Raw genomic sequence first — 144,179 nt, 5'->3', positions numbered from 1 at the left:
AATCTCTTTATCAGCTTGCCTGTGATACACATCTGGCTTAATGCTTATTCAATTAAAATTTGTTTATTTGAGAAGAGAGGTTTTCTGAGTTGGAAGAAGATTTTACTTTTAATCATATTTTCCCAACACTGACTACGCCCTTCTTGTTTGTCAGTAAAGTCCTGCTGGTAGATACTTCTTGGAAGTGAAGACTGGATACTAAAGAAGAAAAAAGGAGAAAGGGAGCAAAAAGAGAAAGAAAGAAATTAGAAAATGTACCTGTCATTTTCACTAAATAAGTAAATGCATGAATATACGAATAAATAAGCAGACACATACATATATACAGACATGCATTCATACATACATACAAAAGAAAACCGGTACAGACAGAAAAGACAAAATAGCCCTCACACTTAATAGAGCACAGTCAACAAAACAGGATTGGTGTGTGACCCTGACATTCTTGTTTTTAACTCCCTACAGGAGGTAAGGAATGGGGAGATAGGGTGGGAGAATGATTCACAGTAAAAGCCACTTGATGCTTCCTAAAGTGGTAGCCAAAATATACTGAAAAATAAGCACACATTAATTTCAAGGCTCTCCATTTGGGAAAGCAGATGTTTTATTGTCCTATCTCAGGAACCATCCAGTGTCTCATTAGTGCCCTTTATTCTGTCATTGGAGAGTGTGGACTTTGACTATTGTATACTGAAATACAAATTGGATTACATTCCATGTGTGAATTCCAAAAAAGCTAGTAAAATTTATATGGATATTTTCTTGACAATGTCCTTTTAGGAACCCCTTGAAGAAGCCCATTTCTGGAGGGAAAACACATGATGAAACATTCCAAACCACAAAAGAATGCAGCTTACAGAGAAATGTGGACAAATTAGATTATAGTTCAATGAAAATAATACTTTTTTAATTTCGAGGACAGAAATATTAGATTACTTCTCCAAAAAGTTAACTGATTAAGACGAATATTATTATCAGTAATATCTCAGAATTTTACCAACTTCACATTAAAAGAGCAAAGATGTATTACAAAGCTGCAATTTTACAGTAGTACAATAAAGTTAATGCACAAATGAACAGTTTATTAAAGAAAGAATATTAAATTATAGAAACATTTCAAACATAAAAAGAGTAAGTAGGAGACTGACCTATGTCTACACTGATCAGCTGTCTCCCCACATGAGACAATTACATCCTGATCACTACTCTACACAGTTGTCTATGGTAAAGACCTGGCTAGTTTAGCTTCCACAATTCCTTCCACAACCTGGTCCCAATCTTTCCATTTGGCCTTATCTCCAAAACTTGTACTCAGGACCAGGGGTTCTCAGACCATGCATCAGAATCACTTGGATGACTTGTTAAAACACAGATTCTTGAGACCTAACAACAGAATTTCTGATTCAGTAGTTCCAGGTGGGGTCCAATAATTTTCATTTCAGACAAGTTCTTATGTAATGTTGATGGTTCTGATTTGTGGACCACAGTTTTAGGACTATTGCTATAACTGTTGAAACAAGTAGATGGCTAGAGATGAGCAGGGAAAGAGGGGCATGGGCCAAATGGCAGGAAACCATGTATCTTGTAAACAATGGGGGTCCTTGGGCACACAAAGAACAGTAAGAATCTCCAGACTGACAGAAAACTACATTTTTGAGTGATAAGGATTCTAGAGGCAGACACAGTTGGGAAAAGGTAGGAATCTCTGGTGTCTGAATGTAACGTTTGGCTCATTGTGCCTGCATTATGATAAAATTAGCCTCGTAGCCTTGCAGAAAAGAAGCATCCACCTTGCACCAATGCCATGACACTTCACATGAAGACTAAATAAGGACAAAATTCTTACCCCACCCAGGAAGGGGGAACCAGGATGAAAATTAGAAAATATGGTCCCTAACCCCTCCCTCCCCAGTGAATATTCTGCCCATTCATTTTTACACCCCATATAACCAGTTTGCCAAAAAAACTCAGGGCAGCTACTCACCTGAGTCTTCCCAGTCTCCCTTGGAGAGTGTACTATTGCTTAATAAATCCTCACTTTGCTTTCTTGGCCTCCATGTCTCATCTCTAAATTCTTTCTGTGACAAGACAAGAGCCTTCTCTCCAGTAACGTAACCTCACAGTATATTTTTTCTAATAATCACAGATACGGCTTTTTGACTCTGTGCTTTTGCACCTGTGCACTTCCTTCCCTGGCCCTGTAATATCCTTTATATCCATCCTAGAGAAAACACATACTTTACTGCCAATTCAGTTTTCTCTTAACTGTATGTAACTGTTTGGCAGGTATTAAGACTGAATATGAATGTTGTGTATTTACCTGTTAAGAGTGGCTTCAATCCCAATAAGAAGCATATTCTAAACACCCTGCCCCCCTTAAGCACTTAAGATGTTCTCGAGTAAAATCAGCAATGATTGCTTTTTCTTCCCTGGATTGTCAGTGTGACTATCTGTACTCTTTTATTTGAGATTTCATTTTTCTCTCAGTTGATATGAAAGATCTGTTCAAGTTTGATTTTTTTTCTTCTTTATTGATTATCTTCTTGGAGGAGGACAGCAGTAATATCCTTGTTATCAAGATACTGACTAAAGCTTGAGTCCTTAAGTTTTAACAGGTAAAAGGTTGCATCTCACAAAAAGGGTAATTTTCTGCTATTGTGAAGCTTATAGTTTATAAATTTTGATCAAAATACATCCTTTTGGTCTAGATAGAAATCCTTCTCAATCTGGTTTCTCATGGTTCTGAAGACATCATGATGTCAATAATTCCTTAACATTACCCTCCAACTGGTCACAGTTTCTGAAAAGTGGGCCCTGATACCGGGAAAAATTTGACATAGTTTGATAGATTTATAAATACACCAGACCTATACAGCTGCCATTTTTTCTATCTACCCTTATTCCTTTGGCGATGCTTCATCCCTCTTAAATTTCAGCAAGATGCAGAGTAATTGATCAAGACAGCAGGGGTGGGGAAGGGTATAGCTCAAGTGGTAGAGTGCATGCTTAGCATGCACAAGGTCCTGGGTTCAATCCCCAGAACCTCCTCAATAAGTAAACTTCATTATCTCCCCCCAAAAATAAAAAATAAAATATAAAAAAAAAAGACAGCAGGGGGATGATCATAACAATGTCCTCGTCCTGGAGTTTTCTCCTTTGATTCAATGGCAATCAGTTGGACAAATTGAGGCATGTATCCACCAACTCTTCATATAATTACATTGACTTCATCTAGTTGGTAATATTAAGAAGTCTTTAGTGCTTCAGATCTCCTGGACTCATAGACTCAATAAAGTCATTTCAACTTATAATGCAGGACCTTATTAACATGATCTCATCTCATCACATATTCATTGTTTAGTCACCTCCCCCAGCTCACCAAAGAAGAAATAACTAGATCAGTGCTTCTCAAACTTTGATGCATATGAGTCTTATGGAGATTAGTTAAAATACGTATTCTGACTCCATAATTCCTGTGTTGCAGCCAAAGATTCTGAATTTCTAACTTGAGGGTCATGTCAGTACTGCTGGTTTGCAGACATTTTGAGTAGCAAGTTCTATAACGTGTGTTTTTTCTTCCTAGTTTCAGTAAGGATTTGAAGTTTGTAGAAGTATACCTGTGGAGTGTTTGAATGCTTTCAAAGGAAAGAATCTCCAGTCTTGCTTGGTAGAAGTAACCTAGAGCTTCAGGTAGCTGATGAAAGCAGCAGAGCACTCTAATATGTTAAAAATATGAATTCTCCTCAGCCACTCATTGAAGGTGAACTCTTGCTGGTTTGGTAAAACTATTTCTAGAAAGTTCAAGGCCCCAGTGAGACTCCCCATGTCATGAAGAAGCAATTTGAGTTCTATTTGACTGAATCTCCCTTCTCCCCTGAGCCTTGGTGATGGCTCTTTAGTCTAGGAAGGACAGTTGAAGCTTCTGTTAATGATGGAGTCTCAGCTCATGGTTACTGAAGGTAAAAGTAAGTGAAGTTAATTATGCAGTTGTATCCCAGGTGCGCGTGGTGGAGGAGGGTCCTGCTCCAGATCAGGTGGTCTGTTCTGTGGTAGGTGAATCACTTGAAGTTATGTAAAGATAGGAAATGCATTCATTGCCTGTGCTGTAACTTTGAATTTCATACAAAGGTCAAGTGTGCAAATGAACTTGTTGAGTCTTGGCACAAGTTAGCTATTTATTTTTTTTCCAACTTTACTGAGGAATGATTGACAAAGATAATTGTATATATTTTAAAAGCATATGACATGATTTGATATACATGTACATTGTGGAATGATTACCACAACAAGATAATTAAAACCTCTATCACTCACACAGTTAAGTTTTTTGTGTATGTGTGTGAGGTGAGGAAGCTTAAGATCTATTCCCAGCAACTCTCAAGTATGCAATACTGTATTATTAACCATAGTCATTGTGCTGTACATTAGCTTCTCAGAACATATTCTTGTAATTGAAAGTTTGTACCCTTTCCCCTACATTTCCCCATTTTTCCCTCCTCTCCTCTCAGCTCCTGGCAACCACCATTCTATTCTTTTATTCTCTGTTCTAGAAATTCACTTTTCTTTTTTTAGATTCCACATATAAGTGATACCATGCAGTATTTGTCTTTCTCTGTTCAGCATAAGTCATTTAGCTTAAAGCCTTCCAGGTTCATTACATGTTGTTGCAAATGAAAGGTTTTCCCTCTTTTTTATGGCTAAATAATATTTCGTTTTCTTTATTTGTTCATCTGTCAATGGACATTAAAGTTGTTTCCATATTTTGGCTACTATGAGCATGGGAGCACAGGATATCTCTTCAAGATTCTGATATCTTTTGGATATATACCCAGTAGTGGGATTGCTGTAACATATGATAGTTCTATTTTTAATTTTTTTGAATCTCTCTACTATTTTCCATAATGGCCACGTCAGTTTACATTCCCACTAATGTTATGTAAGTATTCCCTTTTCTCCACACTTACATTTGTCATTAGCAATTTAATGTTGCATGAGAAAAAACACAGTATCTTAGAAACAGAACATAATAGGCACTTCTTTCTTAATTGTAGTTTCTGTGGATCAGCTGAGTTTCAGTTGATCTAGGCTAGGCTCATTGTAGCTTGGATCCTGGTTCTGAGTTAAGTCCTGTTCCTCTCCACGTATCTCCATCATCATTAAAGGGGAAAATACTGAAGGCATGTTCTTCTCACGGAGGAAAGGCAAGAATAAAAGAAAGGGGCAGAAGAAATATGCGATGTCTCTTAAGACCCCGGCTAAGAACTTTAAAATGTCACCCAAATCAGTCATATGGCCAAGTCGAACATTTTTGAGATGGGGAATCACATTCCTCCTATGATGGTTGAAGGGAAGAGTGAATTATGTGCTCATTAATAATCTAATCTTTCACAATCTCTAAATTTCTATTTTCAGTATTGCTCTATCAGTCTCCCACCTTTCAAATTTTGATGACAGAATTCCTTTGCTTTGCTGCTCTTGTCAAATAAAAGGATAAACATATTCAATATAGTTTTAACTTATTGGTAATACAAGTAATCACTTTTTTCTTTCCATTCACTAAGTGTGTATGTGACCAACGGGTCACAGCTGTCAGTAACCCAGGAAAGCCAAAGTGAGTCATGTAGACAGTAAACAAAACTAGCATTTGGGAGTCACAGAATATTAAATATCTTCAAATATCTTTAAATATCTTAAAGAAACTGTATTCAATGAACACAGTAGGAAATGGAGGAATAGAGTTTTAAGTCATTTATTCAATTTCCCCCGCTAATTAATAGCATATCCATGACCCAGTTTATTATCTTTTCCACTTTTCATTTAGCTTTGTACATGCTCACACACACACACATGGTATTAGGAAGGAAGTTAATATATTGCTACTTCTGCAATATTTACTGGGATCCTATACCTTCTGTGACTAAACTCTGGATTTTGCATTAGTTTGGATTAGATGAGAACCCAGAAAAGTCTGGAAAAGAAAAATCAAAACACTACCTGCATGATAGATAATGCTGATTGGGGATGTGGCTTATGTCTGAGGACAAACAAGCTTTCTCCTCCCTGTCTTAGATCATTAGTCTCACCCACAGTCCAGTCTAGATTTGAGACAGCCCACATGGGGAAGGATGTGAGTTCTGCAGAGCACATTTTGAATCACCCTCCTTCAATGGTCTAGGAAAGAAAGAGAAGTAGAGAGACTTAATCTTCAGTGCTCCCTACCTTCTAAGAAATTAGCCCTTCTTAATTGAGAAAAGTAGTCACTCACAATGGGTAGTATACGTGGAGAAATAAGGTAGAAGTGGAGTGTTGGGCCATGTGTGTTTCTCTTGGGAAGTTGCTGCACATGGAAACATTAGTTTGGAGAGGAAGAACCCTCTCCCAACAGTAGTAGGTAATTATCCATTCCACCAACTCCTAGCTTTGAAGCATTTCTGTAGAACATATGTGGCTGTCATTGCTGAGAGTATAATAAAAGCCACATGCTATCACTTCTGTGATTGTAGCACTATGATTCTCGTATCATTTTGATTAGTGAGCACATCGATCTCTGGGACTAGGCTGAGCCTGGATCTGTCGACATATGCACAGGAGCACATGACTGCACTCATTGAGCAACTAATAGCCCTTGGAAACTCCCTTTATGTTTATTCTCTTCATTTGGGTTCCACTTGACTTTTCCTTTCTTTGCCTGTCTTTTCCTCATTATAGGCAACAGAACCCCAAGGGAGTGTTCTAAAGAGCTTCATAAGGAAAGTTTTCTCAGAGTACAGACGTTGGAGCTATACATCAGAAGTTGTGAGTTGTCTGGATTGACCTGCCAGTAAATGGAGGTAGTCCATTTGTCCTCGATGTATGTTTAAATGCAGATACGGCATTCAGGGCGAAACAGAATTGCTTGGCAGAGCTCATGTATTTGTTTACTGACATTATATCTTATTATTTTTTTTTTCCTCCTACCCCTTCTGGGGAAATCTGCTTCCACACTCTCTTCTTCCAAGAACTAGAGTCAGCTCCAGTGTACAAACTTGCGAGTGGCAAAATCTTTTTATTTTAATTTATTTTAATTTAAATAAGTATATAAAGTGAGTAATGGTGGTGTTTACCATTCTAAGACAACTATTTCACCCTACTGGACAGGGCCAATTATTTTTTTCTCTCTCTCAGTATCAAAGATGGCATGGGCCAGTGCGGTAGTTTAGTATTCAAACGTCTACTCCTACCTTAGTGAAGTTTCTCTCTTCTTCCCAAGAGTAAAATCTAGAGGTTTTGTGGTTTATTCCTGAATTTTTAGAAGACTGAGGGCTGTAGTGAAAAAGATTTTACTGGATACATGAGGAAGACATCTAATTTTAGCCACACCTTGGCAAGCTTGGAAACTAAGGTGTTATTTGTAACATCTGGCATCTCATGAAAAATTCCAAATTTCTTGGCATGGAATTGAATGTCCTTTATGAGTAGGCTTATTCTTTCTTTTCATCGTCACTCATTTCCCCCCATCTATTCTTAGTGGATACACATGCCATTCCACAGACACACCAGGTTATTTGACTTCCCCATATATTTATGAATATACTGTCCCATCTCAGAAAAATCAGAATTTCTTCTGCCTCATGTCCATTTGGTGAATTTTAACATAATCTCTAATACACAGTTCAGTGTTAACTGCTGTTTTCTTCTTGTGTAAAATTTCCCATTCTCCCTCATCTTTGGGCAAACTTGATTTTTACTTCATTTAGCTTTCCCGGAATTTATCATTTGTCTCTATTATACCTTTGTACTATAGGAATTTGCACAATTCTGATTCGTTAGATTGTGAACTCTGCAAGGGCAGGTGCCGTGTCTTCTTAATCTCTTATCCCTAGAGCAAAGCACAGTTCCTGATGCACAGTTCATATTCAGTAGAAGTTTACTGAATTAAATCTAACACAAAACAATGTCATATAGAAGGGTGCATGGACAGATGAGTAATCACTGCTGAGATGCACAGATTTTTAAGTCACAAGAGGGTCAGTCACTTCACAGAGGCTACTCGGCAAAGTACTGTTATCAATCAGGGACCTATTTTCAATTGGATGGTGACAGGTTTACTTTACGGCTATAAGGACATGAAATATGTTATATGTATAATTTATTGTATTTCATAAAAACTGAAGCGCAAATTCCCTGACAACAGAAGATACACTTGCAGAGCATCAAATAGGCTAATATGAAGGATGCTTACAAGGAAATATTTTAATGCACATAATGTTACTATGAAACTTTTGTCAGTTGAAAAATTCCAAAAGTAACATAAATGTATTTTTAGATTTGTTCCAACTTTTAAAGGAGAGAAAATGTGTTGCAGTTTAGGCTGGATAGAGAGCTGCAACCATACACAAAGGAGTAAAACTCAAGTATCCTTATGGGGACACACAGTATCAAAATTCCCACATTACCGGGGGGGGGGGTGAAATTAGTAATTTCTTTAATCTCAAAGGACATAATGAAGGAACTTCATATATATAACTTTAGATATATATCTTCCATGAATTTCCGTCTTCCCAGTGAAACTTTTATCTCTTGCTCCTGCTCCACAGTATCGATCTTTTCTCCTCCCAGAGAAAAATTTACTTATGTGCATATCTTTGCCTCAGGATCTGCTGTGGAGGAATGCAGGCTAAGACACCAATGCAACAGTTGATATTTTTAAAAATGAAATATTTCTTCTTTTAAACTTTTGCTTGTTTGTTTTTACATCTTTTCAGGTCCTTCACTTGAATCTGTTCTAAATCTGCTCAGGGAGGTGTTTTAATTTTTATTTATTTATTTAAATCAGAATTCCCACAGTGGTCTTACACAGGGATGCACGTATTCGTGGTTGTGTTCATCACTGAGATAACACTGACAGCTGTCTCCTTTCTTCCCCGAGATTGGACCCTACTCAGGTCGCCATACAGTGCTGGTCACTCTTGCACTGAGATTAGAAACTCACCTGCCCCAGGATCAGTTACAGAAACTTCAGTTTAGATTGGAAATTGTTACCTTCTTCAAGGTCTTCCTAGCATCAAGGTCTTACTGCAGCATCAAAAGTGTTTTCTACTGAATGATCATTAAAATACTTTGTTAGAATCTGAAGCTTAGGGATCTTGAAAGAAATATATAAGACACCTAGTGTATTTCCTTTATTCTTGGTGGGGCTGTACTAAAGAACGAAAGCAGAGGGAATGTACCGATTCTGTTCACTTCTGCATTCCCTGTGACTGGCACAGTAGCTGCTTGATAAATGATCATTGAACAGATACAAAAGAAGAAATTTGGTCTAAAACATTATCAACACTAATATTAATCAAGTCATTAAAGGCTTACAGAGCTTCCTGTATGAATCTGTTTGTTGGTGAGACAGAGGTGGCGGCACCAAACATGTCTTCCTGTAGTCAGATATCTTTATTGCCTCAAGAGTCTTCAGCAGGCCTGAGTCACAGATAAATCTCTTGGAAGGCCCGAGTATCTACATATTTCACAGTTAGAAATAAGGAAATAAGAAATGTTTGGAGAAAGAGAATTTAACAAATAAAATATTAAACAAGGAGAAGATAAAGGAAACAAGTTCTAGTTATGGTGATTTTTGTGGGGGAGGGGGTGGAATAAACATGGTTAGCGTGGATTCATAACCCCCTGAAGAGCTGCTTGCATTGCATCCTGGGAATCACTGTGAGGCTTTTAAGTCCTGCCATCTGGATCTTCTGTTGTGTATTAAAATATGATTTTAAAAGCTATGACTATTGTGTGCCAATCGTAAGTCCCATTTCATCTTCAGTCCTTGGAAAACAGTATAGCAGTTCCTTAAAAAATCAAAACTAGACTTACCAATAGTATAACAGTGTAGAGATTTCTAAAAAGAAAAAAAACTAGACTATATGAAAGCAATCCCACTCCTGGGCACATAGCTGGAGCAAACTCTTAATTCCAGAAGATACATGCACCCCAGTGTTGTTCATAGTAGCATTCTTTACAATAGCCAAGACATGGAAATAACCTAAATATCTACTGACAGATGACTGGAGATATCTATCTATCTATCTATCTATCTATCTATCTATCTATCTATCTATCACATCTTCTTTACACACACACACACACACACACACACACACACACACACAATGGAATACTACTCAGCCATCAAAAGGATAAAATAATGCCATTTGCAGCAACATAGATGCACCTGGAGATTTTCATACTAAGTAAGGCAGAAAGAGAAAGAAAAATACCCTATGATATCACTCATATGTGGAATCTAAAAAAAAAAAAATGACACAAATGAGCTTATTTATAAAATAGAAACAGACTCACAGACACAGAAATCAAATTTATGGTTATCAGTGGGTAAAGAAGTGAGGGAGGGATACATTAGGAGTCTGAAATTTGTAGATACTAACTACTATATATAAAATAGATAAACAACAACATTCTACTGTATAGCACAGGGAACTATATTCAGTATGTTGTAAAAATCCTATAATGAAAGTGAATATGAAAAAAATACAGATTTTATATATATATATATATGAACAGAAACACTATGCTATACTCCAGAAATCAATGCAACATTGTAAACAGACTATATTTCAATTAAAAAAAAATCCCATCCTCAGTTGTTTTTGCTAGGAGTCTGTGAGGATGAAATTTTGACCATCATACCATCCTCTCTATAAATGTAGTCAAATCCAATGCATTAAGATTTCTGTTGGTTTAGGAAGAAAGGCCAGAAATCTCCTTAATACCTTAGGCTGTATTTAGTCCTCTTTCTTTGTGAACTGTAGGCCATTTTGTAATATTAAAAAACTGTGATTATTGTTTCAAGTGTGATGCTAAGCACTCAATCTAGTCAGCTAGTTAGTGAGTTAGTTGCAGCTTATGGGTTGACAGTCTTTGAAGTTCCTCCCATCTTCTGAGCACCAGCATCTTCCATTCTAGTCATAACTTTCTTCAATGATATTTGATAATCGATCCAAAGGAAATGAGGCTCACTGGTAAACTTTTGTGTCATAGCATTGCACACCAGTTTACACACTCACAGTTCCAACGGGCTCCTTTTTCATCTCTAGGGAAGTCATTGTCTTATAAACTGCTGGGTTTCAACAGTTGCATTTTCCTCTACATTTGAGTCAATTTTCATAAAGCTTTTGAAACTGTGTAAGAAAATCTGATCAAGTTCTCAGATTTTCACGCCAGTCTGTGTTCATAGGTACACTGACGTTTCCGTGAATACTCAATTTATTCCTGACAGGAGATTTATTCAGTGTCATCAACTAAAATTGAACATATTTTGCCAGCCTTACCCAATTATATCAGTAATACTCCACTCCATGCACTGAACAAATCTATTTTTTGATTTTGTAGAAAGGCATATGTCACTTAGAGACAAAAATTCATAAAGCACTCCACTCTCTAAATCCAATTCAGCGTCTCACTAAATTGCATTTTGGGCAGTCTCATGGGGAATGCATAAGTATAAAAACAGACTTTGGAAATAGGCAGGGGTTTTTATGAATCCTTTCTATCATTATGTTCTCTCTGTAATTATTTTCTTGGATTTTTTTTCCCATTTCTATTCAGCACATAAAGTCCCCCAACTGGAATTCCATGTGAATTTGTGTATCTATTTGGTGACTCTCAAAAGCGCAGTCTGCAAAAGTAAACCAAGTCCTGTATTGTTAGGGTTAGAGGAAGCCCTAGAGAGTAGCTGCCCAGCCCTTGCCATTTCTGAGATGAGATACAAAGGTCTGGAGAATTAGGGAGACTCATGTAACCAGTGAAGTGAAGATAAAAGCTGATACAAAAGAGTAGCAAGCACCCTAATAAAAATAATGATATTAAAGATCACAATATTTGCCAGGGACTGTGCTAGCCATGTTAAATGTGTAATTATGAAGTACCGTAATGTAATTTTATTATTACTATTGTTATCTCACTTTAAATCTCACCATAATCATATGAAAAAGATACTATACATGTGCCAAGGGTACAGAAGGAAAATAAAACCTGCAGCTTAAAAGGGTTATGGGATGTGCCCAAACCAAACAGACACAGTGGTGAAGCAGGCAGAAAAGCTCAGGCTGCTTTTCCCCCAAGTCTAAGCTGTTAATCACTGCATGTGTTTCCTTCTTCTCTGTTCTATTTTTTTTTTTCCTTGTGTTTCCTCACCCAAGCCCTCCAGAAACCATCCCTAAGCAGCACCAAGGCAAGGCTGATTGTCCTCCCTGTCTTGAGTCCCTTTACCACTTTGCTCTCTGCTTGGGTTAAATGAACCTTCAAAATGCAGTACATTTTCTGAATGAACCACGTAGTTAGTCAGCACAATACTGTGGGGTGAAGGGATGTCCTGCCTTCCTCTAGTGGCTCACAAGGTGCCTTATTTCCTTATGAGTTGATACAGGTTTGGTTGAAGAACCCCAAGAAATCCCTTAAAGCTCAGAACATAAAGTCACAAAAACTATTTAGGGATGAACCAGGACAAGGAGCTTGGAGGCATCATGGCAAAGCTTCCTTCATGCCTGGGAAATAATCAATATTGTGGAAGGAGTTACTATGAGAATACATTTTCTTGACTGGAATTGAGCTCAACTTTTGATTTCATGTTCACTTCCCTGTTCTGGATTCCTAATCCCTGAGGACACTGAGATACTGAGATGAATGTAACCTTGTTCTGTTGTTCCAGAAATTTGTCAGAGTCGGACTTCTCCTGATTTACATTTTGAGGTAGTTGGCAGTATGGAAGGCAGTTAAACAGAAGCTAGTAGTCATTGAATTTACATATTTTGTGAATAAAACCTTAATTGGTTAAATTTCTGATATATTAATTTAAAGAATGCATGTGAAAATCAAAAAGCATATCTATTTTTGTAAAAGATAAATGTCTTTAAAAATTTATGCATCAAATGGGATGGTAACTTTATTTTCCAAGATTCTTCTCCTATTAAGTAAGAAACATCTTTTTTTTCCCCCTTTCAAATTACAGGGGATCTTCTCTCTGCCAGTGTGAATCATGAGAAAGCTCTGTGCTGTTCTCATAGAATTAATTAATCTTTGACATTCACTTTTCAAAATTCGCAATATTTTAGATTTATGGTTCCTCATGGGTCTCTACAGTAGGTTACAGGAAAAAAAGGCTATTTTTAAGTTTGACACAAAAAATTCATCTGCCTAACAAATATTAACTTCTGTATTATTGCTACATTGCTAAATGTGCTAAGTCCTGCTCCTGTGAGAGTTTCAATCCCATAATGCTGAACCAAATCGTTCACATTAGCATCGGATAAAATATTCAAACTTGTGCCAACCTCCCCAAATTCCCAAGTTCTGCCCATTGCTGCTTGTAAAGCACCCATCACTTCTGATGAGTTCATTTAAATGCTAAATGCATTTATCTTGCATCCTTCACCCAATGAAGTCAGAGGGGAGTTTTACTTCAAATATGCATGAAGGCACTACGTTTTCAATGAACGTTGTATGAACTATGAAGGAAATAAAATATGCAGGACTCACAGACACGGTGTATTAATATTCCCTGTTTTTTTTTTATTCATGTTAAGTGTTTCCTTGGGGGATTTTAGTTTTCTCTGCCTAATGTAGGAAATCAATCAGCTTCATCGTAAGTCATTTAAAACTACTGTGAAAAACTTTATTTTTATGTCTCTTTAAATGGGGCTCGATCCAAATGTTAATACTAAAGTAACTTTGATACTGACAAATCTCTTATCAGCTAAAAGCCACTGATTTTTCTCAGCTTCCACATAGCTGGTCTAAACTGTAAAAGAAGTGTGATTCTGTCACTATTATTCTAACCAGGACTGAATCAACCCTTAGGTCCTTATAAGGGTTTATTTTTTATTTTTTAAGTACTTTTACAATTAAACAAAAAGCCCTCTGAAACATAAATTATGATTACTGAAAAACTATTAGTAAAATATCTCTCCTTTGTCTTTACCTACTGAAAGAGAACTTAAAATTTTTTAAATCATAATTTAAATACAAATCTGTAAGGGAGAAAATGGAGCTAAACTATCTGCATGTATTGTTTATGTTTTCTTATAAAAGCCATTCAGACGCAATGAACCCTTGCTCTCCTGGTTTTCTAGAGATGCTCAGTGTCTCTACTATACTTTCCTCAGTCCCTTGTACACACCTGTTTCAGCCACCATCATGCACATTGTAATAGCTCATGGACTTGTCTGTCATCCCAATAGGCCCCTTGAGAGACCACAGTTTATTCAACTCTGGGTCTCCAGACCTCAGTACAGTATTCGGCAGAGTATAAACCTGGTAAATATTAGAAGGAAGAAAAAGGGAAGGAAAAAATAGAAGAAATGAGGGGGAAAGGAGGAAGGGGATAAAAAGGGGGGCTAGAGGGAGAGAGAAAATCAGTTAGCAATTTATGTAGAAAATGGGAATTCCAATTTTTAAGAAAATAAATACTATCAAAACACACTGCTATAGCAAGCCGGTTCTCAAAGGATTATTTAATATGTAAACACACATTTTTATAATTACAAAATGAAACCTTCAGGCGGATTCTAAAACCTGCTAGTAAGCAGTGAATACTACCAGATTTTCTGACTTTAGATCCAATTATTAACTTTTAATAGTGAATAAGATCACCAGGTGCACATAAATGAGCAATAAAAAACAAGTTTTTAATCTGACTTTGGTGAGTCTTAAATCAAGACAGAAATATTACAAATGTGAACTGACATCAGCATCATGTTTTTGTCTAACTTGTCTTTATTTCAGCTTATTCTATCTTTAGTTTTAAAACGATACAATTATTACATGGTCAACATCAGCAAACATAACACACGTGATGCGGAAACAGGGAAAAAACACCCGCAAGCTTACCACCGTAACACAGCCCCTCGTTATTTTCCTGAAAATCCCTCCAGATCTTTCTTTTTATGCATATATAAATGTTTCATTCCAAAATTTAAAATGGCGTTATATATGGGACACACTTTTGAAACATGATTTCCTTAATGACACACTGTTGTCAAGAAATATGTCTCTGATTTCTGGTAATAGTGGAATAGCTTCATGAGACTAACCCTCCCGTAGGTAACAATTATATAACCCAGCGAAACATGCACAGCACACTGTTTGAAGGCTGGAAGTGTCGTGGAGACTCCATGTCTGAGTCTGCTCAGGCTGCCATAACAAAATGCGATAGAGCAGGCTTACCTGCCTGAAATCGGAGGTGGGACAGGCATAGGACAAACAGCCCCATTCCAAACAGAAATGAGAAAGAAGCGTGACAGACCTCAAGTAAGTTCAAAACTTGGCAAGGCAAGTTCCACTGGCTCCTAAGGCTCAAGAATAGTCCTCTTTGGTTCAGTGCTCTGCCCCGCCGGTCTGCTGGCGTGGCAGTGTCACCCCTATGGCGTGGCAGGGCAGATCTGCCCCGTCACCTCCGTGGGGCACCACCTCTAGGGCTCGCTGCTTAGGGCTTTCTGTAGGGCTCTACCCATGTGACTCTGTCTCGTTTAGTACAAGCTGGCAGTGTTTCTGCTGATAAAATCCCATCTCTAGTCCTTGCTTCTGCTAAGATGGCTGTTGGAAGTTCATGAACTGTACCCACGACCTCTTTATTGAGCGACAGTCCAGCCACACCTTTGATGTTCTCTTCCAAACATGCTTTTTTTTTTTTTTTTTTGCAATATGGATAGGTTGAGAATTTTGCAAATCTTTAAATTCTGGTTCCTTTTAGCTTAACAATTTTTTCAGTTCCTCTCTGTACTTATATTCTACTATGAGAGGTCAGGAGGAACCAAGCCTCTCCTTCAACCACTTTGCTCAAAAATCTCCTCAGCTAAATACCCATTTTCATGACTCACAAGTTTCACGTTCCATAAAACACTGGAATGCAGCTGAGCCAAGTTCTTTGCCATTTTATCACGATGTCCTTTTCTCCAGTTTCCAGTAACACGTTCCTCGTTTCCCCTCTGACATCTCATCAGAATTGCCCTTAATGTCCATATTTCTAGCTTTCACCTCAAAACTCTTCTAGACGCTACCCATGACTGAGTTCCAAAGTTGCTTCCACATTTCTAGATATCTGTTACAAAAGCATCTTACTTCTTGGCACCAACACCTGCTTGGGGCACTGTACTCACACACCATAGCCTGGGCGGCTAAAACAATAAGCATTTCTCACTGTCCTGGAGGCTGGCAAGGCAGGTTTGATGCTGAGGTCTCTTCTCTTGGCTTCTAAGCAGCTGCCGCTTTGCTGTGTGCTACTTGACTTCTTTTGTGTGTGTGCTCTGAAGGTTCAAGCTCTAGTCTCTCTTCTTCTTTTTATAAGGACACTAATCTCATTATGAGGTTCTCCACCCTCGTGACCTCATCTAAACCTTTTTAACCCCCAAGGACCCCACCTCTACGTATCATCACATTGAGGGTTAGGCTTCAACATATGAATCTGGGGGGAACATAAACATGCAGCCCAGAGCACTGCCCCTGGAAGACAGGAATTATACCTGGTGAAAGTTGCTTATTGGTGCTTTTTTGTTGTTGAAGGAAACTCTCAAATTGCTTGGTGCTTGGGGCAGCAGAAAACTATATCCTTCCTGGCCTGAGATGTCAGAGGACAGTTTATTGCTGGTGTAACAGACTAAAATTTAGTTGGGGAGATTTCCGAAAGAAGGAAGACACAGAAGGAATACACATGAAATCTTCCCGAATTTTACTACTGAACAACTCAGATGTCAGCATGACCCCAGGAAGCTGAAAAAACTGAATGGAGATTTCCACTGCAGCTCAAGCCCAGGAGACAGAGTATCCAGAGTAAATCTAGTCATAATAATCACCTGCTAGAACAAAAAAATCACACCTCAGGGAAACATAACATTATCTGGAGTTTCTGTAACCGAGGTGACTTTGTACATGCCAGTTCAGCCACATTGGGATTGCTTTCCCAGAATTCCTTTCTCTGTGTGGTTCTGAGTTAAGTGTTGGCCAGGAAAGAAATGTGCATGAGATCTGGATGGCAGACATGAAGGAGCAGCCATGGTTTATTTTCTGAAGGTAACTGCAGTAGCCCAGGTGCTGTCGCGACTCACACTTGCTGTCACTGATCTGCTGGCTCATCTCGTAGAGTGAGGCAGTACGTGGGCCCACAATTCCTCCAGCTTTTGCCAGACTTCTTTCTTACCTTTTCTGACTCCTAGGACAGCTTTATGTGCAGCTCTGTGGTGAAAGGTGCAGTTTTATCGTAGAGCTCACCAACCATCAGTGAGGCTGTGGGCGGTGAGAAACAGACACAGTCCCCCTAGATCCAGATTCGTCCCCTGGCATTTCCCCCTCCATGCCCATCTCCCCTTCTTGACGGCTGTCCTTGCTGACTTCAGCCCCAGAGAAGACAGATTTCTATAGACTGATTTTAGTTAACACCCACAATTGAGTTGATCTCAACTTTTAAATTCTGTTTCTTCATTGGTAAAATAGGGATAGTAATCTCTCTGCTGATTCACAAGGTGAATTTAAAATTAAATTAAATACATTTTTAATCACCTTGCCTACTTTTTCAAGTACATTCCAAATTATTTCGCTAAACGCCTTCCAATTGCAATGGATTCTCGTGTCCACATTCCCTACACACTGATTGGACTCTCCTTCCTCTATGACTTTGACATGCAAAATATGAGATAATGGCATTCCATTGAGGTTGGGAGACCTAAACAGTAACTTATGCATTGTTTAAGGTCAAGCTCGAATACCAAAACTTTTAGAGACATTCCCTTACATGCTTCTTAGCCATACTCAACCTTCCTTCTCCTATAACTGCCTAACACTCTGACACAACTTCAAATTATTTCCTTAATACTAATCTCCATCAGGAGCCTGAGTTGTATCTAATTTAGCTACTAGACTGTGTACTTAATTAAGAAAAGAGCTTGCTCCAATCCCTGCTGCTCAGTACAACGCCTAGCACTCTATCTTTACAGTCACTGGCACTCCAGAACTGTTTCTTGATTTAAACTGGACTTATTAGGTCCACATAGTTATTTTGAACATATGAAACAACACTTGAGAGCAAGGATTCTGTTTTTTTTTTAAATCAACATAGATATATTTTGAGAACCGGGATTAGTATGGTAGGGTTTAGGGGAGGCAGTGTCAAGAATGATACCGAGTGAGACTGAAGCATGTCAGTATTTGGAAAATGCTACAAAATACTGGTTTAGCACGTGGCAGAAGTCTGTGGTAGTTTTCCAAAAAGTTGGGAATTCTCCAGATATCTTTTTACTGATTGCTAAATTAATCCCATTGTGATCAGAGAACAAACTGTCAGCGACTTGAATCCTGTCTCAGTAGAGACTTGTTTTATGGCTCAAAATATTACCTATCATGGTCAGTGTTCTTCGTGCACCTGAAAACAATACATAATTTGCACTATCCATACTTCATTTCTTGCAACACAAAGTGTGAGTTGCAACTTATATTCATTTAAATAGGAATTTACATGCACTGAAAGAGACAAGCATTTAAAAAGTAATTTAGTACAAAGAAAGTTTGTGCTGAAGGTGAGCTCTGTGAGAGCAAGAGTTTTTATCATATTTATTTAGTATTCTGTTCCCAGAGACTAAAACAGTGCCTGGCACATAGTAGGTGCTCAATAACAACTATTTAAATGAAAGAAAAACTGAAAGTCAATTGGTTCTCATGACAACCCTGTGATTACAATAGCATACACTTGCTGTGTGCTTACCCTTCATCTGAAATCATTCTATGTCTTTACATGTGTTAATTTATCTAAATCCTTATGAAATAGGAAATTGTATATAATAACCACAATTATGTCTGTATGGCAGTTCCATACTTTTTTGATTACTGTGACTTTGTTATGTATTTTGAAGTCAGGAAGTTTGATGCTTCTGGCTTTGTTCTTTCCCAAGATTGAATTGATTATTTGTGGGTTTTTATGGTTCCATATGAATTTTAGAATTTTTTTTCTATTTCTGTAGAAAAAAAATGCCATTGGAATTTATGGGGATTGTACTGAATATGCAGATCACTTTAGGAAGTATGGACATTTTAACAATGTATGACTTCCTATCCACAGACATGGGATGCCATTGTGTATCTGTACCTTCTTTAATTTCTTTCACCATTTTTTGGTAGTTCTCAATACATAAGTCAACTCCTTAATCAAATTTATTCCTAAGTATTTTATTACTTTTGGTGCTATTGTAACTGGGATTATTTTCCTAATTTCCTTTTCAGCTAGTTCATAGTTAGTGTAGCTGTTTTTTTTTAGTGTTGATTTTGTACTCTGCAACTTTACTATATTTGTTTGTTAGTTCCAATAATTTTATATGGATTGTTTATGATTCTACTTTATTTCACCAATTTGTAGTAGTGACAGGTATGCAGGAGTCATTAATGTAACAATTAAAAAAATAACTTTAACTACTATTTCAAATAGAGTTTAGAGCACCCAAATGCCATTGTTTTACTCCAAGATTGAAAAACCTGGATAGTCCTATTACAATGAGGAAATTGTAAGGAAATGTTTAGAAAAAGAACTACCTTTTATGTAGACTTTTACACAAACTTGAGTTTCTTTAATACTCTGTTAGACAATTCATTGTGGAAATGTAAACTGTTAAAACTGAATTCTTGACAAATTTTTATTTATTAAGAAATGGACAGGTACTCTCACCTTGCCTGGGTTTTATTATTACTACTGTCTGTGACTCCCAGAAACAGTCATTCTCTATTCCATCTCATTCATCTCAGGAGAATCAGGACTTAATTTGTGTATGTGTGTGTGTAATATTAAGCACATATGACATCAGTCAGTTTCTCTCTTAGGATTGCAACAGGCTTGTCCTATATTCCTTAGGTATAAAAATAGTACAGTAAAGCTGCTATTATTGTCTCCTCCTTCTCACGCGGAGCTACATCTCGCACTGTAATTCAGAAAACAATGGTAGTGGTAAAAGCTGAAGTAAAGATGTGGCCCCCTCACTGTGTTTTGCTCAAGCTAGAGATGTCCTTACAAAAACTTGAGGATGCATAAACTTGGAGTCCACAGCCTCCCCTGAAAGCCTGAACAAGCTCACTCATGCTCTTTCTCTTTCTCTCCTTAACATGCCACCCTAGATCTAGTGAAATAACTCATTTATTACAGGTTTTAATGCACAAGCATGAAATACCAGAAAGACAATTTAATCCTGAATTTCTAGAAGCCAATCCTCTTCCATTTCCTTAGGTTTGGGAGACTGTAACTAACTACAAGTTTAAGGTAAGAGTTAGCCTTTTTTCCATTCCTTGCCTAGGCTGAGTTTACTCCACCAGCAAGTTTAAATACTCTGTTTGTGCTTAGAGTAGATTCGCCATGATAGCACCGTAACTGGAAATAATTACTTTGATTTCAGCAAATCTTACAAAAGAGTAGTTAATCCTACCATGCACGTACCCTTTGACACAGCCTTAATCGCACCATTAGGAGAGGCACGATAATAACCCTCGCAGAGAGGATGCTTTTAGTGAGAGGGTGCATAATGGGGAGAGAAACAGAGAGGCCTGAAAGGAAACAAAGCTTTGAATCACACAGAGCTGAGTGAACAGTCTGGGGCCATGTATACTAAAAGCGATTTAAAATAAGAGCTGTAACTGAATTTTACAGAAGCAAATTGAGTAAAGTCATTAGAAAAATGGATATAGTGTTCAGGAAAAAAAATGTATATTGGTACAGATGAATCAGGCTTGCCATGTGTGGTTTCAATTTTTGATCTCTTGCTAAAAGAGATGAGCCGAACTTTTTCTTTTATCCCCTTGCTCATCGCAGGGGAAGCAGGTCAGTGTCTTGACTTTATTTGCCTAAATAGAGTGGTCATTAAAGGAAGGAGGTATCTTTTAAATCCACCTGCATTATAATCTTAGAAGGGGTGTGAATCTTGGAGAAGGATCCTTAGCATATTCTGTGACCTCACAATTTTACTCCAAGTAGGGACTCTAGCCCTCAGCTCCAGCCCAGCCATCAGTGCTCTTTCACGTCAGCAGTATCAGAACTGTCACTGCTTGAACTTTAATGGTGAGTGAAACCAACAAGAGATTGACTGTGACTAGACAGATGATCTTTGACACGATTGGAATGTGGAACTGGTGGTTTTATCCACAAGGGGCCAAGAAAGTTCATCCATAAAGGATGTATTCATTTTATGTATGTTTTATTCCTTTTAATTTTTTTCCCCTAGTTTTTGAAATATACTTGCTTTGGAGTTAGGTATAACCAGGTCTTATAAAGCCATTTATCGCACATGTGTGATTTCATTTTATGAGAGGGAAGGAGGGAGGGCTGGAAGGGGAGGAGAGAGAAGGAGAGAGGGAGAGGGTTTGTTTACCAGTTTGAGAGATACTTTCTTCTGTCTCACCCAGTGCGTGTATGAGTTGGAACAATGGTTATTTAGGTGCTAAGTGTGGTGTGCTGACCAGTGGCATCAACCTTCACGGTGAACCAGGATGTGTTAGAAATCCAATTCTCAAAGACCTACCCTACACCCACTGAATCACAAACCCAAGGGGTGGGGCCCAACAGTCTGAGTTTTAATTAGCCCTCCTCACCAATGCTTCTGATGGACAAAATTTTGAGAGCCACTGACTTGGAGTAGGCATGTGATTGAAGATGTCAGTTTACTGTTGCCTCAGTCTTGGCTGCCCTGTTCTCTCATTATGTGAGCTGAATAATCATGATTCTGCATTTAAAATCAAGTTTATATTTTCCATGCAACATAGCTGCTACATATAAGTCAATATTTTGAGTAATATTAAACAAAGTAACACCAATGTGTTAAAATTTGGCTGAGAAAATAACTATATATATACACACATATTTCCTGAGAAAGGTGTCATTTGGTACTCAGCAAAATTAAAAAGATTTCCGAGGGAATTCTGACTATATGCAATTTTTACATTAGAAACAACTTTAGTATTTCTGCCATCATGCACATCAAAGGTAATTTCATGTAGCTACTCCCTGTTTTTCTGGATAAAATTCTTGACAGGTTAGGAAGAGGGAGGAGATGGAAACCAATGAAAATATTTTTGACATTTTCATTCATGTGATACTGTAATATAGTCAAGATTTCATTTAATAGAACTGATTTAACACTCCCAGCAAGCATGCAAAATTGTTACAGAAAAGAAAACTGAGCACTCAGAGAACTTAAAGACAGGTTTTAGAGGTTTTTTTTTTTTTTGGTATTCTTTAATGATGCTAAAAATAACATCATAAAATTTACCATCTTAACCATTTTAAATGTACAGTTCAACAGTGTTATGTATATTCCCATTGCTGTGAAACAGACCTTTTCATCTTACAAACCTGAAATTCTATACCCATTAAATGACAACTCCTTTATCCCCCCTCCCCCTTCAGCTCCTGGTAACAACCATTAGGTTTCTCAGAATTTGACTATTTCAGAGATGATGTTTATTTAATCAGTATATAAATCTAAATATTTCTGGTCCCAAAGTCTGTATTCTTTTTCCTTCATAACATATTACTTGTTAAACTGAGTGAAAACAATATTCCTGGTATCTAAATTATATTCCTTTCTTAATAATCTGAGTATGTGCTGTATTCAGCTGTATCGAGGCTGCTCTCTTGACAATTTTTCATGAGCCCAGGCTATTTTTTCCCATGTATCTCTTGCTGATCCTTAAAGTGGCCTCGCCGTTCCTTTCTATCTATGGAAACTCTAACCTCCATTTAAGTTCCAGTCCTCCCATTCTCTCTACAGTGGTGTCTCCACTTATCTGTCTTGAATTTCCCATAGAAACTACTGCTTCACTACACATCTCATCAATAACAGACTCGCTGTGCTTGGAAGGACCTTAAATTCCAACTAAATCAACAATTCATCCAGTACTTGAATTTCCTCAACGATAAAGCATAGGCTTGTTCACCCCCAGAAATGTCTGGAGTTTATTCTATTTTTGTGCATCTCTATTAGAAATCTCTTCCTCATTTGGAGTAAAAATTTGCGCCATTTCAACTTACACCCATTCTTTTTTGGTGCTCTCCCTTGGTGCCATATGGGGCGAGCTTAATGTCCTTTCCAAATAATAGCTCATAAAATATTAATATTCTCATGAATCTTTTCTTGTCCAATATAAATATTTTCTACCTTTAATCAATAGTTTTCAAAGGTCTTCTTTGCTCTGGCTATAAGCTTAAAATAAGACCAATTGCTTTTTCTCTTAAAAATGATATCCTAAACTAAACTAGTTTTGTGTGTTCTACCGAGCAGGGTTAGAAAAAAAATTTCCTCATACTTGTGTTTAATAAACGCTAAGGTGATATTATTATTATTACTATTATTTTTGGCAGCCAGTCTTCTCTGATGTCTTTCAGCTCACTGTTTATATAAACTCATCACTGATAGAAACTATTAACTACATGCCAAATATGCCACTAAGACAGATGAAGGCAATCCTGATTCCATTCTCTTTTTACTGGTTTCTCTCCAGTTCACATGTGTATGTCTTTCATGTGTGTGTGTTCCCAGTGACAGAAATATGATCTTGCCTGGTGCAGAAGTTATAAACCCAACTTTTGTAACTTACTCTGGAGAACAAGTTTGAGCATACTTAGTAAACATATGTGGAGAAAACTATACACACATTTTATTACTTTATTCTTTTTAAGTTGCCCTAAGTCCATCACAGAGTTCTTAAGTCTCACAAAATTGACAAAAAGCTCCCAAACATTTCATGAAAACATGCCCAACTTCGCAAATTTCTATCTCTGAAACCAGGTGGGTTTTTAAAACTACCCTAATTAACAGTTTCAGGAAGCATGTCATTGAACATATTTATAAGCAGAAAGCTTTCTCTGGAAGTGAACCAGGATGAGCTGAGATGAAGCTTTGGTGTCTATTTCTGGCTGTCACTGACTCACCTTCCACTGTGGTGAAACGCCAATTAACCTCCCCCAGTTTCCTCATTGGTGATATTTTTAAAAAATCACTTGGAGGTTGAGAAAATGGAGATTGTGGAAACTTTCTGTATGTGTAGGTAACAGGTGCTGTGTAAATGAAACACCTAATTTTTTAAATGATAGAAGCAGACTAAATTTGAGCAGGAATTAATGATAACCATGTAAGTCATTTTTAGCAGGCAGCACTTAATATTTGTTTGTACTTCTTTTAAACATTTATACAGAAGATATCAAACATCTTATCAAAGAGACAAGGCTGAAGTAGGATTTCCAGAATTGAAAACTTTTCTAGACCATTTGGATCTATATACCTAAAGTATTCTTATTCGGGTTTCTCAGGACAAAGGATTAAATAGTATGTATTTCTCATTAGCTGTTGTCTTAGATTAAATGTGTAGTTTACATCCAGGCATTACCAGCCTTTCCATTTGGAGCTGTGTGCGTGTGTGTGTGTGTGTGTGTGTGTGAGAGAGAGAGAGATGCTGATTCAAGGTCAATTTATTTAATCATATGCTATTGGTTGCATCTTATTTAAAAAAAGAAATTGGTTCTCTTTTTTAAAATGTATTTTAATGAAGTATAGTCAGTTCACAATGTGTCAATTTCTGGTGTACAGCACAGTGCTTATCATATAGGAACATACATATATTAATTTTCATATTCTTTTTCTCAGAATTTGCTTTCAGTAAGAGAGCTCTCATAACTTTCCAGTAGTTTCCGTTTACCTAATTTAATAGTCAAGTTACTAAAACTTTTATGTGATGTCATACAAATACCCTAGAACTGAAATGACAATTTTTGTTAAAACACCATATTGACATCTTGGATGAATCTTCTAGTTTTATCACTGTTCATTTTACCTATTCATAGAATTTAATTTCATAATTTTTTTTCAACCTAGAGCATTTTAACTGGCTATTTGGTGTATTAAAGTTGTATTTTAAAGAGACATATTCATATAAGTAAGAGAATAGAAAGTAATAAAATTAATTGAAGCTAGGATTGAGACACTGGAATGACATGTAAGAAAAAGTTTAAGAGAAGGATGATCTAGATTTTTTTTTAAAAAGTGAAGGATAAGGAGTTGAAGGCTAGAAGAGAGTTAACAGATCCTAATTTTTGCCGAGCCTGGTCCAAACTTAAAATCCTTTTCCAAAGCATGTTCCAGGCATTCACTACTGATTGATACAAGTGTGCATTTGAGATGAAAAACTATTTGGTTTCTATTTTGGGATTCAGGCACTTGAATGACTAAGTCTCTTGCTTTTGATGGCAATATCTTGAATGAGTCGTTTCTCAGCAGTGGGTGTCAAATAATGGCATTTAAGAACTTGAATGATGATATCTGCATCAACTCCCTCATATAAGAGAAAACAATACCACTATGAGATCAGAAGAAATCAAGACTCTGGCATTTACAGAGCAGCAGGAAGGAACTGCCTTGTGACAACATTTCATTTCACTGACAAGAACATGCTTGGCTGCGAGTCTTAGGCACTGATACATCAGCCTCTCTAGCTTCTTGAAGGAAAAAACCCTTTGGGATGATGATCGAAGGTGACAACTACATTATTGTATCCTACCTCTGTTGTGTCAGTGAACATGACATGATTTGCTAGAATACAGCATGGGTTACCATCAACTCCACTCGCTAGAAGGAATATGCCAAGGTTAATTAGGAACAGGTGCCCTTGTTTGCAGAGCCTCTTAGTTGCATGGACTGGCAGGCATACTCATTTGGGGGTACCCCTCATAGTGTACCTCCAAAATCAGTCTTTAGAGTGATAGGATAGGTACTGGGGCAATACTGAGATATCTTCATTCAACAAATACTTCTCATTTACTAAGTGGAAAGCAGAGTTGATAGTTACAGGAGATAAAAATACAAAGCATGTAAAGACCTTGTCTGCAGAAATTCAAAGTTTATCAGAGAAAATACTTGTATTCATTCATTCTTCATATCTTAACACAAATGTGATTTCTTTGAGATCAGTTTTCTCATTAGTTCTTACATGTGCTCATTTCTCACAGAAATCTTGACAATTGTAATGTCTTTCTCCCACTGGCTTATGAACTTTATGTGGCCCTACTCTGAGTCTGCTTCTCCATTTGTAAACCTAGTGTTGTTTGATCTATAGGAGATGCTCAACAGATAGTGTTTAAAAAAAATAGATCAATTCATTATAGAAAGGCTGAGCAATAGCACGTGTGTTGTGTTAGCACAAATTCAATGTGCCATTGAAGTCTGGGGCAGAAAGGAGTTGCCTCTGACTGGATAGAACATGAAAATTTTCATGAAGCATCTCAACTGAGCTTTAAAAAGTAGAGGTTGTTTGGATTTACAGAGATAAGATGCAGTAATAGAAAGAGGTGAAAACTAGGTACAAACTCAAAAGGAAGGCAAAAGAAATAGTTTTGTCTATTTATCTATCATGTTTATTCAAATATAAGTTGAATAAGACTAATGGAAGTAGTTTTCTTTCTTTTTCTGGCTTACTTCACTTTGACATTCTCCAGTAGCATCCATGTTGCTGCAAATGGCGTTATGTTGTTGGTTTTTATGGCTGAGTAGTATTCCATTGTATAAATATACCACATCTTCTCTATCCAGTCACTTGTTGATGGACATTTAGGCTGTTTCCATGTCTTGGCTATTGTAAATAGTGCTGCTATGAACATTGGGGTGCAGGTGTCATCCTGAAGTAGGGTTCCTTCTGGATATAAGCCCAGGAGTGGGATTTCTGGGTCATAGGGTAAGTCTATTCCTAGTCTTTTGAGGAATCTCCATACTGTTTTCCACAGTGGCTGCATCAAACTGCATTCCCACCAGCAGTGTAGGAGGGTTCCCCTTTCTCCACAGCCTCTCCAGCATTTGTCATTTGTGGATTTTTGAATGACGGCCATTCTGACTGGTGTGAGGTGATACCTCATTGTAGTTTTGATTTGCATTTCTCTGATAATTAGTGATATTGAGCATTTTTTTCCAGAAAGAGAAAGAAAAACACCGTATGAGATCGCTCATATGTGGAATCTAAAAAACAAAAACAGAAACAGAAACAAAAAACAAAGCGTAAGTACAAAACAGAAATAGACTCACAGACATAGAATACAAACTTGTGGTTGCCAAGGGGGCGGAGGGTGGGAAGGGATAGACGGGATTTCAAAATTGTAGAATAGATAAACAAGATTATACTGTATAACACAGGGAAATACACACAAAATCTTATGGTAGCTCACAGAGAAAAAATTGTGACAATGAATATATATATGTTCATGTATAACTGAAAAATTGTGCTGAACACGAATTTGACACAACATTGTAAATTGATTATAAGTCAAAAAAATGTTAAAAAAAAGTAAAGTAAAAAGAACTAGAAAAAAAAAAGACTAATGAAAGTAGAAACATAGAAATGGGTATTAGGTTCAGGATATAGAGGGATGGTGATCAAAGGAAAACTTGAGCCTAGTGAAAGACATAGCCAGTGTTATGTTTCAGTTATATTAAGTCATCAGTGGCATTTAAAAGGCCAAAAGACTAACGACTGTGAAATCAGGTAGAAAGCTATTGCAATATAGACAATGAGGATCCGGGGGTGGATATAGGGAGAAATGAAGCCCCAGTTCAAAAGATGTTGTGAAGGTATTTGAAGCACCTGAAAATTAACTGAATGTGGAAATTGGGGGTACAAGGAACAGAAAGGAGTAAAAACTGCATTGGTTTATTCAACTTGTTTTTAATGAGCACTTATATTATGCCATACAATAGAGATTTTTAAGCTAGAGGGGTAATAAATATGGTGGGGACTTACTTTTTTCATTTTACCAAGATGTAACTGGCATATAGATTGTATGTTTGTTATATAAAATACTGTATAAGTTTAAGTTGTACAGCATAATGATTTGACTTACATATACTTTAAAATGGTTACACAATAAATGTAGTTAACATTCATCATGTCATAGATAACAAAAAAAAAAAGAAAAAGCTTTTTTTTTACTTTTTTTACATTTTGATCACCTTTTCCCTCTCCCCACTCTCTATCAATGGTAACCACAAATTTAATCTTTTTTTTCTATGAGTATTTTTTATTCTTCATATAAGTAAAATCATGCAGTGGTTGTCTTTCTCTGTCAGACTTGTTTTGCTTAGCATAATGCCATCAAGGTCCATCTATGTTGTCACCAGTGGCAAGATTTCCTCCTTTCTTATGGTTGAATAACATTTACTTGCATGTATGTATGTATGTGCACACACATACATGCCACATCTTTCTCCACTCACCCATCAGTGGACAAGTGGACACCTAGATGGTTTCCATGTTTTGGTTATTGTAAATAATGCTGCTATGAATGAGGGTGCAGGTATCTTTTCAACATGGTGTTTTCATTTTCTTTGGATCTGTTCCCATGAGTGGAATTGCCAGATTATATGGCTGTTCTTTTTTTAATTTTTTGAAGAACTTTCATACTGTTTTCCTTTGTGGATGCACCAGATTACAATCTCATTAACACTGTACGAGGATTTTTCTCTACACCCTCCCCAGCATTTCTCTCTCACAGTTTGATGCTAGCCATTCTAACAGGTGTGAGGTGGTATCTCCGTGTGGTTTGATTTGCATTTCCCTAATGATAGTGATGTTGAGCATCTTTTCATGGATCTTTTGGCCATTTGTATATATTGGGGGGAAAAAGTCCGTTTGGGTCTGTGGCCCATGTTTTATTGCATTATTTTATGTTTTCTTCTAGTGAGTTGTAAGGTTTATACATTTTGGATATAACCCATTATCAGATACAGGGTTTGCAAATAGTTTTTCTCATTTTCTAGTTGTCATTTCATTTTGTTGAAATTTCTTTTGCTGTGTGGAAGCTTTTTAGTTTTGACGTATCCCCACTTATTTTTGATTTTTGCTGCTTGCGTTTTAGGTGCCTTATCCAGAAAAGTCCTTGCCAAGACCCGTAACAAGGAGAATTTTTTTAACAAGGAGAATGTATTCACCTAGGAGTTTATGGCTTTCCGTCTTACATGTAAGTCTTTAATCCATTTTAAGTTAACTTTTCTGAGTAGTGTGAGATGGAGATCTAGTTTTATTCTTTTACATGTGAATACCCAAATCTCCCCCCACCATTTATTGAGGAGGTGTCATTTCTCCATTGAGCATTCCTGAATCTCTTATCAAATACTAGCTGACTGTACATACACTTGGTTTTACTTCTGGGCTCTTGACTGTGTTCCATTGGTCTACTTGTCTGTTTTTAAGCCAGAACTGTACTGTTTGATTAATACAGCTTTATAATATCGCTTGAAAACAGGAAGCCTGATGCCGCCCCCCTTTGTTGTTCTTTCTCAGGATTGCTTTAGCTATTCAAGGTCTTTCATGGTTCCATATAAATTTTAGGAGGGATTGCATTGAATCTATAGATGGCTTTTGGTAGAATGGATGTTTCAACAATCCGGATTCTTCCAGTCCTCAAACACAGAATTACGTCCCCCTCCCTCTTCCCCTTCTCTTGTCAGTGTCTTATAGATTTAGTAAAGAGGTCTTTCACCTTACTTACATTTACTGCAAAGTACTTTATTGTTTTAGATACTATTGTAAATATAATCAGTGCCTTTAGTTTTTCAGATAATTCACTGTCAGTATATAGAAACACCACTGATTTTTTGCATGGTAATTTTGTATCCAGCAGCTTTACTGAATTCATTGATCAAACATAACAAAGTTTTGGTAGGAATCTTTGGGATTTTCTATATATAAAAATAATATAATCTATAAATACAGACATTTTCTTTTTTTTCAATTTTGATGCATTTTCTTTCTTTTGATTGCTCTAAGACTTCAAAGAACTATGTTGAATAGGAATAATGAGTGTGTGCAACTTTGTCTTGGTCCTGGTCTTAGAGGAAAAGCATTGTATCTTACACCACTGAAAATGATATAAGCTGTGGACTTGTCATATATGGTCTTTATTGTGTTGAAGTATGTTCCCTCTATACTGGATTTGTTAGGAGTTTTATCATGAATGGATGTTGAATTTTGTCAAATGTGTCTTCTTGTGTTGAGCTAATTTGCTTGCATGCTGTTAATGTGATTTATCATATTGACTGATTTGCGTATGTTGAACCATCCTGAATTCCTGGGGCTTAATCACAATTGGTCATGGTCATGGTGAATAATATTTTTTATGTGATGCTGAATTTAGTTTGCTAGTATTTTACTGAGAATGTTTGCAACTATTTTCATAATATTTATCAGGGATACTGGGGCCTGTAATTTTGGGATTTATTTTTGTTTTTTCTGGTAGTGTCCTTTTCTGCCTTTGATACCAGGGTAATACTGACCTCGCAAAATGAGTATGGAAGCATTCCCTCAAGTTTTTTTTAAACATTGAAAATGATTGGCATTAATTCTCTAAATGTTTGCCAAAATACACCTGTGAAGCCACCTGGTCCTGCGCTTTTCTTTGTTAGGAGATTTTTGATACTAGTAACTAGTCTGTTTGGATTTTTTTAAGTTTCTTCCTAATTCAGTCTTACTAGGTTGTTTCCAATAATTTTTCCATTTCTTCTAGGTCATTCAGTTTGTTGGTATATAGTTATTCATAGTAGACTCTTAAGTTCCTTTGTACTTCTATGGTGTCAGTTGTAACATCTCCTTTCCATGTATAATTTTGTTGATTTGGGTCCTCTCTTTTTTCTTTGGTTTATCTACTTAAGATTTTTCAATTTTGATTATCTTTTCAAAGAACCAACTCTTAGTTTTGTTAATCTTTTATAGTGTTTTCCTGTTCTCTTATTTATTTATGCTCTGTTCTTTATTATGTCCTTGCTAATTTGGGGCTTGGTTTCTTCTTCTTTCTCTAGTTCTTTAAGGTGTACAGTTAGATTGTTTGAGATCTTTCTTGTTAATTTAAGAATTTATTGCTATGAACTCTCCTCTTATAATTGTTTTTCCTGCATCCCATAAGTTTTGGTATGTTGTGTTTCCATTTTAGTTTGTCTTGAGATAACATTTTGTTTCACGATTTAATTTCTTTGATTAGTTGGTTGTTGAGGAAAGTATTGTTTAATTTCCCTGTATTAATATATTTTTCCAATTCCCCCCTGTTGTTTATTTCTAGTTTCATACCATTGTGGTCAGAGTGTATACTTGGTAAGATTTCAGTCTTCTTGAATTTGCTAAGACTTGCTTTGTGGCCTAGCATATGGTGTATCCGAGAAAATGTTCCATGTGCACTAGAGAAGAATGTGTATTCTGCTGTATACATCTGATAGGTTCATTTTGTCCAGAGTGTTTTACAAATATGCTCTTTCCTTATTGATTCCCTCTCTGGATGACCTATCCATTACTAAGAGGGGAATATTAAAATCCTCAACTATTGTGGGGCATAAATTGGGGCATAAATATTACAATTGGTTTATCTTCTTAATGAAATAACCCCTTTTCTCAATATATAATAAGCTTTTTTGTCTTACTTTTCTTACCATTTTTTTTTTTAGCTTAAAGTCTAACTTGTCTGATACAAGTATAGCTACTCATGCTTTTTTTTGGATACCAATTTGCTTGAAATATCTTTTCCCATCCCTTCGTTCTTTATGTGTGTCTTTGAGGTTAAAGCGATTCTCTTGGAGGCCACATATTGTTGGATCTTATTTCTTTGTTTTAATCCATTCAGAGATGCTATAGCTTTTGACTGGAGAATTTAATCTATTTCCATTAAAGCAGTTATTGAAAGCTGTGAATTTACTATTACTGTTTTATTTTCTTGCTAACTTTTAGATGCATTCTTCATATTCTACTGTCTTTTTTGTATTTTGATGTCTTTTGGTATCAGTATGCTTTGACTTCTTTATTATGTTACTTTGTGTACTAAGGGTTTTTCCCTTATGGTTACCATGAGGATTATATAAAATACTTTAAAATTATAACATCTCATTTTAAACTGATAATGACTTAATTTCAATAGCATTCCTAAACTTTACACTTTTACTTCTCTTTGCACTCACATTTTAAGTTATTGATGTCACAGTTTACATATTATTTATATTCTGTTACTAATAACAGATTACTGCAGTTATCATAAATTTTACTGCATTAGTTTTAAAATTAGGAAAAAAGAGTTGTAAATGAATTACACACCACCATTACCATATTATAGAATCAAATTTGACTATATAGTTACTATTACCACCTCACTTTATGCCACCTCCTTGTGTTTTTATTATGTTAATTCGTATCCTTTTATTTCTAGCTAAAGAACTCTTCAACATTTCTTGTGGAGGAGGGTACAGCTCAGGGGTAGGGTGTATTCTTAGTGTGCACCAGGTCCTGGGTTCTATCCCCAGTATCTCCATTAAAAATAAATAAACAAAAATAAATAATTTTAAGTATTTGTGAGGCAGGTGTAGTAGTGGTGATCCATTCCCTCAGCTGTTGTTTGTTTGGGAAAGTATTTATCTCATCTTCATTTCTGAAGGACAGTTTTGCTTGGTATGAAATTCTTGGTTGACAATTTTTATTTTCCACTATTTTAAGTATAGCATTCCATTCTTTCCAGCCTGGAATGATTCTGTTGAAAATCTATTGGTCATCTCATGCGGGCTAACATGTATGCAATTTCTCTTTGACTGTGTCCCAAATGTCCCATAAATTTTCTTCACTCTTTTAAATTTTTATTTATGTTCCTCTGATTTGATAATTTCTAATGTCCTCTCTTCTAGTTTACTAATTCTTCATAGTCAAGTCTGTTTTTGAAGCTCTCTATTGAATTCTTCAATTGAATGATGATACTTTTCAGCTCTAGGATTTTGGTTTTTTTGATGGTATTAATTTCTTTGTAGAACTTCTTCTCTACAAACTGTTCAAGTGTCACTGTAAGCAGGGCTATTGGATGGGCTGTGAAGCCTCCTGTGTTATGTTCTCTGGCTGGGGAGTCTGAAAGATGTATTCAGCAACAGAAAGGTTTACAATTAGTTTCCCTGCCCAGAGACAGTGACAGAACTATCTCCAATGCCAGTAAGTTTCTTTGTTTGTGGTCTTAAGCTAATCCATGCCCTAAGTTACTTGGTCAAACAGAGCCACTGGCTTTGCTCCACAGGCTATCATCTCTGCTGCCAGACTCCCGTTCAAGTGTCTCGAGGCTACACAACTTTCCATGTATTCTTTCTAGGCTTTCTGGCTGGGAAGGGCTAGAAACATCACTCAGGAGAAGGCTAGGGTATAATTTAGCTCAACTGCCTGGGTAGGGGCAGACAAGGCTCCAGGACCAGCTCATCTCTTTGTTTGAGGACCCCCAAGTGGGGGGGGGGGACCCTGCTGAGTTCTCTGGTCAGACTATGCCACCGCCTTGGTTCTGTAGAGGAGCAAAGCTGTTGATGGGGATTTCTACTTGGTTAGTGCAGGTAGGAAGTCAGTCTGCTGAGATCCAACTGCTGATTGTTATAAGCCCCTCTCCTTATCTCAGTCCCAGTGAGGTTCCTAGTGGTGAAATGACACCCCAGGGAGTCCCAAGAAGTGACACACAATGCTGGGGGTTTGGGGGGCAGGGCTGGATGTCTACCCTGGTATCTTTTACCCTGGAGGGATCACAGGCTCAGGGGCTATCTCTCAGCGTGGTGCTGTGCCAGCCTCAGGGAAGGGCAGTGTGGTCAGCATGTAGTGACTCCTCTTACCCTTCTGATGCAGTCCTTCTTCGTCTCTGTGGTGTGTGTGGTGGGGGATGCTTCACCTCCATATTCAGTAATTCTCTTGGAGGTGTCTTGTTCATGAGTAGTTGCTAGTTGTTGTTCTTGTAAGGTAGAGCAAAGTCTGGAATGACCTGAGTCACCATCTTGGTGATATCACTGATCAATTCTTATTGGTGGAGCATTTATAGAAATGGAATATAATAAGAATGGGAATGAGTTTTGTAACAGTTTTATAACAGAAACTATGTATATGTAAAAATCTCAAACTTAAATATATTTGTTTGAGAAGACTTCAAATAAAGATACCTCCTGAAAAGATGGAACAAGAAGCAATGAGAGGTCAGGACTAGTAATACTATAGATTTACTATAGATTTGAGCAGAGAATAGATTGTAAGGGGACAAAAACAAAGTATAAGTAGTGTTCAAGGGTAAAAAAGGATTTGGATGAAAAAAAATACGAGTATTATAATGGGCATGTTGATTTTCAGGTTCAAGAGGACTATCAGAATGGAGGCACTGGAGGACTAATTTTGAGCTCAAGAGAGAGGTGAGAACCAATAATATAAATTCATTGTTATAGATGTATGTATGGAATCATCCAGAGAGGGAAGGATAGGCTCCAGGAAAGCAATGACATTTGAGAACACAACAAAGAGGAATGTGGAGAGATAAGTGATAGGATGAAGATAAAATACTCATTTTCAGGTGAAAAGAGGACATTTTAAGGAAGAAATAAATTGTCATCAACACTGTCAAACATCCTGTTCCTGTCTTGGTAAGTAAGGACTCTTGATGTTTCTATTGAATTAGGCAGCTGAAAGGTCACTGGTATGCTTAGGAGATCATCCTTAATAGACTGATGCAGGCCCATGATCTGAGGTTTAAGGGGAATATTTACTTAAAAAAATTAAATGACTAGTGCTTCCTTATTGAATGTGGTCATGAAGGAAAAACTGGTGGCCAGAATGGAAAAGAATATTGTGTTCCTTTGGCATTAGAGTGATTTTGATGTATTATATTTATTTAGGGTAACTAGCGCAAGTGTTCACATTTTAAAGCAAAGGTAAATTAGTAACAACAGAGGGAGGAGAACAAGAGAGACAGAGATAAAAAGATTTCCAGAAAGTCAAAATCACTGACCTCAAGGATGGATAGTGGTGACAGAATTATTTGCCAGGGCTTTTATTTGCATCTGTAATTACCTTTATTTATTTCCTTCCTTCATATATACATATATATATATACAGATATCCTTGAGTTAGGCTATGAAAATATTTATGTGTGTGTGTGTGTATATATATATATATATATATATATGTATATAATGTCTATATTTAATCTTAATTTATATTTCAGTCATAAGAGTTTTTCTTTCCTCGGAATCTACTCACACTTAAAACAGTAAGTGAGAATTCACATGCAAATGGTGTATAATACAGTTGTATTGTTTCCTGGGTAATTAAAATAGGGTAAGGCTTTACATTTGATGAGAGAGATATATTTTCATTTCTCTTCTAATTAATATTGAATTATAAAAATTATAATTACTAAATTATACTTAGTCTTATTAAGCATACTGTAGATGGAAAAGAGCTAAGAAAGCAGTTTGCCCAGTCATTTTTAAAACATTTTAATATGATACTTTATCAAATAAAACATTCACGAAATCTCAACAAATAAATCAAGGCAATTACACTTCCCTATTTTACAAGCAGGGGTTATATTTTTTTCAGTTTTTCCTTTAAACATATTTCCATGGGGAACACTAGATATGTTTGCAGAAATCCAGATATGAAGAAGACATAGGTCTTCCTTGACTCATGACAGAGTTCAACATTCAGTGGTTTATCAGGCTGTTAAATTTTCTAAGTCAAAAATGCGTCTGAAAAACTAACCTACTGAACATCATAGGTTAGCCTATCTTAGCTAGGCTCGGAATATTTACATTAGCTGACAGTTGGGCAAAATCATTTAACACGAAGATTAAAGTGCTGAATAGCTCATGTAATTTATCAAGTGTCGTACTGCAAGTGGACGAAGGGTGGTGTGGGTCCAGTAAGGGCTGTCACTGTGTCAGTTGTTTTCCTTCACAGTCACCTGGCTGACTGGGAGCTACAGCTTGCTGCCCAGCCTCTCAGGACAGCAAAATGTCACATAGCCTGGGAAAAAATATTAATTCAGAAGTTGAAGTAGCATTTCTCCTGAATATGTATTGCTTTTGCACACTCATAAGTCAGGGACCATTTATGTTTTGAAATCCAATATTTTTTAATCTTTTCAATTTTATAGATGGCTTAATAGGCACAATGAAGACTGATTTTAATACGCTGCTTATTGAACTAGTTGGGACCAAAATCCAGTGTTTAATCATATCACACTGATTCATTACCTGGGTCATCCTCAGTAACTTGTTTTTGCTTAAGAAGAGGGAGACATGGATGAATATTGGGTCGATGATGAGTGTCTGCAATGGAAAACTCAGAACCCAAAGATAAGTCACTCTTGTCATACTTTATCATAGTAAGCCTTATATTTTTGCCAGTATTTTAAGACTTTTTTCATTTAATGCATGCTCTAATAACCCAATTGTCCAATTACAGCCAAGCAAACATCTGATGCAGAGATAGCTGAGAAAACGTTTGTACTGATTAGACAAAGTTGGCACTGCTCTTTCCTCCCATACTCCTACCTTAAACATATGTATGGCAGCTAGCACTAGAGTAGCTCTCTTATGACTATGATGCAAGACAGCATCTCTTCCAGCATTCTGGAATGGAAGAAGAGATGTCTTATAAGTAAGTAATCTTCCTATTTATTTAAACTATGATAATGCAAGTTTTTATTGTTGCTGTTATTATTTGGAGCCTCATATTTCTCACAGACAAGTAACAAATTCTACTGAGTTTTTATTTTTCCAAAGGGAAACTATCCTCTGATAAGATATTCTTGAGTTATCAATGCCTTTTATACTGGCAAGTGATGTGTAAGAAAAGAAAAAGTCATGTATGTTTTTATACCTCCCTTTGTTTTGAACCAAAACTTAGAATGAATATATTAATGCTTTGAATGTTAAATGAGTTTATGAATATGATATACTAATAGTTTTAAATACTTTCTGTCACCCAGAATCCATCATACATGCTGGGGATTTATTATTGCAGTCAAGGGGGTAAGGTAGAGTCTAGTGAGGAATAGTGTGAGATATAATAATTAGTCCATCAGTGCTTTAACTGGTGAATTAGAACCGCAAAATCTTCCTCACTGCATTGTCTTTGCCCCTTACGTGGGTATTCCTAATCACATATATATTGACTATATAATTAAGCTTTTCATATTCACTCTTTCATTACATATTACTGGTCAGACTTTTTTTTAATCTATTGCAGGTAACTGCAGTGGGAGTCAGGAAAAGTTTGTAACTTCTCTTGGCCAAGTCTGCCATACTATAAACCCTTAAAATTCTAACATTTATGCATTTCTATATCTTCTCTTAAAAAGAGTTCCTCAAGCACATTTCAAATAAGAACATCTCCAGCACTTACTAAGCTAACTGTATTTCCACCCCACATTAATCTTTGATTAATCTGTAACAGGTAAATCATTTTATTTCTTCAGGCACCGATTCTGATGTGGACAGTTCCCCATAATCTACACACCTTTGCTAGTACAGACTCCAAACAAAAATAATACAGCAGTAATGAAGATTAACTGTAAGTAATTGCCGTGAAACTGACTGACTGAGGCTAAAGGAAGACAGATGATTCATATTTAACTTATTTATCTGGTACCGACTTCCTGTTCTAACTAATCATGCAGAGGCATATGGTTATGAATATTCAGAAGTTTTTTTAATGGCTTAATAATCTTTCTTCCTTTGTTTCTAGGAACAGACATCGCAACACACACTGAAATAGAGGCTCGCACGTGTCGGAAGCAGATAAAGTAATATATCACGTGCTGATCTTCCATCGCACCACAAAGGTGGGCCAGCCATCAAAGGAAAAGCACCACTCCCATCTGCATTTTAATGCAGAAAGAACACAGAGCTGGCTTAGCCTGGACTCTTTGGATTAAAGTAAAATTTCGACTTCACTGCGAGCCACCACACGCGAGAGCATGTCACAGAACTATTCAGAAATAGATAGTCAGTTAGCTCCGAGTGTCCCAGCACGGCGCGTCTGCTCGCTGCTTTCCCCTGAGGAGAAGGAAGTTCACCTGCAGTGAAGAGCAAGATGCTGGTTTTGCTTCACGTCTGACAAGGTGATGCTTGTGTTGTTTACGCTCCCTCTTCCTCTCAGACTCCCCTTTTGCCCTTCGTCTGCTTTGTGCCCTGGGACCCTGACCTCCCTGGACTATGTCACTTGAGCTTCCTTGACCTCTGATTTCCAGCTGAGTTTGGCCCATGGGAGGCACTATGGGGAACTGGGAGACAGGAGGAGATGGAGATATTTACTTCCCACACTCCTTTACTGATTGTCTCTAGTTCTTGGTGGAGCCACTCAATATTTACAGGTCCTCCGGGGTGATCTCTCTTTCATGGCTCAACACTTTTCCCTCCGCTGAACCTAAGGGTAATAATTGCTAGCCTCTGTTGCTCGTCCCTGGGTGCATCACCTTTTTTTGTGGTTTAATCTTACTTGAAAACTCTATAAAAGTTACCTTAATTTTAGAACCAGTATATCAGTGAGCAAACTCAAAGGTTTATCCAAATAGCCCACAGAAAACAAACATCAAGATGCTGATAAGATACAGCGTACAGATTCTCAGGTAAGGAAGATTAGAGGTATCGTAAATTACTGCTCTTCTGAAGGCAAAAGTATGATCTGCAGGCAAGTCGGTTTGGACCTTTTTTTTTTTTTTCCATTTTATGATACACCACATTCACATAGTCAATTCAGAGCTATGCACAATATAAGGCTAATGACTGCATGAAGTAAGAATCTATTCTTTCCTATCCTGCTTATTAAGAAAGCATATTATAAAGCAAGCGTGTGAGAATAAGGTCGTTATAAGTAAATCTTGAAACTGTGCAACTGTAAAGAAAATTATTTGCAAATTATGGGTTACTCCTAAAAAATTTGCAACATACCACAGATTCACCTATGCCGCAGTCAAGAACAGCTTTCATGAAACCAGAGTGGAAAGATACTTCTTTCGGAATCCTCTATCAGGGGGTAAGTGACAAATTTTCCTACTTCTTCTTCTATTGGTTATAGTAGTCCAGCACTTTATGAGTGAGTAATATGAACTGAGTGACTAGAAGCATGTGTGATAGTTCAAAGAGTTTTGAAAAATCTATGTTGAGATTTAGTTTACCTGCAATGAAACTATGCATATTGTTAGCTATTAATGTTTAACGAAAGGAATCTAGAGGTGACTAGCCAAAAAAACATACTTCCTGTTGTTAAAAACTTCTTAAGTATCTATTATAACATTCTTTCACTGCCTAATTGTCATCAAGCATGACTAAGGCCTACTTCAGAGTGAAATACGTATTGTACTGAGATGATCAACAAAAATTAATACCCACACAGAAAGAGACTGACAACAGAGAATCCAAAGCATAGTCTGAACACTCTACGGATGGATTCTGGTTCTCAGTTAAGGAAAAAAAAAATCATAGAATCCCATTAGTATTATCTTTGTATAAGCATTTATGAATATGTCAGGGTACTGTGATTTCCAGAAAAGTAAGAAATATATGGTTGAATATGAAACATAAATATTTTGTAGGAGTTTATTCATTAACATTTATTTATATCCTTAAAAGGTTCATAGATAGCTCCAGGTAACTATACAGATTTATACACATTTTTCTCCTACAAACTTAAATTTCACCATCTGTTGATTTATTAGCAAAACCACTGCATAATACAGCTTCAACATCTTCAACAACAGGAGACACTCTAGAGACATTTTATATGACTGGCTCTCTAAGTCATTCTTATAAAAGGGAATACTTTTATATAAACAGCTTTGTAGAGTACTCATAGTTTTAGAATTTCTTGTTCCTTGCTTCCACTTGAGAAAAAAACAAATATTTTAAGGGAAAATAAGTTGGACTGAACATTTGTTTTTTCCCTGTTTTCCTCACTATAACAGGTAAAAGGTACTATATGGACAGTTTTAGGATCTGGCTTGTGCACTGTCTGAGCTGCTACGTTAGAGTCAGGATTTGTAAGACCAAATTCAATTCCCATCTTCCTTCTCATGCACCAGACTTCTGGTCAACATCATACAAGCAAAGGAATGGCAGAATTGAGAGCACTGGCAAATCCTAAAAAAGATTTAATAGCCAGCATCATCTATGTTCAGAATAAAAGGAGCTAAAGTATGAATGTTTATTAGCTCCAGATAACTGCTTTGCCAATGTCAACCAGTAAAATTCTCCCACCATACCCGGGATTCAATGACTCTAGAATACTGTCCAGAAGTCTGGATTTTTGGCAATCACCTTGGATGATACAATACAGGGTTCAAAGGCAATACTTTGAAAAACACGGCCACGGGGAATAAAAAGGTATAATTTTGAATTTCCCATTAGTCATTTGCTTGTCATTCATACCTCTTTTTAAATCTAATTCTTAAATTATTTAATTTAAAAAGGCATCCTGTTTAGGAGAAATGGGATGTTACTAAGAGATTTAAGGATGTGATAACCTGGTTCTTAGAACTGTTGCTAACTGATGATACTTAATTCCAAGATAACTACCAGTGAACACAGTGTAATAAGGTAGCACCAGTGTGCACCAGAATCAGGGAAAGAAAATTTTGTATCCCACAAGTTAGATAGATATATTCTTAAAACGAGATACAGGAACCCCAAAGAAGTATCCTTGCATGCTCCAGGTAAACACTGCAGTCAGCACTGTTCCTAACCTAAGCGGTCCCTCAGAAGAGAGCGCAGCAATGACACTTCAAACACCCCTCCCCACACACTGTCCCTGTGCTGCCTTCTTAAGGGCAGAGTTCCTCCAGGCAGTCACTAACTGGCCACGTATGTAAGTGGGAGACGCTGACTCCATGGGTGCCACTTTTCAGTCCTAAAGGGATCACGAACACAGTATTTTCAGGTAGTTTATTATTCTCTTGGTTTTAAGTACAGTTTATCAGGATGTGAGGGAGGAAGAATGGAACTCAATCATTTTATAAAAAAGAAAACTCCAAAATAGAGATAAATGTCTGTATCTATATGTATGTATCGTGATGCTGAGAGGCAGCAGGTGGTGTGTTCAACTGCTTTCAGTATTACCATAGAAAACCGAGGTCATCTGACAAGCATCAGTGGGTAGTTTGGGCTGAACAATATTTATGAGCTCTGTGGGGCGTGAGTAGTAAGATCAATACAGCAAAAAGTAGGAGTTGACAGATTTCCAAGCTTCATTCTGCTACCATTTCTGGAAGTCAGGGACCTTTGTGTTTGGACTCAATTGAACATTCGTTCAAATGCTGCTGGAAGAAGATATTTAAAATCCCATTTTCTCTTCTACTTAAAAGTTCCTGGCCTTTACTATTAATGATCAGACCATCTACACACTTTTAATGTATGCAGGTTTTATATCATTTTTTGCATGAGGATTCTTTTTGAAATACATTTGTTCCTTGCTAATTTCCCCCTGTTATTAAAGAGACCTTGAGATGTGGGTACTTTCTATTCACACTTCAACAAAAGCTGAGCAGCTCCATGTTGTCTGATTGTTTCATAAAAACCACAAAGCATAGGTGGTTCATTTCCCTTAAGAAGCTGAACTATAGTGAAGGATTTCACCTAAACTTGGCTTAAGAAAGTTAAAACACTCTTATTCCATCAGCAACTACTTTCTGGCAACATTGTTCAGACCAAGTAAAGGAAGTTAAAAATAAAAGCTGTACCTTACTGATCAGTCCTTTCATGATGCACATTTAGCTATAGTTAACACTGGGACTTACTGCTCAAAAATAAAACCCTACATAGAGGGCTGGGCCATATGTAAGGTGAAGGTGCTAAGCCTCATTTTGTAGTTATGTAAAGAAAGTAAAATGGCTTTACCTCTACCCTGCCATAATATCCCACCAGTTCTTACACTTGAGCCATCTTCCCTAAAGTTAAAGAACACAGATGGTAGACGTGAAAGGTAACTTATGCCAGGATCACCCAATTCTCCCTACTGTGAGTCATCAATTAGACTGGGAACCAGCGAAGGTGAATTCTGATGGACAGACTAGCTGGAGGAAGAATGATGGAGCCACTAACGGTCAGAAGCTGGTGGAGGGCAGGCATAAATGGTACACCAGCACAATATTATTTGTTGCATGACAGACAATACAAGGGCACTGATGGTGAGGCTAGGATTGAATGGAGAAAGGCTCCAAGAAAGAACAAAGTAAGAGATGGACTCAAAATTGAATATTTTCAAGTATGATGGAGAATTTTGTAGGCAGAATGTAGGCTTGTAATAAAAAATATATTAGGTACAAAAAGCTGATACAAATGAAAATACACAATATGATCTCGTATTTGTGTAAAAGAATCATAAATCAAACTGTCAGGAGACCTTTGACCTACTGGAATGATAAAAACTAACTGGATAAAGACGTCTGTCTCCCTTGCATTTAAAATAGAAATACATAGAGAAATTTAAGCATTCAGTTTTTTTCTGAATATCTTTTTGATTTTGATCCCACTATTTAGAGATCTACTGCTGCTGCAAAGACAATGAGAGTACTGGCTCTCCAGAGCACTGCCTGATTCTGAATCATAATCCAGATCCCAAGAGATTTTTCAGGCTCTTGAAAGCTTTTTATCTCTGTTTTTTCCTGACACTGAAGAATCTTCTGTGTTACTGTAGGGCCAGATCATTTGTGCTCAGGGTTCTTAACTTTAAACCCTCGAGACCCTCTTCGCCTCTCCTCCCAATTTTTCATATTTCCTAAATGAATCTCTATTCCATACATCAAAAATTTTACATAGGTGTTGAGTCAGTTACTCAGTCTCTCTCTATAGAAACAGATGATGTAGGTATAGACATCTATACAAATACATCTATACAAATAGATATGATAAATATATTTGTGATAGATGTAAGATAAATAATATCAAGTGTTATAAAGATACAAGGCAGTGAGAACTAGTATAGGGAGAAATGCAAATTGGTATAAGACTTTGGAAAATAACTTGTCATTACTTTGTAAGGTAGAAAATGCAAATATCTTACCAATTATTCTTTCTTCTTTTAGGCATTTACACTTTGGAGAAACTCTAGCATCAGTGTACCAAAACACATGATAAACAAATCTTTGTAACAGAAAAGTTGGAAACAAACCAAATGTGCAATGCAAGGAGAATGTATAATAAATTAACATACAGTTCATTCATTCCCAAAGCTGCATCGAAATATGATTATTTGTATCAATAATGTTCCTTGATAAAATGAAGTCAACAGACTAAAACTAAAAACCAAAGATTATTTTATATGGGGATACTTGTCTATATTTTATAACTATGTTTTCTGTTTTTAAGAAAGAGAGTGATAAACGTATGATCAGGGAAGGACACAGTTTTTCCACAGGGTTCTGTTTTTTAAGCTGTGTAGTGAGTATATGTAGCCATTTGATTATTTTGAAATAGTCAAAAATAGATAGAAATATTTATGTAAAGGATAAACAGATTTAGGATGTTATAGTCAAAAAGTATTTTCAGTTGTATCAGGAATTTCTGTGCCTTAAACTGGGAAAAAAATACTACATAATGTGAATAATAACGCATTTGAATGGAAGATTGGTACTAATAACAGAGAAAATACCAAATATTGCTTATATCTTCTGAGATTACATAGTAAATGTTTACCATGTACCAGAATTATAATAACTTTATATATGTTAACTATTATCCTCTTTCCATCACCACAAAATAAGTATTTGGCTTTGGAGTAATTAGTCATGAGGCAATAGACAACAGACTAAATATCACACTCTTAATCACTGAGTTTTAACCTTAGTTCTGGTCACTAGCTATGGGACTTGTCATACTTCTACTTTGTACCTGAGTTTATTATTTTCTAAATTGATAATACTGATCGGTGCTACTGTGAGGAGTAAATAAGGTAAAAATCTCAAAAAGAATTAATATTTAATAATTTCCATGCATCAGGTGCTATACTGAGCCCTTTATATAAATTAATAGAAATAACAACATAATGGCCATATCAGTTTCCTGGATGATTCTACTCATGCTTTAGTCCATTTGTTGTTAATGACCTTAAGAACTAACTATAGAAAAACTCAAAGTTGATAATCACCTGGTTTGAATGTCTCCTATTTCTAACCTATAATTTTGCTTTTTAGTTGAGAAAAAAACCATTGAATTGCTATTCTAATGGTCAAAAAAGGAAAAGCAAGGAAGATCTTGAAGAAAGAACTATCAGAAAGATCACATCCGTATTCCTGAAATAATTACACAATCTGATTAAATGCCAAGCTGAATTGGACTTGCAATATTTTAGAAAAAAGAAGATTGTTGTGGAGGCCAGCTTAAGGTCTAAATATTCACTGCATCAGAAAATAGGCATCTTAATCTCAGACATGATTTTAGGTATGTCCTTTTGTAACAAAGAGACCTAAGGTCAAGTTCAAACAGGATTAGACATGTGTAAAAATTTCCACTTCGTGTGATTTTGTTTCCTCAGTTGAGTACACTGACTGCCAAGTATCTTCTTTATTTAGGATGGGCCTTGGAAGACATTTCAATATGACTTTCTGGAGGTTTCAAATTGAGTAAACTATACTTGAAAGAATACATATAATTGTAATTTTATCACAAGCAGAATTTTCTTAAGTTCCCAGTTCAAAGTCAGTGCATTTTGCCACCTATTAAAAATAAAAAGAAAAGAAAAAAAATGGAGGAATGACTCTACCTGATTTCAAGACTTCAATAATCAACATAGTATGGACTTCTCTACAAACAGATCAACAGACTAGAGAGCCCAGAAATACACACCTATAAATGCAGCTAACTGACCTTTGACAAGGAAGCAAAAGCAATGTGATGGAGCAAATATAGTCTCTTAAACAAATGATGCTGAAACAACTGGACAGCCGCATGTGAAAAAAGGATTTAGATACAGACTTTACACCCATCACAAAAGTTAACTCAAAATGAATCAGGGACCTATGTGTAAAATGAAAATCTGTAATATTCCTAAAAGAAGAAAACTGAGATGTCTTAGAAATGGTGATGCCCTTTTTGATACAACAGAGGCACACAGTCCATGAAAGAAATTATTAGTAAGCTGGAATTCATTAAAATTAAAAATTTCTACTCTGTGAAAGACTCAAGAGAATTAGAAGACAATTCACCAAATGAGCATAAGAAAAGATGACACACATTTTGGGTCAAAGAAATACAAATTAAAACAAGAATGAGCTACCACTTCACATCTATTACAATGGCTAAAATCTCAAACACTAGAAAGAATGCAGAACAAGGGGCATTCATTACAATGATGGTATAAATGCAAAATGATACAGTCATTTTGAAAGACATGTTGGTGTTTTTTGCAAAACTAAATGTATTCTTACCCTATGATCCAGCAGTTGTTCTTTGATATTTACCCAAAGGAGTTGAAAATTTATGTCCATACAAATTGACAAACTAGCTATCAAGTTTTGAAAAGACATGGATAAAACTTAAGTGCATATGAAAAAGTGAAAGAAGCCTGATTGATGAGGTTTATCTCCTACAAGTGATCACTCCATCAAAATTCCACTCCGTGGAAGAGGTGAATATTTTATCTAACCTGCAGAAACCCATAGAAATAGTAAAAGTACAAAAAAAAGGGGGATCATTTTTTAAAATCTTCAGAAACACATTTTAATGAAATAGGTATAAGTGATCTGATTGAAAGTTTAAAAGTCAAAGTTCATCACCTAGGTGAGGACAGCAATGTAAGAACAAAGTGAGAATTTTAACAAAGAAATAGGAAATATAATACAAAAGTTATCAAACAAATTATAAAGCTGAAAGGAGTATCATATCTGAACTGGAAAATTCAACAGAGGGATTCAACAGCAGACTAGGAAGAATCTGCAAACAAGACATTGGAATTGGTGGAATTGATGCAATCAGGAGAAGGAAAAGAAAAAAGGGAATGGAAAGCTGTGAAGAAAATTTAAAAGACTTACAGGACACCATCAAGCCCACCAATATTCACATTATAGGGGGTCCCAGAAAGGGGCAGAAAGCTTCTTCAAAGAAATAATGGTTGATAACTTCCAAAAAGTGGAGAAAGAAACAGAACTAGGAATCCCAATGAGTACCAAGTAAGATGAAATCAAACAGACCCAAACCAAGACAATAAAATGAAATTGTCAAAAGTTAAAGACAAAGAGATAACTTAAAACATCAAGAGAAAAGCAACTGTTACATACAAGAAAACTTCTGTAAGACTATCAGCAGATGTTTCAGGAGAAACTTTACAGAACAGAAGGGAACAGCATGATATATTTAAAGTGCTGAAAGAAAAAACCTGCCAATTAAATATACTCTACCCACAAACTCATACATCTATATTGAAGAAGAGATAGAGATTTCCAGACAAGCAATAGCTGAAGGAGTTCATCACCACTAGACAGCCTTATAGAAATGTTAAAGGGAGTTCTTCAAGCTGAAATAAAAAGAAAACTAGTAACAGGAAATCTTATGAAAGTATAAAAATCAATGCTAAAGGTAAATATACAATTAAATTCAGAATACTGTAAGGTTGAAATGTGGCTTTATCACCTGAAGTGTTAAAAGACCTTTAATTAGTAATAACTTATTACTTATTAACAGGTACACCATGTTAAAAGATGCAAACTGAGACATCAAAAAGATGAAATATGGAGGAGGGAGTGTAAACAGAGTTTTGGTATGTGTTCAAATGAGGTTGTTATTAGCTTAAATTATTAAAAACAAGTTTTATATATTTAAGGTTAATCACAAAGAAAAAGCCAATATAGTAAAGAAATGGATGAAAATTTCCAATCAAGCAATACCCGATTATATTACTGCCCATAAGAGATTCACTTTGCTTTAAGGATACATTGAAAGTGGAGGAAAAGAAAAAAAAAATTCCATGCAAATATAAGACAATAGAAAAAAATAAACAAAAAACAAGGATAGTTATATTTATATCAGACAAAATAAACTTTAAGCCAAAAACTGTAATAAGAGACAAAAAAGGTCATTATATAAAGATAAAGAGATCAATACAAGAGGATATAAGTTTTTAAAATATTTATGCACCCATTGTAGGAGCACCAACATATTAGTAGTATTAACAAGCCTAGAGGAAGAAAGAGATAGCATTAATATTAGGGTGTTAAATACCTATAACAGATCACCTAGACAGAAAATCAGTAAGGATACAGTAGACCAGATGGGCCAAAAAGGTATTTATAGAATATTTTATCCAACAGAATACACATTCTTCTTAGATGCATGTGGAACATTCTCCAGGATAGAGCATATATTAGGCCACAAAACAAGTCTTAAACAGTTTAATAATACTGAAATCATATCAAGCATCTATTCCAATTACAATGGTATAAAACTAAAAATCAGTCAGAAAAAGAAAACTGCAAAATTCACAAATGCATGGCAATTAAACTACAAACTCCTGAACAAGCAATGGGTCAAAGAAGAAATCAAAAGGAAAATTAAAAAGTATCTTGATAAAAATAAAAATGGAAACACAACATACTAAATCTTATGGGATGCAGCAAAGGTAGTTCTAAGCGCAAAGTATAGCATAAGTGACTACTTTAAGAAAAAAGAGATCTCAAATACAAAAGCTTTGTACCTCAAGAAACTAGAAGAATAAAACATACTAAACCCAAAGGTAGTATAATGAAAGAAATTTTGGGTAGTATAATGAAAGAAATAACAAGACCCAGAGCAGAAATAAGTCAAGTAAAGACTAAAAAAAGACAATAGAAAAGATCAATGAAACTAAGCGCTGGTTTTTTGAAATGGTAAAATAGTTATAATACCTCTTTTTATTTCTAGTTTTATTTACTTGAGTCTTCTCTCTTTTTTCCTTGTAAGTCTCACTGAAGTATTACCTGATACCACACAAATTAAAAAAGATAGATTACTGAGAACCATTATATAGCAACAAGTTGGCTAGCCTAGAAGAAAAAGGATACATTCCTAGAAACATACAACCTATCAGGACAGAGTCATGGAAATATAGAAAATCTGAACAGACCAGGTATTAGTAAGGAGACTGACACAGTAATTAAAGGATCCCAACCAGACGGTTTCACTGGTGAATTTCACAGAACATTTAAAAAAGAACTGATGTCAATCCCTCTCAAACTTTTCCAAACAGAAGAGGAGGAACACATCCAAACTTTATGAGACATGCATTACTTTGATACTAAAAACAGATAAGGGTATAATCATTACAAGAAAAGAGAGTGCATGCTAATTTCTAATGAACTTAGATACAAAAACAATCAATAAAATATTAACACATTGAATTCAATAGTATATTGAAATAAAACAATAATAAAGTAGGATATATTCCAGAGATATAAAAATGGTTAACATTCTCGAAGTAATAAATGTGGTACACAATACTAATGAAATGAGGGATAAAAATCATGTGGTTATCTCAATAGTTGCAGGAAAAAAAAATTTTAAAAATTCAACTTCCTTTTATAATAAAACCTGCAAACAAACTGTATTTAGAGGGAATATATGTCAGCATAATAAATGTAATCTGTATATGACAAGCCCAGAGCTAACATTATGGTGAAAAGCTAAAAGATTTATCTACAAGATCAGGAACAAGACGAGGATGCTCACTCTCACCAATTTTTTTTTCCAACATAGAATTATAAGTTTTAGCCAGAGCAATTAGGCAAGAATAATAAAAGGCATCAAAACTGAGAAGATTCAAAATTGTCTGTATTTGCAGACATCATATTATATACAGAAAACCCTAAAGACTAAACAAACACACACACACGCGCGCGCACACACACACACAAATCCTGTAGGACTAATAAATGAATTCAGTAAAGTTGCAAGATACATAATATATAAACAAATTTGCATTTCTATACACCATCAGTGTACTTTAAGAAAAATGATTTTTTAAATATCTCACTTACAATAGCATTAAGAAGAATATACTTAAGAAAATGAATAATAGCCAAAGAGATGAATGAGCTGTATGCTGAAAACTCTAACACACTGATGAAAGAAACTGAAGAGGACACAAATAGATAAAAAGATATTTTGGGTTCACGAACTGAAAAACATCATTAATTTTGTTAAAATATACATACTACCCAAGTGATCTAGATTTACTGCAATCCCTATTAAAATTCCAATGGCATTTTCCACAGAAACAGAACAAACAACTCTAAAACTTGCATGAAACCACAGCAGAACTCAAATAGCCAAAGCAATAGTGAGAAGAACAAATCTAGAGGCATCAAATTACATTACAATGTTATAATAAACAAAACAGTATGCTATTGGCATAATGACAGACAAATAGATCAATGGAATAGAATACAGAGCCTGGAAATAAACCCACACATATATGTTAAATTCATTTATGACAAAGGAGCCAAAAATATACAATGGAGAGAGAAAAGTCTCTTCAATAAGGGTGATGGGAAATTTGGGTAGCCATATGCAAAAGAATAAAACTGGACCCCTGTCTTCTACCGTAAACAAAAAAGCAGCTCAAAATGGATTAAATATGTGAATGTAAGACCTGAAACCATAAAAATCCTGGAAGAAACCATAGGACGTGAGCTCCTCAATATTGGTCTTGGTAGTAATTTTTTAGATTTGACACCCAAACCAAAGGCAACCAAAGCAAAATTAACCATGTAAGATTACATCAAACTGAAAAGCTTCTGTACAGACAAGGAAAACTTCAATAAAATGAAAGGGCAACCTATGGGATGGGAGAAATATTTGCAAACCAAATATCCAATAATAGTCTATATCCAAAATATAATAAGAACAATACAACTCAATAGCGAAAAACCCATGTAAACCAATACAAAAATGGGCAAAGGACCTAAGTAGACATATTTTCCAAAGATACACAAATGACCAGCAGGTACGTGATAGGTACACTGTGTCACTAACCATCAGAGACACGCAAATCAAAATCACAGTGAAATATCACCATTAGGATGTTAGGTAATGTCTATTATCAAAAAAAGGAAGCAATAAATGCTGGGTAGGATATATAGAAAAGGGAGATCCCGTTCATGTTATTGAAAATGTGAACTGGTACAACCATTATTGAAAATATTATGAAGGTTCCTAAAGAACTTAAAATTCCGCCACCATAGGTTACAGTAATCCCACTTCTGCATATATACAAAGGAAGCAAAATCATTATTTCAAAGATAGTTCTCTGCTCCCATGTTTACTGCAGCATTATTCACAATAGCCAAGGTTTTAAAACAACCTAATTGTTGACTGGTGAATGAAAAGATGAAGAGAAAGTAATACATATACACACACACACAAAAATTAGTAAGCATTTAAAAAAAAAAAAAAAGGAAACCCTTGTCATTTTCAACATCTTGCATGAACCTCAGGGGCATTATGCTAAATGAAGTAAGTCAGGCAGAGAAAGACAGTACTGCATGGTTTCACTTATATATATGGAAGCCTTTTTTTTTAATAGATAAGGAGATCAAGATGACAGAGTAGGAGGACATTGAGGTCACTTCCCCCCAACAAATATATCAAAAATATACCTACATGTAGAGCAACTCTCACTGAAAACAACCTGGAGCCTGACAGAAATGCGCTTCTACAACCAAAGCCGTACAGGAAGACACACATGGGATTGTGCAGGAAGAAGGAAAAGTGCTTGGGTCGGGACCTGTGCCCCTGGCAGGGGACACAAAAGAGGATGAGGATATCATGGGCTCAAGGAGCCTGCCTGGGGAGTGAGGGGTCCAAGCTGCATCTTAGGTCACCCAGCCCTGGGGTCTGACACCAGGGAGACGATTCCCCTTAGCTGGTTTGAAAACTAGTAGGAAACAAAAGTTGTTTTTGTTTGTTTGTTTTTTTAAATAAATCATAGCTTGAGTGACCAGTAATGTTTCAAAGCAATCTTGACATAAGCCCACTTATCAAGGGAGTCAGTTTCAATATTCTCAGAAATAAAAGCTCAATACAGAGTCATAAAAATGCCACCAGCCTTACTCAAACTCTTTTGCATTTTCTCCTTGGAGGAAAATAGAATTGATGTCTGATTGTGAATTAAATATTACCCATGAATGCAAGTGACATATATGCATTGTGTATTCAGACTGTATCAAAGCAATAGAGCCCAGTAGAAGCATTCTATTTGTGTCTATCTGTAAATTTACCTGATATGACCTGCCTCCTATACCATACTTGGACATTAAGTAGCCTCAGTCAACACTGTCCCATTACCTAAAACCCCCAGCTGGTTTGGACCCCTGAAGTAAGAGTTAACGCTTGCATGGTTTTCATTATGCACAGTATGGTTTAGGCCAAAGCATCCTTAGTAACCAAGCCTGAATGAACAATGCTCACAGAGGCTACAGTTCTGCCCAGTTCTCGATTCAGAAAAACACCAGGCCATTAAGTATCAGATTTGACCTACACAACACATATCCAGAGACACATGATGACACACCAGGAAATGCAAGAAATTAAAGCCCTGTGGTAACACAGTTAACAGTACTGTATTATACACAGTTGACCCTTGAACACGGGTTTGAACCATGTGGGCTCACTTACACCCAGAGTTTTTTCAATAAATAACCACTACACTTCTACACGATCTGCAGTTGGTTGAATTCGCAGATGCAGAACTGTGAATATAGATGGCCAACTGTAAAGTTATACGCAAACTTTCAACTTTGTGGGAGATCCTCACCCCTCACCCCTGAGTTTCTTAAGGATCAACGGTACTTAAAAGCTGCTAAGTGAGTCAGTCTTAAATGTTCTCACCACAAAACAACAAAAAATGCTAATTATGTTAGGTGATGAATATGCTAACTAACCTAACCGTGGTAATCACATCACAATATACACTTGTATCAAATCATCATGTTCTACACCTTAAACTTACACAACGTTTTATGTCAATTAAATTTCAATTTTAATAAAGCTGGAAAAAGACAAAATCTTAAAAGCAGTCAGATAATATGACATTACATACATAGGAACAATAGAAATCAAGGCTGACTTCTCAGTAGAAACAATGAAGACTTAAGGAAAATGAAATAAGATCTTTGAAGCACAGAAAGAAAAAAATTAAATCATTAACTTAGAATCCTGTATTTTTCAAAAATAAGGACGAACTCCAAAAAACTGAAAGCAAGGACTCAGATACTTGTATATCAATGTTCACTGCAGCATATTTATAATATCCAAAAGGTGAAAATAGCACAAATGTCCATCAATGAATGAACAATAGATAAACACAATATATCCATACAGTATAATATTGCTCAGTCTCAAAAACGAATGAAATGCTGATGTTTCAACATAGATGAACTTTGAAAACGTATGCTAAATAAGGCCAACACAAAAGAACAGATAATGTACAATTTCACTTATCTGAAGTATTTAGGATATGCAAATACATAAAGACGAACGGTAGATTAAAGGAGCTAAGGGGAGGGAGGAAGAGGGAGAAATGGGAGATTTATTGCTTAATGGTTATCAAGTTTCTGTATGATTTTATGAAAAGTTTTAGAAATAGTCACACATTATGAATGTACTTAATGCCACTATATCATACACTCAAGGATTAAAATGGGGAAATCTATGTTATATACATTTTGCCACAATTTAAAAAATCAACATGCCAAAAAAATAATTGAATTGTACACTTTAAATGGGTGAATTCTGTGGTACATGAATTACATCCCAATAAAGCTGTTAACTAAAATGGAAAAAAAAAAAAAAAAAGAAAAGAAAAAAGACAAAAGCCCTGTGGACAAATGTTCATGAGAGAAGATAGGAAAGAGCTGGAAAAAATTTATTCTACCTTTTCTCAACAGATTCTTCAATAGGTGGGTGGTAGTTTTTACGGCCTGTCCCAAATTATGCCATGTGACTTGGAAGCCACTGTATTTATGTAAAACTGTGGCCATCTTCAATTCTTCATTCCTAGGTCCTAGGATTATACGACCCTACCCAACCCCTCCCTCACGCTGCTACATCATTAATGTGTGAACTTTACTTCCAACTATATTCTCAACAGGACTGGTTAAGACAGACTAAATCCTGTATGTAGTCGATTAGTTTGTTTTCTGCAGAATTTTGGCTTCAGCCCCAACTGTGGTAGAGTTTCATGCATATTGAAAGACCCTATTTATCTCTCTTTGTGAACATCAGGGCACTTCCCTAAAAGGGGGGGAATTGGCTTAGTTCACATATTTTTGCAAAACTCTGAAGTGCATGGGGGTTAATACCCTCAAAGAGCAACTCTCAACTGGTGGGAACTACCATGCTTATTGGGCATTTAACACAGGGAGGCATTCTGTTCTCACAAGTACCAGTGGAATCTAGCCCTTTTGCCCTTAGCAACAACTTAAATTTCACTTACAATTTAAATTTTTCTTCTTTACTTTTTCTTACCTAGTCTATCACTCTTGTTTCATGGAATAACCTTTCAAATAAACTACCTTCACAAATTCCCTTCTTTCAAGTTCTGTAATTGGGAAAGCCTAAACAGACAGTTTTTTTTGTTTTTTTCTTCCAGAAGTGGTCCTAGAAAATATATTCTTCGGATGGGATTCTGGAACTGGATCCCTAACTGCTCAGATATTAGTTATTGCTCACAATAAGCAGGGTGATGATAACCTCTGACGTGTGATACAATATCACAGTCACCATTACTGTCACTGTTTACAGATAACATGATATATAGAAAAACCTAATGACTTCATCAAAGAAAAAAACTATAGGACTAATAAATTCAGTAAAGTTGAATACAAAATCAATATATAAAAAGTGTTTCTATACACTAATGATAAACTATCAGAAAGAAAAATTAAGAAAAACTTCCCATGTACAACTGCATCAAAAGCAATTAAATATCTAGGATTACATTTAACTAAGGATGTGAGACCTGTACACTGAAAATTATGATACTGATGAAAAAAAATGAAGAAAACAAAAGACAATAGAAAGGTATCCTATGCTCGTGGATAAGAATAATTAATATTTTTTAAATGTCCAATCCACTCAAAACAACCTATAGAGTAAAAGCAAATTCAGTCAAAATTCCAGTGGCATTTTTCACAGAAATAGAACAATCCTAAAATTTGCATGGAACCACAAAAAATTCCAAACAGCAAAGCAATCTTTAGAAAGAACAAAGCTAAAGCCATTATGCTCCCTGATTTCAAATTATATTGCAAAGATATAGTAATCAAAATGGTATGATGTTGGCATAAAAACAGACACATAGATCAATGGAACAGAATACAGAGGCCAGATATAAACCCACACATATATGATCAACTAATTTATAACAAAAGAATGAAGATTATACAATGGGGACAGAACAGTCTTCAAACAAATTATGCTGTGAAAAACTGGACAGCCATATGCAAAAGAATGAAAGTGGACTACTGTCTTACACCTTACACAAATAACTCAAAATGGATTAAATATTTGAATGTAAGTTCTGAAACAATAAAACTTGTAGGAGAAAACATACCCAGGAAGCTGCTTGACATTGGTCTTGTGACCTTTTGGATTTGACACCAAAAACAAAAAAGCAAAGATAAACAAGTGGGACTACATCAAACTAAAAAGATTCTGTACGGCAAGGGAAACCACAAACAGAATGAAATGGCAACCTACTGAATGGGAAAAAATATTTGCAAATCAGGTATTTTATAAGGGGTTAGTATCCAAAATATATTTTTTAAAAAAACTTATATAACTCAACAGCAAAAAAGAAAAAAGAAAAAAGCAGAATATCTGAATAGACATTTTTCCAAAGATGACATACAGATGGCCAACAGGTACACAAGAATTCATAAGCATCATTAATTATCAGGGAGATACAAAGCAAAACCACAATGAGGTATCACCTCACACCTGTTAGAATGGCTGTTTCCGAAGACAATAATTGTTGGCAACGATGAGGAGAAAAGGGAATTTTGTGATAAGTCTTGTCATTTGCAACAGCATGGGTGGACCTTGAGGGTATTACGCTAAGTGAAATAAGTCAGACAGAGAAAGACAAATACCATATGATCTCACTTATCTGTGAAACCTAAAAACAGCTACAATAACAAAACCAAGCTCATAGGTCCAGAGAACAGATTAGTGGTTGCCAGAGACAGTGGGTAGAGAGTAGGGGGTGGAGAAAATGGGTGAAGATCAAAAAGTAAAAATTTCCAGGTTTAAAATAAGTAAGTCATGGGAATATAATGTATAGCATGATGACTATAGTTAATAACACTGTCTTGCATGTTTGAAAGTTGCTAACAGTAGATCTAAAAAGTTCTCTCAAGAAAAATATTCTGTAACTCTGGATGGTGATTGATATATTAGACTTGTGATCATTTTACAGTATATACAAGTATTGAATCATTATCACTTGAAACTAATGTCAATTATACAAAGCAATAATAACAGCAAAACAGGCTCAGATCTGGCATGGACACTCAAATTGGTTATAACTGTAATACATGTTCAAACAGTTAATTATAGACATGGAAGATATAAAAAAGAGCCTGCCTAATTTCTTTAATGGAAACTACAATTACTGAGAAAAACAAACAGCTGAGTAAGATTAACAGCAGATTATACATTATAGAAGAAATGCTTGGTGAACCTGATGACAGGCAGTAAGAACTATCCAAAATGAAGTACAGAGAGAAACAAGATTTAAAAAATTAACAGAGCACCCATGAAAATGTAAGACTACTTTAATTGGCTTTAATATATATTTAAATGGAGAAACCATATTCAAAAATTGGCCAAATTTGATGAAAACTATAAATCCACAAATCTGGGAAGATCAATGAACTCTTAGCATAGGAAACATGAAGAAAACTACAAAGACGTATCTCAATCAAATTTCTCAAAAGCAGTAAAGAAAAAATCTTAAAAATGGTCAGAGAAAAAGACATGTTACATTCAAAGGAACAAAGATAAGGATGACAGCATGCCTATCATAAACCAAAGATAGTGGAGCAACATATTTTAAACTGAGATGAGCAGAGGGAGTGATTACAAAAGAACACGAGGCAAGTTCTGAGGGTGATGGGTATGTTTATTATCTTGATTCTGGCAATGGTTTTACTGGTGTATACAGATGCTAAGACAACAATTTATTTAAGTTAAATACATATAGTTTAGTCTAATCAATAAAGTTATCTAAAAAATGTGTGAAAATAGGTTCACCTTCACCAATTAAATATGAATCAAAAATAACAGTGAGGTTCTTTCCCATTTCATGTGCCTCAATGTATGATTTTTGATTTTAATGATTAATGATGCTGATAGTCTAGTGAAAAATGGCACTCAAAAAGTTCAGTGGGCTTATGTTAGAAACAACCTTTTGAATGCCTCAGAACTTTGAACCACTAATTCCACTTCAGATCTTCTATAGCAAGAAAATAATTCCCTAGATAGAAAATATTTAATCCACAATTATTTTTAATGTGGTATTATGTTTAGTAGTCAAAAAATGGACCCAAACCAAATACCCCTCTATATCAGTCCAGATAACTAACTCTAGGCTACACTGTAAACAACACTTTTCACAATTTATTGCTCCCTCACACAAAGATGCAGGTCAAAGGAACCTACTCTGTCTATTGATCAGGGATCCAGACTCACTCCAACTTGGGATTCTGCCATCTAGATTGTGGCATGGTGGCAGGTGAAGGGCAGATGAGAAACTGAAACCTTAATTGCTTCTTACCAGAAGTGAACAACATGATGTTACTCACAGGCTGAACTAGTCACATGTTCCCTAACCTGGATAAAAGGAGGGTGGGAAATGTCATGGCACACACCAAACAGCACTACAGACTGCCTGTTGGGGGAGGTGATTGAGAGGGCAGTACCACCAGTTGGCCCAGGAGCTGGACCTGACAATCAGAGGCTCCCTCCACTCCACCCCATCCTTGCAGTGTGAGCCCTGCCCACTATGCGCCCATGCTGCCGACCGGCTCAAGAACAGAGCCTTGAGAAAGCAAGATGTTGTGGGGACCTCCCAGGCAGTGTACATGACTGAAGCCAGTTAAGTCCTCCACACAGACTTTAAGATCCTGGTGAGCAAGTGCAGAGATCCACTCATCTTTTGGCCTCCCAGGACAAGCCTCCCCAAATTCCCACTGCTGGCTAAATCTGCCATCTACCGGTCTGGCGAGGTCTGTCCCTGATCTTAGGTCTCTCCTTGTCCTACATGAATAAGGACCATTTGTGAACCAACATGTTATAACCCACATAGAGGAATAATTTTTTTTTTAATATATAGTCTGGTATAGCCTGTGCCTTGGTTATCCAAAAAATGTTATGTAGAAATTTAAAACAATGTTTAATAAAAAAAAAAAAAAACTGGTGATAACATGGGAAAACACTTTTGGTATGATGTTTGAAAAAGACAGACTTGTCCAGGTCCCTTACTAGTTCTACAGCCCTGAGTAGAGCGCTTGATGTCTATACGCCTCATTTCATTCATATGTAAAACACAGGCAGTGGTATCTCCTTCAGCAGACCGCTCTGAGAAAAAGACAGCTATCCATGTTGAACCCTTGGCTCAATGCCCTAATTGACAAAATGTCAAGAAATAGTGGGAATTTTTAAAATGCATTTCTGTCTGTAGCACTCATCATCATCTAACATGTTATATATTCATCTTCTAAGATTACTTATTTTCTCTCTCTTCTCAGTAGAGCAGAGGTTTTGCCTGTTCAGTGATGTCTTCCTAGGGCCCAGAAAAAAGATTCAAACTGAGGAAGTATTTTATTAGTTTGGTGCCCCCTTGTACTGTTCTTTCAGTGGGTACTCTAGATGTGCATACTTGCCAAATATTGTTCATCTTGAATTAGTCATAATCACATCTAGAATAATGCAAGAAACTTCAAAAAGTGTAACCCTATGTAACCTCTCCTGTGTTTTTGCCTCATAGTTTCCTTCTACACATCATGTAAGATAGTAGTTGTTTTATACAGCAAGTATTCTTTCAAATGTACACCCATCTTTATCCTTTCCGTAATTTTTTATTCTTCCATCTAGTTCAAAGCTTCCATCTGAAATTGCTTTTCTTCAGCCTAAAATTTTTTTTTTCTTTATGATTTCATGCAGTATGACTCTTCTGGTAATAAATTCAGCTTTTCTTTGCCTGAAAAAGTCTTCATTTTGCATTCACTATTGATGAACATTTTCACTAGGGTATAGAGTTCAAAACTGAAATTCTTTTTTTTTTTTTTTTTTGGTGCTTTAAAAAATGTCATTTTATTGTTTTCTGGATTCATAGTTTCTGTCAAAAAGTCAGACATCAGTTTTACTGTTGCTTCTTTGAAGATGAGGTACCTATTTTCTCTGGCTGCTTTAAGGTTTTTTCTTTAACTTCGATTTTCAGCAATTCGACTACAAGATATCTGGTGTGTGATTTTCTTTGTACATCTCCTGTTTAGATTTCACTGATCTTCCAGAATATGTGGGTTGAGATCTTTTATCATTCTGGGGGAAATTCTTAGCCAACATCTTTTTCAAACATTGCTTCTCCTGCATTCCCCCCTCTTCTCTTTATGAGACTCCAATTACACATGTTAGAAGATTGCACCATGGTGCCAACAGCAAGGGCCCCTTCTGAGTAAAGCTGATACTGAAACTGCTCAACACCAGACACATCATCAATACAATCAACTCGGAGACATCAATGTTAAAAAAAAAGATCCCTTGAGGGGATTTGCTTGCCAATTTCTGTCAAGTTGAAAATACTGGATCCCTTCTACCCTATAGGGGGCAGTTACAGATCCTTATTAGATCTGAAACCTTCTGTAGATATGAGCAGCTGTAGGCCTAGAAGTATGTTCCATTAACTCTCCCTTATTTAAACATCTTACAGAGATTTTATCTGGCCCCCATCTTCAGGAACCAGTGAGAAATGGGCATAATATTGGGCAAAAGTGGATCTGAATCATGCAAGGGAGGGACTGTACCAGATGCTTTTTATGTCCTTTATCCTTCTTACTTGGACCAACTCTGATTTCTGCTGCAGCAGTGGTAGACATTTCCGTGCCGACAGCACCCCAACTTAAACGCATGCTGCGCATCTTTGTCTGCTTTTCTGCTTCAGGGCCTTCCCCAATGCTACAAGATTCCAGTCAGCCCAAGCGAACATGGAGTGCAGACACATGAGAGAATAAATGTTCTCAGAAGCTACCCCCGACCAGTGAGGGCTAGAAGCCAGGACACAATTCTGGGAGGCGTTGGCCGTGCTACTCAGAAATCCTAGAAGGATCAATCCCTTATCGCCTCCAGCAGCAACCACAGTAACGCACTTCTGTATTGTTATTTTTTCCTCCTTTTCTCTCTCAATTTCCTTTCTCCCTCACTCCAGCTTTCTGGGATGACATCTCAAGTAATCTGCCTTCAAACATGTCTTATGTCAGTCTTCTCCTTTCATGAGAAGCCAGTCTACCAAAATGCATCATTTGAGAATTGAGCCCACAAAATTCAAAGTCAGACGTTCACAATCTCAGATATGTAGTAAGCATTTTATTGAGCTCTAAAGAAACAAAAGTATCTCAGTCTCAAACCTCCATCAACTAGGACTGGGAAAAGGGGGAAAATCTCCCCATTTCACCAAAATCAAACCATAATCTCAGAGTTCTTCTAGAGTTATGCCAAGTTACTGGGAAGGCTACATAGTGCTAAGGCACTGGCAAGTGGAAAATCTGTTCTCTAGTCATTGGTCAGCCCAGACTGACAGCATCTTCACTGGCAATACTTGTCTTCATGGCATCCTAAAGTCTACCAGCGCTAATGATTCCCTGTCAATGTCGGTTCAATGGGATTATCCCTACTTCTGCTGTGTTACCAGGGACGCAGGACTGTCTGGAAGGCTTTCTGTGATCATGCCTACCTTGTATCACCAGGCAAACTTAACAGGGGCTTTTTGTGAGGAACGGAAAGGGTTCCTTCTTCTTCAACACATCAGTGTATTTCCTTTCCTTACTTCTTTCTATCTACTTCATAGGCGAAGGGGAACCTATTTCCCGTCTAAGATGGTGCATCCTAACTACTCCATGTTTCTCCCCATCACCTTCCTGAGGTTCTAAAGGCTCTGTGTTTCCACAAGGTTTTGGTTTACAGAAGCCCAAGCCAGGAGAACTTACACATTTTTCTACCTTCCCTCCTACCTCTGAGGCCAATAAATATAGAACAGTAGGAAGAGCGTGGGGAGCAAGAGGGAAAATTCTAGGAGAGAAAAGAAAAACCCACATACAAACATAGATTAAAAGAATGTATGTGAAATATTCATTGTGTTTTTATTTTTTTGTCTCCTCATGGGAGCCTAATCATTCAGAAAACAAAAAAGTAGTTATTTGCTATTTCCCCAAACTTCAGTCACTATTCAAAATGCTAATTGTATGCTGGTTAGAAAAGGGCCATGTGCCTGTACATATGTGTGTGTATCAGATACACCACTAGTGCCTCTGCCTGGGAGGGCAGAGAGGCATGCCTTTCACGTATAATCTGCTCAGGCTCAGTGTATATAGTCCCAAAGCAATCTGTGCACTAAGAAAAGTAACCAAACAAATTTGTGTCCGGCCCAACACATGTGCCGTAACACCCAGGTGCCTTTATTTCTTACTTTTCAAACTGCTTTTAGAGTGATGCAGACAGGTCCTCCATCCTCTATTTTCATCTTCTATATAGCACTTATTTTCCTCTCTGCCAAACTTTCTTTACACCTGACAAGTCCATTTTCAACACAGGATGAATCCTGGAGGATGACTGGAAAATAAATTCCGCCTCGTGCAGAATTCCAGGATACGCTGTGGTTCTCTCTTGCAGAACTGCAAATTATCCCCAGTGGTTTCCCCCATGTGTGCGTCCATCTATGTGTGTCTTTAAGGTGGCTGAACTCACCATTTATTCAGCTAACTTGGGGCAGCAATATCTAATGTGACATTTTCCATATGCACTGATGAAAAAATAAATAATGTAAATCTTAAAATCTGTCTGGAGGAAAACAAAATCCCCATGAGGAACTTTCACTGTGCTTTACTCTGGTCCTCCTTTACTGAAGGCCCCAGTGTAAGGGAAGAAAAGATAAAAAGCAACACTGCCCAATACATGTTAACACGCACATTTCATTACTTAGAGGGCCTGGATAGCCAGGCTTGCAAAAGAGTGTGAGAAAAGTCCAGATAATTATGATTAAATGAAAGATATTTTTAAAAATAAACTGCACCCTTAGAACATTGATAAAATCACATGGAAAACAATGTGATTTGATAGAACAACACCTATTTTAACCTTACTCAGTATGGTACGTATTCACAGCATGAGGTTGTTTTTTTTATGTTTCCTCCCTCCCCTCCCCCCATTTTTCCTGAGTAGAAGAAAAGAGTTTGCTGCACAAAAGAGAAATGGCACTATTTGAATTGCAAATTTCTGCTGCAGCCATTTGTATCCCCTTAGTACTTTCTAGGATGACTTGAAATTTGGACTATTTAAGCTTCTCCAGTTGAAATGCATTGTCCTTACTCATGAGCACCTTGAAACACAGTCAACAAGATCTTTCAAGTCTCTGCTGCTTCTAAAAAATTTAGAAAATTATGCTGAGATTTCATTCTTGAATGCTCTTTTGTTGCTGTCTACCAGGTATTCCCTTAATATTTGTTTATTTAAATACAAGAACAAATCTGACAATTTGCCACTAAGCTTTTAGCACTGAAGCTGAAATCTCTGAAGTGGTACAGGATCCAAGGTAGAATATAAGCCTGGCATTTTCAGGAACAAGTTTTCCAAAAGACACTGCCTTCTTTCTACTAAATGAAAAAAATGGGGGGGGGGGCAGGCATTGTATCAGTTTATCAATGTGATAAACTATTTACAATGTCATCCAATTTTAAGTGTTTGGCCATCAGAAAGAGCAAAGTATTTTTTCATTTGAAATAGTGAAGCAGAAATAAAATGGGAATGAACTGACATCCAATGAATGGTTGACGAAAGCAACTTGCATCTGTTTACTTCAGGGTTACCCATGCGTGTTCTGGACTGCTCTGTAACGTATCTATTATAGGAAACTTCCATACACTGTGAGAAGAGCAGTAGCTTGAGTAAAGAACAAACTGCCTTTTAATTACACAGTAATTGAATAGAGCTCCCAGGTAGACACTTGGTAAATGCATTGTAATCAAATATTCCTGTGGACAGAAATTGCCTGCTCTCTAATTTCATTCCATACTGTATGTTGGCTGGACAGCACTGAATGACCTGTCAAAGTAAATGCTCATTTATATACAGCCAGTGGGGAAACCTATTGACGTTTGTAATAATATAATATCCAAAGCACAGGAGTTTAAGGAGTTTTCCTTACACCCACTTTGGTAGTTCAAAGGAGTGTTTTTTCTTTTGCGTGATGGGCAGAAAAGGGCACTGCCACGTTTTGGAAAATGCTCTGGATTCTCGAATTACCTTCCCAGTATCTTTTATATTTCCATGTATAATAACAAAGATGGCTTTCATGTATAGACTTTTTTTTACCTGGAGATCTCAAAACACTTCATATATATTGTCTTATTTCTGCAGCCTCACCATCAGGTATAAGGAATCAGGCAGAGAGTGCCATCTGTTTTTGTCTTTATAAGACGAGTCACCTGGGGAAAGACACAATAGTCCAGATCCTGGCAGGGATAGTGTCTTTTCACCACTGTTGAATCAACCAGGTGACACAGAACTTTTTTCATGCTTATTTTAGGATCAACATTTCAGTAACTCAATTCAAGTCACCTAAAACAGAGTAATAGAGCATCCATCCAAGTTGATGTGGGGTTTTATTTGTATGAGAGTCACAGAGTTCTCTGGTATAACCAGAGAACACTCAAACCCCTTGAGAAGTATTTAAATATTTTTTGGAAAAGCACTTGTTTATCAAGGACTTTGACAATAAAAAACTGAAAAGATAAATTTCACTCCACTGTGAAAAGGAAAAGCAGTCTTTATTAGGGTCTCTAGCCAAGTAGCTTGAACAAAAAAGTGAAACTATAAGGGGCCAAAAGAAAAACAAAATGTTTCAGGGAGAGAGAATGAGATCTTTTTCAAGTAGCAGTAATAGTATTTAAATAACTTGGTATACTTTTCAGCATGAACTATGTTATTAGCAAAAGCCAAGACTATCCCATTCCTACTAGATGGAATCATCACAAGGCATTTGGAAGTAAAAGGTGTTAAAATATTATTATATCCATTCTAAAGAAATTATAGCCCCCGATTTGCTCCTAGGACCCCATGCAAAAGGAGCAACTGCAAAGAGTAGGAATGGTTTCCCGCACTGCTTTGCTGCAAGGCTTGCCTCTCTGTGCAAAGTAAGCAACACGGACTAAGACTCACTGTGAAAACTGTGTGAAAAATGAGCAAGAGCTTGGATGTAAACAGCCATGAAAGGAATAGAAAGACACTAGGGTCATGGAAAGCAAAAAAGGGCATGCAATTCCTTCATTAATTAATTTAAAAATACGGTTTCTACTATCATGGTTCATTGGCCACTGTCCCCATTATACTGCGTCAAGTAAAGTACTGGTTTGCTTTTCTATTTTACACCACTTTACTGATAGACTTTCTACTGTTTCCACTAAGAACACACAATTTGTAGGCGCCAAGTTGATCTGTGAGATAGTATGGCAAACTTATTAAGACTCTGCCTGTTGGTGAGCCTAATCTTCCATCCTTATCTACGTCTTTGTTCCATTCTATCTTCACTTCTAATTATCTAATTTCTAATTCAAACTTTCTTCCTGCAGATTAACACTTTTATTTATCTATGCAGGTCAGCCCTAGACAATTCTTCTAAGCTTCTTAATCCTTTAGTGTTTAAAACACGTACACCATCATGGAAAATGGGAAAATGCAGACTCTTTTAACATGCACGAATAGAAAGGTTTTTGTTGGGTCTTAGAGACCTTCTGCTGTGCACACATCTAAATGGGATAATTGGAATTTCCAATTACATGACTATCTGAGTCATTTTAAACTGTGGGTAAAGGCATTTGAATGAAGTCTGCAATCACTTTCACCGGGCTTTCCGTATTGCAAAGTGGGTAAATGAATTATGTGTGCCCATCTGATTGGCATTTTAATTTATCCTCTTTGGACACTAATGCATCAATTTGGATAAATTCTATATAAAGATTAAAAAGAGACAACCGTGCGCAGAGACACTCTGACGATTTTCCAAGAACCTAGAACCTCCTGGGGCTCTGAATGAGCCCCAAGTAGGAGAGGACAGTCCCCTTCTCGTGCCTCATCTTGTTTCCTAGGCTGCGACAACTGTCCATAAGGAGGTCAGTTACAGTCAACGCCTGTGGCCATTATAATGACTGCTTTTAGAAACATCACACAATGGCAAGATACCAACATAGGGTCTATCTGTCCAAAGACAGAAATGCGAAAACCTAGGGAACTGAGAAAAGCCATATAGTAGCGTTAAGCAAAGAATCCAAATACTTAAGGAGTCTAAGACATGAGGCGTCACTGAAGATGATGCAAAGTGTCTAAGAGATCAAATATAATATCTATTCACGTCTCAGAAAGATGTGAGTGCTAAATGGTACATAGTAATTATTTTATGATCCATATAAAAAAGTAAAATTAGTATTTTTTAAAAATACTGCCCCTTCAAAGGCAGCCTCTGCGCAGTGACTGCGTCAGGCGGAGGTATAAAGGCCTGGCTAGTCTGTTCTGATGCGGGACAGTCTGCACTCAAAAACTCCCTGCTAGATGGCCAAGGCTTCTCTGGGCCTGTGCCACAGTTTGACTTCTTCCTCTGCCCAGTCTGGCTTCTACTTCCATATTTTCTGTAATAAATGTCTTTCACCCCGCCTCCCAAATTAAATAAAAGATGGGTGGTGAGTTAAAGAGGTATTTGGAACAGCAGCCTGCGCCGGCTTTTACAGCATCAGCTAAGGTTGACCTCAAGCTCCCCTCTGCAAGTGTTTAGTTTCTTTCTATTCTGGGTTCATTCTTCCCCTGACAATCCCACATTTCAGAGGGTTTCCTACTCCATCCTGCTCAGCCTGGACTCACCAGAATGGGGGTACCTCACATCATCTGACAACACAACTGACACCACAGGTCTGTGGCTCAAGTCAAGAGCAGCCCTGGGTGCTCCCAGGACCCTGCACAAGCGTGGGCTCCTGCCATCAGTGCTAGTGCTGCTCCCGCAGTCCCCCTGCTGATGTGTTTGCAGGCCATCCCAGCTCCTCTCCCTTTCTGACAGAGACGGAGCTGGGGCTCCCAACTGGAGACCTGAGGACTCCTGCACAGACACTCCATCTTGGTAAGTGAGAGCAACACACTTCCTGGACTTCTCCACTATCAGCTGTGAAAATCAGGTTCACAGCGAGCTGAAGTCTGAGGCCACCTTGCCTTTCAAAGAGGCAGCATCATTAGGAAGGGCATCTTGTCACTGCTAGCCAAGTCCAAGAGGACAGTAGTGTCTGGTCTGTCCAGGACAGCTGTTTGGGTGGCGAGGACGTTAAATGTGAGATATTTGGGGAGAACATCGTACTTAAGCCTCCCTTTAGGTAGTGTCAGAACACTGAAATTTCTTTCAAGGTTTTAGAATTTGGACAGCAATTCCAAGCATGTTCTTTACAATCTCTAAGAGTCAGACAAGGTACAGTTGTCATGCTTCGAAATCCAAGTATTTGTAATTACAGCAAACTTATGTATGAACAAATGTGATCCTACAAAATAGATGCTCTCTCTCCCCAGCTAGTCTGTAAACATCATGAAAATAATACTTATCCTTTTTATTTTGATTTTACCTCTGGATCATCGCATCAAACAGATGTCTAAACGATCACTGTGATTGATTTCATCTTCTGTATACTGTTTCTGCCAGTTTTATCCTTTTGAATATTTTGTATGTTTGCTTTTCAAATCAAGTCATTATTTTGCCTAGAAGATCTTTTTTTTTCTCTCATATCAAGCTAAATCTTACATTTTGTTTCAAGCAAGCTCATATTCCACCTTATCCCGGATGTCTTTCCATCAGCTCCACTCAGACTTAATCACCCACATTCTCATAATATATTGACTGGAAATCAGATCACTTACCCCTCTCTGCCAGCTAGCAGGGCTATCTGAGGGGCTTTCTCTGTCCTTCACTGGATCTTAGGCACCCAGAGGCCAGGACATACATTTTTGAGTCCCGGAGTCTAACAACTGACACATAGTAGATACTCAATAAATGTTGGATTACTCATTTATACCACTCTGTCATTTTAGGATATAGTACTATACAACCAAGAAAGAATCACGTGCTAGACCATGGTCCCCCTGAGGTCAAGGATCATTTCTAATGATATTAAAAAGCCAACAGCATAGGGCTTTGCCTATTGGTAGGTCTCAATAAATGAGTTAATTGTACAACTACAAATGCAATATAAATTTCATGATGTTTAAATTAATCTATGGCTAGGTGAGCATATCTGTTCACTTTTTTATGATATTGATATTATGTACTAAAGAAAAACAGCAGGGTTGAGGAGTCCTCACCCAAGAAGAACGGCTGCAGGGCAGAAATATGCCAGCCTTTTAAAAAATGCCCTTTCTCACTGTCTGCCTGGCAGTGCACAGAGAGAGCATCGTAGATAAAAACTACCTTTATGGCTTCCCATTAGTAACAAATCACACTCCTCGCTGCATCTGCTGTTAGTCAACAATGCACAACCCCCCGCTCTTTGGGGGGCTTGTAATGACTGGGAGTAGTAGCCAGTTTAGGTAATGCTGGGGGAGCCATAAATAGTAATTAGAGGTTTCTATAAAAGCGTTTTAATTTGTTACTCCACAGCTCATTTGCATTGTATGCTATATGTCACTGAAAATGCACCTTCCACAATGCAGGGACTAGAGAGAAAACATTATGCACATCAAGGTATGTGTTATAAAAGGCACTTTTTTAAAAAGTCCTCACTAATGTGGCTATAGGAAGCAAGAAGCTCAGAACTTTCAAGCCACAGTGCATAATTCAGACGTAAGCACGACTGCTCCGGGCTGTGTGTGTGTTTCAGACAGCTGGCAGGGGGTGGGTGCTGGGCTTTGGTGACTGACTGAGGCAGTTCTGTAGGCTCCAGGTGGACATGGAAGGCTGCCCTACCCTGCTTTCTCTTTTCTTTCTCCAAACCCTAATAAGACGATGATTCATTCTTACATTCTTAAGATCGTGCTTTCCTTAGAGGACCACCCATGTTCATGCTTCAACAGTGGGAAAATAGAACTTTAAAACTAAACAAAATAACCTCTTTAAAGTATCTTTGTAAACCATGGGGACTGTTTCTTAACAGAGGTAAAAAATGGCTTTCTATTCTACAACCAAAGAGCTTTTTTTATCTATTGGTAAGGAAGATAGTTTTCAAATCCTCCAATTTTCAGATTTGGAAAAAAAAAATCCCATATTCTTTACATAAATCCTTCAACCAACATGTAACAAGTCTTAGAGTGGTTTGACGGGTACTCTCTTGCTCACAATATAGATCCATACTCTCTTCACTAGCAGCTGATGATGCCAGAGCTTCTGTGATTACATCCATTACCTCATACATCATTATTTTCAAATTAAAATCTCAGCAGCCCCTGAAGATGGGGCTCGATGTCACGGCATGTGGAAAGCTCTTACTTCAATTCCTCTGAAACAGAGCCTTGGCCATATTTCTCCCAAACTGCATACTTAACTGTGTGCTTAACCCTTGCATCAGAATTTTACGTATTTCTTAACATTGCCTATAATAGAATGATTTACAAATCCTTCCCTTTCCAATCTACAGTGGCCACAAAGCTGATTCTATGATGAAAGATATTTTAGAATATGGTGACAATTATGCACAAGGATGTGATTACAGGAGTAAACTAGTGAACGTGGAAGTTGTACCCCACACTTCAGCTGCCTTAGACTTTAAACATATTTACCTTCATCAAATTTTTAAGATTCTGACCCAAGAATTCTCAGCAAGTTTAGAGACAAGCTTTACTGCTTTAACATATGCCAGATTTAGGGCTGTTTGTTCCACAAAGATCATAGCAAACAACAACTTAAGTATTCTTTTTATTCCCTTTCAGTGCAGCTCTAAAAACTGGGGTTCGGATCTTGGAAGTCTATTTACCAATCCCCCAATTAATGTAAATAACAATCATTTTGTTTTAATAAGCATTCTTATATTTTAATTTAGAACTGAAAACCAAAATAATATTATAAATGTTTTTATTTTGGTTTTGTTTTTTGTTTTTTTGCTTTTTTTTCAATATGAACCAAACATCTTGAGTGTGGCTCCTTAAACCATGAATCTAATAAACTCTGTGCTAAACATCTGTCCATTTTTCTAGTAAAGATACCTTTATGTTATTCAATAGTTGAAGACAGTGATCAGCAATAAAAGGCTTGCAGGCCAAATCTGGCCCTCCACCTGTTTCTGTAATAAAGTTTTATTGGAACACAGCCATGCCCATTTGTTTACATACAGCCTTTGGAAGCTCTCACCCTATGATGGCAGAGTCGCAGAGCTGTAACAGAAACCATATGGCGCACACAGCCTAAAATATGTACTATTTGGCCCTTTCCAGAAAAAGCTGTCAAACCCTGATCTACGTAAGTTGATTCTGAGTAAGTATATCTGCCACCAAAAATGTCACTTTCTATTGAATATCTATAAATACATCACAAGTCTTCAGATGACTGGAGAATGGAGTACTTTCTACTCTTTTTTTTTTTTTTTTTTTGTCATCTTATAAGTCTCAGAAGGAAAAGGTAAGAGTTCAGGGTCTCTAAAAGAAGAGAAGAAAGAAGAGAGAACAATCCTTCCTCAACTGCCTTATAGTCAGACATTTATTTTTCTTTTCATTTTTTCCCCATGTAGCTTTGTAAACATACACTTTCCCAGAAGGGTTCTGATGCTTCACAGAGAAAGTAGCTTTCTTCTACAAATACTTCAATGAACTTTTATAATCATTCCTTGTTTTCTATTGGCATTTTCAATTGACCCCTGTCCTCAAATGTTCTAACAACAAAGTCTCTTCCAGAGTCATGTGATATTTGTCAAGAACACATTCCTTGCTTTACCCTCTGGACTGGCCGACCTCTAAGAAGGTGGACATTGTTTTGGCCAGAATCCATTCTTGATTCAGATGTATATGATTCTAGATTTGTCAGCAGTTTTTCTTCTCAAGCATTCAATTGTATGAAACTTCTGCTTTTCAAGCCTTTTTCTTTTTTCTATGTTCAAAATTGTGTGAAAATTTTGATTTACAGAACAGCTCTGTCACTTCTCCTGAGGAATTTTGCAGACTCAAAATATCATGCTTCATTTATAAAAATATCTGGCATTCTGTGTACCAGTTTCAATTTCTTATATAAGACTGAATCAATTTCCAGGTTTGAAAAAAAGGGGAAAAAAAATAGAATGAAAGGGTCATGATAAAGATGTTTTTCCTCCGGTTCCATGTGCGGACTGAATCAGTCATATTACATTTGACCTTGCCATCCTAGGATGGTCATCAGTGGGTTTGATGCTATGGAGTCAGTTGTCAGATGTTTGTAAATAAAAATCATAGCTGTTACTATAGAGGTTTGAAAATGAAAAGTGTTCATAGAAGAGGGATGTTGTAAATCTGGAATTTTGCTCTTATTTCATTCAACAGTTATATTTCAGACACATTTTTTGAATATCATTAGATTCTATGCATGGTCCCATCATTAAAAATGCAATATAATAATGCAATAAAAATTGAGAACCCAGAAGCCACTTTCACAAGATAATAGATAAATGAGACCACAGCTAAGGAAATAAAAGAGCTTAAGCCAGATAGAAGAACTATACATTCAGTCTCCCACTAATATTTCCCTATAGGAATCTTATAGTCTGATCAAAATTAACACTCCATGCTCTCTAGGCTATAGAAAAGAATTAAGAATAACTAACTATATTTTGAAGTGAAAAATGGAGTGGAATGTGTACTCATTCACTGAGATAGGGAAGGGTAGAGAAACATATTTCCACGGAAAGTTGGGGGACCTATCAAATTTGAGATGTTTAAATGTATTGTCAGTTTAATCTCCATTTTAATCTTTAAGTCCAGAGCTCAAAAGAGAGTGTGTAGCTCTTGCTTCAAATGTGAGTCATTGGAGCACAGAGAGTATTTCCAGCATGGGGACTAAATGAGGTACTTAAGATATATCCATAGGGGATCAAAATAAGAAGACTCGGCTTTCCAGTATTCAAAACAGAAGGAGCAGCTGGGAAAGGAGACTGAGAAGAAATGCAATAAATACATGAGCACTAATTCAGTATGATCCCACTATCCAAGAGAGGTTTACAATCAGAGAGCGAGAGAGAGAACAGGTCAAAAGCCACCCAGACCTGTGTTAGGTGCTGCTGCTGAGTGGTGAATTAAGATAAATAAAGTCAGATGTCCATTGGGTTTGACCACTGAAAAGAGCAGTTTAGTTGGGGTTGGGAACAGAATAGAGCAAACTAAAGAGTGATGGGAAATAAAGACGACAGAACAGAAAGAATAGGGACTTGTTAGAAGACATCTATTCTTTTCAGACCATTTCACAGCATCAAGACTAACTCAGATCTCCCCTTCCCATTTAAAAAAAAAAACAAGAAGCAAAGAAAAATTCAAGCCTTATAAATCGAAGCTGATCTTTTAAATTCACGTTCTTAAGATATCTGGGTGGTGTCTGGAGCCATCAAAGCCCTCTTGGCTGGTGGCTAATGGGAAAATGTTACATCAGAGTCAGGATATGAACTTTTCTTTCTTGGAAGGATGAGATATCTTGTTGATAACTTGTGGAAGCAAGACAGTTTACCTTTATAAAGCAAAATGCCTTTCCCTGGTACATAATAACACACTTAGACCAGAGCCACAGACCTTGTGAGTGTGAAGGTCAAAAAGAGGCAATTTAAGAAGAGGATATAGACTAAAGGATTTAGGTACTACACTGAAGTACTGAAGGATAAAGGGAATTACAGACAATGACTGGAATGTGCAACAACGTATTTTACTCTACTGGATTCTACCAAGGGAGAGTCATGTGTAAAACCAGCCAATGACCGGCAGAACACAGCAATTTGGGTCAAACTTTTAAGCAGATTATCATTAAATCTGAATTTTAGACAGAAGAATCAGTCTATTTTTTTAAGTATCTGTATTGAAAAAAACTAATGTGATAAAGGAACAGAATTTATGAACCTGTTTATAGTAGAAGGTCATTTTTCATACAGTAGGTACAATGAAAGAATTATAAAACTCAGGAATATTCATTAGGAATTTATTATTCTCTGGGTCTCTTATGAGGGTAAATATGCTTTGTGTCTATTAATGAATTATAATTCAATGCATACATTTTCTTCTTGCTATTAGACAATTTATTCCATAAGTAAAATTCCTGATTTGTGCTATGGATTATAAGCTGAAGGAATAATCTAGCAGTAAGGTGATCTCTGTGGTCAATAGAGAGGGCAGGGATGCTATTTCTTTGCTGACTTGGGCATATATTTTAAAATACTATTTTATACTTTTATTGATCATGAATATGATAGTTGGTGATGATGAAGTTTATGATGATGGTATTGAACTGCTATTCTCTCGAAAAAGGAAAGATTAATTCAAGAGTAATTTAAAATAATGTGTTCTTGCAGGAAATCTTGTCTGTGGCTTGAAAACCACTAAACTTTTACCGTATTGCTACGTGTTTTTCCCAGCTAAGGCTTTGACAGAACTTCCCACAGGGGAACGGATCAATTTATTTGCAGAAATTTTCCCGACATCATCCAAGTAACAGAATAATAAGTAACCATTACCCATCATTTACTTGATTTTACCATGCACATGCATAGACATCTTTAATCTTTACAAATATCCTGAGACGTGCACCTTTCTTATCCTTGATTTACAGATGAGGACACTGAGTTTTAAGTAGATTGTGCAATTTACTCAACGTCATACAACTAACACAGCATAGGGCCTGGAATGTGGTGTACTCGTACTGCAGAGCCCATACTTTTAAATTCCCTTGTGTACAGTACAGCCACGATTAGATATTCAGGGTCTGAACAAAGACTATGTGGGTTTGAATCTTAGCTTGGCCCCTTACTATCTCTGTTTCCTTGGACAAAATAACTTACTTTTCTTGTCATTTCAGTCTTCTTATTGGTAGAAAATAATAACGTGTGTAATATTCCTAGTAACTTCATAGAACTGTGGTGGAGATTGAGTGGAACAGTATATTTAGAATTATCCCTGGCACTTAGTAAATATTAGGAACACAACAGGTTTCCACCACAACAAGAGCACAACAATAATACCACTGTGTAATTTGATAACTTTCCTCAATCATTTAAAAATATATGTCATTTGGCAGAAAGAATAACAAAAAGACAATTTAAAATTTGAGAATTAATAATACGGATTATGAAGCTGAAATCAGAATTTTTTCATCTGCCCATTATTCTGCTAAATTAATCATTTTAAAGGCATAGAGGAGCTTCCCCAATTCACTGTTGTCACCATGGACTTCCCTAGTTCATAAATAATTTCAGCTGAAACCTTTCTAAAAGGATTACACTTGTCAAAAGCAAAACACATGAAGTGACAATGGTTCATTCTCTGAATACATTTTGAAGAGGACAGAACATTGGAATTCTGTCAGAGCAGACTTAGCCTACATTCAGAGCTCAGTCTTAATCCAAATTAGTCAATTCATTTGATCATGAAACCAAGTGAAATTCCAACCTCTTTCTTCTCTAAAACCACCATCTTTGACTTCGTAATCCTTAAAAATTTCATTGTCAACGAACATTTAAAGGGTGGAGAAAAATTCAGATTGCCTTCTCTCCTCTCACTCCTATCAAAAGTTCAAAGGCAACTCCTACTTGTCAACTTGATTTTGACTCAGATGTACAGAACAAGTTTCCACAGTGAACTATTCAGCAGTAACAAGGGATGACATATTCTTCCCAGATGCCCTATCGACTCACTGCTCACTTTGGAGAGTACAAGAGGATTGTACAAGGAATGGAGGTCAATTTAACAGGTGGGAATTCATTTTCAGGAGGTTAAAAAAAAAGATTTTCTTTAATGGGCCACATTGAATAAAGAACTAAAGTCCTGAACTCTGTAAGAACTTATGTGTTCATCTAGTGATCATATAGTACCTAACATGTGAATCAATAGCACTGAGGGGATTTTGAAGATAAAAAGAGATCATTTGTCCAAAGTATGAAATACAACAAGATACAATAACCCAGATATAATAACACTCAAAGAAATGCTTAGAAGGAAATTATTAAAATTTTTAAAGGAGCTCTATGGGCAAACAAATTGAATCTGCATATTATAAATCCCTCTTGAAGATTCATAATGCACATTAGCAAATGAAATGCTTTCAATAGATTTGTAATTAAAATCATCTATTTAATTTTTTTCTAAACACAGTCATCCCAAAATTTAGTTACCATGAAATCTCACCATGGGTTGTCTTTCCAGATGAAAATAGTAAAAAAATAAAAACTAACCTAAATTTTCATCAACAAGGAAGTGAATTTTTTTTTCCTCAGAGTTAGGAGCTAAAGAAGTAAGCAGAGTGTATACAATGGCAACTGTAATTTTCAATTTTTTTTTTTTAACATACAGAAAACTTGTTCGTGAGTAGTAAATGGTTAGGCCAGAAAAGTAGGTTGCCCAAGGAATGAACATCAAATGAGATAGGTCTTAAATGGTAAGCAAAGGACTTAGTTGCTACCAAATTTAAAAATATAATATTAACATAAAAATCATTCTGCTTATAAAAATAAAATGTGTTGTTTTGAAAAATAAAACAAAGAAAAAAATCACTTAAAATCTAAGCATTTTATAAAACATAAAAAGTAGAGAAAAATACAGAGAGTTATAAAATACCATGTAACTTTTACTCAGATTTACATAATCATACATTTATATAGTCTACGAATATTTTAAGCACTTACTGACACACCTTTCCAGATATTGGGGATATAGCAATGACTAAGATAAATTGTCTAACTCTCATGGAACCTATAGTCTAGTGGGAAAGAGAAAGAATGAACTAATATTTTAACAAATAGTGACATGAATAATAAATAATCCACATCCTTATGGCATTGTAGTGGGAAAGACCAATGCAAGTAGGAGGTAAACCAATAGTGTAATATAGTGTCAGACAGTAAGAAGAACTATCAAAGGAGTGAAATAGAGATAGAAGGAGATTGGGGTGAAGGGAGTTCAATCATTTTAGCATAGTGGTCAAGAAAGGCCTTTCTGAAGAGGCAACTTTAGAGCAGAAACATGAATGGAGTGAGGAAAAAAAATTCACTTCCTTGATGAAAATTTAGGTTAGTTTTCTTTTTTTGCTAATATAAGCATATAAAATGATCAACTGTGTTTGTCTCCTTTTGCATTACATGGAAGAATGTATTTAGGGTATATGATGAAAAACAGATATACAGGCTGTTCATCTTCACGTTGCTAGATACTATCTTGCATAACATCCTTCAAAATGTCTGTACAAATATACATCCACCCAGGAGCACGTGGACTTAGAATGACGAGACCATTCTTCTCTGATTGGAGGATCTGTGGTCCCAAGAGGGTGAGGAAAACCCCAGCTGCATTTTCCCCCTGACCTCCCTCTGTCCAGAAAGCTGGAGCTTGTCTTATTCTGTTCTGCCATGACCCTGATGTTGGCCCAGACATGGGAAGCGCATGGCAGGCAGAGAGGATAAAGCTCCACCTTTCAGGCTGGAGGAGAGAACTGGAAAGTACTAGGGGGATTTTGGAGAGAGAGGAACAAAAGAATGCAAGCCCATATAGTTGTTTATGGACTAACTGAATCTAAATGATCTAAATACACTAACAGAAATAGAGAATGGCAAAATGGGTTTAAAAATTTGACTCAAGTCCATGCTATCTACAAGAAACTCAATGTTAGCTTAAAATTAAATGGATGAAAATATATTACCATACAAACACTAATCAAGAGAAAGCTGGGGTGAATACATTAATCATGAAGTACACTTGGGAGCAAACAAAATTACCAAAAGTCAAGTAGAACATTACATAATGTCAAAAGGTTAAATCTACCAAGAAGCCATAACGGCCTTAAACGTATATGAACATAAGAGGAGAACTTTAGAACATGAAGTAAAAACTGAAAAAAACTAAATGAAGAAGTAAAAGTCCCCAATTACAGCTGTAGATTTTTTAATTAGTCATACATAGAACTAGTAGACAAATCAGCAAAGATATAAAAGAACTGAACAATATCACCCAACAGTGGGTTCTAACTGATATTTACAGTGTACTGTACTCCCAGACAGCAAGATACACATGTTTGTAAGAGGGCATACAATATTAACCGAACAACCGTATCCTGGTTCATAAAGCAAACCTTAACAATATAAAAGAATTGAAATCATACAAAGCATGTTCACTGACCAAAACGGAATTAAAGTATAAATCAATAACATAAAGATTACATGTAAATCTCCAAACAATTGGGAATTAAACAAGACACTTCTAAATAATCCATGGGACAAAGAGAAGATTTCAGGGGAAATTGGAAAATATTTTCAACTGAATGAAAATAAAAATAAAATCTATCAAAATTTGTGGGATGCCACTAAAGCAACGCTTAGTGGGAAATGGGTAGAACTAAATTCTTATTCCAGAAAAGAATAAAATTCTCAAATAAAAATGGTACAGCCATTTTAGAAGAGTCTGTCAGTTTCCTATGAAGTTAAATAAACACTATGCTGCCCAGCAACTCCACGCCTAGATACTTAGCTAAGAGAAATGAAACATTTCCATACAATGACTACTTAAAAATGTAAATAGCAGCTCTATTCACAACAGTAAAAAAGTTGGAAAACAATCCAAGTGTCCATCAGCTGGTAAACAGATAATTTAATTATGCCATATCCACACAATGAACTAGCATTCGCCAATAAAAAGAAATGAATTATTGACACATAAAACAATGTGCATGAACCCCAGAAGCATCATGCCAAATGAATGAAACCAGGCACAAATAAAGTAAGTATCCCTGTCTTTTTCCCAAACACAGTGGACAGGGTTTAACATTTTCTTAACTATGAAGAACCATGTTACCTGATGCCTTTGTGCTGAAACCCTTCATCATATCAAGAAAGTTCCCAGCTATGTTGAAAATGTTTACCATGTGTGCTTGTTTAACTCTATCAAATGCTTTCTTTTTCATCCATTGAGAAAAATCAATCATTTTCTTAATAATAAGTTTTGAATATTAAACCAAATTCTCTTAACTGGGATAAAACTTCACTTGATGATATTATATATTACAAGACTTAACTTGCTAACATTTTGTCTAACATTTTTGAGTTCATGCTCATAGATATAATTTCCTTTTCTTACTATGTATTATTTAGGTGGTGTTGTGGTGAATTATAACATAAAATGAGAAAAATGTACATTTTCTCTGAAAGCACCTTTTCCTGCCCTAAATGTTTTGTTCCCCAAAAAGATATTGCAGCTTGATTTTTTTGTGTGAGATGTTTTTAAATTATGGATTTATTATTTTTAACAGATACACAGAAATTCTTTTTCAATTTTTTTCTGTAGCTTTCATTAAGTTTTATTTTGCAAAACAAAATATCAACTTCATCAAAGCTGTCAAATTTATTGGCATGAAGTTTTTCACAGTAATCTTACAGTATTTTTAATGACCACAGGATCTGGAGTGATGCCCTAAATTTCCTACACTGTCCTGCACTCAGCATAAATCTCTTGCAAAGAATCAAATCAACAGGCAGGAAAGCTAGCTCTGTGCTTAGTTTTATGGATTCAATTCTACAGGAGAGCCCATAAGCAGCCAAGAAAAGATCTGCTCACTTTTCTATGCCTCAGCAGAATACTTTGCTCATCTATACCAAGAATAAAGAATTGCCTACAGTAGAAAGTAGTGTACCTCTCCTCCTACTTGGGAAGAGCAAGCACCCCTTTTAAATTTGGTTCTTTTAGATTTCTTTACATCCCCTGCTCTCTAATGAATTAAACACAAACAAAAGCATACCTAACACCCAGATCTTGGTTTCAAATACCATGCTCTAGTAAGAGGAAAAAGGGCTTCTTGAAGAAATGGCTGATTCTTGTGCTGGAGCAGGAAATACACAAGATGAACAGGGGCCATTGATAGTAACAGAAAGTAACAAGTGTGAAAAAAAAAATCCCACTTTGATGGAGGTATGTCAAAGAGATTCAGAAGCCAACTAAAAGAGTTCCCGATGGATAAAACCAGAATAAATTGCACAACAAAATCAGTAAAGTAGTATTGAATTACTACCCAAAGTATAAAATAAACATCCTTGAGTCCAGAATAATATAAATAAATGATTGAATAAATAAATAAATGGGAAGGAAGAGACAAATCTCCCATGTAGAGTAATTCCAAATAATTTATGTAGATACTCCACCCGAAAGGAAAGGAAGATAACTCTTTTCTCTCCAGCCATGACTGTGCACAGTGACATGCTTTACTATGTTCCAAATGCTTTAGTGTAGAAAAGAGGTAAAAAGAGAAACTTTACAGTGGAGAAACCTGAAAACTACTACCTTATCCAAGTTAACAAGACCAACATCAATAGTGATGTTGGTAGTATGTACCATTGATATAGTATTATGAAATGGCACACACCTCTGTGGTTTTCTTCCAAAAAGTACCCATAACAAGTATAATTGTGGGGAAAAAATCAGACAAGTTCCCACAGAGGAGCATCTTACAAAGTACCTGACCAGTACTCCTCAAAACTGTCAAAATCATCGTAACACATGAAAAATCTGAGAAGCTGTCTCAGCCAAGAAGATGCTAAGGAGACATGATAACTAAATGTAATATGGTATCCTTGATGGACTCCTGGGACAGAAAAGGTCACTGGATAAGAACTAAGAAAGTGTACATAATCTATAAATGTTAAATACTAATAAAGTTTCAATATCGGTTCATTAGTTGTAACAAATGTACCATATGGTGTCGGCTGTTATCAACAGGGAAAACTGGGTACGTGGGTAAAAGGGAAATCTGTTAACTTCTCAAATTTCCTATGAATCTACAAGTATTATTTTAAAAGTCTGTTTTAAACAATAAAAATAAAATAATGTTGTAAGCTCATCTTTTTTCCCTTTTATTTAAGGGGGAATGACATTAAGGAATCTCTCTAAATCATTTTGGAGTTTGTTGATGTGCACCTGCTATGTTGGCTTGCTTTTTTTTGTTTGTTTGTTTTTAACATTTAGCCAGTTTTCTTCATATATTCACTAACTAGCCCATACTTTCATAATCTTTTCTTTTTTTTTAATCATACATTATATTCTTACATAATTAAATCAATGGAACAGGACTGGGAGTGATCCTTAAGCAACTCTCCAGCTACCACTCCAGGACCTATGTTAGCCCTTTAACTTTTCATTTCAAGGTATCTTGTGAAAAAAAAATTATGCCTGCTTCTCCTCAATAAATCTATTTCTCAACCAAAGAGACCTATAACTCCAATTCTGCTATCACCAAATCCAAATCCATTTAATATTTCTTATTACAGATGCAGTGTTTCCAAAACTCATTGACTCACAGAACATTTCATTTTTATGTTAAGCCATTTTTCAGGCTTGTCATTCCACAGAAGTATTTATAAATCACTGACAAAAACAGAGTTAATTAAAACCCAAAGTATCTATGTGTCTTCTAGACTCAGCTAATAATCATTCTTTTCATTTTTGCTCACGTATTTACCAATGACTTCTAACAGTTTGAAAAGAAAAATACAATGAAAATTGCAGTTAATATCACAAGTAAAAATGTTCTCTTCAAAGCGTGAGTTCAAAGAATAGGCTACAGATTCAAGTGAGAACAGCCTGTACATAAGCTTCAAGCTATCTTTTGCCACATACTGATACACTGGGTGTGGAAAGTGTTTCACTCTTTGGACGGTAGGCTCAGTGAGATGCTCTTGCGATTCCATATTGATTCCTTAATGCTTTCATTTCTTTTAAATCTACTCACTTGTCTTGATCTGATCCTTTACAGTAAAAACTTACTCACAGTTATTCACTGGTTCACCACTTTGTGGTCTATGAAAAACTTTAAGGACTTCTGATTACCATTTGAGATTAAATAAGGCTATCATTGAGCTTGGGAAGTAGGTAGGATAGAACAGGTATGTTAGTTTACAGAAACAATCTTTTTACTTGGAGATTTTTGTTGTTGTTCTGTAGCTTTCACTTTGTTTTCCCAGGAAGTCTAAGTAGCACTGATCTATGAAGATATTTGCCTTGTATTATTACCGAAGGAGTGCATTTTGTGTTTTGAGACTACAGAATATCTTTCCCAAGTCTTAAACCAAAATATTCCCTTTCAAGTCCTCTGTACTGGTGTTAACACATTTCATTCTTTCTACCTCTAATTTTAGCTGTGTATCAGACCATGTAAAATGAAGACAGTAAGTGCATCCTTTTTTTCCCTCTGTTAGTGTGGTGACAAACACCAGAATGAAGTATAGAGTTGAGTGTTACAGGATTAAAGGCTATAAGAAGTCTTTGAAACTCCACATCCTTAAAAAAATAATTCATTCACACTGGCTAGTTATCCAAATTCTGCCACTTTCCTGCTAAAGTAGGAAGCCATGCTTGATGGATGATGTACCTGGAGGATATCATTGAACCTTAACACTTGAATATGATATTTGCATTTTTTGCATCTTGTGTCAGGTCACTGGTGAAGACTGAACTCTTTTGGGACTCAATGTTGTAAATCAGGATGGAATTCTGAATTCTGATGATATGAGTATGTTACTGGCATCCTTCACACAAGGTTCTCAAGAAATATGTATGGAAAATGGGATAATGTTTTTTCATGTTTCTGCATTCCACACAAGTCCAGAGTCTTCCAGAGTGCCTTCCAGTTAGATAAGCACATTTTTGTGTTTTCCCAGTAGTCATAATCTATTCAAATGGCTCAAGAATATGAGATGGGCTCTAACTGGAGTTGGAATAAAATTATGATGGTTTCCTATGGATCCTATCTTCCAGAGGATCAAAGAAAACCCTGCCCTAGGACGTAATACAAGAAAACTTACTTTGCTGATACTGTGGGTCTTCGGATTCGGTTCCTATTTATGCAGGAGGGTTCTTTGCTCAAATGACCCTTCTGATTCTGATTACTGTGTTATGTGTCATCGCTTAAAGCTCAGCAGAGAGGAGAGAGCAACTGAGGTGGAACTTGTTTTCTCTAGTCAGTGTTAGTCAGCCTGCTACTTCCCTGTGCTCCAGTCCTCTGTTGTAGGCATGGGAATCTGGAGCTGTGTCTGACATATCCCTGAGCTCTAGAAGCAGAAGCAGAGATGATCTGTAGAAGTATCATCCAGGTAATAAAGGATTAGCTTCAATCCTTTTGCAACATTTTCTCAAGACTAAACCCAGGAACTTGGTTTCCTTATAAAAATGGTATTTGCAAATAGATGCCATGTTTGTTTCCATCCACACTCTCAATGACTTCTGTGACAAGCTTAATGACAGTGACATGGGAGTGGAATGTCTGTGCCTCCTGATCAAAATCATGATCCTGAAGAAGAGATCAAGGTCAAGTGAAACAGCCTCTCTCTATAAAATGAAGGCAGTGGAGCTGATGCCAAGACTCAGATCATGAGTGAGAAGTCAATTTGCCTTAAAGATTATGTCTTGGACATGACTGTGCCGTCACTGTTGGCTTGACCATTGGTCATACGTTCCTGGACTGATTATATCCTGAAGGCCTCCATGTGTCTTTAGGTAAAACTACCAACATTTCCAGTGAGATATCCAATACCAGGATCCAAGGCAAAATGCAGGTCACTGAAGAAGTTCAGGGCTTTCAGCAAAGTACAATTACGTGTGTTTGATGACAGAAAGTTAGCCTCAAGGGGAAAGGCAAACTGCTGACAATTTCTAAACAGAGAAAACCAGCAGAAATGAATTCAATCAGGCCTTTAAACTTAGAGGAGAAAACATATGTTGATAGAGCCGAAATTCCAGACTAGACAGAGCAACAAGCTGCCCTCAGAGCTCTCTGTAATCAGTATGCTCTCACACTGGGACTGGGGATCTGCAAATCACTGGACTCTCTGCCCACACCCCCCTTAACTTCCTGCCTCCCATAAAGCCGTGGAAGAGGTTTAGGGAAACCTGTTCTACTTGTACTTGTGAACCACAGTCCCAAAAGCAAACATGTCCTGAACTCCTTGGAGAATGGAGTCTGTGGCACCAACCTAACGTTCTAATAGCAATCGAAGAGAACATGGGATGGTTGAGAGGGACATTAAAAGAGCTAACAGCTGGACTGGGAAAGGAAAACTTTTCATGGCGTATTTGCAAGTTGTACAGTACCGTTAGATTATGCAAATAAGCAACGATGAATACATGTGAATATCAGAGTGCTATAAACATGTACATATACTGCAGAGGAAATCTGCCTCCATAATCAACTCAACCCCAGAATAGGCTCATAATCTCAGAGACAAAAATCTGAATTTACAAGGAAATTCTTAAAGTTCTACTCCCCTAAAATGAACAAAAACATTGTATTCTTATCATAAACTTTGAATACTTCACTTTTGTGAACAAAATTTCTTCTTATTCCCAACATATTCCTGGACAAATGTTGTGACCCTTTAAGAGGTATGTTTTTAGTACTATTTTCCAAAGGGCTAATTTCTTGTAATAAAGTCCAGTTCCCTGTCCACAGATGAGTGCCATGTCGTCTTGTGGACCGAGAGTCAACATGCCCGAAGATTATAAGACAACTTTTGGAGGAGGTGTCAGGTTTTACTCATGTGTTTGCTTCCTCCAATGTAATTTTTATCATTAGGAAAGTCATGTTTTTGGATTTGGTACCCATAGCCTTAGTCATACAACAGAATTCACATGACTCCACGTAAATATAGAGATTTATGTAATAGAATGTGTTTATTTAATCTAAGCACCTATATGCAGAGCACAGGGAACAAGGTCTCTTACTTAGATGCCTGAGTTGTTGGTCCTAGGATTGGTGAATTGGCTCTGAGGGTTAAGAATTTTCAGAATTTTGTCCAGGGAGACAGCAAGCGTCTTGGTGCTTGAGTCGATAAATCTTAAAAGATGCTCACAGTGACTTCTGCACTGAGACAGAAGCAGGCCAAAAGGCTGCAGGTGCTCCCTTTCCCCTGTTTCAAACTTGGACAATGTTCAGTCAGGACTCTGGTGAGCATAACCAATTGAAATTTTGAAATCAGGTGAAAAGGTCATGACTTAGGACATACAGATATCCAGATAGTACACAAGAACCTTGTACACAGCACTGCTCATATATTGCATAGAGACTGGTAATGAAATATTCACAAAATATTGCTGCATGGACTTTGCAATCACTAACTTCCATTCAGGTAGTTCTTTGCTAAGAAACAGAGACAGGATCTAATACTACTGAGATGTTCTGTAATCATCACCCTTTGTAAATGTCAGTAGTATTACATCTGCATTTTGCCAAAGTGTTCTCCATTGCTTCACTCATGCTGATGTAACTTTTATCCTTGTTACATATAAAAAGATCTCTTCTTAAATCTGTAGTATCATTGATTAAAGTGAATAACTGAGTATAAATTCATATAAATGAATGCATGAATGAGAAAGGAAGGAAAAGAAAGAAAAAAGAAAAGGAAGAAGGAAAATGAGGAAAAGAAAGAAAGAGAGACAAAAGGGTAGAGAAGGAAGTGTTCATTTTTTGATAGGGAGGTAAGAGAAAATGTCTTTGAAATTCAAGTAGAATGAGTAAAATAATATCTGGCCATAGGAGCTGGGAAGGTGAGCCCCCTAGTTTCCTTGAAGAAGAATGGTTCAAGCCAGAACAAAGTGGGAAAAAAAAAACCCTAAAAAGATGCAAAGGCAGAAGCACACTTGACATGACTGAAGAACACAGTGAATAGTATGGCTGGAGCTGAACGAATGAAGAGGAGAAAACTAGGTCACGGGCCCCACTCCCAGGGGCCGGACCGCACGGGCCCACAGAGACCAATGCATCTTAACACATGTAAACTCAGTAAATACCTATTTTCATTTTTAAAAGTCAGAAGAAATTGAAGTTCATCCTTCCTTTGGCACTCAATGTAGTTCATCTGTCAGGTGTTATTTTTTCAGTAGTGGGTGAGTGTTCAATCAGCCACTATTTCTCATACTATTCTCTTTATTGCCAGTAGTCTTACTTGTCAAGATTAGAGGCCGGTAGCTATGAAATAAAAGAAAATTAACTGTAATTCTCACTGATTTGGTATGAAATATTAATAATTTTCATTAATTCCTTCTTTGGATGAGTGTTCTTAAGCAATTTCTGTGTGCGCAGTTCTGTTCTAGGAACTAAACTGTGAACTCTGGGTGGATTGGGACATGATTGTTTCACACTGATCTTTTTCAGCATTAGCATAGTTTATGGTGTAAACAGCTACCCAGTAATATATGTTGAAGAAATAAATTACTAGTATGTGAGTACAATGCTCAAGAGTATTACTTGGTGGCTAATGCTGTGGAACTTACAGTCAAACGGAAGAGAGATTTTAAAATACGTGATTCTATTTGGCTGTAAGTGTGATGAAGTATGGTTTCACTGTAACAGTGATCAATCATTGTAGAAATTTATAACACAATGGCTACCAATCAACAAAATAACAACAGCAGAAGTCAGGGATCAGTGTTCCTAGAGAATACAATTTTTAGGTATTTATTACTTGCTTAGAACATGATTAGGCCTAGCGTTGAAATGCACCTAAAAAAGTTAAGTCAACTTAATACATGGTGCCAGGATGGTTATTGGATTTGTTTGTGGAGATTGCTCAAAAAATAATCTCAGACTTTGCCAGTTTACCACAAAGCTAATTCTATGATTATAGCCACACACACACACACACACACACACCCCCAAATCTATTAGCACAGCATCTTCGCTAAGAACAAGAGTAGACACAAAAACTCAAGAGTAATTTGAAAGATGTTGATTTCTCCTATATTCTTCTTATAGCTAATTCATTAAAAGCTTGCAAATGTCAATTCACAAATCAAAAACACATTTGTATCTTAAGGTTCTTACATTTACAAGGAGAAATGCACCCATGTTTATGTAGGATATATCATTTCAATTTATAATTGCCTATCAGCTTTCAGGAAAAATGAATATTCAAAGACACAGGAAGAATCATCCATACAACAAAAACAAAAACAAAAACGTCCCTGATTGTTCTGGAAGGCTTTGAATAAGTTGTCTATTTACAAACCTTAGTACAAATCTAAAATTACCTAATGCTTGACTTGTAGATCATAAAGAAAGAAATAGAATCTAACAGACTCTTGATTATAAGAAATCATGTTTATAGTTTCTAGAGCAGGAATTGGCAATCTTTTTTTTTTTTTTTTTTTTTTTTTGGTAAAAGTTCTAAGTATTTCAAACCGTGCAGGCCAAACATTCTCTGTGCAAGCTACTCAACAATACTCTATTAGTGTGAAAGCAGCCAGGGCAAACAAATGAGTCTGGCCGATAAAACTTTATTTACAAAAGCAGGCAGTCAGATTTGGCTCAAGGGGTTTTGTTTACAGATCCTGTTCTAGAGAATACTCAGATCAAAAGAGCTCACAACCAGGTATGCTACAAAGTCTTGAATGCCATAGTATCTCAGGTAGTATCTAGTCTGGTGAATAAGCCCCATCTATGTGAAATAATTAAAAACTAAATGAAAACTTCACCTGAACTTGTCTGTTGTTGATACCTTCAGGGAGACACAGGGAGGAATTTTTTTTTTTTAAATGACAGCAATAAACCCATTAAAAAGATGTTTAAGCAAGAGTATGAACTGAGTACTTTAAATCTTTCCCAGGAGAATCAAACTGAAATTCATGAAAGCAGAAAACAGATTAAACTAGAAGTCAAGATGTCTGGATTCTATAACTGACTTTGCTACTAAGAGCTCATGTGACCTCTACATTTCAGTTTCCCTAGCTCTAAAAAAAAAAAAAAAAAAAGGAAAATACAGGAATTCAATGAACTTTGAAATTACTCCAAGCTAGAAAAGTTGTTGGTGTTATGTATGAAATGGACTCTTTGATGATAACACCAACAGTAGGAAGTCAGAAAGAGCCAATGGCAGCTAAGAGAATAGGGCTCCATCAGGCAGATCTGCTGTCAGCATTGAAAGGTGAGTCACCAGGAACTTTTTAAGGACAATTACAGCAGGATGATGGGACGCCCCATAGTACACATGCATACGTTACACTCAGACTCTGTTCATCACCCAAATAACCAAGTGGAAAAATATGCTACCAGTAAGCTAAAATACTTAACTGCTTGCAAAGCAGAAGCAAATGTGGCTCATCTCAGAGCACACGGAGCAGAGCCTCATATACTGATGTATTAGTATCCTTGCATGTCTTTAAAAAGTGTCAATTTGTACTTGATCCTATTTGATTACTGAAGAGTGAGATACTGCATTTAATTGTGAATCTAGAATAGCCTCAATACAAGTAGTTTTCAAGAAGCATCATCACAAACTCCCAGAAGCTCAGCTGTTAAACTCAACAGAGAGGTGCTGTACACCAGAAATTGACACAACACTGTAAACTGACTATATTTCAATTAAAAAAAACCCCAAAACAAACAAAAAATAAACTCAACAGAGATAAAGTATTGACAGAGGACTGCCTGAAGTATATACTGCCTATTAATTAGACAAGATTCTTTAATTTTTTCAAAATATAGTTGATTTACAGTATTAGTTTCAGGTATACAACACAGTGATTCAGTATTTTTAGATTATACTCCATTGAAAGTTATTAGAAAATAATGGCTATATTTCCTCGTGTTGTACAATATATCCTCATTACTTATTTATATTATATATAGCAGTTCATATCTCTTAATCTCCTACACCTCTTTTGCCCCTCCCATTTCCCTCTCCCCAATGGTAACCACTAGTTTGTTCTCCATATCTAGACAGAATTCTTTAAAGCCTACCTTCCTATTAAATCAGACCAGTGAAAAACAAACTTCTAAAGTGCATTATATTGTCCATCCCACCCCTCCAATCTGCTCAACCAAGAATTGCTTTTGCTGAGTAATACTTTGCTGTGATGCTATAAACATTAAGTTCAGAATTCGTACATGCAGTGTGGCTGTGTGCGCTGGTTTGCCTGGGACGATACTGCTTTATGCCTGTGGTCCTAGCACAATGACTTATAATTCCCTTCCAGGTGCCATTTTTTTTTGTCCTAAATGAAGAGAACTTAATTAACATCTTTTTTTAAAAAAATCACAGAGAAAAAAAGAAAAAAAAAAAAACCAAACACTAATGCTATCTCAGTTTCCCTAAACCAAGTGGGAAGAAAGAGAAAGATCCCCACCCAGCAGACTCTCATCGCTGCAGAACAGGCACAGCCAATGGCGACGTCCAAGGAGGAAGACGAATGGCTTTCTGCTTCTTGATCACCAAGGAAGCTGGACCCTGGCCTGGGCAATCACAAGGGGAACAGCAGAGTTCGGCACGCGGACGGCAGTTGTATGGACCAGACAGAAGCCACCCTATTGACTCAGGTTGCCCTGGAGGGATGCCCACAGGGCTCTCACTTTCTGAGGACCAACCATTTTTATAAGTAGCCAAGCATTTAGGACCTAGAATGTCTAGGCAAAAAAATAAATCATCAATCCTTTTAAAATTTATCATTCCCTTTAAAGCATTCCTACTTGCACTTGAATTCAAACAGATACACAATCTTCTAAACTATAATCCAGTTATATCAGTTTACTATATTTTTTAAATATACAAATTTCAACTAATGTATAAGATACCAGGCTGATCAAGTAGAGAAAGCTGCATTTGTTTTGGAGGACCCAGTCTCCAAAACATTATTTTCTAAATCCCTCATTTTCTTCTTTAGTTTATATTTGTTATAGCTTCTTGACTGCATTTTTACATAATTTTAAATCGTTGTTGGAACAAGGCAAATTATAAATAAATAAATAAATAAATAAATAAATAAATAAATAAATAAATAAATAAATAAAAAAGAACAAATGAAATGGTGACATAGCACAGTATTTCTCAGGCTTCCTCAAATCATGCTGAGACTTTCCAAAGACAGGATGGTACTAGTTTATTTAACAGTCATTAAGTATTAGCATTCTGACTGCATTAGGGAAGCTAGCATTAAATCATCCTCTCAAAATCATGTATAATTTAATCTTTTCCTTTCCTTCTTCAATAGTGCAGTGCAGTTGTACACAGCAAACCCCTCTTCGCTACCCATCTTTTTGTGAGCAGAGCGTATACTTTCTCAAAGGACCAGCCTAAAGTATGCTCATGAGGCAATGGAAGATTTTGTCCTACGCATTAATTTATCTAAAATCTTTGGGCCTCTTTTGCATCCTACACTAATTATAATACATTGCCAAGAGAGAGGTAACCCAACATAACTTCTTAGAGAATGATGGCTAAAAAGGAAAATGGGATGGTAGTGTTCTTGGTAAAATTATATTCCTCAAAAAGATAAACTGAATCCCTAACCTCCATTTCCTGTAAAAGTGACCATGTTTTGGGGATACAGTCTTTGCAGATGCGATTACTTACAACGAGGCTGTAGTGGATTGGAGAGAATCCTAAGTCCATTGCTGGTGTCATTGTAGGAAGGCCATGTGAAGGCACAGACACACAGGGAAGAAGGCCATGAGACAACAGGAGCAGAGATTGGATCGATGCAGCTGCACACCAGAGGTGCACCTGGTACTGCCCTGTGAATGTGTTTCCAGACCCTTCGGCTAGAAAAGCTTTCCTTATACAGCCCATTCCACTTCTTCCCTATACCTGCTGAAATCACACTCCTGGTTGGTTTGAACCGAAATCCTAAATGCAGAACTGGCGAAAGCCTCATCAACATAATGATTATCTTTAAATGAACATTCTACACGTCAGGCACAATGCTAAGTGTTTACCTCTACGACCACATGAGCACATTAACCCGACCTGCGTGACCCATAGAAAACGTTCAATAAAGTTGGTTGAATAAAATGAATGAATAAACAAACGAATGTCAATGTGTCATCAAATTTAACATAAGCATCAAATTAGAGAGAAAGTATTTGAAAATTCCTATAACAACAAAGGACAAAGGAAAGGAGATATTTCATGCATTATAATGACCACTGAGAAACTGATGTTTGAAAATTCTGCAGAATACTCTTTTACTTCAATTACATTAGTCTGTATTTTTAACTAGACTGTCGAAAGTTGTATTATTGTTTGTGCTGTTTTGTTGTTTTTCAGTTCTCTGACCTGTATTTCAGAGCTGGTCCTGCACTCTCGCACCCAGGGCTCCCCTCAAGTCGAGGTATTGCCTCAAGAACCAGGGAGATAAAGGCTCTTCTCTGGAGCAGGTCTTGCTGCTTATGCTGAGTCTGTAAGAGATCGTCAGATCCTCTGTTCTCACTGAATTTTGTTTTTAATTGGCCATTCTGCCTCTAGAGGTCAATAATTATGAAATTAGCCCCTGGAGTCAGACTGCCTGGGCTTACCATTCACACCACTTAAAATCTGTGTGACCTTGGCAAGTTATTTCACCTCCCTGAGCCTCAATTTCTCCAGCTGTATAATAGATCTAAAATAGTATGTAATTCAAAGTTTTGCTCTAACGGTTACATTTGGAATTAGGAGCTCATAGCACAGTGACTGGTATATTGAAAGCATGTAAGAACTGCTAGATTAAAGGATGGGGATAATCAAACTGTAATCTGCCTTTCCGTTTCTCCTTTCCTGCCATGTACCGCTCCCCACCACCATCACCTTACACACATACACTCTGAAAATAGGCTGATATTTGAGAACCTTGCATTCCCATGAAAGGTGTGGACATGGAAGATGCCCACGGCACCAAAACCTGTGTGCAGATGCAGTGTCCCCACATCTGTGTATAATTATGCTTCAGTATCTTAGGTCCAGTGGATTCCTTGCAGTTAGAAGATTCCGCTGCCTCTGTCGGTTGTGATGGTATAAGAGCAGGGAGAATCGTGGGTGGAGACAGGCTCAGGATATAAAGAGATGACAGAATGTTAGAACTGGAAGAGATACTCTAGATAAAAACACTTATTTAATAGTTGAAGTCAACAAAGCCAGAAAAGTGACATGCCTGACTCAAGTCTGTATTCAATGAAATCCTTGGGTCCTGCTCGAGTCCGTCTCCCTATGTCTGCCCATCCCCCACCCACCTAGAAACTATGAGTTAAGCCAACCAGAAAACAGCAGAGAAGAGACTCAGACTACGGGAACCACTTTGAGAAAGAAGATGATTCCGTATGATTAACTGATTAAATGAAACCAATTCCAACATAGCATACCTTTTCTCTCTGCCCTCCCCTCTTGGAGGAAATTTTGAGGAAGAAAGAAAGTAAATTAAGTATTAAGCACTTCAAAAGTCTATCTTTAGCAGGCTATGTTAGTATTTTACATGAGAAAAATAAGCATGAGTGGTTTAAAATCAAGATCTACTTTTTCTTTGTTACTTTAACTTTTGATTGGCTACACTATACCATTTTTCTGGCTATATTAATCCAAATCCAAACAGCTCATACAGAGAAACATTTCAAGAACTTCCCATGGTACGGGGAAGGGATGATCTCATGAGGAAAGGGTTTCTGTGTTTGTTTGTTTTTTATGACCTTGGGATCCTCAGAGGCATTTATTGATAATCATCAAGTGAGGTGAGGGTGGAGTATCATGTATCTTTTAACAAATGATGACAAAGTATTACTTAAAGCATGTGTACTGAGCAGGCATTGTTAGGTATCATATAGGCTACCAGGGATATGAAAATAAGGCTTAGACCTTGTTCTCAAGAAACATACAGTCTAGTAGGAGATCCTAATACGTTAATTATTAGAATGATTAACAGTAAGTCTAATGCTACAGGTACACCCTGTGTATTACTGTAGTCTTAGAAGTGGTCCCTAAATCACACTGGAGCTAAAAAGACAGACATCCCTAAGGAGGTGAATCTTGATGGACAATTTGGGAAGGAGAAATTCTTTGAATTAAAGAACAGGGGTCTAAAAGCTTTGATTTCAAGTCAGCAGATTTCTGGCAAAATCTGATCCAGCCTCATCTCGTGTTCCCTTTAAAAGCTAATTAAAACCAACTGGGGACACTCATTAAAAACTTGTAAGATTCTATGGGGAAGTTTCATTAATCAAAGCCCAGACGCAGCCTTATGACCAAATACGTAGAGAACAACAGAGAAACGCTGATTTCTCCTTTCAGAAATTGCCTGCCCCACCCCAGTAACAAGGCTTCCATTTTTGAGAGAGACAGGAACACTGAATATGTCTGTGCCCCGAAGAGGATCTTTCTAATGGTGCTGGCTCTCTCCTGTCTTCTGCTCGGGTCACGGTCTTAGTAATTAGCAAATTAACCAACCTCTGTATGTGAGTTCCCCTTTCCACTTTCTGGGTTTGTGAAGATAATTACCTAAGCTCTTGACACTTACACAACAGGATATTTAATATTTGTCACATCAAGGGCACTTGTTTCATTAGGAAGATAATAAATCTCAGCAAAGATAGAGTTTGAGCCGTAGTGAGACACACAGCCATGGGCTCACAGAATCCCCAGTTCTTACAACTGCCTCACATTGACCTACTCTCCAGGGTTCGGTTAGGAAAGGGAACTTGGGGGCTAGGGCTCTGATTCGGGATCAGTGTTTGGAGTTTTAGCCTTTGACTACAGAGACCACAACCAATTCCTTGGCTTGGGTCAGTGTTAAGGTTTCGTGCAGTCATTTAACAATTATTGGACACTCACTCCACGCCAGGCACTATTCTACGTGCTGGAATACACCAGTGAATGACAGCGAGGACTGTCTGCACGCTGTGATGGTTTCTGCAGAACTGGAAAACTGTCCATCAAAACGAGACCGCAGCATTTACTTGTCAGTTCAATTGCTTGTCAATTTTATGGCTCCTCCAAGCTAATAGTGAATTCAACTCCTGTTTAGACTTCAGGAAATAGGAAAAGTTTGACATTGGTCATTTCCATTGCAACAGTGACTGGTGTAACAAATGGGCAAGAGAGGGAGGAAGTTATGATAATCAGAAGATGTAGTGTTTAAGTGCAGCACATCCTTGTTTGTAAACATTCACTGTGCTACCCGTTTAAAACCTCACTTTAAAAATATAAAATACAGAAAATATGTACACAAATCACAAGCGTATTGCCCTAGATGATTGACACCTTGTTTCAATTTTTTTGATTTTCTGATTAGAAGTTAATACATGCTTGCGATCAGCTCATATGTAACTCCAAATTCCATATGTAAAAATTGATAAATATAATTTTAGTAATTATAAATTTCCTATTTGAAATATAAAAGGTGAATGGCAAGAAAAATCTTAGGACCAGAAACAAAGAGCAATCACTGAGCATGGGTAATAGTTACTTTTTCTTTTTCACTAGTAGACTAATTTTTGGAGCAGTTCCAGGTTTACAAAAAATTGAAAGAGGGTACTGAGAGTTCCCTTATAGCCCCCACCACATCCAAAACACACAGTTTTCTCAATTCCTTTTATATTGAAGAATACTTAAGTTACAATGTTATATTAGTTTCAGGTATACAACATAGTAATTTAATATTTTATAGATTATATTCCATTTGAGTTATAAAATAATGGCTATATTCACCATGATGTACAATATAGCCTTAGTGTTTGTTTATTTTAGACATAGTAGTTTATACCTCTTAATTCCCTACCCTTACGTCTCCTCTCTATCCTTTCCTCTCTCCACTGGTCACCACTAGTTCGTTCTCTGTAAGTTTGTTTCTGTTTTGGTATATTCATTACATTATTCTTTAGATTCCACATAAAAGCACTAACACACAATATTTATGTTTCTGACTTATTTCACTATGTATAATACCCTCCAGGTCCATTCGCGTTGTGATAAATGGCAAAATTTAATTCTTTTATATGGCTGAATAATATTCCATTGTATGTATATATACCACTTCTTTATCCAGTCATCTGTTGATAGACATTTAGGTTGCTTCAGTACCTTGGCTATTGCAAATAATGCTACTATGAAAATTGGGGTACATGTATCTTTTAAATTGATATTTTTAGGATTATTTGTTCTAGTTTTTAAAAACGTCATGGGTATTTTGATAGTGGTTGCATTAGATTAGGCCTGTATCACTATAAACTTCCCTCTTTGAACCTCTTCTGCTGCATCCCATAGATTTAGGAAAATTGTGTTTTTATTTTCATTTGTTTTGAAGTATTTTCTGATTTTCTCTTTGATTCCACTGAACCACTATTTTTTTAGTAGCATACTGCTTAGTCTCCACATGTTTGTGTTTTCCTCATTTTTCTTCCTCTAATTGATTTCTCATTTCATATAGTTGTGATTTTGAAAAGATTGTTGGTATAATTTCTATCCTCTTAAATTTGATGAGAATTGTTGGGGCCTAGCATGTAACCTCTCCTGGAAAGTATTCCATGTGAACTTGAAAACAAGTATTTTGCTGGTTTTGGGTAGAGTGATCTGTAGATAACTATTGAGTCAAAGTGGCTGAATGTGTCATTTAACACTAATTCCTTATTCATTTTGTCTCTTGATGTAAGTGTCCGTTGATGTAAGTGAGGAGTTAATCCTACTATTATTGTACTATTGTCAATTTCTCCCTTTATGTCTGTTAATATTTGATTTATGAATTAGGTGCTCCAATATTTGCTGTATATATGCTAAAAATGTTATATCCTCTTCTTGTATCGATATATTTATCATTATATAATGTCCTCTGTCTTTTGTTATACGCTTTCTTTTTCAAGTCTATTCTGCCTGACACAAGTATTACCACCCCTTTGTCATTTCTATTTGCATGTAATATTTTTTTCCATCCCCTCACCTTCAGTCTGCATGTGTCTGTAGCTCTGAAGGGTTATAAGCAGTGTTTAGATGGGTCTTGTTTTTTAATCCAATCAGCCACTCTGTCTTTTGACTGGAGTATTTAGTCAATTGACAATTAAGGTGATTTCTTAATAGGTCTGCACTTACTGCTACTTTAGTACTTGTTTTCTGGGTATTTTTATAGTTCTTCTCCGTTCTTTTAGTCTCTTCCCATGTGATCTGATGATTTTTTTCTTTTATTGGTATGCTTGTGTTCCTCTCTTTCTAGTTTAGGTGTACCTACTGTAGGTTTTTCACTTATAATTACCATGGAGTTCATCTATGTTAATACCTAACTATTTCTACTTGTTTTAAACTGACAGTCATTTAAACTCAAACACATTCTAAGTGATGTATGTTTTTTACTTCCCTCCCCCTCCATTTTGTGTTTTTTGATAGCATATTTTACATCTTCATGTTTATCTCTTATCTGTTTATTATAGTTACACTTGATTTTACATTTTTTTGTATTTTATTCTTAACATTAGCTTATTTAAGTGGCTGGTCCACAGTCTTTAACATATAGTTGCCTTTACTAGTTGGATTTTCTCCTTTTCTCTAAATTCTTACTTCTTACTGTAGCTTCTTCTTTTCCACTTAGAGAAGACCCATGAAGACTTATTTTAGGTGTGGTTTACTATTGATGAACTCTTTTAGTTTTCACTGGTCTGAGAAGTTATTTGTCATCATTCCCTATCCTTCTTTTCATCTCCAACTCAGGTGATGAAAGTTCCACTTTAGGCATTTGAAATCAAGAAGATGGGTCTTCCTCTCTATCAGCTCTGTCTAGAGACACAGTCTGATCCAGGAGGGCATCCACATTCCACCCCAGCTCTGCAGAAACTCTAGAAGCCAGGAAGACTGGTCTCTTCCTTCACTCAGGCCCCACTCCAAAGGCAGAAGCTCTACTGTAAGCACAAGGGAGCAAAAAAACTGGAACCCAAACATTCCCACTCAGTTTTCTTCTAGTGTAGAGGTTCCATGCTAAAAAGGGCAAGTCCAGAAGTTAAGGGGCTACTTCCCTGCCCAGAGTTCCACTTGCTGGGCACAGATGTCACTCTAGGAGAAGTGAGCCATCTTCTCTACCCAGAGCCTATATGCAGTGGCACAGTGGCTCAGTAAGAGAGGCAGACAGTAAAAACAAAGAGTTCACTTACTTTGGAAGAGACTGTGGGAAAGTTCACATCTAAGGGCATTGTTGAACACAGTAAGGATCATCAAATGAGCAATTAAGAAGAGACTGGTTGCTCTCTGACACTAATTAACAGAAAGAAAAGCTGTAAACAACCAAGAGAACCAAGGAAAAGAGACAATTATGGAGAGCCTTTACAGGGTGAGAGCAGCCTCAAAGACTGGTGAGACAATGTCCCTATAAAGAGGCCTTAGTTTAATTGGATTGGACTGTGGAACAATATATACCACAGGATATTGTTGCAAACAATACAGCAATCAGCTAGTAGTTAAGGATGACAACTGGGTGTGATATTAATAGAGGTCGACCATCTCAGGTTCTTAGGGAGCCTGCATGCCCAAGGCTGCCCACTCTAGGGAACATCAAAAACTTCACACAACTGGAAAAGTCAAATTCACTAAACTATTCCAGTTCAGTCATTAAATGAACACAGAAACAACATGATGTCCCAAAAGATGGAAGGAATAAGGATCCAGAGTTGTTACAATATATTAACTAAAATATCCAGTTTTTAATGAAAAGTAGTGATTCATGTGAAGAAACAGTAAAGTGTTAACCATAAACAGGAATAAAAGCAGACAACAGAACCTGCCTGTGGAAGGGCTCAAGTAGCAGATATAACAGAAAAGTTTACCACGTAATTATAAATGCACTTAAATAACTAAAGAGAACCATGCTTAAATAAAAGGAAGCCATGATGACAACGTTTCTTTAAATAAAGAAGATAATATGGAGATACAAATTATATTTTAAAAGAATCAAATGGAATTTCTGAAAAGTTGAATCACCAAGTGTAGAATTCACTAGAAGGGTTCAACAGTGTATTTGAACTGACAGAAGATAAAATAAACAAACTTGAAGATAAATTGATAGATACTATGCCATCCAAAGAACAGAAAATAAATGTGCACAGCATCAGAGAAATGTGGAACACCATTAAGCAGACTAACATATGTATAATGGAAGTACAGAAGCAGAGGCGAAAAAGAGCAGAAGAAAATCTTGGAGGAAATTATGACTCAAAACTTCTAATTGGTGAAAATTAATCTAACTGTCCAGGAAGCCCAATAAATTCCAAGTAGGATGAATTCAAAGAAATTTCAGACACACCAGAGTAAGAATGCTGAAAACTAAAGACACAGAGAAAATCTTGAAAGCGGCAAGACAAAAATGACTTATATACAAAGGAACTCCCAAAATATTAAGAAGTGACTTCTCATCAGAAAGAATAGAGGCCAAGAGACAGTGGCTGACATATTCAAAGTACTGAAAGGAAAAATACATTCTGTCTACTAAGAACTGTACATTCAGATAAACTATCTTTCAAAAATAAAAGTGAAATAATGGTAATTTGAAATAATATAAACTGAGAGAAATCATTGCTAGCAGACCCATCTTAAAATAAAACAGTAAGGGGATTTCTTTAGGATAAAAGCAAGCGTCCAGAGACAGTAATTCAAATCCACATGAAAAAATAACGAGCACTAGTAAAGGTTATTATGTAATTTTTAAAGATGCTATTAGTGCATATTTCTTCTCTTTTCTTCTCTTAACTAATTGAAAAAGTAATTTATAATACAATATGCATAATTGCATTGGTGATAAGCATATGGCATACAGAAATCTAATATAATTGACAAGAATAGAACAGAAGAGGCAGGTGAGGGCAAAATTGTATTAAACTATAGAAATTACACTGTAATTTGAATTCACAGGAATAAGAGGAGAGAATCAGAAATAGTAAATAAAAAGGATAATATAACAAGCTCTAAATATATGCTTCTCTATTTTCTTCAATTTCTTTAATAAACATAAATTTAAAGTATTTAAAACAATATATTATTGTTTTTATAAACCTATATTTAAATGAAATATATATAACAATCACAGCACATAGGAGAGGGGAGTTGAGCTATACAGGAGTAATTTTCTGTACTTTACTGTAATTAAGTTAGTATAAATCTGAAGTAAATTCTCATAACATGTTTATAGTAAGCTCTAGACTGGTGCCTAAGAAAATAAAAGCCTTTAAAATGTAATTAAGATGTTACACTAGGAAACCTTAATGCAAAAGAAAGCAGAAAAATAGTACGGAAGAAAAAATGATACGTGACATATAGAACACACAAAAAAATGGCAGACATAAACCCAACTATATCAATAACATTAAGTGTGAATTGATTAGACAGTCCTATGAAAAGGCAGAGATGCTTAGAGTTAATATATTAATCTTAATAATATTAACAATCTTAATCTTAATAATATTGAAAAATAAGGTTGGAAAATATTTTGTTCTCCATAGTTTAGATTCAAAAATACAAATAGTTTGGGCATAGGAGAATGGAGAAAAATACGCCAGGAAAAAGAGCAACCACAGAAGAGCTGAGGGACTACATTAATGTTAGCCAAAATTGACTTTGAAACAAAAGTGTCACCAGAGAGATATTTTATAATGATTAAAGTAACAAACCTGAAGATGTAACAATTATAAATGAATATGCACCTAAAAATAGATCTCCAAAATTCATAAAGCAAAATATAATAGAATTAAATGGAGAAATAGGTGATTCAATAATAAAGTTAGGTACTTTAAAACTTCACTTTCAGTAATGGATAGAACAACCAGATGGAAGAATAACAAAGGTATAAAGGACCTGAATGACTAAGCCAACTAGATACCCATTCAACACTACACACAACAGAATACAAATTCTTCTCTAGTGCATATGTAGCGTTCTCCAAGACAGACCATCTGCTAGACCACAAAACAGGCCTCAACAAATTTAAACACATTAAAATCATGTAATTCTTTAGCCACATTAATATTAAATTAGAAATTAACAGAAAAAATTATAAAACTGACAAATATTTGGAAATTAAATGACATTCACAAAAGTAATCACAAGAAGGATTAGAAAACTCTTCAAGATAAATACAAATAATAACACAACATATGCTTACTAGGCACAACTAAAATAGTGCTAACAGGGAAATTTATGGCTGGAAACATCTATATTTTAAAAAATAAAGTTATCAAGTTGATAACTCAAGCTACTAAAATAAGACTTTTTTTTTTTAAAAAGAAGATACAACTAAACTCAAAACAATCATGAAAAAGGAAATAATTTAAATTACTGGAAATAAATGAAATAAACAACAGAGAGAATAACAAATCCAAACATTAGCTTTTGAAAACATCAATCAATTGACAAAACTTTAACTAGACTGTCCAAAGGAAAACAAATCCTCAAAATATTTAAATTTCTAAATCAGGAATGAATGAGGGAATATCATTACCAACCTCATGGAAATAAAAAGGATTATAGGAAAGAATATAACAACTATGTACCAGTGAATTAAATAACTTGGATTAAGTGGGCAAATTCATAGAAAGACACAGATTTCTAAGACTGACTCAATAAGTAATGGAAAATATGAATAGATCTCTAACAGATAAAGAGATTAAATTAAAAGTTAAAAGTTACTTTTCATAAATAAAAGCCTAAGACCAGGTGGTCTCATTTATCATTTTTTACCAAACATTTAAAATGCAGTTAATACTAATATTATACAAATTCTTTAAAACAAAAAAGGGAGAGAAAAGTCACCATCTCCTTCTATGAGCAGTATTACTTTGATACAACCACCAATGATATCACAGGGAGAAATCTAAACAAATTTAAAAATACAGGCTAATACCTCCTATTAATATAGATAAGAAAATCCTCAACAATATATTATCAAAATGAACCCTGCAACACATAAGGATTTATACCATGATCAAGAGGGATTTATCTCAGGATTGTAAGGTTGGTTAAATATTCAAAAATCAATCAATATAACATCATATTAATAAAGGACAAAAACATATCTCCATAGATACACAAAAGGTATTTGGATAAAGATTCAACACAATTTTATGATTGAAAAAATTCAGTAATACAACACATCAATAAGAGAAAGGACAAAAACCACATGATCATCTCAACAGATGCAGAAAAAAGCACTTGATAAAATTCAACACCCATTTATGATAAAAACTTTCACCAAAGTGGGTATAGAGGGGACATACCACAACATAATAAAAGCTATATATGACAAACCTACAGCCAGCATAGTACTCAATTGTGGAAAACTCAAAAGCTTCCCACTAAAATGTGGGACAAGACAAGGATGCCCACTATCACCACTCCTATTCAACATAGTCTTGGAAGTCTTAGCCACAGCAATCAGGTAAGAGAGAGAAATCAAAGGGATCCAAATTGGAAAAGAAGAGGTAGAAGTGTCACTATATGCCAATGACATGTTACTATATATAGAAAGCCCTAAAAAGTCCACACAAAAACTACTAGAGCTGATCAAAGAATTCAGCAAGGTAGCAGGTTACAAGATTAACGTTCAAACATCAGTTCCATTTCTTTACATTAATGATGAATCAAAAGAAAAAAAAAGTAAAGAAGCAATCCCCTTTAAAATAGCACCCAAAGTAATAAAATACCTAGGAATAAATCTAACCAAGGAGGTGAAAGAAAACTATAAACCATTGATGAAGGAAATTAAAGACGACTTTAAAAAATGGAAAGATATCCCATGCTCTTGGATTGGAAGAATCAATATTGTTAAAATGGTCACACTGCCCAAGGCAATCTACAGATTTAATGCAATCCCTATCAAATTACCCAGGACATATTTCACAGAAGTAGATCAAATCATAATACAATTTATATGGAACCATCAAAGACCTAGAATTGCCAAAGCATTACTGAAGAGAAAGAAAGAGGCTGGAGGAATAACTCTCCCAGACTTCAGACAATACTACAGAATTACAGTCATCAAGACAGCATGGTATTGGTACAAAAACAGACATACAGACCAATGGAACAGAATAGAGAGCCCAGAAATGAACCCACAAACTTCTGGTCAACTCATCTTTGACAAAGGAGGCAAGAATATACAATGGAATAAAGACAGTCTCTTCAGCAAATGGTGTTGGGAAAACTGGACAGCAGCATATAAAACAATGAAGCTAGAACACTGCCTTACATCATACACAAAAATCAACTCAAAATGGATCAAAGACTTAAACATAAGACAAGATACAATAAACCTCCTAGAGGAAAATATAGGCAAAACATTATCTGACATACATCTCAAAAATTTTCTCCTAAAAGAAATAAAAGCAAGAATAAACAAATTGGACCTAATGAAACTTACAAGCTTCTGCACAGCAAAGGAAACCATAAGTAAAACAAAAACACAACCTACGGAATGGGAGAAAATTTTTGCAAATGAAACCGACAAAGGCTTGATCTCCAGAATACATAAGTAGCTCATACGACTTAATAAGAAACAACCAAACAACCCAATCCAAAAACAGACAAAAGACCTAAACAAGCAATTCTCCAAGGAAGACATACAAATGATCAATAAGCACATGAAAAAATGTTTAATATCATTAATTATCAGAGAAGTGCAAATCAAAACTACAATGAGGTATCACCTCATACCAGTCAGAAGGGCCATCATTCAAAAATCCACAAATAACAAATGCTGGAGAGGCTGTGGGGAAAGGGGAACCCTCCTACACTGCTGGTGGGAATGCAGTTTGGTGCAGCCATTATGGAAAATAGTATGGAGATTCCTCAAAAGACTAAGAATAGACTTACCATATGACCCAGGAATCCCACTCCTGGGCTTGTATCCAGAAGGAACCCTACTTCAGGATGACACCTGCACCCCAATGTTCAAAGCAGCACTATTTACAATAGCCAAAACATGGAAACAGCCTAAATGTCCATCAACGGATGACTGGATAAAGAAGAAGTGGTATATTTATACAATGGAATACTACTCAGCCATAAAAACCAACAACATAACGCCATTTGCAGCTACATGGATGCTCCTGGAGAATGCCATTCTAAGTGAAGTAAGCCAGAAAAAGAAAGAAAAATACCATATGAGATTGCTCATATGTGGAATCTAAAAAACAAAAACAAAAACACAAAGCATAAATATAAGACAGAAATAGACTCATAGACATAGAATACAAACTTGTGGTTGCCAAGGGGACGGAGGGTGGGAAGGGATAGACGGGATTTCTAAATTGTAGAATAGATAAACAAGATTATACTGTATAGCACAGGGAAATATACACAAGATCTTATGGTAGCTCACAGAGAAAAAAAATGTGACAATGAATATATATATGTTCATGTGTAACTGAAAAACTGTACTCTACAATGGAATTTGACACAACATTATAAAATGATTATAAATCAATAAAAAATGTTAAAAAAAATTCAGCAAGATGAGACTAAGAAGAGACTTCCTCAATCTCATAAGGACATCTATGGAAACCCATCAAATTTAATGGTGAAAGACTGGATGTTTTCCCTAACAACCAAAAGCAAGACAAGCAAATCAACTGAAGTTATAATAAATAGAAACAACGACATAGGCAATTCTTCAAAACAGTGTGATTGAGTCTAGAAATGCAGGAAAATTATCTTAAAAACTCCTAACTATTAAAAGATCATAGACTGAGTATATAAAATACATATAAAGCTGCTATTAGTTTTATGAATTTCTCAGTCTTGAAACATGTTGAGAACTCAATTCAATAAACCGTAAAACTTCACTATAAACATTAAATAAACTAAAAATTGAGAAATATACCATATATCTCATGGGAAAAATAAGTATTTCTAATATTGTGATCATTTTCCAAAGTATGCATTCAACAAAATTAATTAAAACCCTACTGGCATTTTTAATAATGTTATCTTAGAGTTTACTAAAAAAAAAACCTGAACTTCTGAAGGTTTTTCTAAGACAGACTGAGGGGTATTTGTCTTATCAGATATTAACAATATTATGAGGCTTCCTACTAGAAAGGTACACTACTAGAGTTTGATTCATCTTTTTAGTGAGCCAAGCCAACCTCTTCACAGTACAGACTGATATTAAAAAAAAAATCTTGAATTCACAGTCATCTTCCTTGCTTGTTGCAAAGTGCTAGCCCTGATTGTCTACAAAGAAGTGTGTAAGAAAATAGGCATAAACCTCAGCAATGTTCTCCTAGGGCAGTCTATGCAAGCAAGAGAAATAAAAGCAAAAATAAACTACTGGGACCCAATTAATCTTATAAGCTTCTGCTTATAAGGAAGGAGACCATAAGCAAAACAAGACAACCAACAGAATGGGAGAAAATATTTTCAAAAGATGAGACTGACAAGGTCTTCACTTCCAGAATATATAAACATTTCATACGACTTAATAAGAAAAAAACACACAACCCAATACAAAAAAGGGCAGAATACCTAAACAAGCAATTCTCCAATGAAGACATACGAATGACCAACAGGCACATGAAAAAATACTCAATGTCACTAATTATCAGAGAAATGCAACTCAAAACTACAATGAGGTATCACCTCACCAGTCAGAATGGCCATCAGTCAAAAGTCCACAAATGACAAAAGTTGGAGAGGCTGTGGAGAAAAGGGAACCCTCCTATACTGCTGGTGGGAATGTAGTTTGGTGCAGCCATTATGGTCTGGAGATTCCTCAAAAAACTAAAAGACTTATCATATGATCCAGCAAGCCCACTTCTGGGCATATATCCAAAGGGAATCTTAATTCAAAAAGGCACATATACCCCAGTGTTCACAGCAGCACTTACAATAGCCAAGACATGGAAACAACCTAAATGTCCATTGACAAATGACTGGACAAAGAAGCTGTGGTATATTTGTACAAAGGAATACTACTCAGCCGTAAAAAAAACCGATAAAATAATGCCATTTGCAGCAATATGAATGGACCTGGAGAATATCATTCTAAGTGAAGTAAGCCAGGAAGAGAAAGGAAAATACCATATCATATCACATACATGTGGAATCTAAAAAAAAAAAAAAAAAAAAAAAAAAGACAAATGAACTTATTTACAAAATAGCAACAGACTCACAGACATAGAAAACAAACTCAGGGTGAAGAGGGTGGGAAGAGATAAATTGGGAGTTCAAGATTTGCAGATACTAATATATGTAAAATAGATGAACAACAAGTTTATACTGTATAGCACAGGGAACTATATTCAATATCTTGCAGTAACTTACGGTGTAAAAGAATATTAAAACAAATATATGTATGTTCCTATATGATTGAAGCATTGTGCTGTACACCAGAAACTTATACAACATTATAAACTGACTATACTTCAATAAAAATATATTAAAAGTCAATCAATCCTAAAAAAAAAAAAAAAGAAAAGAAAATATACTCTTGTGGGATTAAGGAGTACAGGTAGGGCAAAGAGTGGTTCTTGGATACAAGCTGTTAGGCTCACCTCTCCTAGGGTAACACTTCTCTACACCCTGTGTTTGAGAAACTCTTTTCTGCCAGGAAGCCAAATATACTACATTTCTGAACAATCTCACGCCTCATGGGCCAGACCTTGGTGTCCAACAGAATCAGAGCACCATAACCAGCTCTCTACCATTTCACTCTCATGAGGTAATAGACTGTGACATTTTGTCTGGAAAAACTCCTTCACCAAGAGTCTATATACTCACTGAACTTTCATTTAAAGAAACCTAGCCTTTGCGGCTGGGAACCTTAGCTGCCATGGGGGATGATACCATCCTAGTATCGAAGGCAGTGACATGGCCTGAGTTTGGTTCATCCTCTGAACTTTGGACAAGACATCCCAAGGCTGTTTTCAACTCAGTCACAATTCACTACGATAGGACAGAGCCAGCCTGGGCATTCCCACTGCAGATAATCAATCAGCGGTACTGTGAGACCCCTGAACAAGCAGCAGGAGGAAACTGTAATCTGGGGATGGACGGGTTTCTGTATCCTGGCTTATTACTATCAAGTCAAAAGAGTTGGGAATTTGTACTCTCCTATCACCTGCTTAGAAGAGAATGATTTTTCCATCAAGAGATGGGAAGCAAAGTTTTATGCCATACCTTAATGTGCACACTCCCAATCTCTTAACATTTTTATAATCCCAACTAAACTTTAACTTTCTCTTTCTAACTTATTAGTAAATTTTACTCCTAATGTGCACACACACAAACACACATGCTTCTCATTCTAGAGCAAATCTGTTTTCAAATTAAACAAAGTCAGCGCCAATGAATGCATCTTGTGACTCAGACACTCTGAGACCCTCAGTGAAATTTCTCTTGCTGTCAGGTCTCCCATATCAAGTATGTTCCTCAAATGCTCCCGATTACCCCTCTTCATTTCTAAAATACTAAAAAAAAAAAAAAAAAAAAAAAAAAAAAAAAGGAACAGAATATTCACAATAGCTGGGGGATAAAAATTGTTTTCCCCTAGAGCCTTTGAATCCTTATCTAGTTGTTTGGTTCAGCTATGAACTTGATCATCAGTAACATCTTGGGGGTCTGCTGACCACATCCATTGATAAGGATTTGACTAGACCTTACACTCTTTGATTCTTCTCCCTGGAAAAATGTTTTTTGTTTTTGGTTTTTTTTTTGGTATTGTGTTGAAATCAACTGCCTTATCACCTAGCCACGTGGTTTCTAATGTGCTCTCAGGAGCAACACAGAATAAACAGACAGAGTTTTTGTCTCCTAGGTCCTGCAGCAAATGCCCTTTATCCCAGTCTCGCGCATGGTGTATCTCTTCTGTCATGCGATTTTGAAACTCTTCCCACAATGTTTCTTCCCACACTATTGACCCAGATTTGGTCACGCTGCTACATCTTATCTGTGGCATCAAGTGATAAGGTACACCTAGTGAAACCAAGTGATGCTGTGAGGGTTTTAGTATATACACCTTTGAGTAACAGACATAGCCAATATCCAACTCAAGCTACTCCTCACTTCTATTTCCCTGCCTTGTGTACTTAACTGACCACCATAACCTGAAACATCCATGACTTCTTGCTCACAGAGTCATCACATGTGATTTCCTGCAAAACAGGAATGATCAGGGAGGCATGGTGCCAAAAGTTTGCAGAGTAAAGACTCTTCTCAAACATTTCACAACACCCTGAATTATTACTGCGGTTTACTAATCCTCACTCAGTTTGTCTGAGGGTTTCAGTATGAGCTGCTATGAGCCTGGGTTTCTGCAAGGCAGTGATATGTTCTCAATTGCTAGTTATTTTCCAGGAATGTCATTTCTTGTCATGTATTCAATTAGCCATTTAAAAAAAACACATTTATCGCTATAAAGCAAAGCTAGGATTAATGCTGACCTATTTCTTTCTGCAGGATTAGTGTTTTTTTTTTTTTCTTATTTGTGCCTCAGTACCTGAACCCTATGTTCTTTTATTAAGGAAAAATAATTTATATTGGCCAACTTCACTGTATTTTGTTCAATGCCATTTATTCTAAAGGTTTTATCTGTGCTCTGATCAACACTGTTCATATCTGAAGTGGTCATTATTTAGTCAGATATTTCCTACTCCACTTGGGATCTCCTTGGTCTAAACACTGTCACACACTTGAAAACTCGTTTCGTTTATTAATTTATTTGGTACTGAAGCTCAGATTTAGAAATGGTATTCTCAAACAAATCACAATTGATGGCAACAAAGTCAAAGTTACTTCCCAAGTTGTTTTGGGGCCTTAAGATGCTAAGAACAGTATGCACGTTGTATTTAAGTAGACTATAATGTTTTCTGTGGAATCTGTTTGTTTTCTCTTGTTTCACTGCATAGATGGCAGATGGTCCCCATGTGGTATGATTCTGTTGCTAAAATAAACCTACCTGAGCCTACACTAACCATATCCTCTTCCCTTAACCTATGTGCAGCAGCTGAGAGGTAACAGCTGTTTCAATGAACATCAAATCTTGCCCAGAGGAAAGCCTGCATTGCTCTTCCTATATATATACATAGAAATTTCTCTTGGCTTTCCTACTCCTGCACATCTGCTGGGGGTGTCATGGCTAACAAAAATGACAGCAGCTCTTCCTGAACACCAAGGACAAGCAGAGTGGCCTTAGGACTTTCTTGCATATTGAACCCTCACTCTGGATTAAAGGCAAGGGGATAGAACCACATGAGATGCTCCTGCCAAAGAAAATCAGATGCTAATAACCACCACTGACATCTGTATGGCGCCTTATGGCTCTATAGAGAATAGTCACAGGTGTGATCTTAATTTAAGTTGCACCATCGGGGGAGATAACACAATAGACATTTTTGGTTATCTTCGTAGCATCCACCTAGCTCTTTACCCTTCCCAAGAGATCTGATTTCTACGAGGGGAATTATGTGGGTCCCAAGAAGCTGCTTCCTTTCTCTACTCTAGGGTGAAATCCATGAATCAGTCTAAGCCAATAAAACTCCTTTGTTTGAATCAGTTTTAATTTGGTGTTTGGTAGCTTACAACTGAAAACAACTTAATCAAGAGGGCTGTATTTGATGAACTCCCCTAAAAACAGAGCCTAAAACAAAGCCGTGGGTATAGGTAGTCTGTTTCATATAAAGTTCTAAGTAAGACAACGAGAGAAAGAGAGAGAAATAGCAGAGAGACAAAGTCAGGGAAGGATAAAAGCCAGTAAAGGGAATGTTATCAGGCTGCTCTCTGCTATAGGCAACTGGGGTTAAAATCCTAGTGACTCTGAGGGACCATGTAGGATGGGCCTCAGAATTGCTCCTCTGAAGGACAGGCGGCTGCACACTTACTTATGCAACAACTCCCACATCCCACTGATGCAGAGGAAGTGTTACTACCTCTGCACTTCCAGGTTGCACTTGAGGTCACGTTGAATGACTTCCAGTTTGCAAGAAAGCCTTGGGGCAGAAAAGTGAAGAGACTTTGCAGTGACCTTCAACTAATGTATCATTGAGTGCATTGACAACAGCAGTGCTGACATCAGAAGTTGAAAGGATGGAGGTAAGGCAAGAAAAATGAAGGACGGAAAGGAGGAAAGAAAGAGCACATGCTACACCAGGCAGATCGGGAATTATTACCAGTTTCTTGTGTCAATCTGTTTTAGAGAGGTTAGTATATATCTTTGAAGTCAAAGAACTAATAAGCAGTGGTTGTAACACGACAGTACTGAAAATGGATAATTATTGAAATTTTCCTACAGGTCTCTAATCAGGACTCTGTGCTAAGTTCTTTTTATGTACTAGCTCATTTAATCTTTAAGACAGTCTCTTGAGATAGTCATTATAATATCAGGTTTATAGAAAAAGAAACCTAGGTAGAGAAAATTGTGTAATATACTCCAAGTCACACGTTGGACATGCCAGAGTGGATCCCAAATTGAGGTCTTTCTGACTCCGCTACCCTGTGCAGCAGTGCCCCATGCCCAGCCACAACAAGTAAGCAAGGAAGGGAAGAAACATACACCAACATAAAGGAACACTTTCATTATTGAAATAAATGTTTATGTGAATGCTTTGAATTTCCTTCAGAGCATTTAAAATTTTAAAATAAAGAAGTCCTAATTTACCGAAGGTTCTATTTTATTCTCAGATAACATGAAAGAGTTGGACCATATTAGCTCTAAAGACCCTAAGAACTCTTAGATTATATAACACAAGCATTGAAAAAAATCAATGTAAGTGTGCTTTAAAATATTGTCCATATATAAGTGCATCTGAGAACACTTTATTTTTCTAGACAATAAAGTTTCAATGTGCATTTGAGTTTTCTAGGACCTGAGGGAAAACAAGTATCATTTGTAGAACCATAAATGTAAGTACAGATTTACAGCATGCAGCCTTTCAAGGACATTTGAGTATCTACTTTGGGTCAAATACCATGTAGTCATTAAAATATCAGTCATTGAAAACAAATGGGGACAGAAAGATCTCCAAAAGTTGATGGCAACAAACTGTATGCTACCAATGGTTTTGTTTTTTTTTTTTTTTCTGCAATAAGATGAAGATAGTATAGTTTGGGATTAGAAACAAAAAACAATCCACTTATAATTTGCAACTCAGTTTTTTTCCAAATCTTGAAGCTGGTTAAGGACTTGTCTAAGCATTCAAACGTCTGACATAAACCTGTACATCTGTGTGTGAACACACACACATATACACCTATAATTTGACAACTTCCTACTATGGTACTCTCTAAGGGGACAGCATAACCTGGTAGGAAGAGCAATGATTTGGGAATCTGGTTGATTTGGGAGTGAATCTCGTCTGAGCCATTTTCTAGCTGAGTGACAAGTCACCGCCATCCTGAGCCTGAGTGTTCCTGTCTTTTGAATGATTTGTTGTAACTGGAAATTTGTCAGCAGGGGTTGAAATATATATAGTGCCTGATCTATGTACTCAACTAGAGGAATAATTATAATAACTACTATTCATTGAGCAGGTACTTTAGAAATCATTTAAAATATGAATTTTGAAGAACTACTTCCTTGAGAAATATAATTTTTTCAGCCCAAATCACAAAGTGAATTAGAGTTTTTAAACATTTTAAATTCACAAATGATTGTACATAATTAATAACCACTGATAAGATTTTTTTTTGATCTAATGAGTAATTCTCCCTGGGATCCAAAAGTTAATTTTAAAAAATTGGTACTCAAATTAAACTCATTTAAGTGTAAGAACTGTTTTTCTATTTTAGCACCTTCACCTCTGTTTTAATCAAATAAATATTTAAAAGTAAAGATCTTAGAAAGCTTACTCCTGAGCTATAAAATATAGCTCTTATACTTTTAATCTCTGAGATCAAAGACTAAAGTTAATTCTTGGAAAACCATAGATACCGAAACAGAATCATCTATATATACATCTATTTCACTTTACCTTAGACTGTTAAGTCTTATTATCAGAAATCAAATAATTGTATTGGATAAAAATTTGTCCAAGAAATGGATTTAAGTGATCTAATTTTCCCTTTAATATTTGTGATACAGTCATAGGATTTGCTGCTCTGTAATTCCTCATGTATTATGTTGTGATATTTTTGTTCTATTTTTTATTAATACTTATATTATCTTTTTAAAATATTTGTATTAAAATCTAGCTTATGTGCTGACATTTTTCCTTCCCAATAAGATTATAAAATTCTTGGTAAAAAGTGGTGGTGTGTCTTAACACTGCTCCTGGTGTAGCCCCTGAGGTCACGTAGTACATATTCTTTATGCACAGCAGGGGCACAGTGTATACTTTATTTAGTGTTTGGCTGATTATTTCACTCGCCTCTACACTCATCTCCATCTCTTCATGCTGATTTGTTTCTCCTCTGCAACCCCTGTTCTCCAATCTGACCTCTCCATCATACTCTGTTTTATCAAATTCCCTCCTCATTTTAAATCAAATCAAGTCCTTCTGTTTACTTTCCACTTACACTACCGCCTGCAAATGTCTATCAGGTATACTTAAACCTAGATTATTTATGCTGGGGCCGTAATGCATTTCACAATACCTTATGCATCAAAGATGCTTCCCAGAGCAAACTCCTTCCCATTTTATTACATCTACTCAATTTCGCAAGCCCATAACTCCTCCCAGTTGTCATTTCTGCAGTAGTGCCAGGGAGAACGCTGACTGTATGAACATTTTACAGGATGCCTCTCTGTCCAGTCCATTTCTTAGTTGATCAGTTTATTTGCTTTTATTTTTTTTTTTTTGCTAGTCCCTGGTAATCATCACTCACTCCACATTCTCCCATACTTGAGAATTTCTACAGGTTCCTCCTCCTTTAATTTAAATTCAGTTCATTTCAGACAGGAGCGTCTCTTCATGGACATTTTAATAAGCTGTTTCATGTGCCAAAAAAATGTTTTGAAACATAAGCAGGCAGCATCTCTAACATTAATAGAATGCAGAATTTGTTGCTGGTTTATCTGTACCTAAGTAATGGGCAAAGATTACAAACGTAGATTGTAGCTAACCTGTTAGAATTACTTTACCTGTTAGTATCATATTAACCTCATAGTGACAATCATTAACAGTGTAACTCTCAACACATCCCTGGTCCTCACTAGACCTCAGTTTCCTTGTATATACATAAAGGAATTGAGGAGGGGCTGGAGGACCTGACATCCTTATTTGTAGGCACTACCCAAACAGTGTCTGCCTTGTCAGTTGCATGACGTAAAACATGTTTAGTTCCCTCTACCAGCAATCTGTTTAGTACAAAATTATGCAATGGTGAGAGAAGAGACTATTAACTTCTGACTGGAAGAATCAGAACATAGAGCAATGGATGGTTTTGGATGGGTGTTCTAGTATTTCAGAGTTTCGTTTCAAAGGAGGTATCTCAAGCCCAGAGTCACGGTACATCCTCTTCCTGAGACAGCTGTAAGACAGGCAGTGAGAGCTGACAGGGGGGACCTGCTCCTAAGACCCAGCTGCCAAATCCACATCTTTGTACCATACTCTGGCCCACGAGCAGGCCTGAGCATCTGTTTTCCTGCTATTGACAGGCGCCACGCATACTTGATTGAAAAGTAAATCAAGATTGTCTCTAAAATAAACTTTCTTCAAATCTAAAAAACTTACAACATGAACTCCAGCACTATACATGGGGGTGGGGATTACCATTAGCTATTTAAAATTATTTTTGTGCAGAGAAATTTGGGATAGATGGTCACTGCCTGAGTCCTACCTCTTTCCATTTTCGCCCACTGGAACATACCCGTGGGCTTCCCAAGAAGCAATCTCAAATAGAGGGACTTTAGGACTAATCTGATTTGGTAGGAACAATCTACTTTCTTGTTCATATCTGGAGGGACAAAAAAAAAAAAATCAGACCTAAATGTACTGATCTAGAATTAAATAGTTTACGCATTTGCAGTATAAATAATGGCACCTTGTTAGTGATCTATGTGACACACTTAACCATGCTATTTTTCTAACGTGCATTAGTGAATTCACCTGGCTTTTGGGGAAAGCTGTTAACCACAAAGGCTGGTTGGAGAGGATTTCTACTTTGATGCAACTTTATTAAAAAGGCTTGAATTTAGACATATCTAGAGAGTGCCACCTTGTGGACAAAAGGCAGTAGAGGTAGGTGAGGAAAGCTCACACACGCATGTAAATCTGTACTATTCGTACCCGCTTGCTGTCTTTACAGTAACCTGAACAATCCCAATATTTCTTCAGTCATACACAGAAATCACAATCTAAGAGAAAGTGGTGCAGACTGACCTAAAGATTACAGAGAAACCATGTATTTCCCTGTTTCACTATCATTATGTAAGGGAAAATAAAGGGCATTTTGTAAAAGAGGAAACATGTCTACATTTATATAAAATGGCACTTTGGTAGCATTCGTAAAATACAGAGACGAAAAAGTCAGAAAATCTTATTTAAGGTAGAAATACTAGATCTACCTTCCACTTTCACGTTTTGGTTAGTGAGCCACCAGCCCAGCCCCGACCCCCTGTAATTGTTCATTCTCAGGTACATCGATTCTAAAACTTTGTGTTCACATTGAATTAATCTAATTGAAGAAAAAAGTGTGGTTATGGAAAAAAGAACACAACACTGTAAAGGGCTTCCAATGGTGGCAACCTCTCATTCAAACATCATGTTAACACTATGCAGCTTTAAATGCCAAAAAGAAACACAGTTCAATTCTGGAGAGTACCTGGTTTGATCTAGAGTTTTATAATCTGCCAACACTGCCCTGTCTTTGCTTCTAGGATGATAAACTGGGAAGAGATCAAATAAAACCAAATCTTTCCAAATAAATATTAGCATTATTGCTGATATCTGTAGCTGTTTATATTTGTCTCATTTGTGTCTCTTAAGTTCACCTCTTAATATCCGACTGCTTTGACCTCTTCAGAAGCAAGAATTTGGACACAAGGGCTTCTGAGAAATTATCATAAAGAAATCAATTTCTGCCTAGTTTACCAACTATTTCCTGAATTCTGATTAAAAGGATTGTGAATAAGTCAGCTGAACTCCATTCCAACCTCAGATAAAAATATCTGGAGAGGGATTAGGCTAATTTGTCTCAAAAAAAAAAATGCTGTCTTAGTTCTTGGTCTTTGAAATGTCCACACTTGTGTCCTCTCCTGCCAGACACCCTAATGCTGAACCATTGTCCATCCACGTCTCTACCTGTCCTGGCTGCCTCCCAGAGGTACCCGTCACAAGGAAAAGAGCTAGAGAAGGGGGTTTCATTAGGAAGCACTCTCCAATGACCTTGCTGGTTCCCCTTTGTTTCTCCCCATCTTTCCATGAAGTCACCCTTGACTTTCAGCACCCATCAATCTCCCTCTCCCTTCCCTTCAATCTCTATAAATGTTCACCACACAATTAAACTCTCAATTATATAAGGTTGTGTTTCATCCTCGAATTGCTTTACAAGCATTCATCTCGATTCCTCACTACATGGTGAGCAAGTTGGTAACAGGGATGATGTATTTTCTTTTCTCTAAGTCCTGCAAAGCATCTGTCACAGGGCTGAACACAGAGAGAGCTCCCTAAGTATTTTACAATAGAACGAATGTGGAGTGTGGCCGGGTGTTGGCCTTAACCTGTTTAATATTTGAGAAAGTGGCTTAGAAGACCTGGAAGAAATGGTTTTCAAGTTTGCAAATAACTCTAGGTTAGGAACGAGAGCTCAGTCTAGTCCGGGAGACAGATATGCATTCAATTAAATTACCATGCAGAGTCAAATATTAGAGAGATGAAAAAAAAATACTGTGGGGAAATTTAGGATGGAAGAACTTTCTGCCTGGGATGAATCAGTAAATAGGGAGAGAGAACATTTGAGCTGAGAGAGAAGGGCATTCTGAACATAGGTGGCATGTGCAAAGCAACAGAAGAGACAATGATCCAGAATTATTTGAAGAATATTGTATTCAACAGATGATAGAAACGTATGAAGGTAGGTGGGCTGTGAATACGCTACTGCAGGTGAGGTGAATTAAATGCACATCGCAAAGCAGCTTATTTATCCTGCAAAATGGCTAGAATTCAACCCATGGATTCTGTACATTTCAGTCTTCCTCTCATTTCTATTTCCTGTGCCACCACTCTAAAGTTCCTCTTTCTGTCTTGAATGAAATATTGAAATGACCATCTAATGTGTCTCCCCACCCCTAGACTTTTTCTATACAAATCATATCTCTACTCAGTTGAATAATATCAAGCCACTTGTGGATTTCCAGTTCCTACTGAACTGAGAAGAGCCTCTCTGGCGGTTAGTGCTCCCTGCAGTAGGGCGATGAGCTGAATCCCCTGCATCAACTACACCACTCCTTACGAGACAGTCAAATCCAATTTCCCCTGGCTCCCAAGACAATTTCCATTTTGGGAAATTATTTATGCTTTCCAATTACTCAAGCTTTTCGTTTTTGCTTCAAGTGCCTTACAATCTGCTTACCAAATTCTACCTCCTTCAAGTCCCACCTTGAGTGGTAAATCCTCCATGAATTATCCTCAGAAACCCACTAAATCAGATGACTCCTACCTCCTTTGAATCTCACAAGCCTTCATTTATGAGTATGACAACTTGACATACATCTTCTGTCGTAGGTAATAGTTATTTGTGTTCTTGTCATTACCTTATCTATCTCACCTTGTTCTCTCCTTGAAGGAAAAGAGGTGGATTATAGCCATCTTTGCAGACCCTAAAGCAGTTGGCACAGGACCTTGCTGATGCCAATTTTCAGCATTGTACAATTCTGTCTGTCTGTTTTTTGCTCTTGGCTCACGGTGTGATGTGCACTGGGCTGGCACTAAGGACATATTGCAGGATCCGACACTACATCCTCCATGGAGCCCACAGTCTAAAGAGAGCTTGTCATTTACACACATAATGAGGTGAAAAAATACACCGAGGAGGCTGATGGAATTGCTAAGTGTGAGTTCCTGATGGAAGTAGCAGGAAGTCCTCATATCTTTCATTCTGATGGAAAAAAAAGATGGATGCGGATATACTCCTCATCTCGCGCCCAGCCTCGCTAAAGCTAATCATCACGGCGCTGTTGCTGTTGCTGGTAGCGCTACTGGGAATGGTACTCATGCCACATTTACCCTATTCGTGGTATCATAATTCATTTCACACTTAGCATCTATTTGTTGAGTGTTGCCATTATGCACTAAGCTAAGCAATTGATATGTTACCTTTTTTAAAACTCTGTGGTGCCCCCAAGACTCAGGTCTAGTGAACATTTCCTATTTGGTTGCTTATTTTTCTTTTTCGGGGGAAACATCCCCTTCCCTATTCCATGAGGTTCTTGGGGGGCTGCCAATCAAAGGAAGTTGCTCCCCTTGAGACAGGGACAGGCATGAGACCCAGACTAGAGCATCCAGACTCTGTCTCCCAGAAATCGGAATACCATCCGCCGAGAGATGGAGGATAGTTGGAGCCAAGTCATCTGTTCAGAAATCCCCGGCCCTGCTGTGGCTCTTCGCTCTTTCCAACCATGTTCAGCCGCTTATTCTTCCTTTGATTCTGTGAGCTACAGTACTCTTATCTTTTACTGCATCCTTTCAATAAAATTATTTTTGTAAAAGTAAGTCACTTTGATTCTGCTTCTTGCATTCAAAGCACTACTACTGAGGTTCACAGATAAAGCCATGATGACAAAATGTGGAGAGAACCACACAGAAACTCACCCAACTAGTAATTAGGATTTAAATACACCCAGAGAGATTCACTTGAGATTTCTGCCACTTGGGCTGAACTTGCAGTGAGGAGCAGTCCATCAAGGATGTGTGGAAGCTCAAGCTATTACTCTTGGAGGCAAATTTTCCCTCCATGTGTTTGCCTTGTAAAGAAACAGTGCTTAGCTTCCTGCTTGAAACTCTATTTCCATAGGATTACACATACCGTTTTGTGCTATAATGATCTCTGGTGAAACAGACTATGTCTCAACATGTTTGCCTTTTATGTGTATATAGTTCACATATCAGGTCCTTTCTAAAATGTCCACATAGAGGGCTTGGCACAGGCAGAAGCTTCCCATGCCTCAGTAGGAGGCTTGTTTAAAATACACAGTTCTTGCTTACAACAGAGAAGGCAGGCTCACACCTTCTCTCTTTCTCACTCATTTCCCTCTTGGCAATAGCAAAGTCCATGTTCCTCCACGAGGCTCTGCATACGTTCCCACTAGTCTCCGTGATTTTCCTCCATAAAACTGTTAACTAGAGTCAGAAACTAAAGCAGATGAATTGGACCTGAGGGAATGTCATACAGTGAGCTGTGGTCCCAGACAACCTCATTACTTTAATTACCTAAAAAAATATATATAAATAGTTTGCCACGGTAGGAATCTCATTCCTCAGCCTGCACGACATTAGTGGCTGGAAACAATGGTTCCAAATCATCCTATTTATAGATTGCTCAAATTTTTTTTTTCCCTGGGAAGTAGTCCCAATAACTTTCATGTGCATCGAAAATATGTCCTTGAACAAGGCTGAGGGGCTGGTTTTAGACACCTAAGGTATTAGGATAGGAAATGGGAATGTGTATTTATTACAAGCCTACTATGCACCATTCTTCCATGCAGTGAGTAGTTACTATGTAGCTACTTTGTACCAGACAGGCTTCTATGCACCAGGAATACAACAGTGGAAAGACAGCCCAAGTCCTTGCTCTCCTGATGCCTATGTTTTAGCTGCGGTTGGAGGAACAAGAGAAAACAATAAACAAATACGTGGACATACTTTATCTAGATCTTTAAAGAGAGAAATGTGAAGATCTGGGGTGGGCAAGACTCTTCCAGGGAGTTAAGGGATTGTGAAAATGCCCCCAAGTGGGAGGCAAGCAGGGCAGGGTGGATACAGCTCAGTGGTACAGTGCTTAGCCATATGCTGGGTCCTGGGTTCAATTCCCAGTACCTCAACTAAAAAATAAATAAATAAGCCTAATTACCTCCCCCTGACAACAAAAACAAACAAAAAATCAAAGCGGTAGGCATCTTGGAGTGTTTGAAGATGGCAAATAAGGTGGACTGAGCAGAACTAGCATATATTTGACAGCTCAGCTCTGCTGCTTACCAGCTGTGTGAACTTAGAAGAGTCACTTCACGTCACTCACTTTGTGTTTCTCCATCACTATATTGGGTTAATAATGCTCCCCTTACAAGGTTTGTTAAAGTTAAATTGCAGAATATAGATTGACAATTTAATGCTTGGCAAATATAAAGATCAAAATAAATGATGTTAGCTGTCTGCTATTAATTTGTAATATCTTCCCTTATCTTCAATGGGAAGATACTATACTCCAAAGTAAATCATTAGTCACTACATGTGCTATTTCATTTTCCTGAGATGCCATCCTTCATTCTGAATGCTATACAAAAACGTTTGTACCATTACCCTGTCATCCCTTCTATCAGCCTGCTCTAAAGCTCCAGCATTCTTGATGTCTCTTAAATGACATACTTTCGACCATGTCAGTTAATTATATATATAAATGTGTGTGTGTATCACATATCTCAACTTAAATTTATATTGTCTTCACCAGCATTCAGATACATGAGGGCAGACTTCAAGGTTTTGTAGGCTTGGTGCTCCCAAGATGTTTTGTCATGGGACTACATCAGAGAAGTCATGCCCATTCCAGGTAAATAGCTGCATTTTAATATAGAAAACTAGTTAACAAGATATAGGAGGAGCTGACACACAGAACAGTAGGAAACTCAGAAATTAACAAATGCAAGATCACCATCACCCTTAGGCTATAGGGATAAAGGGAGGAAATGGAATTGCTAAAACTGAAGAGCTTGCCTATCTGATGAGAGGCGGGGCCAAAGAGAGTCAAGATGTCCAGCAAGGGTGGGACACAGCCCTATTAGGAACAATGCCAAAAAATACCCAAAGAGAAAAAAAAAATCCCGGCTCTCCTTTTCTCCCTCCCTCCAAGCTCTTGAAAGTGTTGACCGTTGGGTAAACCCAGCTGGGGCCCAGAGGGAAAGGGAGTTTGGCAAATACAGTCTGCAGAGGTCAACTGTTTGTAACAGGCGGTGGAGCAGGGGATGGGCAGGGAATGCATCTGAGCCCGAACAAGCCAGGTGAACAGCATGGCAACAGACACCAGGGCTGCCACACCATACGCTGCACATCACAACCTGACTACTCGGCTGTGGCATTTATGCAGCTCACACAGGCGCCTGGGGAGGTGAATAGATGCCGAGGAAACAATTCGTCCTCAAACAAGAGTCAGATATTCATTCCTGCCTGAGGGGAGGGACACTTTGTGAGGACTGCACCTAGCTAGTCGCTCAGCTTCTCCATCCAGCCTGAGCTTGGCCCGAGGATATAAGCTTGAGCAGCCAGCAAACCAAAACTAAAACAGCTGGTTAGTTAAAATCTGGAATGTATAAGGGATTGCAAACAGCACTGCTGTAAGTTATAATTCCATAGTCTGACACAAAGGTACATTCAAGAGTTTATTCCTATGTTAGCAGAAATAAAAGCAATTTTTAGTGTAATAAGTACTAACCAGTCTTGAAGTCACAGAAATGACTGCTTTCTAAAGATATCTTAACACTCCGGACCTTGACCCAGACACCCCATTACAGCAGCAGCAGCACAAGCAATTTTATTAGGTTCCAGCTCGAATGCCCACCTCACTACGTGAACCAGAACCTGAATATCAGATTGCCACACTGAACAGAACCAAGATGGAACAAAAGACAGAAATATTAAGGAAGCTGGTGAGATTACTCATGAGCCCACGACAATACATATTATTATAAATGTTAATATGCCTACATGTATGCTATATAAATATACATTTTATACAATAATCTTTCATTGCATTTAAGATACTATTGCTTCGAATTCACATCCCAATTTCAGAGATGCTAACATAAGGAACAAGGCATCTAAGAATTATTGAGACACAGGTCCCATAATTATACATATAATTATAATAATACATGATCACTATTGAGAAGTTATTTTATATCAGGTGCTACTCTAGGTGCTTTTAGACTAATTGATTCTTCTAAAAAAAAATCTAGGGGGAGAGGGTAGGTGCTTTGTACGTTTTCATTTTGTAGATAATGAAATTGAGATTAACTTGTCCAAGGTTACAAAACCATCACGTGGTGCAGGCTGGATGCAAACTCCAAACTCATGCTCACATCCCTGTGTTTACTGTGCGTCCACGTGGGGCACTTCTCGAGAAGGTCCAAAAACTGTTAGGGCTGGGAGAGACTTGAAAGAGAGGATAACCTTATCCTTTGAAAACAGTAGGTAGGAGACAGAGCCACTTGGGCTTTATGTTTTGCTGTAAACTGATAGATAACGTTCATTGTGCATGAACACCCCCCCCATACACACACAATGATGTGGCATAAGGAAAGCAGGTGTATAATTATAATGTCTGCATTCTGCTGGTAGGCTTGGACTGCCTATCCCTCATCACTATATACCCCAAAGCACTTAACAGTGACCTGCATTTGAGTAAAAATTAAACGTCTTCTCAGTGAGTGAATAAATGCAAAAAAAACTAAGCTGTTTGGGGGGGGGGGGGCGGGGGTGTTACCAGTGCAGTGATGCTGGGCACAGAGGATCTCAGACACTGCTCCTAGCTGGATCAGAACCTAGATCATCAATGCCACAAAGGGATAAGCAGACGGAGATGACAAGTGGAAGGAGAGATCTTTTTTTTAATTATATTGGGGTCCTTGCAAAAGGGGGGCTGTCTCATACATTTTTCACTAGCTCAAATGATAAAATATTGATTCAGAATTCACAATTAATCCTTATAAGCAGACCAGGTTTTTAATAATTCAGTCACATCTCTCCATGGTCTTGTTGGCTCCCTCCCCATGGCTGAGCAGAAACTGCTTGTTGAAAAGACGGACAGTTTTTACCCACGAGCATCAGCTCAAATTCCTGTAATTACACATCATGGTAAATATTAATTCTTTCTAAGTGCTTAGCTTCAGTCCCAAAACACTTTCTAAAGGAGAAACATAGTCCATTCTTTTCCTTCCATGGCCACTTGAAACCTGTTTTCTTTCGTATGTTCTATTGGATGTATTCTTGTTTTGACTTCCAATTAGTTCTGAAGCCCTTTGAGTTACAAAATACACTATAGCTTTGAGGCTGTATATACAAAATGACATGTGGATAGCCTCTTAAAGGGCTGCATATGGGGTAAATGGAAACATGAATCTCTGTCTCTGTCATCAACCTGCTTGGAGAATGAAGCCAACTAGGGAGCCATACAGTCTCCTTATTTGGAAAATGTAGGACCCCTTAAGGCCTCTTTTGACTTAAATACCTTAGTTGAACTTCAGTCCCATTATTCTTTGAGTTCAGGAGCTATAGTTCAATACTGCAGAGTGCACAAAGTAAGAGAGACAGTATCTTAATCAATAAAAACAATTTCTTATTTCAGTAGAGAAGATGCCAGCTGTGGGGTCCCTCAATTCCTAAAGACTTGAGGGTGTATGTGATCTGGTGTTTGGTCTGCCTCAAAAGTAAACAAATTCCCGTCTAAGCTATATGCTCAGTAGATTCTGATGATACAATCCAGTCATTTCAAACATGTACATGTTACATTTTTCTTTTGTTTTTGTATCTACATGTCTTTGGCAGTCATCTTGGGTTCACAGGGTAAGAACACAGACCATCATATAATCTTGGATGTTTACAATCTCCATGCTAGTGTGTCAACTGCATAGATGTGGTTTCAGAAGGAAGGAGAGATTCAAATTTCCAATGAGGTTTTCAGACACAGGAGTTTAAAAAGTATTTTAGATCAAACAGTCTCCTCTGGCTCTGTCTCCTAACCTTCTCTAAACTTATGCAGTTTCTTCTCTTCTTTCCCTTAATAATATCTGTTCCCATTCTTTGGTTCTATTTTCCTACTCTGATGACAAACCTCAGTACCAAGTGATAAGGAAAGATTGCCAGGCTGGGAAACAAACTTGGTCCTTCTTTAGCTACCAGAAAGCTTAGCACCAAGTGGAGGTTTAACTTTAACAACAACATACTCTTACAGGATGACAATCTACATTTACTTTTTGCTTTGTTCTGATCCATTAAATTCATCAATGGGTCTGACTTTTTGGGTCTTCTTTTCTTATATAAATATGCAAATATGTATCTGTCTTGCTATAAGTTACATCAAATCCTTTGTGAGGGGAAAAAAGTTTAATATGCACTTGGAGCCATTTCCTTAGGTAAACTATTTCTTTAAGTGATACACTTACAGAGAAGTCAACTGGGAAAGGTTTCAGAGACAGTAATTATGTGTATCAACTTCCTGGATAAATAACAATGTTTTTAAACAATCACCTTGAAATATGTCACATTTAAAACACGAGGGAACTTTCCATCTACGTGTGACACGAGAAAGTATTATTATTATCCAATTACTCATGCAAAAATTGAAAAACGATGACTTCAGCCTGGGTCGGGGTGGGCTAGTTAGTCATTCAAGCAGAACTGGAGGCTAGGTTTTTAACTCTTGGTCTTGTATTTGTTCCCCAGTTCAGCTCTTTCCCAAATTGTGTTGCACTAGAGATACTGTTCTGTCATATAGCAATTATGTTTCGTACTATATCTCCCTCTTGGGGAGGTATTACCAGAAATAAACTGCCTTAGAATCATGTATCCCGGATTTCTCATGAATTCTATCCCATGTCTACCCAACAAGAACCACCCCCCAAACTCCAGAATACCTAGTAATATCCTGCAGGGGTATTAGTGCGCTGGGAATCTAACTGGAGGAAGTCACCTTAGACCATCATCAGAGCACAACAGGGTGGTAGTTCTAGTCCTGACAGTCCTCCAGGCACCTGCCTCCTAGACCTGAATTCATGCGTCTGACTTCTGTAATATACAAGCTGGGTCAACTCATTCTGGTATATTATTTACATTCTCAAAGCCTGCTTCTTTCATAATAGAAAGAGGGTAATAAAGATCTTTTGTGCTGGTTTTAAAAACTAACTGAAAGAATATGCAGGTGATACCTAAATAATAATGCAATCAGTAATTACTGTTGCTAATATGGCTTGTACTATCATCATTTCCATCTGCTGCCGGCCTCTCATGATACAAGGACATGCTTATGTAGGGACTGACTGCTGCCTTCTGCTGGAATTGTTAAGAGTCTATTTTTACCTCCTATGACAAACGAAGGTCATTGATCTTTTCACAAAACCTCTCAAATTCTTGTCAACCCTTTACTCAATACTGGCCCTCTCAGCAGTGGTTACACTGGCCTTGCAAATAGTAAAAAGATGGGTAATTAGCCATTCTCTCAAGTCATCCAGACCATCATACCAGTCTCTTTAAAGCGGGGTGATAAAATTTGTAATTTTTATGAGGCTTACCCTGCAGGTGCTAACGATAAAATATGCCACAGAAAGGCGGTGGGTAACAGAAAGAAAGGCTCCCTGAGTTTTAAAACATGACCCTAACAAATCCAGCTCAGTCCCACCAGCCATGTTCCATGCTTCAGAATCCAAGAGAATGGGTACCTGTGACTACAAATACATCCATAGCAAAGTCTCCTTTTCCCTCCTTCTCCCCTCTCCCCTATTTATGGGCTTATGTATCATCGAGGTGTATCGCTCCATATTGGGTAAAACGGAGTATATCTAAGGAGTTAACTGTGAAAGTCATTTTTCTCCTATTAATAGAATCCATCATCAGCTCAAATAAGTTTTCGTGAGTGTGGGATAAAGAAAGCTGAGGCTTAAGACCCCTTATTTGAATGGCCCTGTTATTTTCACTTTTGACATCACAAACCTTTTTTTGGCCCAAAGTAGATTTTTTTTTCCACTTCTCTGCTTATAATTTGTCAACAATCACCAGCTTAATTTGTCCTACTTCCTCTCTCCATACCATCTGGGGATTTAAACTTGCCCTATTGATTCTCTGTCATGCAAATCCTTCCTATAAACTAATCTATTCATTCAGGAAGTATCAGCAGTTATTAGTAAGCAGAACACACTGGCAAAGTTAAATACTGCAGATGAGTTAGAAAAAGAAGTGACTAATGCACTAATCCAAATTCTTCTCTATTGGCGAAAAAAAAAATTGTTTTTCTTACCTTTTCTTCTGATAACAGTTGTGTAGGTGTGTACGCGTCTAACGGAGGATTAAAATGCTGGTGACTTCCTTTTAAAACGCATTGTGACTTGGAGCCTAGTAACAGAAGATTTTCATGGTTTCAGACTTTTTTTGAATTGACAAAACAAATATCTCTACTGCAGTTTTCTTTTCAACTATAAAGAGTCTCTGAAGCTGAGTCCCTTTTGTGTAGGCTAACACAAAGGAGCGCTACATAATTTCTGAAAACAAAAACTTACAAAATGCCCCGAAGACTAACCCAACCCACCGAAAAATTCATCCGCTTGTGAAGACACTGTCTTTCTAGGAGAAACTGGCTTCTCCTCTTGCTCTTGAGTTGGCTTTTAACTCCTGCGTCCTGATTGCTCAAGACAAGGATTCACAACTGCCTACATTAGAAACACCTGGCTTTTCCCCAGCTTAATTCAAAATCAAGATCTAGTCTGGAAACTTGTTGTTCAAAGCGAGGTTTGTGAACCAGGGGCATTGGCATCAGTTAAAGAGAATTTATCAGAAATGCAAAATCCCAAGCCCCACCTCAGATCTACCGAATCAGACCCTGCATTTCGGCAAGACTTCCAATGGTCTGTGCACACATTTAAACAAACAGATGCCTGAGTCTCTTCATCAAAGATTCTGTTTAATCTGCTCTGAGATGGGGCCTGGGCAGCAGTTCTCAAAGTGTGGTCTCTGGGTTAACATTAACATCATCACCTGGGGAAGCCTTAAAAATACAAATTACTGGGCCCCATTCCTACTGAATCAGAAACACTGGGCGTGGGGCCTACTAATCTGTGTTGTAACAAGTATTACAGGTGATTCTAATGCAAGCTAAAGACCAAAAACCCTTGCTCAGGAAGAGATAGCAAACTTATCAGTATATTCACAGTTTATTTCCCACATACTACAGGTAAAAAATGAGCTTATAGCCTCGACCTACATACTCAGAACATTATGCATACATGAGATTAAAAATGGTGCACTTCACTGAAGCTTTCTCTTGCCTAAATATGAACCAAGATGAATGTAATTCAAGATAGGCCAACTTGTAGCCAAAGTGAGTGAAGCCAAATTGAAAAATGAAACTGTATTCCTGGTGACAGGGGTGTATGAACTTAACCATTCCTGAAACCTGCCCTATTACATAAGCAAGTGAGTTCCATTACAGGTGAACTGGTTTGAGATGGATTACATCTTGTTTGAAACATAGAAAATTCTGGTGTTAAGGCATTTTCCACATCCAGTGGAAACATTAAAGAGGACAATACCTCTGATGAGGTTGTACAACCTATAGTTTCAAACCTCCAGTGATCAGAAATTCACCTCCTTCAGTGAAAATTCTTCCCTCTTAGAACCAATTATTAGAAATGCCCTTCCTCTATTGAACTGAACTCTGAAAAAGTTATATTTTACAATCCAAAATGTTTAATTTCCTCTACCATGTATGAAACAACCCTTTAACATTTGAAGATATGTCTGCTGCTCCCCACAAGTCTTCTCTTCTTTGAATAAATATCCTGATTTCCTTTCCATCATAATACAATTTTGAGCGCCCTTACCCATCCTAATTGCTTGAGCCTGGGGACTTAAGAGTTTTATAAATTTCTCTTAAACAGTGCTTTACAAATAGTTTTGTGTTACAAGTATGATCTGACCCATGCAGAGAACATGCCAAATATTCTTGGAATATTAAATTGAACTATGCATAATATAAGTTTCTTCTTTATGTTGCTGCCAAACAATATTTGTGATTCAGTGATTCTCAAATAGGTAGGAGAGAGGTTCCCAAAATCTTCTGGGGAAACTTTTTTTTTTCCTCCAATTTTACACAATTTTCTCACCCCTCACATTTACTATCATTTGACTGAAAACCAAAGAAGTTTCAAACTGTTCTATAACCAAGATCTGACACTATCACTCTTCTGGTCTAATTGCTTCATTGATTCCTTCACTCTGTAGTTATTTGCAACTTCTTAGCATGTTAATTCAAACTTCTCTACTTATTCTTAGTTATTTAACTTTACTAAAGTTTAGTTTCTGCTTTTATAGGTGGATAATAACGCCCTTATCTTAGGATGGTGCAAAGATTAAATGAGATGTATTATTTGTAATATACATAAACACAATTTCGGTATCTGCATATATTCAGCACTCAATAAATCTCAGCTTAAAAATAATAGCATACAGGGCTTTCATGAACTCATTTTTATGTACCTTCCCAACTTCATGTGCTTTCAGCCCTTGTATCCTAAATTCCAAACATTCTCAATGATGTATAATTTCTGTAACATGCAGATTATTCTAAAATGCCTCAGTTTCCAGCCAAATACAACACCAAAGTCCTTTTTTTTAGCATATATTTCTATTCTACAACATAACCCTGTTATGCACTTGTCCTATAGTTTCTGTAGACCAAAAGATAGTACGTTACAAGGATCAAAATTCAATTTCACCTCTTCAGATTAGATCCATGATTTCAACATTTAATTTGTATTATTTTTAATTTTTCCCAACTCTGTAATGTATTAATTACATATTCTCCGCCATCATTCTTTAAGCCCTAAATAGGTAGAACACTGAGGGGATAAAGTTTCTGATAATAAGAAGCTTACACTCTAAGAAAGATGGAATTCAATTCAAGAATAATGGCAAAATAAAACACTAACAAGTTAGAACTTCTGTATGATAGAGTAAATATATGACTCTGATTATATATGTACTGAATGGAAATCTGAATAAATGAATTATCAGAGTAGGAAAATCTTGAAAGATAACTTGGAGAAAACTATTTTGGGGATGGAATTTCAAGTCCCCACTCGATAAGGACTGATGAACAAGAGAGGAGAAGAGAGAATTACTGTGAGGAGCTGTGTGTGAGAATGGCCGGAGGCAGGGATGAGCAGGCTCTGCATTACTTAATGAAAGTTGATATAAGTCTCCCAAGCTTTATTTTCCCAAGGTAAGTAAATACTTCCATTTGGATTCTCTACCTGTGTTTACCTAAACTTATCAGTAGTTGCCAGAGATTCACGGGTAAAGCCTTAGTGCGTGCTAACTATTTTAGAGATGTCTGGTCTGGAACAATACGTCACTGGTCCACACTTCAGAATTTGCATACCAAAGAAAAATACTGCCAATGTGGGAAAATGTTTTATCTAAATCCTTGGAGATGGAAAAAGGAGAGAATTAAAAGTATGATTAACAAAGACATTTTCATGTTTTGCTCTTTTGATTAATCTTCTCTGTATTGTATGAATACCCACAATATGCAATGTACCATCTGGAAAAATAAACACAGGAAAGCTGAAGGGCTAATGTTTTATAAATCTCTTGATTCCAACATTCTCTGGTCTCTGAAGAGTTATAAAATAGATACAGAACCAGCGTACTGTCTTGTCTTTTCCAACTTTCTGACTCATGTTAACTAGTTTCTGTTATAAAACTTGGACTATATCTGCAATTGCTCAAAACATCTAGATTGGAATATTTTAAGCAATCACTTTTAATATGGTATAATAATTGTTGTAAATATTTTTATAGTCAACTTTTTTTTCTCATGAAAAAATTATACTCGGTAACTAATTTATGCAAAGCTCTGCTAATCACCACTGGAAGTTTATAATGCATTAAGGGTACAAAAACGTGTACACCATTATTAAAACTGCATGACAATGTTGGATAAGACACAATAAAATTCCATTGGTGATCACTGTCAATAAGGAAATCATTGGAAAAGTGGTGAAATTTGAACTATGACTGGGTAGAAAAAATAGCATGATTTTGTTGGGAAGGACTTGCCAGGAGGTGAAAATGGCAGGAGGAAGGTGAAATCTTAACCATGAAATTTTTTCATGGATCCCTCAGAAAACAAACTTGATTAAGCTAGGTAGGATCTGAAATATCAACCCAGTCAAAACTGCTAAAAGACCAGCTATCTTTCGGTTTTGCATTTAGAGGGAAAGTTTTGTTTGGCAGGGCACTTTGTCTGGTTTGAATAATATTGATCTTTAAGTAGCAGAAATTTGTGGGGGGTTTTTGCCTTGCTCCCATAAACTATCTACGCCAATTATACTATAAAATTGTGTTGTGTATAAATATCTAAGAAAAAATAAATTAAAAAGTATATTACTTACAGTAGTGAAATCTTTGCTTAAGAATAGAAAAAACAAGGAGAGCGATTATTAAATATTAAAATGTCTGATAACTCATGACAAAGATTTCACTCGGCTTCCTCTGTTATTACAAAACCATTTTAGACTGAGACATAATACTGAGCACAGCTATCTGCTCTTAATTTAGACAGTAATTCCTTGAGATAGAGCTGAGGGAAAGCACAATTCTCAACTCAGATTTTTTTTCCCCCAAACTAAACGTGGACAGATCTACTGACAAACTATCTATCAAGCTTTTAAAATAAATTATATCAGTTAATGAATGTATAAGAATACATTGATCAGAAGGCTCTACATTGGTAAGGCATAATAAAAGGTGTGATAACAGGATAGTCTTTTAGGAAGCTGGTTCTGTATGAGTGAGAAATCTCTTTTTTTTTTTTTTTTCAAGTTTTGGGTATTCAGATTATACCTAGAATCTGACACTGGGATGGTAACAAAGAGAAGTTGAAATATATATATAATATATATATATATAATATTAAGTGATGTTTTATGTAGTTTTCCTTTTCTGGTCTTCATTCTTATTTCAAAGCATTTGCTTTTTTAATGAATCAGTTGTGATATTTTTAATCCATATAACTCTAATATTTCCTCTTTTCCCTCTTCATTCCCAACGGAGTAATGCAGCAATTACTGTTCAGTGCCTATCCTTCCATGATGGCTTTCCATCCACATATAAATGCACATGTGTGTTTTTCTTTTTCCTCTTTTTTGGATAAAATAGGATTATAAACATATTACTCTGTATATTTTTCTTGTTAACAATAACATGGCCCTCTTACCAGGTCAATACATGCAGACATAACCTACTTTTATTAGCTTCATACTGTTTCATAAAATGAACACCCATAACTTCTTCAAACATTTCCCCTGTGGTGGACTTTCCCCAAGCCAAGTATGCACTGTCACAGTGTAATAATAAACATGCTTAGATACTGATAATTTTATTTCATTTTGATAGGTGAATATGGGATTGCAGAAGCAGAGTCATATTTAGATTTTACGATTATAGATAAAGCCAATTAACTCTCAAATAGCTAGTTGTGGAAATTTATACTTATACCAATAATCTATGATAGCGTTTCTTTCTGTGCACTTTTTTCATCACTGAATAAAGTCAATTTTTCCATTGTGTCAATGAAAAATGACACATTATTTTAATTTGTGATTACCTAGCTACTAAGGAAGTTGGACATCTTTTCATACATTTATTTCACATTTGCATTTAATTTCTTGTACATTTACTGTTCAAATTTATTTTTCTGAGTGTTATCCTAAAAAATCTGTAGATCTTTGTAAATTAAGATATTAATATTTGTCTATTTTATATTAAAATATATTATATTTATATAATGTCAATATTTTCATCTATTTTTTAAAGTCTTCTTTTTGATTAGTTTAGCCAAAAATCCTAATTATGTCATCTAATCTCTCAGGGTATCTTGTTTACCTGTTTTGACTTTTACTTTATGGCTTCTCAATTATGTGCTTCTCCCTACAAATTTATGCAAATGTTTTCTTCAAAAGTTTTATGCCTTATATTTAAAGCTATAATACATCTGCTGTGTGTCTGTGCGTATGTATACGTGTTGCCTGTGATATGTGATGACGTATACTTTTACACTCTTTGAATTGAGTAACTATTTCAATTAGGATTCTGACATTAAAAAAAGATGGTGCAAACAGCATAAATTAAAAGGTTTAGTAAAATGACTATTTATAAAGATGAGGCAAGGCTGAGGGAAGCCAAGATATAGTGAAATACCCTTTTTCTTCCTTCTACTTGGAGGGACAGGAGGGACAAGAAAGGCAGGAGAAGAGAGTGGTTCCCAGAAACCTGAAGGAGAGGGGCACCCTAAAAGTATGGCCTTCAGCTACTATGGAAAACAGTATGGAGGTTCCACAAAAACTGAACAGAACTGCCATACAAATCAGTAATTCCACTCCTGGGTATTAATCTGAAGAAAATAAAAACACTGATTTGAAAAGATATATTCACCCCAATGCTCAAAGCAGCATTATTTACAATGGCCAAGATGTGGAAGCAACCTAGGTGTCCATCAAAGATGAATGGATAAAGAAGATGTGATACATACATAATGGAATACTACTCAGTCATAAAAAAGAATAAAATCTTACCATTTGCAACAACATGAATGGACCAGAGGGTACTATGTTGAGTGATGTAAGTCAGAAAAGAAAGACAAATACCATATGATTTCACTTAAATGTGAAATCTAAAAATAAGACAAACTTAAGAAAACAGAAACAGACTCTTAGATACAGAGAATAAACTGTTGGTTGCTTGAATGGAGGGAGGTGAGAGGATGGGCCAAAACTGTGAAGGGGACTAAGAAGTACAAACTGCCAGTTAGAAAATTAAGTCATAGGGATAAAACATACATCATAGGGAATGTAATAATATTTTAATAACTTTGCATGGTGACAGTAACTAGAATTATTGTGGTGATCATTTCATAATGCATAAAAATATTGAATCACTAGGTTGTACACTGGAAATTAATACAATATTGTAAGTCAATTATACTTCAAGAAAGAAAATTTGATATCAAAGTATATGTGTATGTTTGGAAGGAAATGTCATTTTTGTGTTGCTAATTCACGCCATCTAGTGAAATGATCTGCTATTCCATTTAACAGTATCTTCTTTAATGCTTGTCTATAGCATTTTATAGATTTCTTCATGTTGGGTGTTATAAATTTCTTTTTAAATTCACTTCTAGGTATTTTATACTTTGTGGTCATTATTGTAATTGTTTTTATTTGCATTCTTGACATACATTATTATTTGAATAAAGAAAACTATTGGGATTTATAGATTTATTTTATAATCAAAAATCAAATTATTTATTAATTTTTATGTATTAGGTTTGCTTGGGTATTTTAAAAACACCAGCATGTCATCTGCATTCTAAATTAATTTTTTTCTCATGTTATGACCTATTTTAAATTATGTTATATTAATTTGATAAAACATCTAATGTATTAAACTATTGAATCAGTATGTTGTATACCTGAAACTAACATTGTAAGTCAATTATACAAACAATATTTATTAGTAATGCTGATTAGTAGTGGTTATAGCAGTAATTCTTGTTCTGATTCAGATTTTAATGAGAATGGCTTTATTATTTCACTGTTTAAGACGATGTTTGCTATTATTGTGGCGTAAATAAATAGGATCAAGTATAGGTAGTCCCCTGCTACTTCTACTTTATTCAGAATATTTTTTACAGTAATTTTTTGTTCTTTAACTTTTTGATATATTTATTTAATAAGTTGCAGGTGTTATTTTTACTTTAAGTATTTGTTCATATTTTGACAGATTATATAACATTGAGCAATACTGGCATTCCTAAAATAATCCGAATTTTCTCATGCTATCCTTTTCTTTAAATACATAATTTATTGATATTTTTATTTAGAATTTTCACACCTGCTTTTATAAATAAAAATTTGTCTATGTTTTTGTACTAGATTTTCCATGTTTGAGTGAGACAGTTTGTGATAACCTACTGGAGAATTACCTGGGGAAATTTCCACATTTTTCTTTCTGTAGGATTATCAGAATTATAAATCAGCTTTCAACTCAATTCCTATGTAACTCTTAAGGAACCTATAATTCTTAAACCCATCAAAGTTTGACACCTTTTAAAGTTTAATTACTCAAAAAGCTCTTCAATTTTTCCTACAATTATTTGTCTATTGTTATTTTATAATTCTTTCTGTACCAAAGAGATATTTATATTTTGTTAAACATCCTTCATTTTTCCTATAGTTTAAATCTATTTTCAAAGGGTTACTCACATATTATGTGGTAACTTTCTACATTTTTATCTACAACAGGTTAAAATTTGTCATTCTTCTGTTGTGTCCATTTGTTTCCTTTTCCTATTTCCTTATTCAAACTGACCAACATTTCAAATGACAGCTACTTGTTGTTTGTAAGCTCTCCACTTTCTTATTTTATTAATGTCTAGTTTTGTCTTTATTTAAAATCTCCTAATTCCTTTCTACTTGGGGGACTTGCTTTTAGTTTTATTTTAGTAGTTGCTTAACAATAATAATTTGCTCACAAGTATAATTTCTTTTTTAATTAAAAGATATTTAAAATTACAAATATTCCTGAGTCTAGGTTTCACTTAAGCTCGTGTTTATTACTATGATCTGTTACTTTCATTAATTTCTAGATAATTTTTAATGCTGGGTTTAACATCTGATATTAGGAAATACTTTTAATTTTTTTTTTAATTTTTAAGGAGTAAAATTTGTTTCCTTTTATTGACACTTGGAAATTGCGTGTTTCTTCTTTGTTTTTGTTATGTAGTCTTATTGGACTATGATCAAAGAACTTGGCTTATAAAGTACCTAATATTTGCAAATTTAGGTTTTCTTTGCTGCTAATTATATTAGTGATTTTTTTCTAAAAATATTCCACTGATTTTAGAAAAGAATGTATGTATATGCGATCTCTTTGAAAATACTTGATTATATTTTTCATATTTTTGTTTGATTTATGCCTACTGGAGCAATCAAATTCTGTAGAAGACACAAATATACCTCCCTTTATATATTTCGCTGCTGTAAGATTTGGTACAATACAGTAGTGACTGCTATGTTACTATAGATTGTTTCCTTTACAATAGAGAGATACCATTTTCTTTAACTGAATTTAGTTAGTATTCAATAAAACATCGATACTAATAAAGCCAATTTCATTTTCTCCATTTACGTTCTGTAGATATAGTAAGGAACAAAATACACGTTATAAATGTATATGTTAGTATGTGGGTGTGTATGTGCTTAGGTAGACTTTTTTCAAGAGCTTTACTGAGGTATAATTGGTAAGCGAAGAACTGCACATATTTAAGGTGTACAATCTGATGGGTTAGGATACAGGCAAGCACTCTGCTAACATCGCCACAATTAAGATAAAAGACACATCCAACATCTTCCAGAACTTCTTTGTCTTTCTTTTTGTTTTTTTGTGGTAAGAACACAACATGAGATCTACTCTCAGAAATTCTGAAGTGCACAATACATGTATTGCTAACAACAGTCACTATGTTAACAGCAGTTCTCCAGACTTTATTCATCTTGCATAACTGACACTTTGTATCATTTGAATGACGACTTCCCAATTCCTCCACTACCCAGCTCCAGTCAACTACTACTGTATTCTCTGCTTCTACATGTTTGGCTATTTTACATACTTCCTATAAGTGGCAAAGTACTTGACAGACTTTTCTCCAAAGAAAACACACAAATGGCCAACAGGTATACGGAAAATATGCTTGACATTATTTTAAGTAAACTTTTAATCAAAACATAATATTCATAAAGGTCAAAAATCCTAAGTGCACAGCTTGGTAAATTATTACGATGTGATTATACTTCTGCAGCCACTAATGAGATTTTAAAATATAGTTTTTTCAGTATCAAGAAAAATAACACTTGTTTCTGATTCCAGTAATTTCTCCTTAATTAAATACTCTTGCATATGTACCTGGGCAGAGAGGGGGCGTGTTTCTGCCACCCCTCCTCCCAAACCCCAACCCGGTGAATACTGCCTTCTTGTGTTCACCCCTCTATACAACCCTATCCTAGTGAGTGTGAACGGGACCTGTGACTCATTTCTAACCAAAGGAAATGGTAAAGGTGAAAAGATGTCACTTGCTGCTTGTTATGTTATATATAACGTCGTGCTAGTAAATTGGCTTTAGAGACTTGCTGCTAGTTTGACAAAGTCAGCAACTATGTGGGGAAAATCCACATGGTAAAGAACAGAGGGCAGCTTCCAGGAGCTGCAAGAAGCATCTGGGACAGGAAGGCAGCTTTCAGCTGACAGCCAGACAGAAGCCCAGATCCTCATTTTTTCCAACCACAAGGAAACAAACTCTGTGAACAAACCGAGTAAATTTGGAAGCAAATTCTTCCCCAGCTAAGCCTCCAGATGACAATGCAACAGAGCAGATACCTTGACGGCTTCTTTGGGATACCTTAAACAGAGCAGCCAGCTAAGTCATGCTTGATCTCTGAACCCACAGAAATTGTGAAATAGTGTATGTGTGTTGTTTTCAACCTCTAAATTTGTAATAATTTGTCATGCAATGATACACGACTAACATACCCCTGTTCTGAATTCTTCCATCATAGTTTTGCCTGTTTAGAATTGCACACCTATTGATATGTTTAGTGTGTGGTCATCTGTATCTGGCTTCTTTAATTCAGTGTTGTGTTGCTTCTCAAGCTCTCTGATGCCTTCATGCATGTAAGTTTTAAAATGTATCTGCTTTTTCCCTTTGTTTTTACAGGAGTATCAGCCTGTCTATCTGCTTCTCCCTTAGGCATCTACAGTCAGCCCCAGTTACTTTACAAGTTAGGGTGCCAAGTAGATGATAAAAGTGCACGCCAGGAACACAGATCTAATTAGCCATCTTCCCTGATTCCCCTCCGTTTTATTTTGTTACTAAATTATACCAAATGACAAATTATACCTGTTATTTCTGAATGTTTGTTTACTTTTGAAATTATGCAGACAAATTTATCTTTAATTCAATTTACAATTTTAATATTTTCCCAAGTTATTTTGGATGAATGCTACTTAGAAAATCCTGGTTGTAAAAAGAGTTTTATTTTGCCACTAGCTCACATGACGTGTTCTCAAAGCTGTAAATGAGCTCAGTGTTCATTATCCCAATGAAAAGAACCAGACAAAATTAAAAGGGTTCAGCTTTGTGCCATCAGTTCAAGGCTCTAATTTGGGGGTTTCAGGCCTCTTGGCTAAGAAAGCTATAGAAATTACATTAATTTGCTCTTGATGAATTATAAAACATTTTAAACAGAAATTGTGTTGAAAGAGGTATGGACTAAGGAAAGGAAAGATTACAGAGAGAGGACGCTAGGAACTGATGGTAACACCGTCTCACATGGCTCCATGCCTGGAGGCGACTTCACCATTCCATTCCATTTTATTTGGTTCTGTGATCAACTGTAGCTCGCCATTTTTAAGGATCATCTGTTCTTACCAGCTTCTTCCTGATAAACTAGGAGATACATATTCTTATCTATGTGACTTCTTGAGAGATGGGTCAAACAAGGAAATGTTCCTTCTGTGGTTGACACAGAATTAAACTTAGATACTATTTCTGGCTCCGGCACCAAAAAAGCTGTGTATCTTTGAATAGGTAACTTCATCTTTCAGGGTCTTGATTTCCTTCTGGATTAAATTATGATGATGATGATAATAATAATAATAACAACAACAACAATAACAACAACAGAGGTAAGCTAGATGGACCAGATGATCTGATAGACAACTTAAACCTTAGATATTAAGATGGAAAGGGTATTAAAGACAATTGATTCATAGTTCTTATCTGCTGTGGGGTAAACTGATGCTAGGTACAGTAATTTATCTCATAGAACCTAGTTAGTGACAAGGTTCCAGTTTTCTCAACTTTTTTTTTTTTTTACTATGACGCTCTAATTTCTAGGTTCACTTATTTAAGCTTCAAAAATATATACATGATGGGGAGAGTACAGCTTAGTGGTAGACTGTCTGCCTCACATGCACAAGGTCCTGGGTTCAATCCCCAGTACTTCCATTAAAAAAAATAAATAAAAACAAGTAAAACTAATTATCTCTCCTCCCCCCCCAAAAAAAAACCAAAAAGAAATTAAAAAAATATATATATACACACATAACTCCACATTCTTTTCTAGACAAAAGATAAAAATGTCCAAAAGAGTCTGCAATATAATTGTCAGCGTATTGCAAAATACATCTGGATCTCTTTTTGTGAGCAAAATAAGTTAATCAAGGAATAAACATTTCTGGTTTATGGACAATCTGTGGAGAATTCCGTATTTTCTGTTTTTTTTATTTGACAGTATTGAAATATTAAGAGAGACATTGACCGCCCCAACTGAAAGAAATATGTGAGAATAAATTATAAAAGTATGACCCTAAATATGGTTTAACAGAATTGAAAATTTTTACAATGAGGAGTAGTTCTTGGCCAATTTTAGAAAAAGAAACAAGCTAATAATTTTTACTATTTTTCCCATTTAAGAAACAAGTGAATGGATAAAAATAATAATGAAATCCAACTTCATTTTATGGTTAAGAGAATGCTTTCTATATGTAATATAATTTGATTTTCTACCAATCAAACCATGAGAGGTAGATATTGTTCTTGTTACTATTATTATTGCTGCCAGATATAAAATGTATCTGCATTTCTCTGGTGAGAATTTTGCCTCTGTTTTATAGTATCACCAAGAAAACAGGGGACCCCCTATAATTGACTCAAAACATCTAAATGAGCCCAACTCTCTTTCGAGACAGCTGTAATTACTTTGATGAGGTTGCTAAACACCCAGCCATCCTCTCTCTGCAGGATTAAACACAAAAGAAGCAGTTATTTCTCTAATGCCTTCTGCTAACCTCAAGGAAGTGCTTTCAAATGGGGAGGAAAAGTTCATCATTTTTCTTACAAGCTATTTTAAAAGTATTATTACAAAAATAATTGCAAGTTCAAACTAATCAAAGATGCGTTTGGTTGAACTAGCAAATGCTTAAGGCTAGCATTGCATCGGGGTGCTCAGAGAATTTTATACTTTATACCTCACACTTTCCCTCACTAGCTTCACATGCCTAATTCTCTCCCCAGATCTGGCTGAAAAATCTCCCTATCCCTGCTGGGTGTTGAGATCTTGAGATAAAACCAGTTAACTGCTGGCATAAGCCGCTGACAGGTCCCTGAGGAAGCCTGCATCTGTCAGGCAACGGCTGATCTTCCCCAGATCTCACTCCTGGTGGTTATTATTTTAACAAATAGCCATTTTCACTATGCCATGCCTTATAGGACACCTTCAGCAACACTGATGTGTGCTTGAACATGTGTGTCACAGCATAAGACAGCAGAATGGTTTTAATGAGATATTCTTCCCTGGCCTTAACGACTATTTTCAAGTATGTCTTACAAGGATCCTGTGCAGTGGTTTTGAAAAATTAGATGAGAGAAAATGAAGTTTTCATAAATCAGGGTAGATTTTGGTGAGACATCAGGCAAAATGGCTTGTTTGCCTGAAATAAATAACAGAAATGAGTGACTGATGGAGGCTGAAAACCTTCAGGAATAAAAGAGACAATATCCATTTCAGAGTAAGCCTGCAGGCAGGGCTTGTATTAGACGGTCTCTTCAAATTTTAATCTGAGAAGATGGAGTTCACTTCAGGTATTCATCCTCAGCAGACAGGCAAGGAAACAGGCTTCAAGAAGAGCCTGATTAGAGGATTATTTATTTTGAACACTCAAAGTCACCTTCGCTGCTTTTGAAGAGTTTATAATCTTGTTCTTACATGCACCCCCCACATTTAGTCTATCCCAGGTGCTCAAAACATATTAGTCGAATCAAGTTATAAGGGTATTAACCGTTGCATTTTATTTTATGGTAGAGGTATCTCAATTCTAAAAAGATAAATGAAGGTGGGGAGGGTATAGCTCAGTGGTAGAGCATGTGCTTAGCATGCACGAGGTCCTGGGTTTGAGCCCCAGGAACTCTGTTCAAATAATTAAATAAATAAGCCTAATTACCACCACCAAAAAAAAACCAAAACAATTTTAAAAGATAAATTATTTGTCTGAGGTCACACAGCAAATACTGAAGCTCACTCCTAAGTTGAAAAAAAAAAAAGGAGGGGGAGGAGGAGGAGGAAGAAAAATGATCCTGGAGAAGAACAGTGCATGGAGAAGTCCTCCCAGGGAGCCTCCAAGTCAAATCCCCAATAAGAGGGCCTGAAAATCAATGCTACCCCCACAATTCTTTGCTCAGTGACTTTCTAACATAGCAATGCAGCCAAACCTAATATTAGCAATAATTCCTTCCAGAATCCTTTTATCAAGGCCCAGCATTTCATTAGCCTATCAAGCTGGTTGCTCACTTTCACTGTTTTTGTTTTTCCCTTTTACCCTAAAGAAATAAGAACCGGCTCCTTATTTACACATCTTGTGCAAAAGGTTTTGCTTAAACACCAGCTTGCTGTATGTGAAGTGTATGTATTTTTGAACCCAAGAGTTAATCATCACCCAATTATCATCTTACGCATTACTTGAGAACTTTGTTTTTCTTGTTTTCTATGCACCTGATGTATAATGAAGGACAGGTGTATGTAAGGGAATCAAGTGTGCTGTTGCCATGTATTTATCAAGATAATGATATTGTCCAAATGGACTTAAGTGGTGGATACAAAACAGGCAGATGCTATTAAGATTTAGAAAATAAATTAATCCTTGGGCCTCTTGAGGCATCAAGTCTCTACACAGAAAGAGACTCTAAAGGTCATCTTGTTCCTCTGTAACATCCCCAGTCACTTGATCACTCTATTTATGCTTGAAAAAAGGCAATTTCCAGTCTCCACCATCCTTGTAGGTTTCTCTCACTCTTGGCCAGCACTTCAACTGATCCTAATGGCTTATCTTGTTGGAAGACCCAGGCACTCATCACTGACACATCTGTGCCCTTAATTGTTTTACTCTTTTAAAGTCAAAGTTTTTCAAATATTCATTCACTCTTGCTGCTGACGTCAGAAGCAGAAGGGGCCGTGGGGAACCCCCTAGATTCAAGACATCCCTTTTATCACTATTGTCAGGAATTACCCCAGCTCGTTGTGGTCATCAGGGTCTGGTATTCCCAGCAGTGCAGTGACTCTTTTTTATGCCTGTTCCTCAGGCATAAGAAGCCCAAAGCAATCAGGAAAATAAAGTAATAGCTTAAAATTCCACAGCACTCTTACTGTCTCTAAAAGAAATACTCTTTCTCCCAAGATCTATGACCACTGACTTGGCAAAGCCCGAGAAAGCACCAATTCCACAAGCAGCCCACTAAGAGTAGGCTGCCAAGAACCAATCCTACTTCCACTGCTTGGTTCCCAGACCTGTATATACTAGTTACTACGGACACTGTTGGCCCATCAAATAGACTACATTCTGGTAGTCCGTGCCCCAATCCCCGAGATATTGTTCCCAAACTGTCTGTTTCCCTGAACCTTTAACAATCCATTCTACTCATCTGTCCGCATGATGAAGTTTATGGTAAGATCAGTGTATCTATTATCATGCAATCATTGCCATAGTTTCATTGCTGTAAAAGAGTCCCTTGTCCCGACACAATTTTGTGTGGGCTACCATGGCAATGAACCCAACACTTCAGACATTCTTAAGTGGTAATGGTGGATGCACTGCTGGTCGGGAGGGAAACCCACATATGTAGTAGATGTCAAGTCTCTCCCTTTTTGGGTGGAAGGAATCCAAGTTAACTGACCTGCTACCATGTGGATAGCTGGTGCCTGGAGGAATTATGCCTTATGGAGGGATCATCCTTATAGTGGGTGTAATTTTCAATGCAGTCTGTTCTGTGGCTTCAGAAGATGAAAATCTCCTTTAAGAGCTGCCCAAGAGGTGCTCTGGCTTTCATGTGCTTTGAGTTAGCACTTGGCTATCCTGAACCTACCTTCTTGTTTCAAGTTTTTCAATAAAGAATCAAGCCAATTCACATACCTTATAATTATCATTTCCCCCACATCATTCAAGCCCTCAGTCACTTCCTAGTTGGTGCCTTGCCTCCCTCCTGTACTTCATTCCGATGATTCACAAGTGAAAGCCACAGTGTCAATAACCACCCCACTTATCACTAGCAGTGAGATCCTTATTGTCGTCAGATCAGAGAGTAATCCAGCTCCAAATCCCCATCTCCTTTCTAGAGTGACCCCTTGATGCCAAGGTCTTAGTCTGCCTTCCTGCACAAGGCAGGGTCTCATGTGAAGAGGTAGAAGTTATCCTTTATCGGGAGTGCTATCTCAAGGACCAGACTGAGGGAAAGGAAATTGAGTCAGGAAGCAAGAAGAAACGATGTAATGTTGGATCACAGAACTAGAGTCCAGGAAGTGGATCTCATTCAGTTGTCCTTCACAAGCCACGTTAACTCTGTATCTTGAAAGACCACCCAGAAGGGGACACAGGGTTTATGCACTGGGTTTCATCCATCTCCCACTAATTAGAGGTTTACACCCCCAGTACATGAATTCCTACATTTCTCTGGGTTTCACCAATGCGATCAAAAGGGCAAACGGCCCCTTGTCACACAGAAGACCCAGGCTGGGAGGCACAAACATGAGGCAGATCCCTGTCAGGAAGAGCCTCGGTAAAGCTGGTTTGAGTCCATTCTGACAGTGGATGAGTGCATCACACAGCTTCCGCTGAAGTCTCAGGTGAGACCAAGAAGCTCTGAAGTTGTGCATGAACAGTGCCTGCTGCAGTGACTAAGATTGGGAATAGGCGAACGCATTTATCACAAATCATGGCCTCACTGGCTGCCCTGAAACCATCCATCTTAGACAGTCACCCACCCTGTTTTAGAATGCTGCCCCTCATCAAAGGATTGAATTTTCCCCCCAAACTTCCTGGAGAGTTAGAATGACCCTGAGGTCTGCTAAAGGCTGTTAGGCCCTGAGCTGGTGAGTGGGGTTTCTTCTGTAACCTGGTTTGTATATACAGGCATTGCTCTTGTTTATTGCCTGCACAGAAGTGCAAACCCAGCAGAGAAACATAATGAACATCTTATTTTGATTGTCCAAGGTGAGAGTAATGAAATAGGCAAACTGATAGAAATGAGGACATATAAATCCAACTTACAAAATTCTGCCAGGGTTAATAAAACAAGGTATACATAACACCCGTTGCACAACCACACCACTGCTATTTCATTGTCATTTTTACTGCACGTGATTTTGACACTGACAACATTCTTTTCAGTGTGCTACTTATATGAACATTTGATTCAAAGTTTAAATTTTAGAAGTTGTAGAAACAAAGCAAAGATCACAGCACTCAATGACCAGTATAAAATGCCACTAAACTAGATTATAAAGTATATATTAAAAATGATATTATAAAACAAAGACTTTCAGAGGCCATGGATTCCCATCATACTGCAGCTTATGCATCCACCTCTCACACTTAGCTGTCCCTTCTATTTCCTCCTGGTGTCCTGTGCATACCCTAGGATCGTGCCTTCCACACGTTGCTGAGAAAGAGGCCCGAGATAATTCTTCCACAGCCTCACTTCAAATAATGTAAGAAATGTGTGTGGTCTTAAATTGTCAGTTTTTGTTAAGTGTGTGTGTGTATGTGTGTGTGTGTGTGTATAATATATTATAATAACATTTATGTAACATATAACCATGTATACACACACACACACACACTAATGGGGCTCCTATATGCAAAGCTCTGGGTCCTAATAATATAACACTGTAAACAGAAAAAACTGAAAAACTGCGCATATGCACAGGGATTACATTCAAGATGTGGAAAAATATACGAAGTAAAATAGAATACATAGTATACCAGTTAATGATAAATGCTGTGGATAAAATAAAATAGGGAATGTGAACAGAACTGGGGGAGGGGGGTAGTTGCAATTTTTAAAATGGAAGCCAAGGTGCTACTAAGAAAGCAACATTAAAAAAATTTTAAAAAATAAAAGCATAGGCAACAGAAGCAAAACTATATCGAACTTAGAACTTTCTGCACAGCAAATCAACAAAATGAAAAAGCAACCTATGGAATGGAAAAAATTTTTGCAAATTATATAACTGATAAGGGGTTAATAAAAAATATAAGGAACTCATACAGCTCAATAGCAGAAAACCAAAGAACCTGATTTTAAAATAAGCAAAGACTCAAATAGATATTTCTATAAAGAAGACATACAAATGGCCAGCAGGTGTAAGAAAAGGTATTCAACATCAACAATCATCAGAGAAATACAAATTAAAACCACAATGAGATACCAGCACATACCATTAGGATGGCTGTTATCGAAACAAACAAACAAAATATAATGAGCATTGGTAAGGATATGAAGAAATTAGAATCCTTGTATGCTGTTGATAGGAATGGAAACTGGTGCAGCCACTATGGAAAACAGTATGGAGGGTCCTCAAAAAAAAAAAAAAAAAAAAACCCAAAAAACAAATAAATAAAAAAAATAGATGGAACTAGCATATAATGGATTCACTTCTTTAGTATGTATCCTGAAGAACTGAAATTGCGATCATGAAGAGATATCTGCCCTCTCATCTTCACTTCAGCATGGCTCACAATAGCTAAGATATAGAAACAATCTAAATTTCCAACAATGGATAAATAGATAAAGAAAACGTAATATACATACATATAATGGAATATTATTCAACCTAGAAAAAGAAGAGAATCTTGCCGTTCGTAACAACACATATGAACCTGGAGGACATTAGGCTAAGTGAAATAAATCAGACATACAAAGACAAATGTTAATTTCACTTACATTAGGTATCTAAAATAGCCAAATTCACAGAAATGGAGAGTAGAATAGTGGTTACCAGGAGCCAGGTGGGAGGGGAAAGTGGGGTCATTGCTGTTCAATGGATATAAAGTTTTAGTTATATAAGATGAGTAAGTCCAGAGATCTGCTGTACAGCAATGTGACTGTAGTTAACAGTACTGTACTGGATACATGGAACTTGATAAGGTTAATCTCAAGTATTCTCATAACAAAATGAATAAATAAATAAATAAATAAATAGATAAGAATATTAGAACTAGGAGAGGGTATAGCTCAGTGGTAGAGTGTGTGCTTAGCATGCATGAGGTCCTGGGTTCAATCCCCAATGCCTCCATTAAAAAACAAATAAACAAAAAAAAAACCTAATTACCTCCCCCCACAAAATAAAACAAAACACCACCACCAAAAATACTGTAACTATTTGAGATCTTAATTATCTTGATTGCAGTGAGTCCTTCACAATGTATACGTATATGAAAACATCAAGTGTACATCTTAAATACATACATTTTTGGCCAACTATATCTCAATAAAGTTGAAAAAAAAAAGAATAAATATATAAAAATCAACTTGGAGTGGGAAGTTAGAAACAGAGAGGGGAGAGCTATTCAGCCACCCAAAGGAAACTCCTCCAAGGAGAAGAAATAGCAGGAGGAAGGCCTGGAGGTAAGATTTGGCTCGATGTGTTCCAGGTCCAGTAGGAAGTTAGACTGGTTAAAGCAGAATGAGCAATAGAAAAAGCAGCTGGAGAAGAGGCCATGGAAGAAACAGGGGCCCTGTTTGCTCTGTAAATCACAATGTGGACTGTCATAAGAACACTGGTTCTCATTCTGGACGAAATAGGACATCTCTGGAAGGCTTTGAGAAGAGATTTAAAATTCTGATTTAGTGTCACTGAAAAACAGAACAGATCAAGGTCAGCATTCATGCAACATTTAAATATACAAAATATAATGCTAAGTTCTAGTCCTCCAGGACCTTAAAGTCTAAAGGTCACAAAAAATACATAGTCTGAGGACCATCTCAAAGAGATGATAGATTGATGATAGATAGATTAGAGAAATAGATGAGAGAAAGATAGATTTCCTAGGTATTAAATAAAACAGAGATGACTCCAACTCTACCACCTACCTTTCTAGAAAAGTCTCTCTTCTCCCCCACCTCCATCTACAACAGTGTACGTCAGGCACCGTCAGGCTTATATAACACAGTTCTGCCTCTTGACCACAGTTGTGTGATTCATATTTGAGTTTGTGACCTGTAGTTCATCAACTGACACGTCTTCAAAACCTCTCTTTTGATACTATAAATAGCTATATTCCCATCCACAGTAAGTGCCGAGAATGCATATGTCACTCCGCTAAGTACCATGTGTAATTTAAAAACTGGCAGTTGTTTTCTGCCATCATTTGATTCACAATTTAGATAAAGAAAATATTTAATTATTACCACAGGGAAATTTATAAATGCCTAATAAAATTATAGGTGGAGAGAATAAATATTGTATTTTGAGTTTTGTTAACTTGTTTGCCTTAAAAATTTCAGAACTCTGAAAACAAAAGCCTTGACAAACATGAATCAATGTAGCTCTCCTACTATTTTTTAGAGATCTGGGCAAAATGGAATATAGGGAACAGTAAACTAACACGGTATTAATTTAGAAACTGAAAAAAAAAATTGCTATAGAATTTTGAAGATTGATGGTGAAGACAGCAGAAACGGGCTTTATCATATTGACTGAGAATAGAATAAAATGCCAATAATCCACATAGATAAGATAATAAATTCACTTGATTATATTACCACCAATCTCCTACTGGCATTTGAGAAGAAAAATAATGTGAATCATATAGCAAAAGTAACTTTTAAACATCTCATAGAAGTTATACGGCTAAACATTTTTCATCAAGATGTAAGACAAGGGGAGGATGTAGCTCAGTGGAATAGTACATGCTTAGCATGCACAGAGGTGCTGGGTTCAATCCCCCAGTACCTCCATTAAAAATAAATAAATAAACCCAACTACCCTCCCCAAGAAAAAGATGTAATATATACAAAACTACCTTGAATAAGAATCTTTTATTAGAAAATCTCAGAATGGTTTTCATATGTTTGAAATTGATAGCATTTCAAAACAAAGTAGTAAATTAAATTAAAGTATCATTGTTTCTCTGATAGTTGAGGAGGAAGAAAATCAAGCAAGCAGGCAAGCAATCTATCAAATCAGTAGGCAGCTGGCTGGCTTCATTGGACAATGAACAGATCTTTATTTATCTATTTTTGTTTTAACCTGCCCACCATATTTTCCTTCACTGTTCACCTGGTAACACATATAATAATTCTGACCACATAGATTGGCAGGTGAGTTATTTCTGCAGAATCACATAACCCCTTTTTCCTGGTAACGGTGATTAAAATAAGGGATAGCCATTCAAATCTAGAGGATCTATCAGGGTTCATCGCCTGGATGGATAAATGGACCCTAAGGAAAAGAAATTCCTTCCACTGGAGTTGCTCATCTGGAGCTGACAATGGTCATCCAACCCATCATGTTAAGACAGTGTTTCTCTAAGTAAAAGGGAATGACACCAACACACTGAAAAACTGGGAAGAGATCAAATGTGGGTTGAGTCAGAGAGAGAGAGAGAGCGCGCGCAGCGCACCTTCCCCAAACGGTGTCTCAGATTCCAATCCTGTAGATCCTAAATCCTATAAAACAGTCTTCATTCTGCTGATTCTCCAGTATCTTTCCTAACTTCACGAGCCAGTAAACCCTTTCTTCATTAAGTTAGTATGAATTGGGTTTCTGTTACTTGCACCAGAAAGTGTCTTGACTGCTGAAGGGATATAGTTTTAAAATGCATTCTAGTAAGCTTTCTGACAGAATAATTTCACTCTACTTCAGAATAGCAGAAACCTGACCTAAACGTGATTTTCAGTATAAAAGAAGTTAGAAATTTTGAAAATATTTCTAATAAACGTCTAGGCTTTTGCACATGTCACCTCTGCACCACTACACTACTCCTCAGAATGCTTTTTTTTCTTCTCTCCCTCTAATCAAGAGTTGAAACCTCTATGTAATTATATTTTGAAGTTTGGAATGATAGTTAAAAATGCTAAGAATAAGACAGGATTCACTATCTTAAAATAGTTACTGATTCAGAAAATGTACCTGTTTTATTCACAAGAAGAGTTCGTCAAATGGTAATTTACATCCAAAGGCAAATGACAGGAGTCACACTAGCTCCACAGCTATCATGGTTCTCAAATTATGTGCAGATGTAAAGACGGGAGCTAAGGAAAGGGGAGAGGAGCTCCAGAAAGAACACCATGTTCTGTGTCTTGATTCCCACCCATGGAGCAATGAGAAAGCTTCTCCTTGGGCTGTATCTTGTAGCGATTCAGAAACAGAGTGTGTGGGGAAAGACTCTGGGTTCAGATCTTGGCTCTGCTGCTCATGAGATGCATGACCCATATGCGAATCACATCAGTCCGTTACCTCACCCACAGAACAGGGCAAATATTAGACCATATCCATATGATACAGTCATTGTGAGAATTAAATCAGTTTATCCACAGGGTCACCATGTGCTACAGTCTTCACTCACTCTGCTCTTTCCCCCCTCATCTTGGTGCCTGGGAGGCAAACCTTGGTATTCTCAAGTGTCTAGATTCCCTCTGACTTCTAGTCAGTTTTGTGGGATACTAGACACACCCAGAGGAAATGGGAGGGCACAGGGAAAGTGAGGGCTGCACACCTTCCCCATAGCAGCTCCCTGCCAGGCCACAGATAGGCAGTGTTGCCATCTTTTACCCAAAGCCAAGTTGGTATTGAGAGGCACCTTTCCACAGCTACAGTTTTGCCAGTTTCTGGTACCCTCTTCTACCTCCTGCTGTTTCTAGCTGGAGAGTGGTCGCCGTTTCCTTCTGTTGTTACCTCTGGAATCCTTCACCACCCCCTGTTGTTTCCCCTTAATTCTGCTCAAATGTTTGTAAATAGTCACTTAATTAAACTCTCTAATAATTCCTTTTGAGTGTGACTCTTTCCTGCTGGATCCCTGAACAACGTACACTCAGGAGAGTACCGGTCATGCAGTAAATATTAAATACATGTTATTTAGTAGAGAAATTGTAGAGGCGAAGGTGGTGTTTTTTCTGGTAAGTACACAAATCACTGTAAGAACAAGCAGACATAAACTCTTCTGGAACACGATTATAACTCAAAGATTGAAGAGCATAAATCCTTCTAGAGCGAGATTATAATTCAAAGATTTAAGAGGAGCAGGATTACTACTTCATCCTGGAAGCAGTGCCTGGGAAGATGACTGCTTGTAAAAAGCAAGACAAGCAACAAAGATTCGGATATGCAGTAAATGAGAATGTTTGAGTGAAAAAAACAAGTACTGTTACACTTAGACTTTAAATACTACATTCTCTTATTCCAATAAAACAAAATATAGGAAGGACAAAAAATAGAATAAACTTCAGAATTGTTTTGAAAAAC

The 144,179-nt window shown here is 36.6% G+C and overlaps 1 long non-coding RNA gene across 1 annotated transcript; it reads right to left on the bottom strand.

Annotated features, from left to right (window-relative positions):
• Positions 1-23,658: 23,658 nt before the first annotated feature.
• Positions 23,659-140,935, bottom strand: LOC123619490 (uncharacterized). The gene is made up of 3 exons (XR_012510412.1): positions 140,807-140,935; positions 121,070-121,164; positions 23,659-27,008 (listed from the first exon to the last, which is right to left on the bottom strand). It is a non-coding gene; the product is annotated as an uncharacterized LOC123619490 (long non-coding RNA).
• Positions 140,936-144,179: the final 3,244 nt, after the last annotated feature.

The sequence above is a fragment of the Camelus bactrianus genome, chromosome 11 (assembly GCF_048773025.1).
Source record: "Camelus bactrianus isolate YW-2024 breed Bactrian camel chromosome 11, ASM4877302v1, whole genome shotgun sequence".
Lineage (NCBI taxonomy): Eukaryota > Metazoa > Chordata > Mammalia > Artiodactyla > Camelidae > Camelus > Camelus bactrianus.
The sequence above is the reverse complement of the archived record's forward strand: the minus strand, read 5'-3'. Positions and strand labels throughout refer to the sequence as shown.